Source organism: Poecilia mexicana, unplaced genomic scaffold (genome assembly GCF_051168715.1).
Source record: "Poecilia mexicana isolate PSO_F unplaced genomic scaffold, ASM5116871v1 scaffold_20, whole genome shotgun sequence".
Taxonomy (NCBI): Eukaryota; Metazoa; Chordata; class Actinopteri; order Cyprinodontiformes; family Poeciliidae; genus Poecilia; species Poecilia mexicana.
The window spans coordinates 8,498,660-8,642,838 of NW_028263389.1; the positions used below are offsets into that span (position 1 = coordinate 8,498,660).

At 38.9% G+C, this 144,179-nt stretch overlaps 1 protein-coding gene and 1 long non-coding RNA gene across 4 annotated transcripts; one reads left to right on the forward strand and one right to left on the reverse strand.

Annotated features, from left to right (window-relative positions):
- Window positions 1-5,347: 5,347 nt before the first annotated feature.
- On the reverse strand, window positions 5,348-15,145 carry pex2 (peroxisomal biogenesis factor 2). 3 transcript variants are annotated; one of them, XM_088001286.1, is made up of 3 exons: window positions 15,070-15,136; window positions 7,215-7,443; window positions 5,348-7,124 (listed from the first exon to the last, which is right to left on the reverse strand). In XM_088001286.1, exons 1-3 carry the CDS (start codon window positions 15,095-15,097, stop codon window positions 6,464-6,466), a joined length of 918 nt encoding a protein of 305 aa, XP_087857412.1. In that variant the 5' UTR covers window positions 15,098-15,136; the 3' UTR covers window positions 5,348-6,463. The 3 variants fall into 3 exon arrangements, with proteins under 3 accessions (XP_087857412.1, XP_014837148.2, XP_014837147.2); XM_014981662.2 differs by having other exon boundaries at window positions 5,348-7,440; window positions 15,070-15,145; XM_014981661.2 differs by having other exon boundaries at window positions 5,348-7,443.
- Window positions 15,146-15,814: 669 nt separating this feature from the next.
- Window positions 15,815-59,028, forward strand: LOC106921322 (uncharacterized). Its single transcript, XR_015761713.1, has 3 exons — window positions 15,815-16,049; window positions 35,760-35,839; window positions 57,187-59,028. It is a non-coding gene; the product is annotated as an uncharacterized LOC106921322 (long non-coding RNA).
- The last annotated feature ends 85,151 nt before the right edge of the window (window positions 59,029-144,179 follow it).

Genomic DNA, 144,179 nt, shown 5'->3' on the forward strand with positions numbered 1-144,179 from the left:
ATGCGCTTCAGTTTGAACTCCGCTTAGAGACCTCGCTACATTACTCACAGAGCCAATGTGCATATTGCCGTGTTTATTATTTCTCGTGTGTTTTTGTATTTGTGTCTCTGCGCATCGTTTGGACGGAGCAGGTTAATGCTGGCTGACACGTGCGGCTCACTCATCTCCAGGAGGAATCAAGACTCCCGGCTAAACCGTTGCACACAGGTATCCATGGCAACTACTCAAATATATTTCTTTTTGAACCACGGCAAGTTGGAAATTCCAACGCTAAAAAGCATTGTCATTACCTGGCGGCTTCAGACTTAACAGGGTTATGCTTTCTGTGCCTGCTGTTGATGTTCTTTATTGTTGCCTACAGTTGTAATTTAGAATTTGGTAATTTCTTGCTGCACACACTGTCTTTCAAAAGTATACGTACCACTTAAACATTTAAACAATTTCTCCCAATGCAACCTCACACTTTGATGTACTCTGTTGCGATGTAGGTAATAAAACAACAAAAAAGAAGCATACATTTCTTCAACGGAAGGAAGATGCTGCAACAGTTTTAAAATCTTTTAGCGTATAAATCTCAAAAGGGTGGCATGCATTTACAGTTGCTCCTATTATCCCTAAAAAAAACAAAAAGCTCATTTGTAAGCAAGCATAAACAAAGCAATATTTATGGAAAGCAAAGCATGTATTGTTTTCCGTAGCTTTTTGTTGGTCTACAAAAAATTCAATTAAAACATGTTAAGCTTATTTCTGTTGTAACACAGAGAAGTTCCCAAAGTATGAACACTTTTGCGAGGCACCTACACAAGAAAACGTTGCAATTTTCACTTGGATTCCCTGGGATTTAACAATACCGCAGTTTGTCAATAAACCGAAGTCAGATCGGCAGGACGTTATCAAATATTCATGGCACTTTACACATGTTCCTGCTTGTATTTGGTTTCTCATGTGTATTAAGTCTGGTTGGAGCATTGATTGATGGAGGACAGAAAACACAAGTCTGCGCTCTTCTAGTTTCTTCCTTTGTAGTTGCTGATGACTGTTGGTTGATTGCACAATGATTCTGATGCTTATGTTAACTACAAAGAGCCTTGGAAATGACTGTGTAGTATATGAGTTTAAATGTAATCCTATATGCAGTACTTTAACTGAGCAACACAGTTTACAAAAAAAAAAAAACATCCTAACCTAGAAAGTGATTCAGGTGTCTCTATACACCTGCAGGACATACAGCTCAAGACAAATGAACCTATATGTAAAGTCAAAGTGATGAAGCCCTTAGGGTCAATATATATTTTTTTCAAAAGAGAAATAAAATCAAACAAACAAAAAAACTCAATTGCATACCTCCTACTTCATTTCTTTTAGGGGAAGAACAGAAAAAAAAAAGCACATTCTGTCCTCCACCGCATTCCTGGACAAGCAGAGGTTCAATCACATTTGCAGAAGTTATCAAAACTTTCAAAGGGCTCAGCTGGCGCCTTAAGCCACAGGAAATTCACTGGGCCATCTGGAGGGATGTGTGCAGATTATTGCTCATTTAGTCTGCTCTAGACATCAGTAGGAAGAAGACTGAGATGGCTAAAGTCGTGCACAGACAGGACAGTGCGTATGCGCACACACACACAGATGCTCGTGCTGGTGCGCACAGCACACCTGTGCGTAATCCCCCCCATAATGCCCTTTGGTATCTTGTTTGTCCCGTCCCTTTGCCGCTCCTACCCATCCAGTCAGATGGGTGGGAGGAGTTCAGTAACAGACAAACATCTTGCAACTCTTTCCAAGTAAGGTATGAAACATAAAATTGTAATATATATAATCTTGCTTGATAATTGAAAAAAAAAGAAGTATCATCTTGATTAAATATGTCATTGAAATCATAATTATTTTAATCAATTTCCTATTGACTTTCTTGCTCAGAAACACGTTTTCTATTCCAACAATAAGACTCTTAAGATGCTATAAAATACATTCCATCTGTCATTATTAGTATTACCTTATACTATTAATTATCTGTGGTTGAGTCGGAGTGGAAAATGACGGATGGATGATTTATTATTGCAGCAAATTAACAATGCAAACATTCCATATTTAACACATTCACAAATTCGGCTTAAATTTGGTTTTGCAGAAGGTGTGTATAAATTGAAATTTTCAATTTTTTTTTTTTTTTTTTACATGAAGTATCTTAAATTTAAATAAAAATAAAAGTGACAACAATGATGTTTAGATCTTCCCCAGGTGTTGGTTTGAAATTTGAAAGGAAATCTGAGTAACTTCACAGCTTTGTATTTTTGACTAAATATTAGTTTCATAGGAACAAATATTGTTCAGCAATACTTTTTTTAAAATCATGAAATGAAGTAAAAAAAATAAAATAAACTAACTAAAATGCATCAAATAGATTTCATACGGTAGAAATAAATAGATATCCACCATGTTTTGTTGAATGCACACACACACATCGCCCAGATTTTCCGTCAGTGTCGCAGGCGCAGATCTGGCTTTTAAAAGTTCTAAAGAATAACAACCTTTGTCGACCTACATCATGAAACACAGCACTCTACAGAGCATCTACGCATTTTTTTTTTTATTTCCCCATTCAGCTTACACATATTGGGTCGGACGTATGATAATGTAAAAATTCCAAATTACCCTGGGACCTGAGATCAAAAAGGAAAAGGCCAAATTCCCTGAATTCCCAAACCATAGATGCTCCAGCTTTGTGTGAAATGCAACCAGACAAAACCTAAACACCATGATAAAGGCAAAGGAAATTACTTTCCTTATTTTAGGTGTGATTGATTGTCCCCCTGACCTGCTAGACTGAAGAGGTGGTTAAAAAGAAGAGGCAGACTTAGATAATTGGGCCCGGTGGTATCCAAAGCCCGGCAGGTGTTGAAAGAAGTCTCATAATGCAGGTACCAGCAGCGGCTGCAACCCTGAACTTCTGCACACCTAGGATTTGTCTACCTTGAAGGAATTTTGGTGTTTTATGTTTGGCATGTCTTTTATTGAATAGATGAAATATGAGCTACTTGTAACTCCTATTGACGTATTGGACATGCCACAAGAAAACAAAACCAAAATAAAAAAAAAAAGGTATAGAGGTGTCAAAAATCCTCAGAGATGTCGACAAATAAATAGAGCATTTTTGTTTTATCTTTTCTTGGCACGAAAAATAATGTCATTCAGTCTTTGAAAGTGGTGTCAGTTGTTAGAAATATCTTGCCGATACATGAGGGATGTAACTCCCTTACCTGTTGAAAAGTGAGTAAGGAGAAGGATCAGAGATGGAATTTAGTTGAACAGAAAAAGGCACAGATGTTTTCACTCTTTAATTTCATTAGTGAATCACAGGGCTATCCGAGTCCTTCTAGCCATTTCAAATGAAGAGGTAAAAGCCAGGCATGAGCATTAATGATAACAGTTTTTTTTTTCTTAGAGGAAAAATATGCATGTTCTGTCCTTGCTATTATCTGCAAGCCACGGGCTCTGTTCCAATTAGAGAATACCACAGACGTACCATCCAACAAGCATGCACACAAACGAACCTACAATAGGTACAGTAAAGTACCCGGCATTAGAGAGCCAAGAGAAGAGCTTTTTACTTAAAAAAACTATTTAATCAGGAAAATCAACGCTTCACATCAAAGAAATGGAGATGAGGGACAGGCGGATAAAGAGGCTCATCAAAGAAGGAGATCTAGTTAGGGATTCAACGCCCTAATTCCCTTTCTCTTAAAACCGTCGTCAGAGGGGGCACAGGGCCAATTTGCTCCCTAAATGGCTGCGTGTGAATGTGCAGATTGCTTTGCATAGCCGCTGGGAATGTGGGTTTCCTCCTCTTTTTCTTCTCCACACGGAGCCTGAGAATTAGAAAAGATCCAAAGACAGATAGGCTTAACTGAGCCCCAGCTACCTTCCTTAAGTCCAGAGCCCTGCTCCAACTTCCAACTAATTTAATACATGTCCTAACTCAATTAATAGACTCTAATGCAATGTTTCTTCTTTATCTCTTTTTCTTTCCTGAGGATTGGAGGCTTCAATTAGAGTTACAGAGTAAGATCAGCAAAAAAGGTTTGGATTGTAAGTCTCTTTGAATGTTAAGACAATGACATGTCCCAGTGGCATTAGGGTTGATCATATATGCATCCTTAATCTCAAACATCGTCCTAATCTCACTTTCTGGGACTTACTTCACATTAATGTAATGTAGTGCATAAAATATTGACCATCGGTCTTTCCTATCTGGGGCTTTATATGCATTAGTGTTGCATTCATTAGTCAAAACGTCCTTGATATAAAAGAGGACCTCAAAGAATCCTCAGGATGTGTCCTCTGTTTTCCACAAGATGTCAACCCAATCATCATCTAGGATTGTAACACCCACCTCGAGGTTTTAAGTTTTCTTTTAATCCATCGCAAGACTCCGTCAATACTTCTATAGGAGGTTTAAACCGTACAATTGATTCATGTTGGATTACCTTACATTACCACAAAGGACATCTGCCACAGAGACTTGGAGAAGTTCTAGGACAAAGAAAGAAGCCATTGGTCAGTATCACATAAATAATTTAACACAAGATCAAACCAATGCAACAACCCGATGTTCTTCAGGGCCCCCGCGAACCTCATAAGTAGAGATATTGCATGCTTTATTCTCTTAAGCCCAGCCAAAGTCTCATCTGAGCGCAGATTCATGCGTTTGTGCCGGTAGAACTGAGGCCGTTTCCCTCTGCAATAGGCTCTCTGTTACGCCTGCAGTTACAATTGATTGTCTTGGCAATCAGCAATTAAGCACTGGTGATCAGAGAAGGGAAAAAGAACGAGTGGGAAGAGGAGGTGGATAGCAACCATCACAACCCCCCCTCCATCCCACTCCTCTCTTGTCAGCCCAGGAAAGGCTTCACTCAGCTGGGGTGAGTTTGGCCTGGGGCTGGGCTCACTGGTGGAGGTTAACTCCAGCATAAATAAGCATCTTTGGACTCATTACAGGGATTAGAGAGTAATTCGCCTGCGAGGAAGGAGACGACTGCCAGGGTTTTGGTACAGTTTACTACAGTCTTATAGGGGCGAGGGCCCTTGAGATTACAGAGGGAGAGAGACGGAAAGGCAGCAAAAGAGAGAAAGGCCAAGGGAAAAGAGAGGATGGCTGTCAAGTGTGTGTGAGTCAATCCAAGCCCCTGGCTGCCCCCTTGATCTTGAGCATGTTGGGGTGCTGTGAAAACGGATAATGGGAGTTAGAACGACCAGGCCTGTCTAGAGAGAAGTGTACTGATTGTTATAACTTTCCCTCGTCTCTTGCTCTCTCTCACTCCTCCACTTAACTAAATAAACACCCAAGAGGTAGCACTCTATCAATTTTAATGATGTTGAAATACAATTTAGGCACAAAATACACAACAAATGCTAATTTGGCCATGATGAGAGGCATCAGAAATTCCTCCCATTATTTATTCAGCTGACTTTCTGCATTTTTCATCAGAACAAATATTCCCATTTCAACAAACACACACACACACACACACACACACACACACACACACACACATCCACGCGCCCCATCACAGAGCCAATTTGGAGCATAAATCAACACATTCACTCATCAAATATATGCCCCGTGTGGTGCTCTGTAGTCTGTCCAGTGCACCAAAGACAAATAATTCCATCCAAAGTCCAGCCAGAGAAACAGAGGGCACAGAAGACTGTCAATATATGCACACATACATTAGACATAGCAGACAACTGTGTGCTTAGAAAAGACACAGTAAGGAAAAGTCCTCCCGTCATAAAGTCATACATGACTAAATATTTTTGAAAAAAAAAAAAAAAAAGCAAATACTGGGAACAGACAAACACAATTTCTTCAGAAATTAACATCTCCATCAAGGAGATAGGAAATAGAGGTAGGAGATGAACTACCAAAACTCGTACTGAGAACCAAACGGAAAGTTTTTCCAGTCAGAGTAACGGATATAAAAGAAACAACATGGGAAAAACAAAACAAACAAACAAAAAAAATAAAAATAAAAAGCTGTTTCTACTTTTGTATACCACCTTCACCATCACTGGTGGCACACAACTTCCTAAGTCTGTTTTCTGTGTAAATGATCAATGAATAAGTCAATCAAGTTTAATAATTGGCTTCTCTAGATATGACTGTCCAATGCTAACATAAGTTTAAAGGGTTTTGAACATTTTTGCAAAAACAGTTAAGATGTTTCTGAGACTCAAGTCGCTTTAAGCTGATAGAAGTCTGATTTGGTCATATCTGTTAGCTTCAGCTTACTGATCAGGATTCATGTTAAAACAAACAAACAAACAAAAAAAAACAGAGTTATTTGCTAAAGGTAAAATACTACTAGCTTCTTACAGTTTACCAAATCTTCGCTTAAATAATCCTCAACTATCCCTTTCACTCAGACCGAGTTTCTAGCAGTTTTCTCTCAGCAGGATGGAACCATCACCTGCCCACAACCCGCATGTCCATCTTCACCACATTGGGCGTCCCTGCTTCTGCCCCACATTTCGGACATGTGAGGTAAGCGTCGGCGATGCTGTGGCTTTTAATGCAGTAGTAGCAGAAAACGTGCTGGCACCCCACCGTATGAGGCATTGTTGGCCATTCTCCACATAGTCCACAGATTTTCCACACGTCTTTTCCCGCTCTTGTGCCTTCTTCCTCAGAATCTTTTCTTCCAAGCACATGCAATAACACCGCCGCTTTCAGTTTCCTTAAATTTACCAGCGGCAACAAGAAGATGAGGAACTCGGCAAAGCCGTGCCACAGTAGTTCCCGGTTCATGTGCTGGTAAGTTACATCTCGAACCACATTAGGTTTACTGAACACAGCCTGAGCTCCCGCAATTCTTTCAGGTAGGACAGGGTGACGGCCATTCCTTAGGAAAACTAGGAAGTTGACAAAGGTAGCGAACTTTGCCAGACCAGAAACAAGAGTCAGGGCTTTACGAAGACTTTGTTGCAGCAAGCCACCATCCGACTCCGAAACAGCCCCTCTTGGACTCAAAGCCAAACATGGCAGGAGACGGTAGGAACGCTCCTGCAGCCAACGGGGGCCTGCAGTAAGTATGGCAAGACCCAACTTCTGACGACGGGACAGCGGTCTGTAGTGGGGAGAAGATGAAGATGTGCTTTGATAACGCAGGCTCAGTAGAGATTGACCTATTGTGGCATTGCTAGAATAAAGAGTAAACCTCCAGAGCAACAGATAAAGTAATGCTTTCAGCTCAGGCTCCATCGGGGTGAGCAACCCTGGGCGGCAGTTCTGGAAACACTGAGTGAACTGGGTCCACAGCAGTTGCTCAAGGGCCGAGTCCAGCTCCAGGGCATCCAGCTGGCTGATGCGCAAAACTGGTGGGTCAACTGCAGATTCTGACCCATTAGTTTGAGCTGTCCTTTTGTTGTGGTCCCTGTTCAAACCTGCTGGAAAAAAAAAAAATATATATATATCAAGACAGATATTAATGAAGGCTTTGAGATTTGTGTTTGATGTAGAATTTGCATAACGATTTAACTTTGGTTTAATTTGGAAACCAAGTCATTAATACAGCTTCTCAAAATGTGGAGTTCAAATAGAAGAACCTGTGAACACTAACATTTTTCCAAAGGGAACCTGGACAGCAAGATACAAACAATCAAATGTTTTGAAGCAACAGCTTAAGTTGAAATAGAAACAGAGTGGATTTTTCCCAAGGTTCCTACAAATTTTACATGTAAAAATTCCATATATTTTTAGACTCCAGAGCTTCCAGGCACTTTTTAGCCCATTTTGGAAGTAGACACACTACAATTCATAATAAATTCACAACAGATGACAGGACAGACAGATGTGATTGTATAGACGAATGCATGTATGGATGGATAACTATACCATCTACAATATTTACTCTCCAGACTTTATTTCCAGGCAATATACTCTGGATTACACTTTTTACCATTAATCTTTTCCCCATAATTTTTCAGACCCATGGACCTTGTTCTGAAAAATTAGCAATAATGAAGAACACTACTGTCATACAACCACTAATATTTTTTATCTTAAAATCTATTTAGGTTAAAATCTGCTCTGAGAAAAAAAAAAAAAGTATAAAGAATCACTTCTATTACAGGACAACTTTGTTATACGGAGCAGAGAGGCCCTGGAGGGGAAGCCCATCCTATTAGAAAGGTTATTTTTCTTTACACAGAAACGAAAATCACTTTTCACATGTAAAACCCGTCCTTAATGCAAGCTTTGAGCTACGGCACACGGTGAGGCAGGGGGTCTTAGAATGCTTTCTCCACTGTATAAACACACACCATTCTACACACTAGACACACACCCACACAGTAGGCAAAGCTAAGGGGCTATCGTTGCCTGCTCCCTCCAGAGATAGGGGTGTGTGTACAAATCACATCACCAGGGATTAGGCTAACGGCACAGTCTCTGGTACACCATAAACATCTGCCAAATGTGGAACAATCCCCCCCTTCCAAGATTCAGCTCCATATGGGATCTCACCATTGTGTCATCTGGGCTACTTTGTGCTGCATACATTTGCAAACTGCTCAGTTCCCCGGTTTTATCTGCCCTTTGCCCGACTGAATCGCCTAAGAGGTGGAAGACTAACTAACACATTGAGAGACAGACGAAAAAGGCCACCGAAGGAGAGAGAGTGAGAGAGAGAAAAAGAGACAGAGAGAGGCCTTTTCTTGACAGTAGCTTTTGTGTCTCGATGAACAGGATTTGTCACGAGGCTTTAAAAGAGATTTCCACCGGGTAAATATGGCAGTTTTGACAGAAAGAGAGAGGGATGATGGTCACTTTAGATGCTTCTCAAGAAGGTTAAAAAAAGCCCATCCTAACATACTGGGCCAATACTGAGGTATACAGGACTGTCTGTGCATTCAAGACATTTAAATAGAGCCAGGATACACCATCCAAATAAGTGAGAATTAGCAAACCGATGAAAAAAAGTGAATTTACGCTGAACTAAGCAGGTATGACAAATTTATTGAGCTTTCTTTGAAATGCTGCCATGTTAAGCGACCAGGACCTCGTTTGTGATGGGAGAGGAGTGTGGATTATAAAATATATATATATATAAAAATACAGCATAAAAATAGAAGTAGTCTGAATGTGTATGCCAACCAATAAACAGGCTCTGTTTGTTCTGCTTAATCTGAAAGTTTTCCTTTGATGGAGGAAAATTTAGAGATTATATGCATGTGTGTCTGGCTATGAATGCATGCCAAGGAAAGCCTTGATCTATGTGGGGCTCTAATGCAACACTAAGTTAATCTATCAGTCTATAGCTGACACACACTCACACACACACACACACACGCACACACACACACACACACACACACACACAAATCGACAAACACACACACTGCCAGGTGGTGGAAATCCCCGTCACAGCAGCAGCACTCTCGGGAGAGTAAACCCGACCGGGTCCAATAGTCTTTTCAAAGCTTTTTATCGAGCAGTTTACAAGTTATGAATGAATATGTTTTATTTGGGGAAACACGGTATTGACAACCACCTATCAATAGTAATGTGACTATTGTCAAGGGTCTGTCAATATTAATGTAATTATGATGTAGAGGGATCAGAGGGAGGCTGCAGTCGAGGGCCAAGTAACATCTCCTGCCCACTGCCATATCAATAGCTGGGATTGTTATTGACAGCTTCCCTTCAGACTTGCAGGACTTGCCAAATATATAACAAGCAGGCACTTCAGTCAATGCCGGGCTGCCTATAAAAATTAAGCATTTGAATTTACATGGCTTTTACCGTGGACAGCTGGAAATCCATGTTCCTTATGTAATACTCAAAAGTCACAGTCGATACAAGTGTTTAGGGAGCAGTGACAGGGTGTGTTGGAGGCAGTGTTTTTTACAGTTCCCATACAAACCTGAAGGATCAGAGATACAGGGAAAGACATTATTTATTTGAAATAGGTAGACGCATATAGTGGCATCCACAGATGTTAGCAGCCAAGGAAAAATGTGAAAAAATAAATAAATAAATAAACCTGTCTTTTATTTCAGTAGTATGATATTATGCTTAGATTTTTTTTTTTTTTTTTATAAATTCAACCTTTTATTCATGTACATTTGTTAAGTGAGTATAAACTCCCATATTAGGCAATAAGTGTTTATTATTATTATTATTATTATTATTAAAAATACAATAATTTAAGTCACAATTAGCTGCACACTTGCTCCAAATTTTTTGAACCACATACTTTTTATCAATAGGTCAGGAATGAACACTGAACACTCATTTTAAAACATACACACACACATATATATATATATATATATATATATATATATAGTAAAGTCAACATGGGACTTTTGTCTCTCACTGCCTAAAAGGGATTAAATAAAAGGTATGACTTCTCAAAAATATTCAGTGTGAGATTATGCTACCACAATAGCAGACAAATTCATCTGAGCAGATTTAGGAATTCTTTTGGTCAGCCAACCAACTCACAAATAAAAAGAAAACTATTTAGGGGAGTTGGTGGCAAATGAAAATGAATCTGAAAGCAAATTCACCTGGAAAACCTCTGGACTTACTTTTTTTTTTTTTTTTTTTTTTAAGTCAGACCAGAAAAAAATAATAAAATAAAATCACATTCCTCGGAATGTTAAAAGGTATTTCAATTCAGATCAGGGTTGATTCTCTTCTTGTTCCATTAGTTTGTGCATGCTATTTAGACAAAGATAGCACACTGACTCAAGGCTGACTATGATAGCTTAGGGACAACAACAATATCCAATCTAACATGAAACCCACTGTAACACTGCTCCGAGGCAAACGGGGCCATGGCCAACGTGAGGAAGGAGAGGAGAGGCTACAAAAAGCATACAGAGCATCAGCCTAGAGCTTCGGAGCAGAAATGGGTCCTCTGAAAGCTAGACAATAAGCTGTAATGTCAGTTACCCTACAGAACGATGGATAGACAAAAAGACAGACACGTCAGCCGGCACATCCAGAAACCGCCAGATGGGAGCTTTGAGCTATCGTCTACAGATACATTGAGACAAAAAAAAAAAAGAATGGCTGAAAAGATAACTAAAGTGAAAAAAAAAAAAAAAAGGGGGGCGGGAGACAGATAAGCCCAAACCTTTCCCTAGAAGCTGACCTTGAGGATGACGGTCACAACAAAGAAGGAGGGACCATCCTGTAGCACACGCAGCTCAGCCACACTGAGGTGAATCCATCCAGGGAATAGCCTGTAGACAGAGGAAGACCTCACTTTCTTCTTGACCTTGGCTTTGGTGTCTGGGGACAGCAGGAGGGTGTTTAGGACAGGGGGCTGAAGACTGGGGGGCGGGAAGGGGGAGGCTGGGAAGATGGACAGTCTCTAGGGAACTGCATTTTGTGTTTTTATTTTTTCCTGCAGCAGTAATGCTACGAAGCCACTCACAGAGCTATCACTCGCTGTCACTGGAAACAGTCTGTCCAAAAGGTCTCAGTTTGGCTTTTTATGTATTGTAACACTCGAATTACTGGGCACTTAGGTGTGGTATTTGCATAATGTATTTGCTAAATTACTGCATAAATGTTCACTTGGCTTTCTATGATGCTTGGAGAGGAAAACAAGCTGTGCATTGGTAAAGCATGCTGGATTACAACATTACATTTTTTTTTGTTTCCTTTTTGTGCATGCAAATTAATTGCTATAAAAGCTCTGGTGGGAAAATATCGAAAAAAAATATCTCTAAGCACTACTGTTTCTTTTGTCCAACTTCCCTTTACTAGCCTTCTATCAACGGGAATGAGTGAGGACCTATTAGTCAAAGCTTGCCATGTCTGCACTATATATATGAAAAAAAAAAAAAAAAAACAGATGAGAATGTCAAATTTAAAACTCTTAAGAGAGTGATGTCATACAGCAGACTACAGGCAGTACTGGGGACACTAAGATCACCCAGGCGGTAAGCAGACTAATTGTTATGAGTCCGTTTCATGAAAAATGAATGTGAGTAGATGCACAGAGGGGTCTTTGGGTTGTGTGTGCATCAGAGGCTAATGCTTTATCAAGGCTTCCCCTCTTTCTCTAATCACCCAAGACTCCTTTGAGCCATGGGGTGAAAGCCAAGTTAATGCATGAACACACACACACACACACACACACACACACACACACACAAAAAGAAAAAAAAAAAGAAAAAGAAAAACTACACACCAGCTAGAACCGTACATGTGATGCACAAAAATGTCTTCTCCTTATTTGGATTTGCTCAGAAGGTAAATTATTTAGAAGAGTTAATTGATTTCATGAGTACGAAGGTTGAGTATGCTAAAACTGTACGAGTAATAAGTCTGAGGGTCTGCGGCAAACAACTTAAAAAGCCATGAAACATTAAAGAGCAGAAAAGCACAATGAGTGTGGAGGAAAACGCAGAGCACCTAATAAATGCGAGAACCAAATTTGCGTGTTCCTTAGGAATCAATGAGAGAGCAAGTCATGCAAATAAAACATGTTATCCCGTTGAATATTTGAGCCGCATGTTTTTTTTTTTCAGCTTCTCCCCGTGTCTGAAAAGTGGGAAAATATATAAAAATAATGTTAGATAAATGAAAAAGCTGATAGTTATTTAAATCTTTTATGCTATTTGCATGACTGTTGGGTGGAAATTTTTCAAAGTGAGATGAAGCTGCTCTTTGTCTACTGTAAAAGAATGTGGGAGAATGTGAAGGCTACAGTAAACTCAATCAATCAAACCCAAAGTACAGAAGCTACTTTTAAAGGTTGTGATTCATTTTAAATTGCAAATTGAATTCCAATAAAAATATTTTTGCATTTTGACATTGCACACATTTCTGATTAAATATTCAGTAAATAGCTTCACTGAAAATTTTGTTGCGTCAATTTAAGACGTGAACATAATTTTTTTCTTAACTTTAAACTTTAACTTTTCCATTAATGACCTCAGGCAGCCTGTAATACTGTTGATAACAATTCCTTTAACAGATTTCAGATGGTAGACAGCTCTGAAACTGTTTGTATGTAATTCAGATTGTATACAAAGAGTCTTGAGATGACATTTGTTGCTTGCAAAATATATAATTGCAATGTTTTCCTTACTTTTTTCTTTCTAAAAATAATGCAGTTTCTCCGCAACTAAAATTTAGCAGCAAAAAGCCTCTGAAAACATAAAGGAGTGCATATGTTCCTCTATTTTTAAAGTCTTGGCTTTAGGTACACGTGTGCTCTAAAGCAAATGACTTGTGATATCATTATTGGTGTTGGTACCACACATCTGTCAGATTCACATTTACATTTACTTTTACTATAAAACACATCCAGATCTGCTAAAACATGATTTCTGATCAATTAAAAGTAGAAACAAAAACCCTCAGGGAGGCATCATTGTTTTTAAAGCTCTTCCGTGTGGCTTCGTGAAGACTTGGCATCAGTAGAGACCGTTTTTCAAAGCAAACTGAAGAAAATATTGTATTTTTTGTTTGGCTATTAATTTACTTTTGCTAAATAAAATGATGTATCCTTATTTTAATATTTTCTTTCTAGACATTACATTGCCAAAAATATTGGGTCATCACTCTAAATCACTAAATTAAAGTGTTATAATCACTTCTATGCCAAGGAGTGTATACAAATCAAGCATCTACTCATGCAGACAGCTTCTACAACTACAACAGGATGCCACCTCCTGACATTTACACACCACTAAACACCCCACAGTCAACTGTTTGAAGTATTATTACAATATGGAAACCATGAGAAATGACAGCAACTCAAAAGAAAATGCCACACTCCCAATTTTCTGGGAATTGTTTCCTTTCTAACATTAGTGTGGATCTGTCCACGAAACAATGTCTAAAATGACAGGAATAAGCAAAATAGGAAAGAACTTGACTGTCTGATAGAACATCTTTAGAAAGAAGAGTGGTTGGTGTCTGCTAGCCAGGCCTTCACCCCCAAGATCAGTGTCTGGTCTCACAAATGAATTTCTGGAAGTATGCTCAAAAAAATCCCAGAAACACTCCTAAAAGTTGTAAAAATCTTCCCTAGTTATACCAAATGGGTGTAATTTTTTTCTTTCTTTTTACTAAATGAATGCATTATGTGGGTTTAAATAAAAACTGCTGGCTAGAACATGCAAAACAAATGTAAAGTGACATTTCCCATCCAAGATAAAAGTCCAAATGGTCAAACCTAAAGCACACCGGTTTAGAATAAAAAGTATACTTATGCCAGCATATTCAGTTGTAGATCTGTGATCTTAAAACACATATTGTTTAAGCTGAATTCTAGTCTCCATAAATTATTTCAAATGCTATATAATCATGTTTCAAATGTGAGCATGTCAACATGCCTATAGTTTTTTGTTTTAGATTTTGCCAATTGGTTTTTAATATGTTTTTTTCCCCCCTTTTTTGTGGAAATAAAGCAAGATCATTATGCGATTAAAGGGGCAGGAGAATTGGATTTTGGTAGCAGATTTGCAAACAGTACAGTCAGCACTGGAAAAGAGAGATATAACCAAAAGACAGATAACGGTAGAGGAGAGATGATTGGGTTGAGAGGAATGAAGTGAGTAGTCTCCTGAAGAAAATCAATAAGATCAACTTTGCCTTGAATCTCAATGCGGAAGGTTTTGATCTCTAGCCCTGGTTATTTTTGGGAATAACGGAATTATGTGCGTGGATGCAGAACATAATCTTGAAAGAGCCCAGAGTCTCACAAGGTTACTAATCAAAGTTTCATTAGGTATATATACACCTGGACCGCACACAAATTGAATAATAATTCCCAGTATATTTGATCGTTTGTGTTGTATGCTGTGTGCATTAAACATACCGATAGACATCAACAATCGATTTTACTTTAAATGCAGGCATGAAGCAAATGGAAAATAAGACCATAGAATCGAGGGAAAAACAGGAAACCCTGACACTGCAGACTAACCGCAATGCTGGACTAGATAGAGCTTTTTAAACGCCATTAAAACGAAGCAGGTTTGCCATTACTAATAAATAATACAGAGATAGTATCCAACTAATGTTAATACATGTATTCTTACCCATTTCTCTTCGGTGAAACATACACATCGACCGTTCTCCCCCCTGATATGCTGCAGACAGCGTGTTTTTCCGGGTTCTGCAATTTAGCCCCGCCTCTTAAAGGAAACAAACCAATAGTGTAAAAACAAACAATATGATTGACGGAGTTAGAAAGGAAATTAACCAATAGCGTCACGCAGTTCAGAGACAGCGGTACAATACAGAAAATGAGCGTTGATTTGCTGGGATCGATCCGTATTTGCATAAAGTAACACAATTAATATAGTTCACACAAAATATGTTGCGTGAATTGTACCATAAGTCATACAAGTTTTGGATTTAAAATAAGGGAAACATTCTGCAGCTTGCTGCGAGCCGTCCCACAGCCCAACATAAGCCCAACATCGCCTTACGTTTTAAGACAGATTTCCAAGAAATCGGCCTATCACTTACAAACTACAAGTAGGTGTTCAATCTGATAGACCTACATTTGAAATGATGTGGACATTTTATGTAATTATAGACCCCAAAACACAAAAAGAGAATTGAAGCTTTTTTGTTTTACATCTTTACCAACTTTATCTATATGATATAGTTCCCTTCAATGTCATATCAGGCAGAAAATGCATTGTATTTCAACATGAAATGGGCCTTAAGCCCTTTGTGACATATAATTGTCATGAATTTTTAGAACTGACATGACGCCGGCTCCGCCCCCATGCGGAAGTTGAGAAAATGCGTAATGCGTAATTTTGCCAACCGCGAAAAACCATCGAAGAAGAACTCAATGCATTATCCGAGACATTTTTTGAGTCATTTATGCCTTGTCAGCCAACACTGAGACAAAGACAACAGGCAAGAAAATTCTCCGAGTCTTACATCAGGTCTGCAAGGTTATTTGCGGGAAACTACTGAACAATCAGATTTGCAGCCAGAGGAAGAACGAGGAGCACAAATGTAGTGTGAAAGCTATGTTGGACGCATCTTTTGTACAAAACGTGTGAGTAATGACTTAAATAATACTAGCTTGTGAAAATTTGCCTTTAGGAAAATGCTTAAAAAAATAAGCAGTAGCATAAAACGGTTTTTAGATATAAATACAGCAGTTACTGCAGCTTGCTGCCTTAGAGCTTTGTATCAACTCAAGTATAACTACTTTCCCTTATTGATCTTTGATTTAACTATTAATAAGTACTGTTATGACAAAAAATGGATATTTACAAACAGCTATCTTTATACAGATGAATATGGTAGTTTCCACCGATTATAGTTTCATTCAAGTGGACTTGAGGTTGACTGCAGGCCTTGAGCTGTTTCTTGCAATGTTTCAGACTCCTTTTGGGTTTTGAAATGTAATAAATTGTATTCTGCCCTCTACATGCTCTGGGTCAGGGGTGCTCAAGTCCAGTCCTAGAGCTACCATCCTGCAACTTTCAGATGCGTCCCTGCTCCAACACACCTGGATCAAATGAATGGCTCATTACCAAGCCTGTTCAGAGCTGAATGACTGCTGGTGAAGGAATTCAGCCATTTGATCATGGTCTGCAGGACGGTAGCTCTGGAGGACTGGACTTGAGCACACCTGCTCTGAGTAATGGCTGCCTGGATTGCATGTTCCCCACTGACGACGTTTGACCATAATTTCCTATTATTTTTCTCAAAATCTCTCAGCTTATTTGCAACGATGAACCCAGCAATTTAGACGGAAGTTCAGTTCTTCCAGATAATGGGGTGTGTACTTCGAGACAAATGGCAACCACTGATTGGTCAGTTGCTGATAAACCCCTAGAATGATTGACATTTTACGGGATTTGTCATATTTTGTTTCTATTGCTAACGGAATACAAAATGCGGATTGTCAGTTATAATAATTATATATATATATATATATATATATATATATATATATAAATTTTGGTCCACAGAGTTAAGCATTTTTTTATTTTTTGCTCAGGATGGGATTTACAAACATCCATTGTGTGCAGACACCTACCATCACATAGTTACCTAGAGCTTCTGCAATTTCAGAACATTATCCAGACTTAATGACTTATTTCAGTCAGGTCTGTTGAAGCAGGGATATGACTAAATTTCTAAAGTAATTTCTAAAAGACTGATGGTTTGACAAAGTTGATTTAAAATACCACTTCACACTATTTATTGCAAAGATTTAAAAAATATAAAAGCAACAATCATTCTTACTTCTGCTAAATGGAAATTGATGATTAATACGATAATAATAAGACTTCAAACATTTATTAATTATCTTTTATTTGATACCTACGTACTGTGTACCCCTAAAAGATTTAGCTGGGGTACGCAGTACCTGCAACAAAGAGGAGCGGCCATCTGCTGGAAAAAAAAAAAGGAGAAAAATATTGAAGGCTAACTGCCGTACATTAATTGGTTAATTGTCAGGCTGTCAACTCAGCTAGCCAGCCTACATTTAGCTGCTTTACATAGATGCCATGTAGCTTTTTGACTGCAAGAAAATACTATATTTTGATAACGGTGATTGGAGGTTTTCTTTTAGTTTCCAAAAAGCTGGCTATTGGTTTGTGAAAAGTGTAGGAGTAGCTGATATTATATGTAAGCAAGTGAGAGAGAGAGAGATTGTGGCACCACTCTGCTCTTTACACTCCGGTCAGTTCAGTATTTTATCTGGCATCTCATTAAGTGAACTTAAAAATGCCATAACGGAAACTGTAATAGCATTTTGTACCTCTGACATTCAGGGCAGTGGATTACAATGATGGAAAATTTAGGGATATCTAAGATTTTTAGTTAAAATTGCAAAAGGATGTTGTCTCTGACACAAATATAGTGATGCTTTCTCCTCCTTACTCGGTTTATGACAGCAGAGTGTACATGAATTTAAGTTTTCTGTGACAAAAAAAATAAAATAAAAATGAAGACAAAATGTAAAACTACTTTAATAAAATCCACATTGAAGAGATTGGGTTAACCCTTCCAGTTAACTGTTTAGCCTTCCAGACATTAGACTGAACTCATTGATTAAATTATTAAACGTATAAAATATATCTTCAACGTACACTCCTTACGTGTGTATATTATCTTATTCACGTTATGTGTAGCTTTGAAAAACTGTCCTTCGTTTACTATTTATCCATTTTCAATTAGAGCATCATGTCCACCCTGACTTGAGCATCAGTGGATGACCTCTGTCCTGTCAGACAAATGACAGGAGGAAGCGCCGCGGTGCTTTCATAAAGCCACAGCACTTGTAACAGGTGGCAAATTTCGTTACGCTTCCATCTGAGCGGCAGAGCTCAGGAGCACTGATCCACACTCGTATTTAAACAAGAAGGGTTTCTAATCATCAAGATTGTCATGTGACATCATTTAGCTGCAGAATGTAGCCTGCGTGAGCCGGACTGTGCATCAAAGCAAAAATAACAAGGTTTCAGAGATGGCTTTCGGTCAGCTGGCCCCAGTTGAAGGCCCACATAACAAGGTTATGTGTTTAGAACCCAGGAGCGCCCAGGTCTTATAGGTTGATGTGGTCAGTTAATCATAAGGCTTGTCTTCTGAAAGTATAACAGTCATCCTTTGTTGAACCTATGGAAGGGTTGTGATGCTTCCTGAAATATTTGAGCAAAATGCTAATGAGAAATTCATATTATGTTTGTTACATATTTGTTTTATTTATTTACTTATCCATAAATACACTTGGTAGTTAGGCTCATACAAATCTGAAAACTGAAAAAAGTGGGTTCGCGACCTTCAATGTTACGAAAACGAACTGTCACGTCTTCCATTTTTGTAAATATCCTTTGCTTGAAGATGCGCACAATATCAGTGTTGTATTTTATATCAAAGGTGCAGTTTAAACTTTTTTAGTAATGCAGGAACCCAGTAATTCCTCCGTAGTTCAAAAGCTTGGAATACAAACAAGATTGGAAACCTTACGAACAACACACTTGCCAAGACATTATTTCTCTAAAATGACAATGTGAGACCATCGGATTAAATTAGTTTTAAAATCTGTTTATCAATACATGCATCTATTGTATGTACCAGCTTGTCCACGCAGGGTTGCAGGAAAGCTCTTCTCTAATTTCCAGTGAAAGTCACACAGGAGATAAATAGCATACTTTAAACTTTAAATAAAATCTCTGCATCCACACACTGTATACCTGATTATTTGTGCTTGGAAGAGGTGGGGTTTGGTGCTGTTTCAATTGCCCCGCTTCAGTTCAAGGTCACAAACCTAAGATGCCCACCTTCAACTTAATCCAGTGCAGCCAGTGACAGAGTGATATATTGTCATGTTAGAATATACATTTATAACATGAGAAGATTTTGCATTGAAATGTTTTTTTTTTTTCCCTGTAGTTTTTCTAACATGCTGCATTCATCTTAGGATAAGTTTCTGCAAAGTTCCCTGTGCTGCTGTAGCTCACCCATCCCCAAAACACCAGCGATTCAAGCCGTTTGGGTATGTGATGATGTTCAGGTGGTGTCCCTCCTTGGTAATTTTGATCTAAATTATACATTTTTATTAATGATTGGCATTAGCATTTATTAATAGTCATTCAGACAAACCAAGCTTGTTGTTACATAACACACCCCAGCCAGGTGAATGTGGGTAGGCTAGAAGAACTTTGTTTTTTGCCACAAATGTGTTACCAAGATTTCTATGATATTTTGATTTCCAGAGAAATCCACTCTTGCGTCATTTCAAGATATTTTGTGAGCTAATGTTCTCAATGCACAAGAATCGTGATTCTGTTGGACACATTAACGCCATTCCGACAAAATGTTGATAGATGAGCATGAACTGAAGCACATTTTGTATTTCTGACTAAGTGCAGAATGTTTTATTTATTTAAAGTTCAAATTGAACATGTCACATGTTTATCATATTAAAACGTTTTAGGCAAGGTAAATAATGTAAGCTAAAGGAATCAATGTCCTTACAATACAGAGCATTAACCACTAATAAAATACACACAAATAATAATAAAAAGTTATGATGTGTTTCAGGACATAGGAACCTCACATTGTTTTGAAATATTTTATATTTTACCACAACTATAAATCTCGGTTTAATCTGGGATGTTTTTTTTTTTGGTACTGTACATCCGGCAGAGTAAAATATGTCAATAATAAGGGAAGGCTACTTGTAAACAATATAAAGTATGCATGGACAGGACAGTTGAAGTAATTTATTTGATGTAGCAAATTGAGAAAAGGAGAGAAGAGCAGTTCATGGCATTCTTTTCTGCAATGCCATTGTATCGAGATCTTTTGTTTGTGTACGCTAATGGACATGGAACCATTTCCAACCTAATAGAATTCAGCCAATGGCCATCACAATGAATATGGCTAATAGTACAGTTTGTGACAGTTCTTTATTGGCTGGGTAGAGAAATATAATTTTGCAGAATAATGGCATATAGAAAAGCAATTAGGAGCTGCATGGCGCTGTGCATCAGTTTTCAGTGTTTTTGCATAATGGCAAGCATTCTTTGTTCAAGATACATTCAACTCTCGAATATAAACTAAAGAACAAGTCAAGTAAGGTCCAGTGTAATTACTTGCGAAGGTTGCGGCCTCCACCATTTTCTTGAGAAAACTACAAATTATCTTTCGCTTTTTTGCAGAATAAAAGTTTAAAGCAAAAAAAAGAGAAAAATCTTCTGTTGAGGTTTAAACTGAATTATGCAGTCTTCTTTAAAAGACTGCAGTGGCACGAGAAAGAACTAAAGACATCAGCACCACTTAATGTAGTGACCTTAAGTTATTGTTCCATTTTACTTATGGTCTGACTTCTATCAGTATTCGCTGTTGTTACTGAATTTTGCACACAGAAAGTAATTATAGGCCTATTATGCATGAAAGTACTTACCTGCTATTATCGAGAAGGTCAGAGGAATAACTTTATGTGCTTTCTATACTGCAACTACACCATACTGTAACTGTGTGTTGCATTTCTTGATTCTGAAAGCCATCCAATAATTTTTATGAATGCCGAACTTTACTTATTTCAGTGACCATACTTCCCCAACAAAATGCCAGAATCTTTGCAGTTTCTTCTCCATCATACTTCCATACAGATTAAATCTGTTTTACTGTATGCATTTTCCTTTAAAAAAGCAGAAAAAGATGCTGAGAAATGTCCTTTACAGATTTGCTCTGTTCTTGCTCATTAGTTGAATTTGAATGTTTCAGATAATCAAAAATAAATTAATATATATGTTAAAAAAGTTAGTTATGTCTAAAAATAAAGGCTAAGAATGTAAAGTTTTGAAATGCCACAGCAAAAATCCGGCCTTAGACCTTAAATATAAAATAATATGTTAAATCTTACTGAATATCTTAATACAATTACTTTTTTCACCCAGTTGTTTATTTTGGTTTTTCAAAATAAAGTTGCTTAAGGAAACATTGTCATTTGACGCTGCTACTGCTCCATCTTGTTAGCCTATTATTCTCCATTTTCACCCATTTTAAATGATGCTCCGGTAGTCTTTTTATGTTACTTTGTATATTTTCAGAGTCTACTTTGGTAAACAAATACAAATAAATGGACTGCCTCACTCAACAGTCTATTAGGATAGTCAGGGGACAATGGTGTGTTTCTGCTCTGATGTCCGTAATGTGAAATCCAATCAAATGAGGAGCATTTAGAGGTACTTATGGACCGTTCCACCATGAAAACGATGCAGTGAGCTCTGTAATAAGAGCTTGGCTAACGTCTGATTGAATCGTAGTGTATGGTCTTGTTGATGCACAAAAGGGCTAAACTCTAATGGACACTAAACAGAGTTTGTTTTGCGGTCATAATGTCATCAAACCCAAGGCTTGTATTCTCTGTTTAGACTACCACAATTAGCCTGTCCCCTGTTTGTCATCTACCAAATGACTGAAGCAGTATTAAAACCTCCTATGCATACAATTTTGACCTGTTTGTTGGAAATGAGATGAAATACCAGTTTTAACATGCAGCACATTAAAAGTCATCTTAAGGGCAGAAAAACAATTATGATACATTTTTTGGTGACTTCAGAAGATATTTTTTGTACTCCATGGGGTCCATATTATAAATGTATTTGCCTTGCCTTTTTAAAACCCACCTCAAAAACACCAACATTGTTTCTAAAACTAGAAACAATATATTTAAAAATAATTCATATAGCTTTCCATTTGCTTTATGCCAACAATATGTTATTGCAAAATTCCATTCTCTCAGAAAGTTCAATAATCACCAACATGCATAAATTTAAATTGTGTAATACATTGTATAAAAGGCTAGGCTTAGGATAACAGGTCCGTTTTTACATTTACTAATATAGATTTAATACAACAGGCTTTTCTAGCTGTTCTGACCATTTAAAGTACTTTATTCTTGAACCACATTCACCCATTTGCACTCATTCATACAATGACACACAGATCGGTAGATTTCTTGGGTTGAGTGCCTTGCCCTGGGGCACATCAACGTACAACAGGAGGAAGCTGGAATTAAAACCACAACTTTACAATTGCAAAATGACTACACTAAACCACTAAGCCGCAGTAAGCTGTTTTCCACCCTCAGCAGGTTTATCTGCATCATAATAAGCTGTTAAATCTATTACTTAGATTAGATGGAAACTGAAAGATCCTCAAGTGTTCCTGACCTCGCTACTTACTCAGAATGGGCTGCTCACCATGGCATCATGGTCGTTCCACATTCCTGTTTAACCCTTACAGCATAAGGTTTGTTTCTACCTTCCGAGGTGGATCAGGGTGAACTTCAATATAAGTTGGAGTACCCGTTGTGAACCCACACATGCGCAAGGAGAGCATGTAAACTCCATGCAGAAAGACCTCAAGCTACGGTTTGAACCCAGAATCTTCTAGCTGCAAGGCAGAAGGGAAAACAACTGTACCTCTCCTAAACTACAGCTTTTTCAAAACTCATATTATCTTACTTATAGCCCATGAGACTATAGGTAAGACTTCCTTTAATAGTAAACAGTAGTGATATCTCCAGTGTGATGTATCGTAGATTTATGTGGAATATGAAGCTTTTTAAAGCGCAAGAAACAGAAAAGAAAAATTAATCCTATGACCTAATCCAAGATAATGAGAAAAGATTTTTATTTCTGTCTAGTAGAGTCCATTTCATACGTGCCGTCCCAAACGCAACTTAGCTGCCTAGGCTGTTATTAAAACAAAAATAGTACAACATGAAGAGTGCGTGTAAATTATACTGCCTGGTGAAAACCTCTTGATCTTCAAAAGAGGAACATTTCTGGAATCAATCAAGCAGCCCCATGATCAGAATGACCACAACTGTTAGCTTTACAACCACATATGAGGGCGCATTAACACTCACTTTAATCTGTTTCAATGGGAGAGCAGCGACACAAATATATTTACAGCCGTTTCCTCAGCACTTTAGTTAGATTAATTCTAATGGCAATATTTATATACATTTTTGTGCGATAAAGGATGAATAGCACAATAAATCCGGCTTACTTATGCACAGCCCGTTCACTGAACATAATGCAGAAAGCACTTGCTTCAAACCTGGCTGACCCTGAGTTGTGGTGATGGCTCTGTTCAAGTTAACGAGAGAATGTAGAAACTCAGCTCGGCTCTGCATCAAAACCAGCCTCTGAACTGTGTGACCTTTATCATTCTCTCTCCTCACGCCCCTGCCCCCTCTCATGCCCTCACACAGACATAAGTATTTGCTTGTGTAGCAGCTGCTTGGAGGTAGAGAATGAGTGAGAATGAAAAAGACAGAGCTGGGGAGGTCAAAGGGTTGTGATGGTTGACTATGCTAATGCTGTTGTTAATGACTTTGCTGTGAGTGATAATTGATCGTTTTCATTACCGTATTAACTTTGCTGCCCAGACCAACTATACCCTAAGCAACCCTTTCCTCGCCCTCCCCTATTCCAAACCCCCTGCCTTTTTCTCTCTAGGCAGTAATGAATGCCCCTGTTTGATCCTTGGAATAATGAGCTAATTAGCTTAATTAAAATCAATAAAAGTGCCAATATCATGTTGGACATTTCAGGGACACCAATTTATTCTGCAGAAAAAGGAATTTTCTGAAAATGCAGGTAAAAATGGCAAAGCGATACGTAAAGACAAGGTTAAAAGAACTAGAGAGGAGCAGGATGAAAGGAAAATGAGTTTGTTGAAGTCAACCAGCAAGGGAATGGAATCAGAAGGGAGAATCAGAGGAATAGAAAACAAGTCATTTAAATGGCATGGCTACAAGTTTTTTTAAATGACAAAATGGAAGACATAAAATGGGCAAGCTGGAGTGAGGACAAGAAAGCATGAGAGAAATGGACAGAAAACATCAGAGGAATGGAGAAAGCCAAAGAGAGGGGAGTCTAAACGAGAGAGAAAGAGGGCGAAAGAGGTTCCTAATGCTGATTTATGAGTGCTTGACGGTCGTTAGCTGCAATAAATGGCTTGTAGGAGTGGTTGCAGCATTACTCCCTGTACACGATACTAAGTGCATTGTAAGGTCAGCCATAAGGCCAAACTTACATATGTAAAGCTATGCCCTTGTAAACCTTTGCTAATGAATCTGCCACAGGATGGAACTGTAACAAGTCCATCTGATATGCTGCGGCTCCCTAAATCTGTGTGGTGATTATTTTTTATCTCAGTGTCATTTTAAAATAAAAACAAAAGTTTAGCAGAGAGAGAACTTGTTTAGGAAACTGCTACAGCAAAGAGCTGATGCTGCAGTATAGAACTAAAACAACTCTGTAGAATCAGAAAAAAAAAAGTATAAAATGATCTTATCAAATAAGTAACCACAAAAAGCAAATGTACTGAATACAAATAAATACATAAATAAATAGCCTAGTTTATGACAAACCTTAGAGTTTATTTGGTATCACTTTGGAATTAGTCATAAGGATGAGACACATTTCTTTCTACAAGCTATTGGCCAGTGAGTTAAAAAAATATATACAGGTAATAATAGTTAAAAGACATACTACATACATATTAAACTTGTGTAAGTATATGCACTTATGCATATAAGTGCATATACTTATCCTTATACTTATGCATATAAGTGCATATCCCATAATATTTCTCTTCAACAGCCTATGGCAGAAGTAATGGAGCAGTGGTATTTTTTTTCCTTCAGGGTATCAACATTGCTGCATCACTTTACATTTGAACCAAGCTCTATTTTTTTCCATACTTTCAGTGCACTGTAAACATAAAGAACAACAGTTTTTGTGAGCTCCTCCAATTCACCATCACTGTGACCTGAATTAACAGTCCCATTAATTTGTCACTATCTGTTGTGACAACTTGGTCTTCCTCTGTCTCTTTCATTGACCAAGTTCCAGAGACAAGGACTGAAGGGGAGTGAATATAGGCAATGATTACTTAAAGGAATTGCTATTTTGTTATATAAAAAAATAAAACTGAGGAAGTCCATATACGGCAGAGGAAGGTCAGTTTAAGGGCAAATGGTTTAGACAAAAAAAAAAAAGTTATGCAACTTTGAAGAGGTTGAAACAAGCAATAAAACGGGAATAAAACTTGCATAAGGTCTGGATCTTCCATTGTTATTACAGAGGTGATTTATTTTCCATCTGGCTGTCTCGACATGACAACTCGGGTGTTTCATCCTTGTCTGTGATCTGGCAGGATACGCTGGTGATGAGATAAACGTAAAGAAAACAAGACAAAAAATAACAGCCGTACAACTAATGAAACCTATCGTAGTAAGACAAGCGAGAGGAATACAAAGGGAAGTGCTTGTCTAAAACAAAAAAAACTTTTTTGTTAACAAAATAAGTCTAATGTTATTGCTTTATTTTTCAAAGTGATCATCACTGAACTGAAAAATGTATATATATTTTTTACTTATTCTGATTTGAAGGCATTAATTTACTAAGTTCTATAATATTCTGAAACTTAGTGTCTTCAAGCTACATGTATATATATATATATATATATATATATATATATATATATATATATATATCACACAAATAGCCTACATTTGATGACTTACTGGATTATTTGTTTGGACTCCAGTATTGTTGCTGTGTACAAACAGGATTTTTATTTACAACTGACAGAATGACTCAATTGGACAAAATTGTTCCAGAACTAAATTACTGACTTAGTTTACGGTAGTCCATTATCGCACCACAAAAAATTATATTCTGTTATTGCACATAAAACAACACTCCTGCTAACAAATGCATTTACCGTACTTATAACCCTCCCAGGGCTTATTATCATGGATTGCAGGCCTTTTCATAAAACTGAGACCAGTGGTGACAGATTACTAACAGGATGGACAGAAACATACAGTCACACGCAGACACAAATGCACGCAGACACAAATACACACGCACACAGTGATCTCTAATGAGACCTTATTCCGGACACACAAGCCAGCTGCCTGTAAATTACAGCCGCCACTCCGCTATACATTCTTAATCAGCTAATGTTGTTTTATTCCTTATTATTAATTTGTTCCAGTTTCTGATTTATCTAAAGCTCTTTGCGTCACACCAATATTTTGCACCCTTTACAGTTCATAGAGGCAGAGCACAGGGGGTAGAGCCATGGGCTTATTCATTTACTTAAGGGATTGCATCTGTAATGAATTGACTGGCTGTTTAGGCATACATAACGGAGCCTACTACTCACCTTAATAATGTAAGCAGGTCGTAACTCCTGCTAACCCAAGGGTATATAAGACACCCGCGCACACACACACACATGCAGCTACACTACTAAATACACACATAGCCTACCTATATCGGCCACTGACCTCTACAATTGCCAGGTGATCTTATTGTCACATTGCAGCTGCAATGGAACATGAATGTTTTATGAAGGGGGAGAAAATGTTGTTTCTCGGATTTTCTGTCCGTCTTTTCAGCCTAGATGGAATTTGTGTTTTGTTTGTTTGCATTTTACCTCATTTGGAGCCAGTCGGAACCTATCGTTTGTAAAACAAAACAAAAACAAAAAAAATTCTGGTTGAGAACCTGTAGAAAATCAGACAAACCTGCTTTCCAAGAGTGAACTGTAACATTATTGAGATAACTTGAAATGATATGTCTTGCAAAGGTTATTGAGCAACATTTTTCAGTGTTACAACCAGAAACCTTAAAATCCTTTAGAATGGTATAGTCCTCCCTCTTTATAGGGCTTTTATGTGATTGACCTAAAAATATCAGCAGTTTATGGATTCTAAAGGCTTTTTGAATGAAAAATCGTAAAATATAAATTCAATCCTCTTGGTTTGATACTCACAAATGCAATCAAGTGTAAGCAATTGGCTTCAAAGGTTACTTCATTGCTAAGTAATGCACATCTATGTGTAACTTATTCTCAATATGAATACAGTTGGTCTTTAAAGACCTTGAAGACTTCTTGGAGAAAGCTGGTGAACAAACGGAATCATCAAAACAAAGGAACACAATCAGGCAGGTCAGGGATAATGTTGAGGAGAACCTGAAAACATGGTTAGGTTATAAAGAATTTTCCAAATTTTGAACATCTCAGAACACTGTTCAATCCATTATCCGAATATAAAAACAGTTTTTTATGGCTTCAAATTTGTTAAGACATTCTCAACTGACAAGGGTGGAAAAGGAGAATATCAATCGTAGAGACAACCAAAATGCACATGCTATCTCTGAGGAACCTGCAACAATTTAGGTGGGTGATTAGGTCAACAGGAAAACAATCAATTATGAATACATTTTATCAAAATGTCACTAATGAAAGGAAGCCACAAAAAAGTCATTTACAAAGTTTGCTATAAGCCGTATTGGTGACACACGTGGCCAAGAAGTGCTTTGGTGAGGTAATACTAAAATGTAACTTTTGGTCCACATGCATTATTGTAAAATAACACTTCTCTTTAGCCTGAACATACCATGTCCACGTTAACTGGTGGTGATGACAACATTGGGTTGAAAAATAACATGTCCAATTCAACTTCTAATTGAGAATCTGTTACAAATCTTGAAACTGGATGGTCACAAACTCGGTGTTGCCATGAAATGATTTTGATTCAGAATTTGTGTCTGACTTTGTAAAAGGAAAACATAGATTCAAAATCTCCACTGTGGACCGAGGTGTAAAGTTTAGTTCTGGCATCTCATGCCAAAATGTCTCTGGAATCCACCAACCTCGCACCTTAAACCTGAAAAGTATATTGCTGGAACACCAAAAAATAAAATGGTGCAAAATAGTATCTTACTGTGCTTTAATGTTTCCTTGAATACCTCTTGTTTGCTTATTTGGCAGTAAAATAATATCATATACTGTACTTCTGCTATTTACATGCAGTTTCTCCTTCGTTGGACATGTTTTGTTCTTTTGTGTTCGTCGATATATTATAGTCAGAAATGCACAGTTTCACATATGCACACAGTAAGCATATGCATAATTGAAGCACACACACCAGCTTTTACTCACAGCACACTCAGACACACATATACTCACTCTACGTGTTGACCTGTGAGTCACTGCTGCCACAATTGATTTCCTTTTCTTAGAGTGACCCCAGTCACCACAGCGATAGAGTCGCCGATATTTCAGCAGTCCTGCACTGTGTCTCTTTCTCTGTCAAGCCTCATGATTTTCCTTTTTGTGTTTTGTTTTAAACTGTCCTTTTTTGCTTTTTTTTAGTTTAAGTGTTTAGTTTTATTGCTATATCCCCCTAAGCCACAGTCATGCGGTAACATGTATTTCTTCATTTTCTTCACTAATGTTTAGTCAGACAAAAATCCCACTGGGTCAAAGTCAAGTAAAACAGGAAAATGCCACCCATTTTTAAGTTGAAGATTGTGTGCGTGTGTGTTTCTTTTTGCCGCATGTTTTGTTAAATATCTTTTCACATCCAGAATCTCTACTTTTCATCATCGTCTTTTCAGAGCAAGTGACATCTGACTCTACAACTGGGTGACTCTATAGTCTTTTTGAATCTTCAAAGAGGAAAACCAAAGTAAAGATTAGAGTCTCATTTGTTCTTCCATCTTTGATATTATTATTTTTGGACTGAATTTGTTCTTTTCAACATTTTATTTTAATATATATTTTTATACAATAGAATTTTTATACTGATGTGTTCACCTTTTTCTCCATGATAATATTGTCATGTTGCTTTGTTAACAAGATGCTAATTCTCAGCCTTAGTCAGTGGTGACACTCCTCACACTTAAAACCCCTGAGAGCTGTCAAACCTTATCACAATTTGTAAAACATATTAAAATCTGTTGTTTTTTCCCCCTTCCCAGTTTTAATTCTTTCAGCTGTTTTAAATAATAATCCTAAACAGAAGTGAAACAAAATCTAAAGTATAAAATGGCAGATTTTATAAAAGAAAAAAAAAACAACAAACAGCTTGTACAACTCAGCTGCACAAGAAGCTCAGTTCTTTTAGAGAGAAGGTAAATAACCATGTCTTTTGATTGAAGACATGGTTTTAGTTTATAATTAACCACCACATTCAAAGTCAAGTTGATAATGAGTTTGTACACACCCACTACAATTTATAATTCATCTGATTTGCCCCAAATAATGTGAAGCTAATTTAAGAGGTTTTCCTGTTTTTAAATTTTTTTTATTTATTTTTTATTCCTAATCTACAGCTAAGGCCATGACCCACAGACGGAAAGCTTTCAAATCATCTCAGGGATCTCGCTGTCAAAAGATCACAGTCAGGAAAAGGGTACAAAAGACTTTTTACGACATTATCTGCTTCATGAAACGGTCACAGAAAATGTGACTAGAGCAGCTCCAAAATTAAAAAAAAAAAAAAAAAAAACGGAGGAAAAATAATTCATGTGTACTGTGAATTATTTGCACAGTACATGTGAAAAATAATTCCATGTATTCTCTATATTTACAGGCTAAGTAAGTGATTGTAAGACGATGTCAAAAATTTCCCAATGCTGGGGAATCTGTGATAGTCTGATAAAGTCGTGGTTGAACTTTTTGGTCATATATTCATACGATAAAACTGGTGGTGATAGCATCATGCTTTAGGGCTTTTTTTTCTTTTGTTGGAGCTGGGGCCTTAGTCAACACGGAGAGAATTATGGACAATTATACACATAAAAAATTTAAAAAAATTATTTGTCCCATGTTTTTATATCGCACAATCCCAGTATTTTAACAAGATTTAACCTTTTACGTTTTATAGTCAAATGCAAGTGAAAAAACATGTGCTTGAGTCAGCAACATAATTTGCCAAGGATCACTAACATAATTAGATTTATTTGATGTTGTACAGAGCAGATATCAATATGCATAGGAATTTAAAAGCTTAATCAGGAAGGACTGAAATAAGTGAGATATTATTTTACCTCTGCAGAAGTTGCCTTGAAGGTCGCTGGTTATTACATAAACTTGCCGCACTGATGGTTTCCATACCAGTGCAGGTATTCAAATGTAGTCCGTTTAGCTGAGTTTTGAACCAACATTCAATCCTCATGGCTCCAGACAAAAAAAAAAAAAAAACTGTTTCATCTCAAGAAAATTGTACCTTCTTGACTAAAATAGCTATTAACTTCATGACTCAACCTCACATAAACTCATGAATATGCTCAAATACCCACCAGCATAAAAAGGTAACATTGCCGGCCTCAGGGACTCTATCTGTCCTTAGGGAGGTTGAGCTCCCCAGGGAGTCACTGCAACATCACTGTCCCCATGGCAATATGCAAATACCCCATATGATATTTCCCACCATGCAGCTCTCTGAAAGCCCTACAGACTCGTTCTGTTTCAATCTTTTTCTTCTTTTTCTTCTTCTGTTTTGGAAGATTGTCATTTTAGCTTTCACACATTTTGACAAGGCTAATCAAAGTAGCATTATGTTCATAATCATAAATGTTGTTATTCTTTTTCTTACAGCCTTTGACGGACAATTAAACATATCGGACGAGCAAAGGCTTTGCTAAGAAAATATTGTGAGTTTTGTATTTTGAATTTGAAAACTGTTTAGCAAATTAAACAGTGCACCTATCGTGGTTTTCAAATGCAGTTTGCCTGCACGCGTTTTGTAGTAATGTTGATCAAACTACTGCATTTATCATTCTAAAGGATAACATAACATTTGTTGTGAAGGAAATGCTAATTTCCATATAAGTGGGTAGCTATTGCAGTCACTTGTTGTTTTCTCCAATCTGTCATTTGAAACCAAAACGCATCCAAATATGGTCAAAAGTAACAGTCAGTAGTGTGACAGCCTGCAGTGCAGCCAATTAAAGCAGCCAGCCAAGCAGGAATCAGTGGTCTTGCACAATGTGACACAGCTGAGTTTGTTGCCGTGCAAGGTTTCTTTGCCATGTGTGTAAAAGGGACCGAAGGCCGTGATGGATCCTCAGTCAGTGTACTTGCTGTCAGAGATGTGGGGATTTGCATCACACCTTTAGCGTTTTAAATGGGTGCACATATAATATAATATAATAAAAAAAAAAAAAAAACGAAATAAATGAAATGAGTAAATCAGGTCTCATGAAATGAAATGACAGGCAGGTTTAAACAGCGGGTGAGTGTGTGTGCTTCTTGCCACTAGCGTCAACATTAAACACCATCAGATTGAAGCCACCCTCCAGGGTAGCATCACTCAGCCAGGTATGCCAGTGTGTGTGTGTGTGTGTGTTTTTCACTTGGTGAAACCTAAGTCTTTTATCTACTTTTCCATTTCTTCTGTTTTTTTTTTTTGTTTATCTACAAATTTATTTATATATTTCTGGTGAAATGGTGTACAGAACACACACACACACACACACACACACAGAGACTCCCCCTCAAACACACACACACACACGCACACACACACACACACATGCACGCACATTGATCTATCAATGTATTGATGTGTGAGTGGATGTCAGTTTTTTTTTTTTTTTTTTTCCATTTTCCATCTCCCCCAATATTTTAATTATTTTCCTCAGTATAATCTCCTGCAGAGTTTTTTACACTTGAGTTACCTTGAGTGCTGTTTTCCTTTAGCAGAAGCAGTCAAATGCTGAAAGTTAGTTAGAAAAAAAAAGATGCTTTGACAGAATATCCTGATTGTCATGTGGGAAAGGTAGGAACTTATTTCACACACAGTCAGTATCCCTCAGTGTAGCTGTTCTTATTCAAACTCAAAACTTTTTTTTTCTTGTTAACAGAGGTAATAAGATATTTAGGCTGCAAGGGAGTGAAAGTTCTTAATATATATTTAAATACGTGTCTTCACAGCACACCTTGCTTTTCTGTTGTCCAGCTGTTTCACTGACAGCCACTGATCTCATCCCTTACTGTTTTTCCCTTTGCACTGACACTATAGATGTATTACCTCTTACCTCTGTCTATGTCTCCACACTCTGTTTATTTCTCTCCTTACCTCTCTCTCTTCCCTCTCTCAGGACAGAAGGAGGATATGTCTCTTTTTCTCCATATTGACTTTCCCAGGTCAGGCTCCTCTTCTCCTATTAGGCCCAGCTAACTGATCAATATGTGGGCCCGGTGGGCTGCCATATGGACATGCAGGCAGGCGCACACAGTGGACTGTGTACTGGTCAACCACTATGCTCACTTACAAACAGTTGTAGCATGCATATCTACTTATTCATTTAGCCTTTTTTTTTTTACAGTGCAAAATCATTGATCATAGATAATCCTGTCAACTTCCAATTACTGATTTTAGAAGCTCTGATGTATTCACCTTGATTTGAGAACATTTTGTTTATTCTCCGATATAAAAATGCATTTAAAAAGTTTGTATTGCTAAAAAACTATATTTCTCAAAATCAGACCAAAGTTACAAAGTTGCTTTTTTTTATTTGTAGGAATCTAATAATTTAATAAAATCCAGCAGGTTGTTATTTGACAGACATTTCTGTAGAAACGACGCCAAAACAAAAAGAATTATTTAACAATTCATAAATCTGAATCTCGTTGATTATTTCTCTGTTAATTACATCGATACACACAACTCCTCCTTTTTCCCCTCAGTTTTTCCTCCCCTCTCCTCCCCTGCTGTTCCCATCTGGCAAGTTGTCATCTGTTATGCAGATGTCATCAACGTGACATCTGCAGTGCTGCAACATGGATAAGCAGCTGCCAGAGATGATGCTACGGAGAGCAGAGGAGAACGGTAAAGAGAAGACAATGCTGGTGCAGAACGAGGAAGGAGGGGTGCCTTAGGAATTGCTGAAGGACGGTGACAACCAGCAACAGTTAGATGTTCAGCGGAGGGAGACCTGACTGCCTGTGTGTGTGTGTGTGTGTGTGTGCGTGTGTGTGTGTGCTTCTGTGAGAGCACTGGTGTGGGCATATGTGCATGCATGTGTGTGCATGGCAGCTTGCCAGGCAGTGCCATCTGGCTGCTTGACAGAGCTCCTCTCATTAACAGGGAGGTTAATTGCTGTGGCAGCACCCAGGCTGTGTTAAACACCACCCTGGGGACTTGGAGGCAACAGACTATCTACGTGTTGGTGTGTTTACAAGCTCTAACATGCAGATAGGAAACCCCAAAACTTGTTCTTCAACATAAAGGGGGGGCAATAAATGAGGCCTGTCACGTGAGGGTGGCGCAAGGGACCTTTGTCCTTTGTGTAGGTGATCATGCATGCATGTCAGACTACATGTATGTTTATATTCTTATGAATTATGCCTTGTTGCTGTAATGATGTAGAAAGAATTGGGTTTACAGAGCCAATGTCTATAGCCCTGAGGGCAAACACATATACACACTCACACACACACGCATGCACTTGGGGTGGGGGGAAGTGGTGGCAATTTGCATGTTATTACTGCATATTCATGACTAATTTGGTTAGCCTTGCTTAATAGGCCTGAGTGACAGCTTGAGAAATCGAGAGCTTGCTTTAATATCGCACACGCTCACAGTGACACACACACACACGCACACGCATTCACTCACCCTGCTCTGTCTGTCCACAAGCTAATCATAACAAAGCTTATTGCTTTAAACAGGAATCCTGTGTTCATTTGTTGGTTTGACATTGTGCCATTTGTTTAGTGCAACTGCTTATAACAAAATTGTAAGTTCTATGGACTCGTTTATTACATGCATAATCATGACCTACAATAATATGCACACATATACTTGTGACAGACATGAATAAATTTGCATTTTGACATTTTTGCAGACAAAAAATGGTGACAATTTGCATTTTACTTGGCAAAAGAATTATTAAATGCTTTTGTGGAACTTTTTGATTTTACATGGATACTTATCAATGATAATAAAGAGTTTTAAGGACATTAAATTCTTTTTTTTTTTATGTAGCCCTGTTTGAAAATGATGGCTCTGCATTTCAGCTGCATCTAGTACAGCAATACATGTTCAATGCACAGAGTCAGTCTTAGTCCAATAAGGAAGAAAAAGTGAACTAAACTGATTTGTTTTTACATTTTAAGTCTATTTTCTGATGTATAATTTATTTTAGTTTCAGGCTATTTTCTACATAAAATTTGCATTGCCATGCATTTACTTTAAGCATATGAAAAACAAACACCAAAAAATTTTGAGCAAACTGTCCTTTAATTCTGCTGAGAAAATATGCCCTTAAGTTGGGATACATAAATAGCAGCTTATCTGTTATACTGTTTGCTTAAGCAACAACTTTTGAAACGGTACTACCCAGCCCAGTAATAACTCAGAAAAGTGGCACTGAGGTACTGAGGTGGAATAAAAAAAAAAAATAAAAAAAAAATTATCAAGTGGATTAAGAGTAGAGCACACATCCGCTCATTCTTTTATAGACACTAAAACAGACTTCTAATTTAAAGTCGGATTTTTCACGTTCTCCTTTGTGACTTATACTACATTTGACTGAAAAGTCTCGGCGCGCTCCATCTACTCACATGTCACTTTTGTCAAATCTTACCATTCCTTCTCTGCTTGGTGCAAAAGTGTAGACGCGCTTGATCAAATGTAAGTTTAACATTTTTTAATCTACACAAAGTTTCAGCAGAATAGCTGATCTCATGAGGCTGGTAAATATGAAATTGTGTGTGTGAGTGTGTGTGCGTGAGCGCGTTTTTTTTGTGCTTGCGTGCGTGTTTGTGAATTTCTTCCACCCAGAAGTGGAAGATCTGTTTCTTCTCCTTCTCATTCCATCTTGGGTGTGTGACAGCTGTCACTAGTGAATCAGAAAGGTGTCTTGGGCAGAGCTAACAAATTTTCACCGTTGGGGAAACGCACAAACTCACACGCAGACGCACTTCAAATGTAGCTGCTGTCGACTAGCACGGATTTAATCAGGCTCTGCACACGTCTTGTGCTTTAAAACAAAATGTATTTCATTCTAATGTACACAATGTACACTGTTCTCATTTTAGTTGTCATTTAGCAAGTCGAACGTATTGGGCAAATAAGTTAAACCAACAATGTGCTCTTACGGCTTGTCTCCCCTTTCGGAATATTCTAAAAGACAGACATTTCAAGCTGCAGTGTACACATTCATTCCACATCTTATATTTTTCTTTTGAGAATCCTTTTCCATATGTACATTGATTAAACTTTGTCGCTCAAACCATAGAAATTGTTAGGAGTACTTTAACACAATTAAGAGCAGTGTGCTATACTATAAAAACAGAATATTGTAGAGTTTGCACAAATAGACATGTATTTCTGATTGTAGTATTAATATGTTTCTCTAATCTGTTAGGTGTGTTTGTCCCCTTCTTTGCCCTGTTTTGTTTTCCGTAGGTCTGTCATAGTGCTGCAGATGACCTCTAAATTTAAGCTGGAAGACGTGGTCATCCAGCTTCACGGCGCCGAAGTGGAAAGTAAGACGTCTTCCAACACACTCACGCAAAATGCTTATATAAACATAAACACAAACTACATAAACAAAAAAAAAAGAAAACCCCAACAAACCCCCCCGTCCCCCTGCTATCTTAACAGAATTCTTTAGTGTTGCTCCAAGACTGACCACACTAGTAAATACCTAATTTAGGAGACTGTTTTTGCTGCATGCTTCTTGTTTAGAAGCCTGCCCGAGAAGTGGCAAAGCCTTTTTTTATGATATTGGTTTGGCAGCTGTGCTACGGGCGCTTCATGTGCAGCCAGATTTAACAGGAAACCGTGGCGTGTGTGATGAATTACCAGCATATCTCACAGCCCTGGGTAACAAACATGGCATTGCCGGCTGGGATTAAAAGGGAGAGTTTTTTACGGCCTTCCCACACCTCCTTACAGGGTGTCACTAAATTATACCCACTGCTGTTTTACTGTCTTCTGTGGCTTATGGTTAAAACACAAGCTAACTCACACTCGCAGGCCTGCAGAAATGAACACCCACAGTCATATGTGTTTGTGGTAAACCCAGGGTTGTTAGTTGTTTATGTGCATGTTGTTTGGTTACCATTTATCTATGATGCATGCGAGTTGACTTATTTGTACTGTTGCTAATTGGCGGTTTGTGTAATTACAGAGCCTTAGAGCAGCAATTAAAGTATGCCGAGGTTGTTCTGTTAATGATATTTTCAGTATTTTTATCTTTTTTTTTTCCCATTTTGCTTTTGCTTCATTTTGTTTCTGTTTGGGTCTTAAATTGCACAAGCAATATCATACCCAAACAATCCTTTCACATTACATGTCCACGAGATGTTCTTTTCAATATTATCTCGGAAGACAAAAATACACATTTTAGGACCTTATTGGGTTTATAGAGTCTTCCAAGTACTGAGCCATATTAAACAGTTGCATGCAAATAATAATGTGAGGAAATATACTCTGTGTTATATATTGTGTATCTTCTTAGATGTATTTTTTGTATTATAGTATTAAAATTTTTTTGCTGCTATATACGTGTTTTATATGAACAACTGTTGCAGTTAGCTTTTACAAAGACATCAGTGTCTGTGTTTAGTCCTTTGAGAATTAGGATCTATAAGTTAATATTTCAAAAACTTCCCCTACATTTTTGAATCCATAGTATATTTTGGGCATTCAGAGGTAGAAGGCTGAAAAAAATAGAATAAAAAAGTCAGAAAATGCTGCAGAACCCGTAACGTTTGCTTAGTTTGACTCTTCTTCCCTCAGTAAGAGGGACCACACAGAAAAGTGTTGTTCTTGTAATCTGGCCATAATTATGCACGGTGTGCACAAACTGATTTTTGTCTTTTGGACTAACCAGTCACCGGACTGGGCAAATCAAGATGGGAATCGTCTGACTCAACTCAGCAGCTGATTTCTCAGTGCATGCCTAAAAAATAACATTTTTCTCTTAAAACAAACAAACAAACAAACAAACAAACAAAACAACCCTGTTACATTTTAATAGCAGTAAGGCTGAGGGCAATGCCAAAGCTGGAAATGAGCGAGAAGTTGTTGCACCTGCAGAGGAAGTAGTTATTTACTCTGTTGTAACTGCATGAAGGTTATTGCTAAGAAATGACCACATGGCAAGCCAATCTAAGCTCTTCAAGCCGATTCTAAGAACAAAGAGATGCTCAAGGAGATGATGAAGTTAGAGCTGGGCAAAACATAAAATGAAACCAGAAAAGCAGAGGTAATGAAAAGGGAAGAAAAGTGAAAGTGAGAGAGAAATGCATAAAGGGGAAGGGGAGAGAAAGAAGAGAGTTGAGGAGAATTAAAATACCAAGATTCAAGCTGTTAGAAAGTGGCAGAATAAGGCAACTGTTCTGGACTGTGAGGTAAATATATTACTGCTGTTAGTGACTAATTTATTTACCGAGCTACAAAGCAGTAGACAAAACTGTCTAAACTGGGTTAAAGAAAAAAACAAAAAAAAAACAGGCATGCTATATTTTTGGCTTGCATACTTTAATTGTCTGGTGCGAGATAGTTCATTTATCATCTCAAAGAGCGTTAAGATTTGTACCTTCACTTTATAGACCAAAACAACTTAATGCATATAAATATAGATTTTTGCCATGGACTGAAGTCAAAATATCACACTCTATAACATTCATGTATGATGAAAATAGTACTTTCACTAATGATGTGATCTACTCTCCTGAATAAATTGTTCATTCCCCTTACTCTTTTTTTTTATTTTTTTTTTTATTATTTCTTCATATTACAACCACAAACCTCAAACCAACCTTGGGTTTTCTTCCAGGACAGTCCTGTACATAGTTCCATCTAACTTCCTATCAATTCTGACCGGCTTCCAGGGGCGTTGGAACCATTTGTAATGTGGGCTGGGAGGCACAGGGGGAGGACATTTGGCAAGGGCAAGAATTGCTAATGCGCCACTTCTTTCTCTGTCCTGTGTCGGTCATGGCATCTTGACTGGTCTGTCAAGGTTCTCATTTTAACTGCAGTTTGTGGAGTACTTTATTTTGGAAAAAAATTAAATAAAATTTGGGAAAATATCAACTTCCACCAACGTTCAACTTCTTTCCAGCAAGGTCTCTGGAAAGAAGTTGACAGAAGTCATGTTGGCCCGTTGGCAGAGCACACACACATACTGTATGCCTTAACACCAGTGTTACAGCGACACCCATGACAAATTACTATTCTGACGTACCATTTGAGCCACTTTGTGTTGATCTCATACATAAAATCACATTTGCAGTAAGAAAAACAAACAAACAAACAAAAAAAAAAACTTATAGAGTATGAATGGCACACACTTATAATGTGTTTTCTGTTTTTGGAGAAGCCATATTTCGGTGTTTTATTTTGAATTCGAATGCATATATTTCCAATATGCTACGTTTACACTAATCAAGAAGATTTTAATGGCTCCCTCTAGCTGTCCCAAAGACATCACCACAAATGGACATCCACACTCTCAAATTCGAAAGAGGAAAAAAAAAAAAAAGAACATCACCTTAATTCAGACCTCAGACACTCTCCCTTCCTCCATCCCCACACCCCTACTTCCTTCCATCCTGCCATCTCGCCACAACTGCTCCAAATTAATCTGCAAAATATTGATTTGAGTACCAAGGGTGTGTGTGTGGAGGGAAGGGGTGGAGGGGGGCACAGGATTGCGGCCGCATATTAATACGAATGAGCCGTACTTCGTCTCTCCTCTATACTTTAAGATCCTCATATCTTCATAATTGATTAATGTTCCTTTGTGAAGTGGGGATGAATAATACATTAGTGGGCCTGCTGCACCCTCAGGCTGATGAGAAAATGTTTAATTTCAGTAAATGTAGCGCTCCTTCTTTCTGTCTCTCTCTTTCATCCCCCCCCCCCCCACCCCTCCTCTGCTTATTTGTGAGTGTTGAAGCCTGTTTGTGAATTTTCACTTGCAAGCTCGAGTGCTGTTGATTTGCTTTTTCTCGTGTTTACTGTCGGCCTTAAGCGCATGTTAAGCATCGCAAAGGCGAGCGTCTGCATTTGCAAACATGAATAAATAAATTGGTGGAATGAGCTCAGCATTGTTCTATTAAACGAAATACCTTCAAGAGCAGTTTCACTTTGCAAGCTGTTAGCCTTCGCAAAAGATCATCATCACTTTGGACATTTTTTTTTTCTTTTTTGCTCTTATTGCCATGATCTGCGCTGTAAACATCACTGCTGCATTATCAGTCGGCCCTCAGTGGGAGAAGTCAAACGTGCTAAACAGGATCATTTTTAGGAAGACTCCTCCCCTAGGTCTTGGAAAGCAGTTGGGGAAATTTGCACGGATCATACATAATGACTGGCACAGCCTGGTTCCACTCGGTTCATCTGGTTAACAGCTTTAATTGTGCCATACGGAGGCTTAATGATTGTGACGAGGGCATTTTAGAAGCTGCAACGAAGCAAGCTTGGTGTGTGTTTTGTGGTGGGCGTCTGGCACCTGATGAGCATCCAAGTGTGTGGGGAAAGATAAACGACGAGGCGAACAAACACGTCGACACCCCCAGATCTAACTCCATGTCGATTCAGCTTAGCTTCGTTTTCATTTTGAACTTTTGCCAGGGACCACGCAAGTCTGTGTAGAGCTCCGTAATACACACAGAGAGCTAATTGAATAAATATCACTTATCCGTTAACAAGGATCCTAATTAGTTATGCTAATCAGTCTAGATAACCCAATTAACCCCATGGAGTGCATCAGAGAGGTCTCCTCTTTGTGCCTATAAGTGGGTGTGGATTTCTATGCCTGAGAGCATATTAGAGGCACTTAAGAAAGCATGTTTGCCTAATTAGTTTTTAATGACAAAGACGAGCTTTTTCATGTAACAGCTGTTCTGCTGATGAATGCATAGTAAGGAGCTTTTCCCCTCTGAAAGAAGTGAGGTGTGCGGAATGCGTTCTTGCCGTCGCACCCAGAAATCTGTGAATAGCTGCACTTTACGCATATTTCTGCCTGCCCTCTGCCAGTCTCTCTGTTGGTTAGCTCGTCGCGGATATGTATATTTTCACAACTATTACGGTATTTTAAACAGAGTGTGTATTAGTTCAGAGAATGTCTGCCTGCTCCATTAGTTTATGTCTTTGGAAATACAATTTGGCCTCAAGTTCTCTCCGTTTATTTAAACCCTTCAGTCAGCGTTCCCCTCCTAATAGTGAGCCGTGTTTCCTCTCGTTTAGCTCCGCCACTCATTATCTGGGCCATGTGGAGAAGACATTGTTTAGAGAGGAGAGCGAGAGAGGTGGTGGGGGCTGGCGAGAGGTGGGTGGGGGTGCTTGGAGAGGGACAAAGAGGGGGGAAAATGATTAAAAATGAGAGGAAACCAGAAAGAAAAAGACAGAAGGACTTAATGCGTGACTGAAAGAGAAAGAATTTAGATTGTCTTTGAACCTGACTACAGCTGCTTTTGCTGCTAATGAATGGGGAGGAGAAGGAGGGGAGGAAGACACTCAGACAAGACCGTCTTTGTTGTGCCTGTGCCAGAGACACAGTGAGAATGCAACAGATTCATGTCTTACAGGAAGTCTCCCAGATTTGGGGTGTTGGAAGCTGCCTAATCCAAATCAAAACCAAACTGTGGCTTCTTTTTATTTATGGGCCTAACTACTGAGTTCACTCGTCTGTATGGGAAGTGCCTACATTTGAAAGAATTAGACATTCAGTTGATAATCAGTTTTGTGCTTTGGAAGGTTATTCATATACTTTGAACTTATCCACATTTTGTCAAATTCAGACAAAATTTTGCCAATGTCTTACTTATTAGGATTTTCCATAATGTATAAAAAAGTAACCCATAATAATAAAGTTGAGGAAAAATGTTGCACAGTTTTTCTTTTTGTTTTTTTTTTTGTTTTTTCCCCAAACCTAAAATGTGTGGCACGCACTTGTGGTGAATTCACATCCACAAACCACATGTTACCAATTTCATCTAGGTCTAGACTTTGACTGGGCCACTCTGACACATGACTATGGTTGGATCTAAGCTATTCTGTAGCTCAAGGTAGCTCTCCTGGTGTAAAGCGACATTTCTGTGTGTTTTCATTTTTATTTTGAAATCTGCTGTCTGTCAGGTGAATGACCACATCTTTTGCGCTTGTGCCATACTGCAGGGATGTTGTTGTTTCATACTTTAACACCATTATTTTGTCATGCTGCTACTAAATTTAGTTGGTGTTTTTTTCCCATCTTTTGCTTAAGTCTATGTACCAGTTTCAAAATCACAATAAATAAATGCCATATAATATTCTTACATTATAATACTGGACATTGTACTTTGGCAACAACAGGAATAGGTTTTTTTTCTGTTCCATATGAAAGTAGTTTGGCAATTTAATACATTTTTTGTTTAATATATGCAAGATAATGCCATGATTCTGTGTTATTATGGTTAGGACTTGTTCATATTTTTAATCCTAATGTTTAGCAGCATTTCTGTGGATAGCCTTAAAATGAATTGGAGGACAAAGAAGTTGCAGCACGCTTTATCCATTCTCAGTGATGGGTCATTCCTCTCTTACTGACATGCTAATGAATTTTTGAGGGTGAGCTTAACTGCTGCTTTAATGTCCAAAGCATGCGCAGCACCTGACCCAAGATGCTGCTTTGTGCACCGTAGGCCTAAAACGGTTTAGATGCTAATATTAGCTCATGCTCACATCAGCTGAGTCATCTCCTCTTTGTCCTTGGCTTATTAACTGATTTAGGAATGATTAGATCAGTCCTGCAAGAGCATACACTGGCACACTCACTTGCAAAATTTGAATATCAAAATGGAACTGCCTAACCAGTAAAAACTAGATTAATTCAGAATGTTTGCATCAAGGTGTAGGTGAAACAGATGACTATGCATATTTTTAATGCAGCTTGCAGGATTTAAAGCCATTTATGACATTAAGTATGGCTCATGTTATGCAAACACATCTTGCAAGTCAAAGTCACTTTAGTTGAGAATATGTGATGCTCTTTTTTTCCCCATCTTTGGCTTGATGTAGCTTCATGGGATAATTTGCATAGGTATTGATTTTGCACTTTGTTAGATGGAGTTTTAGAGAGGTACTTTGCATGTACCTCATGCCAGAGTATCAAAATGATAATGGGTAGATGTTTTGCGACAGGACAGTAATTTTGCTGTGATGTTCTTTTCATCACATGGTGCAGACATGCCTTAGATATGTTAATAAGAGGAGATTAAAATATTTGTGGGTTTTTTTTTTTTTTTAAACAAGGATTTATTGCATTTTCATTTGATTGAATGGCCTTTTGTCTAGCACTGATGGGGTTAATCAAACACATTAAACGTCACTCTACTTCCAATTAAAGGCGCCAGGCAGGTTTTCCTCTTTTGCTACCAGGTTGAATGTCCTGATAACCTGACAGCACGAAGGCAATGTACACTTTGCATTGAAACCTCCCACATCCCCTCTCCTTTATTTGAAGAATAATTTCTTTCACATCGTAGTTGCGGCTGATGTGAGTGCATTGCACTCCTGTTCCTTCTCATTTGAACGTGTTGCTCACTTCTGCTACAAGCTGTTTGATCAGCTCCAAACATGATGTTACAATTTGACATACTTGTCTTGGCAAATAAGAGAAAGTTGTTTTGGTGTCTGTATGATTTAGTCAGCCTATGTAAAATGTGTGTGCTTGCGTGTCCTTCTGCACAGGACTGAGCGTTTCTACCTCTCTCTCTTTCTGTGTGTGTGTGCGAGTGTCTTTGTGTGTCTGTAAGTCTGACAGTTTCCTCACGAGATGTTAATTCCTCCCCTCCCTGTTGTTGCCATGCTTCCACCAGCAGTATCTGCACCAGGGAGACGAAGACATATTGGTGTTAATGAAAAGCCCTCCTAAACTATCCTCCCCGCATGAATGTTTAAACATGCTTGTCATAACATTCATTCGCTCACACATGACAGCTAGCATCTGCAGCTGCCTTGCTCGCCCTCAATATTTTATTATAGCATCTCCCCTAACCCCACACTAGCACAATGGCTGTGTGTTGGCCAACTGAATTGTAATGACTCAAAGCTGGCTGTGTTCAGACCCGCTGACAGCACAGGCCATACATAATGAATTCGGAGACACCACAGGTCTCATAATCCACATTTAGTCCGTCTTAAATATATAAAAGGGGGCGGGGGGTGGCTAAATGAGGGGTGGGTTGTTGTGGAGCAAAAACAAAAATGCTGAACAGATGAAAGCAGACAAGCAATTTAGACTCTGAGAAATGATAAAGAGAAGGAAAATAATAAAAAAAAATAACATAAATACCGCTAATAAAAAATGTCCATGTACAGCAGGGGTGCCCAAAGTCGGTCCTCGAGGGCCGGCATCCTGCATGTTTTAGTTCTCTCCCTAGTGGTAGTAACAACCTCCTCAGCAAGTCAATGTTCTTCTTAGGCCTTCTAACGAGCCATCATTTGATGCAGGTGTGCTAAACCAGGGAGAGAACTAAAACATGCCGGACGCCGGCCCTCTAGGACCGACTTTGGGCACCCCTGATGTACAATTTGCTAATCAGAAACCCCACAATGCTCTAGGTCAGCTTTTGTGACCTTGGTGGTTTTGACAGAGAGGATTCACCATGGTAACGGTTGGTCTAAAACCCTCAATACAGCTCTGCACCCCTCATCACTCATCAGCCTTCCTTACTGCATCTCTACCAATTTGATTGGATACACAACTGAAATGTCATGCCTCAGCAAAATGCATACAGAACCACGAGAGCTTTCCCGACTGCAGGAGCGAAAGCAGAGACCAGAGCATTAAACACACATTGGTAGGTTATTTGGCGGAGCTTTGAAGCTGTGTTTCAGAGCATTATTATATGTGCTTCAGTATTAGTTTTTTATCTGAAAAATACACAAACGGTTTGGTGTTACGTGGTGTATATGCCACTTTCTATTCTGTAAGTTTGTAGTATCTCACATCAGCTTCATATGTACATCCTTGCATTTTATTTGGATTGTGTGCCATGTACAACAACAGTGCAGCTTACTATTGAAAGTGGAAGGCATATATATTTTTCTTTTTCTTTTTTTTTTCTACTCGCCCCATCCTTCTCCCTCAACCAGTCGCACAAATGCATGACACACTTTCCAGATACTTTTTAATAAAAACGAAAATCAATACTTATTTATATTCTTTTTTTTCCTGATCATAACTATCCACGATGTTTTGCTGAAGTTTCACATACAATTCCAATTAAATTATTTGTAGATTGTGTATTAATGTAAAAAAAAAAAGTTTAAGGAGGGTGCTGTTGCTTTTTCAGAGAAAAGCATACACCTCTCACTTCCTGTCCAATCCCTTCCACTCATTTAACTTGAAAGTTGAAATCAAATCCAGGTTTGACCGTCTTGTTTTATTGCACTTTTAGTAAAAGAAGCAAAATAAAATTAACTAAAAACAAAACAGAAAAATAATAACGCAACATAAATAATTTGTCTGTCACTATAATCACCAGGACTTCCAATCTCTGTGTCACAGCAGATCTTGGGTCCTGGGTCATTTATCCCATGTTGTGTGAGCAGCTCAGCTCAGAGCAGCACTTATCTGTGTGGGTCTCTAGCTTCTGCTGATCTGCATAAGTGACTGTGCCACACATAAAGCCCCTTCTAAATCAGTGTTAAAGCCTTGATAATAGACCTCACTGACCAATTGATTGGCCTTCATATGTTTACAGCTCACTTTAATTGCCTCAAAAATACAATTTATCAGCCGAGTGTGTTCCCGGATGCATGGATGTGTGCGTGTGCACGCGTGCCTCTACAATCGACAAAAAAAGTCTATTGATTTATCAGCATCTGGATTTGTCCTGTTCACCATACATAAAACCCCTGCATATGTGCTGTTCAAAATGGGAAATGGCCCCATCGATTCCCTTAAGTTGGAGCCCAAATGCTAAAGATTTTTGGATAAGCTTTCTCATTACTTAAGCTGAAATCAATAGGGGGGAGCATGGGTCTAATGAATGAACGGGCCACAGATCAGATGGGGTGTGCTCATCCCTGGCCTGTCCTGGTCGATCTGTGTTTGTGCGTGTTCAACTGCGTGCACACGCATGTGTGTGTGCGTGTGTGAGATAGAGAGAGCGAGAGAACGAGAGAGAGCAGGGCAGAGTGAAACTAAAAATGACTCTTTGTACATCACAAGGCATTTTCTTTCATGCTCACAACAGGAGGTCATTTTGCGATGGGATTACGTCAGCTGCAGTACCAATGAATTGTCGGCCCACACCGGTTTACAAAGTACGCTTTCAATCTCCATAGACTGGTGGACAAATGACCTTTCAGTTTGCTCGCAGAACAGCAGGTAGATTGAGATAACGGACTTACACCTGAAAACATTATTAGCATCGTCAGAATATGTTGGAATTCAACCGAGTAAAGTTTCATTGTACGTCCATTCTATCCGTCTCGTGTACTCCTAGATGCTAATCCCTTCAGGTAGGGGCACTGCGTAAAATCAACATCATGTGATGACGTTATATAATGTTATTCCCTCATCAGAAACATACCTGAAGTGTTGCTTTGATTCTGTCATGCAAATTTGAGAAATTCTGGAATCGCCTTGGAGATGTAGTCCCCTGCTGACACCAAGCTCCACAGGGCCCTGCAGTCTCCCCTCTCTCCCATTGACACCCAATGATAATATTTCATGTTATACTGTGTACACATTATCTATGGCCTGGACGGACACTCCATGCATTTATGATCAGTGTGTGTTAGTAAGACAATTAAGATAGTGTAATTGCCATTGTTTTATTTCCCCTCACTCCTACTCCCTCTTTTTCCAAAGTCTCCTGACATAAATGTAGCTCAAAAACATGACACAAGTAATAAGAAAGAAATGCTGTGCTTACGTCACATTAACCCAGATGTGTCCTCCTTTACATGTGCAACTTATACATATGTAAATGATTTAGAATTTCAAAAACATATCCAGCACTGATCCACAGTATCCACAACCAAAATCTAAATCAGACATATCGCTGCATCGGAATGCAATATGTAGCACAAGTGGTTATGCCTTCTAACCTGATTTAGCACACACACTCGCACACAGAACCAACCACAGCCCCTTTGGCTGACTTTTTGGTTTTTCCACTTTCCGTTCTTTCCACTCCTTTGAAAAAGGCAGATCAACATGAAGTGGCGGTTCTCTACAAAACTGTCTTTGACCAAATCTGCAGAGAAGGCCTTTCAGAGTGCATTGACCAGAAAACTGCAAACATTCAACAGTGAGGCTTGCCCGACTCAGGGAATATGCTCTGTTAATTGGCTACAACTCACACTGAGAAAAGTTATTTCGTCAACTGAACACTCAAATGTCATTAAGAAAGTCTTAACATTTTTGCTGACATGCATTTTGTGTGAATAAAATACTGTAATTAACAAAAATTGCATCACTGTTACATGTGTGTTACTTGAGCTATGAATGTAAAAAACTAAAAACAATAAGATTCACATGTCAGCAACACCAAAATGAGAAGAACCGATACAACCGTCGGTAACCATCCGCATTTTGCAAAAGTAAACTCCGTCTGCCTTCCTGCGATTCTTCTCTAAGGTGTTGCGGCTTTTTAACTCATAAATATGGAAGTCAAAAGATGATGAGATTCACAGACAAGAAAGGAATCAAAATCTATTGTAGCGTGTCCTTTTCCCCGTGTAAAGTTTGGATTAAATGTCACACATTAGCATGTGAACTTTTAAATGAGCTTGTTTGCTCTCCACGGTGTGGGGCATGTAAATATCCATTTTGAGTATGGAATGGGGATTGCTTAGTGGGGGGCAGGTGGAGCGGGGGGTAGGGTAATGCAAGAACTGAGAAGTGCAGGACATATTTGTGCTTTTCACTGGCAATTAAGCTCTGGCAAAGGACTTGAAGCGAACAGCTCTATTGGCTATTTTGCATTGCAGTTGTGATCTTCACCTGAAATGGTAGCAAATTGAAATCTTCTTGGTGGCGGCGATGGTTTCTCGGAAGGGAATAAGTGACTGTACAGACATTAGATAAGTCGCAATCACTGTCAATGTAGCACTACTGCTGGGTAAATCCAGATGCGAGGGAAGTGAAATATGCGCAGGGGTTGGGATTTGGGATTTTGAGTGTAGTTCTGAGACATAGATCTTCACAGATTTTACATAATAGCTAAAGAAAGTCATCAAATTTCATTAAATATATTCATAATAAAGCTCAGGTGAAACCTGAGGAAATGTGACGGAGACCAATGATAAAGAAAATCTTTGCAAAGACCTAAAGAAGAAGTTTATCCATGAAACAGTTTGGGGTTAAAGAGATGTCAGACGCAACCCTACGGTTCTCATCTCACAATGGGTGCGTCTGTCTTTCTGCAGGTGGAGACAACTGGCTGTACTCTATAAGATATTTGTGTGTTCCAAAACCCTATTGCGGTTACACATCTGCAGTTTCGTTGCATTGACCGTAATTCCTCTTGTTTTAAAATATGAGTCTGGTTATTTATTGATACAATTTCCTACCAGTGAAGGGCTTGTGTCTATAAAACACATTAGAATCATATTGCAATCTTTGCTTACCCAGGAGCAGCGTCATTGTTCTATTATACTCTGCGAACAACAGCATCGCAGCCTGTTATCAATCCAATATCTCATAATGTGCTCTATGCTCGGTCATTTTGAATATAAAAAGATCTTTTACTTGCATTGTACCATATTTCCTATATTTAGTATTAATCTCTTGTACCGACATGAGTCTGACACATCCAATATGATATCTGATTAGTTGCTTTTTTGTTTGTTTTTCTTGGTCTCCAGGTGATATTGGATACATGTGCCGAGCTGGTACTATGTTGGCTGTTTCGTCTGGGTATAAAAATGATTTAGTGTGTACTCAGCACGCAGTGTCATTGACTAGCTTTAATTTCACTGCAAGGGTGGGCTTTATTGCTCTGCTCTCCAAATGCGCGCGTGTATGCGCGCGTGTATGCGCGCGTGTATGCGCGCGTGTATGCGCGCGTGTATGCGTGCGCGTATATGAGAGAGAGAGAAGCACAGAGATGGAATGAGATTGTATATTTGTGTGCATATATCTGTCCTATTTTATACGCTGTAGTGTAGTAATGTACCTCACCTGTAAATGCGCATACACACAGACACACTCGCGCACAAACGCATTAAAAGCAGTCGCAAAAATTGCTTTTCTGTACTGTCAAAAAGGCTACTACGAACCTTATTAAACACAATCAGCTTTTCTGACTAATAAGATCTTGTGGCACAAGATACAAGCAATAGTAAAACACCACTATAGTTCTCATGTAAGAGTAACCTGTCTAGTTGTTGGCACCACGTGACTTTTTTCCATTTAACTAATTGTGAGCAACTAGTTAAGAAGATGTGTGCGTTTAGGATGACACCATGTCTTAACTTTTGAGGCTCATATTTTGAGTAGAAAACCTTTAGTTGCATTGTTGTGTTGTCAGACTTGGCTAATAATGAAGTCTGCTAGTCTGATTGAACAAACTTGGCAAAACAAACAGTAAATAGTTCCCGACCGCTTTTAAACTGACTTGTGTGGCAGCATTTGAAATTATTTTTCAGCACTGTAAGAATATTGTGACTGACTATTAGGCCTTGTGACTCTGAAGTGAACTGAACAGCATTTTCACAGTTTTGGATTTTATTTGATTACCTCTAGTATAAAACGGTTTGTTTTGAAAGTAACATTGTTTTTTTGTTTTTTTGTTTTTATTCAAAATAATCAATTCCATATTTGTCATGTGTGTCACAGAAAGCTGCAGAGCTTCCACTAACTTTCTTCACGCTGGGGACATTTTTTTTTTTTTTTTTTTTGGAAACGTCAAAATTTAAGCTTTGCCGTTCTGAGAGGCTGTAGTATATTTTACACATAACCACCACTGTTAGACAGTCAAAACAAGTGCTGCTCAAGTGTCACGCCACCGACTTAACAATATGATAATGCAATTTCATGCAACTTTGTGCAGATGCTGGGCTTGCAGTAAAAATTATCATCTGACTCAAGTGAATATATAGTATCTGATATCTGAACTGTTGAACTGACTATCCGTTTCCTGCAAGTAATTATTTGACTGATTTCAACACATATTGACCAACAAACAATTATATCCAGATCACAAGGTATTGGAATAAAATATATAAAATGAGATGTTGACATAATGGGATCAAGGATTCCTGTCCGGACACAACTGGACACTGTTTTACACCCTCCCGATACAAAAATACGAAAATGCTATGGCATCAAAAGTTAGATTTCCTCTGTTAGACCATTGCGTTTGTGCTTTTGAAATTATCTGAGCAATGCAATCGATTTTCTGAAGCAGCACATTAATTGTAAGTCTATTTGTTGTTCTCGGTAAGTAGACTTATCGTTGACACTCACAGGTAGGACACTGTGGTCATCCCAGTTCAAGAAACCAAGGAGCTCCAGTATTCCTTGATAAACCTTACTTCTGATCAAATGCTACAGAGCCATGATTATGGTTGTGCCACTGCATTCTTTAACCTTTCCATGACCCCTGTTGAATGCCAGTGGCCCAATCACAGAACCTAATTGAATCTGCTCAGCAGCATCCCCTGAACTGATGAAAAAATAAAATTGGAGGTGAAAAATGAATACAACAGCAGAGAGAAACAGAGTGCAAAGAGGGGAGGTGATGCTGGTGTTGACGGGGAGCGGGGAGGAGTCACAGTGCATCTTTTTAAATGCAAAGACGTAACTCACAAACACACAGCCAAACATGTACACACATTCGCATTTTTTTTTTTCTTTTTTTTTTTTTCTCCAGTCTGACAGGAGATGGGAAGTGGGAAATGGCAGAGAGAATGGAGGAGAGAGGTTCGGGTGGTTTCTCATTACCCCCTAGCCTATTTGGAGGATATCCCTATCTGATTATCTGATTTATTTGCAATTTTCCTTTAAGCAGCTTAGTGTTTACCTCTGAGATTAATATTTTTTCTCTGTTATTAATATCAGACTGCAATTAGGAGTGATCCGTCTCACTATACATTATTCTGTGGTCGCCAAGCAGCCAGCTGAATAAAACTATTGATGCAACTTCCCGGTTGTCAAGAAAAAGATTGAAGAGGAGAATCTTTTTTATTATTATTATTTATTTGTTTTATAATGTGGCCATGTCTGGAGAGTTGCAGGGCAAGGGTGTAAGACTACAGCATAGTGCACCTTCCAGTATGTCCAAGCTGTGTGTTTATGCAGCTACGGCTGCTGGAACGTGTGTTTTTATGCGAGTGTGTATTTCTTTCGTGTGTGAGCGTTTGTGTGACGGTGTGATGGTCCCATCTGATTGATAAGGTGTCTGTGGCGGCTGCAGATTGCTCTTGCTGATTGCTTCTGAGAGCTCCAGCTGATTTATAATCAGAGCAGGATGAAGGATTGGACTGTGGATTGCTTATCTGTTTACCCCCACCCCCCCAACATAAACTGACAAATTATCATGTTGAACACACACACAAACATGCACACACACACACACAAGCATGAGCATGCGTCGACCTTCTTATTAGGTGAACTCAAAGACATAGTCATTCGGTTTTATACAGGGTCCTACATAATATGGACTTTACTTTTTTTAGTTCTTGTCTACTTTTTTAAACATTATTCTATCCAAAACAGCAAAATTTCAGAAATTCAGATAATATTTGAAAGCTTTACTCAGCTAGAGGTCAGTACATTAGTCAGGCAATCTGCTCTCTAAAAAGAACCTGATTTCCACCATCACAGAAAGGATGTTTGTACTTTGGCAGCTTTAGTTTTAAAACAGTTCTATCTTAAGTTGAGCTCTCTTCCAATTTACACAGCATCACTGCTCATGCGGTGGCAGAAAACATTTCCCAACAGCCAAATTTGACTTTCTTTTAGCTGTAGCAAAGGACCTTTTCTCAATTTGCCGCTTACCATAAAAGCAGTGCATTGCTGACTTGATGTTGTCACAAGTTACAACTTGACAGTACATATTATTTGCTTCATATTAAAGAGTTGCTCAAAATGCACTTTTTTCTTACTTACATAATCCTATTGCTTTTGCTTATTCTTAGGGAATGTTGTCTGAAATGCAAGCAGGCTTCAGCTGAAGCAGGTGAAGTGACCGATCATATTCAAAACACTGTACTTGTTCTATATATGAATAAAACATGCGTTTTTCTTAATTTTTTTGTAAAAAAGGTTGCCGTAATACCCGAGACCACTTGGCAAGTCAGAGTGCAAGCTAGCAGGTTTAAATGCTGACAGCTCTTCTGTGCCCCCTCAGCTCTGGGTCAACCTTCTCTGTGTGCGTGAGTGCGAGCGTGTGTTTCTGTTTCTTCATCTTTCTCTTTTCCATTTTTACCCATCAGCATGATTATTTGATGCTTTCTGTCTTTTCACCTTACCATTTCATTAATGCACAGTGACGGAATCATAGGAGTAGGACAAAAGCACAAAGTACCTGAAATACAGACACGCGCACACACAAACCCACTGACGAATGGCAGCAATTAGATGAGGAAACCAAGCATGTGAGGACAGATGAGAGCTGAGGGGCTTCAATTGCTGTATGGAATGTGTGTGTGTGTGTGTGAGACTATTGTATGTGTTTGTGTACATTTAGAAGGTTTTTATCCCTCTAATGGACCGTCTATCTGTCTAAATATCAACACCGTCTCATAAGTCAGTGGGCAGTGAAGTGCTGGGCTGTGCTGAGTTGTTGGGTGCTAAGAATTTCTATTGTACAATACAAGAACTCCAACTGCTGCATTGTTACTCACAAGAAGGTAATTGATCTTTGGAGCAAATTGAGCATTCGGTTGCAGAAACACTTGTTTTCAAAAGTATTTTTGAAATTACACAGGCAGAAAATGCTTATAATTTCTCCCCCTTTTTTTTTTTTTCCTGGTAGATTTTGGTAGATTCTGATTTTTTTCCTGACAGATTCTGAGACCTTGAAATGTTTGTAATTCTCTACTATCTTTTCATAAGATGACACAGCTCCAGATCTTAGCTGAAGAATTAATATTTATATTCATATAAGTTGAGTAACTTACTAGTTTTCTAATTAGGCAGTTCGCTAAAATAAAAAGGAAAAAAAAAAAAGGCTGTCCCTATCCAATTCTGTAAATATCCACAGCAGTCTTTTCTTTCATTTACAATGTCAGCAGAATTATGTATTTTCATGACTGACATGATGCTAGAAGTTTAAGGAAAAAAGACCAAATTGCTTAAAAATATCCTGGAATTTGATTTTGTGGTAAATTGTTCCTGTTTTTTTATTTATTTATTTTTTATTTTTTGGTAAACCACTTGGCCTTTCATGATGATTCAGCAAGTCTTATTATTTTCTCTGATTCACATACCTTACGCTATGTTTTTTTTTTTCCTGTTTTTTTTTTTTTCTTATATTTAGAATTATATTTAGTTAAAAGTTTCTTTTATGGGGTTGGTGCTTAATATTACATAAACTTTTTGGCTCTATTGTTTTTTAAGAGTGGAGAAAAAAAAGTCTATGCTTTGGCTTTTTAACATTTATTTTGGAACCCAGTTAAAACCACATTAATAATACCCTGAGAACTTAGAAGGGAACATGAGTTGTATCCACTTTTATAATGGTTAAATAAACTCACTGAGTGCTTTTCTAACTAATCTCACAATCGCATCTATTAATTCTTAAAAAGTTCATAGATTTTCTGTGATGCCATTTTAATTAGAGTTGTGTTGAACAGTATATTTAAAAGCCACTTTTCATTTGTCTGGGTGATTAAGTAACAGAAGTGTTGGGAAGAAATGTGAGATTCTCTGTATCTGTTGTTTCTTTGCAGAATCTATGTGCTGTAAATCACATGCTCCCAGTGAATTTACTCCTTTTACATACTGATATGAGTGTGTAAGTTTATTTTATTGAAGAAACAGTCAATTGCTCACACTGTAAATCACCCCCATGTTTTAAGCCATCACATAAATAAGTAGCCCTGCGTGTGTGTGTGTGTGTGTGTGTGTGTGTGTGTGTGTGTCAGTGTGTCAGCAAGACGGAGAGAAAGCGGTTTTGAATTCAGGTCTTCAAAATGAAACGCACCGTTATTTACATACAAAATAATGTACATAGTAAGTTCATATATGTAGCTTGTGCATAGTGAGTATTATGAATGAGTGAGTATGTGTGTGTGTGCAGTGTGCCTGTGTGGTAACCCCGCATGGCTGGCAAGCTCATTTCTCTCAGAAATCAAAGTTAAATGGGTCATCTATCATGAGAATATGTGACTGGGACTCTTGTCTCCACCATGCTCCGTGTGTTTTCGTGTGTATGCGCGCGTGTGTGTATGTGTGTGTCAGGCACACATGCTAGGTGTGTGGCCGAACACCAGTGTGAGCCTTTGCCTTTGCAGCTGTGAGTGTGCACACAGAGACCTGTCTGCGTGTGCGTCTGTGGCGGCCACTTGTCTTTGCCTACGCTATGATTAATGGTTTACATTGGGCTGTTCAGTCATGCATGTTTCTTGGTTTATCGTTTTATGCTGTCTCCAATTAAAGCTCCATAACTTGAGTGATGGCTTCACGCCAGTGTCCATCAATAGAGGCCATCAGCGGCCTCATGCATTCAGGATATGGAAGTCACACACTAACTAATATCCTCTTGTGTCAGGGCTAGTGGGCAGTTTGGGTGTGTGAATATATAAACCTACAGTGTTTGAGTGTGTATAAGAACATAATGAGTACTGATTCCACCTAACTTGTCTCTTTTTGCAGACTATTGCAATTTGAAGCAACTTAAAATACTTTATGATGTAAAATAACTCTTAATGTTTGTTTAATTGTGCATTTTTCGATCTAAACCTAAATAATTAACAACATGAAAATTTGGTGTCATGATTGTTGTATTTAAGTTCATCACATTATTGAGATATTATTAAAATAATGTTTAATATATGCCAAGGGAATTGTGGCATCAAGCGCTTTTTATTTGAAGTTCAAAGCATACTGTGAAGATGTTGATGCTTTTGAACAAAATGCTCGTCAGACTTTTTCGTTCAATGGGTTTGCTCATCAGTTAGGCTGTTCTGCTGTGAAAGAGTAGACTTTTGACTGCAATGTCACTAATCCAAGAAATCTAACAAACTGGTAAAAACTGACAAGGAATCATCTGGTTAGCTCTCTGAGTCCTGACTGCTTAAGGTAGTCGATGTTTGCATGATGTTTCATCCTGCATGAAGTAGGGATAAGAATATATTTCAAAAAACACAGCTACATTTAAAATTTGGTGGTAAAAATCTCACTGTCACCATCTTCTTCTACTTGCATCTGAGACACGTTTTTTTTTCTAAGCAAGGTCACCAAATACAGTAATATTTCATTATGCTAATCGTCAAAACCAGTGATTGCATCTTGACTATCTACACTATTAAGAAAGCAAATGTATATTTATTCTATATATATTATTACATGTGGTATTTTTTTGGCTCTCTGCATCAGTCTGACACTTTGCATCTCTTTGTCTCCCTGCTGAAGGGATTGGGCAGCTGATGCATACATCTTGATGTGTGAGCTTGTTCATGTGTGCGCCACACAAGCACACAGATGCACACACCATGGAGTATTATTTCATGCAATATTATTTCTCATATAGCTGTAATGACATTAGGCCGATATGTTGATTATACTGTCGGAAAACAGCAGGCTGTTGATTGGGTTAGCATATTACCTTATATCACATCTCCCCATTCATCCCTGCGTTTTTTTTGTTTTTTTTTATTGCCCTCATTTTTCCAAATCACTTCTCACTTCCCCAGTTTCCAGGGCGAGGTTGCAGGCAATGCAAGCAAGGTGATGCGAAGTAATATGATGATTGGAAGGCACACAACAATGCAAGAGAGGAGAATACGAAAAACCTGGGAGCACCCAGTGTTTGTAACATTATGGTAAAAGCCAAGTGTAGGGGTGGCAAAGTGAATACATGTAATCAAGCTGACGGAAAGGTAAAAGAGAGCACAAATTAGACATGCAACGCTCTCTGCACACCATGTGCATTTCACAAATACATTAAATGTGTTTTTTTTTTTTTTTTTTTTTTTTGTGGACTGGTAAAGGAATAGCGGGGTCTGACTTGGTGGAAAAAAAAAATCAGAACATAAAGGAAGGGCACTGATGCAAGAAGAGAGCGAGATATTTTGGAGTCCTCTACTGAGATTGTTGGAGAGAATGAGATTTCATTTGCTGCTGGGACAGTGAGTGATGACCCCACAGAGAGTGTCAGTGTGCATGTTTGTGTTTAAAAATCTCGTTGAATGTGCATCTACACACTGAATTTATACAGAGTAATAGATGCGCTGCTGCCTATGTATATATTATGCAAAATTGCATGCTTTGCTGTTGCAGGTCGTTGAGCGTTTTATTTTATTTCTGCTTCTCAGTGATGCCCCCTAGCGACCCCCCCCCCCAAAAAAAAACAAAAACAAATAAGAAATCATCTGTAAACTTACTACAGCTGTATAGGTACACTTATGTTTCCCTCTTGCCTAGCTGGTATGTACACACAGGCAAGAAAGACTACAGTATTTGCTAAGAGGAAACAGAGTGAAGACACCACTGGCAAAATTGATGCTATAGTTTAAACCAACCTTTTGTGCTGTTTGGTGCTCAAACACAGAAACATGAACATGCCTAAAAAGACAATTTTAGGGCAAATCACTAATGGTCTTGTGCGATACATGTGGCACATGCAAAGGTAATGATTTACCCGCGATCCACATTCAGTCGTACACGCAAGCAGCAAACAGAAACAATGACTCGCATCAGCCATTGCTAACACAAAGGCTGCTACACCATGTCATGGCTGGATGACACTGGAAGAAAAATGAACGGTGGATATCATGAAATTAAAAAAGGGAGACTGATTTAATATTCTACATTGGCTGAAGGGGCTGGGGGAGGGTCGCAGAAAGCAGACCCTGTGATGGGGGGAGGGGAGGTGTGGAGGTGATGAAGAGGAGGGAAATTAATCAGTAGTATCGTCTTCAAGGGAGTTCAGCCAACCACCCACCTCAACACTTTTGTCCGCCTGTGAGGGTGGAGCACATAAAGCATCTGCCAAACTGAGACACAATGACATACGGCTATCAAAATAAGATCAATGTGAAGCAGATCATCACCATAAGCCCCTGGAAGAGTATCCATTTTTAAAGATGTGGTTTTTGAAGAAAGTCAGACAAGTGCTCTAAGTTGACAGAAATGACTGAGGTGAATGTAGCAATCCAGGAGTTTAACTACAAAGTGGAATTTTCTGTAGAATATGTTAAACACCACCCATCTGCTTCCTAATGTATCCCACCAGCAGGCGACCCAATGAAGAAATGATCACTGGAACCCACTTCCAACCGTCAGTGGTCACAATGTCATTCTTGTTTGGGATGGAATGAATTTAGAAACCTGTAGAACTAAGATAGGGTAGCATTTTCAACACAATGCCTCAAAGCGACATTTATAAATAAAACTGCTGACTAAACAGTTTTGCAAACATAATGTAAACATAATGTGCTTGTTACACTCTGTACGTGTGGCTGGACGTAATCAAGAATAATCCAAGCACATGCATTTATTGAGCTTGTTCTGTTATGTGGCAAGTAAAAATTTAAAACAAACCTACTTTGTGCTGACTTTACACCCGTTTATCACATAAACTATCACTTCCAAATGATTAAAAGGCAGAAAACAAAATTAAAAGTGAACTGATGGTGCTGTGACTGTGACAGCAGCTTATTATGACATATGAATATGAACTTGTCTCTTTTTCTTTTTCTTTTTACCCAGAATGAGGTAAGGGCGTGTTTGAAGGACGAGCGCTGAAGCTATGAGAGAAGGATGGAGAAAGAAGAGAGGGAAGATTAATCAGCTATATGAGGAAGTTAATGGAGTGAAACATAAGGTAAGATGTCTGCAATCATGCCGTTACTCAGTTTGCAACGCTTGTATACAACTGAAACATATTTAGCAAAATTCCATAGATACACCTTTTGAAGAATCAATGCTGTACTGATCTTGACCATGTATGTTGTTTGTAAATGCAGTCTGCTTTATGACAAGACAATGCTACAAAAACCCCCCAAAAAAGTAAAAACAAAAAAAAAAAAAATTCCCCTTCAGATCTGAAAATGTTCAATGAGCTGAACAGTATCTCACTGCACAACCTCGGCTAACATTAACGGTTTACCCCCTCAGATTCTGTTTGCTAATTTAACTGCGCCATCTCCGTGCCTCAATCAGTTTCCCCACCCACTTATATTATACCTTTTGCAATTATACAGATTAGCACCGCTGGTACAGCTTATTGAGCCGTACTTTTGATTCAGTGGCACACGGCCCATTGAGGCATAAGCACTGGCAGATATGCGCACACAAATGCACCAGCACACACCACTTGATCTGCATATCATTACGCTTTTGATCGAATGCCAAGGTTTCGGTGAGAAAGACATCAGTGTCAAACGGAGCGAGCGTGCACACCAACACCTGTAGGATTCGCGTGGCCTTGTGTGTCTGCGGGCGCGTGCGCGCGTGCCCATGAGAGAGGCAGCTGTGAAAGCTGCACCTGTTTAATTGAATTAGCCTCGTTAATGTATTCACACAGGCTGCCAAAAAAGCATGGCATCAACAAGCTCATTAGAGCAATTAGTTAATTAATTGTCTGTATGGCAGAGGCTTCCCAGAGAGCTGTGTCTTCATTATCTGATGAATACCGCCTGTTGGAGGTTTGAATGAGAGCTGGTAATACGATCTGTGCGTGCCAATATATCTCCACAGATGTCATAGATTTTTTTTCTCCCCTTCTCTTTTTTTTTATGTGTTTACTGCATATGGAATAAATTTGGATGCAAACACATAAAAATACAGCCCACTGCAAGCATGCTTGTGTGTTTGTCTGTGTGCGATATGATTTGAGCACGGTGGCCAATATCAGTGTGCATATTGCATTGAAAGGTTATGTGGGGGGCGTCACTCCCACAGGTAAAGACAGAGCAGTCCTCCTACCCACTTTCTAATCTCTCTTTTATTAGAAGTTAATATCTCGCCTGCTCTTTCTCACTCCACACTCCCACCTGCTTAGAAACGGCCCCGCTCCATCTTTTTAATTCAATTATATTAGCCGTCCTCTCCCTTTCCCTCTCCTTTCCTCTGTGTGGTACTAACTCTAAAATTCACATCTCTCTTTAATACACTGTCTGTCCCTTTCTCTCTGTCTCTTTCCATCTCATTCCTTCTTTCTTTGTCCTTAAATTTTTCATTTCTTTTCCTAATCCTTGAAGGAGGATAGACTGGCCAATCAAGGATTTGCACATCAGCCTTTTTTCCTCTCCAGTAGCTTGGTAGCAAAAAAAAAAAAAAAAAAAAAAAAAAAACAGATGACAGTGAGGAGAGAAAAAGCAGTTGCAATTGAAGGAGGTGGGAAGCAGCAGTTGAAGGGAGAACCCCAGGGGTGAAACTTTGATTGCTAAAGTAATGAGACTTGATCAGATTGGGGTTTCTATCTCAATAGGAGCTCTGCTAATATGAAAGACCAAGATTTAAGCACTCATTTGAAATAAAATCACAAATCTGATACTCTTTCTTCCGGACTCCAGCCAAGGTCTTATAATCCCCCACTGCAGAATTACGACTTCAAACAGACCACATGGGAACTTTTAATCATCTCTGATGGGGGCACATTTGGAGATGAGAAAAATCACAGTGATGTATTAATTATGTAACAATATTATAGAGCTGACTAAGTCAGTGCTTTAAAGACCTTGAGCTATCCGAGAATTTATATGGACAATGTGATCTTTAAGCACAGCAGATATATTGATAAGACAGACATTTGTAGACCCTGCTTGTTGAGCAATCCCTAATGCAAGCCGTTGTCTGTTCCCTAAAAAAACATCAGATTTTTTTTTTTTTTTTTTTTTGCTGCTTGATCTACAGTGAACTTTTAATGGTTTCCACCTGTTATCATGCTACATCCAAACATTTTACTGAATTTTACTTTGATTTGATATGATTGAGCGATACAAATGGGTGCATAATTATGAACTAGGGTTGAAAATGAATATAAAAAATGAATATGTGGGTCTGAATGCATATCACTGAGGAGAAATAATCATTCAGCCGTCAGTCTGATACTTCTAACTAAAAATCCAGGGCAAGCAATGGCCTTTCGAAAGTCATCAAATTAGTACATAGGTGTGTAATTTAAGCTTTGTAGAAAAAGAGCTGTTCTGTAAAGGCCTCAGTGAACATTCAGCATTATAAAGACCAAAAAGATAAAAAAGGATGACGTTCTGGAGAAAATTAAATGAGGTTTAGGTTGCAAAACAATATCAAAAACTTAGAAATTCTCACAGAGCTCTGTTTTAAACCCAAATCCAAAAATGGAAATCTGGGAGAAGAAAACCATTGCAGAAAGAAAGCCACATGAAGTCCAATTTCCAGTTTGGCACAAGACGAGCAAATATGTGGAATACCGTGCTCTGACAAAATGATGCCAACATTGAACTTTTAGGCCCAGGTGTAAAATGTCACTTGAAACTTATATTGCATGTTACCCTGAACACACTACCCCTACTGTGGGAATGATTGCTTTTACTAGATATTTTTGATATGCACAAAATAAGAGGGATTAATGTTTCAATTGTTAGCTGTTTGTTCTTTATGATTTTTGTGTTTTTATGAATTAAAGCACTTTGAACTGCCTTGTTGCTGAATTGTGCTTTACAAATAAACCTGATTGATAAATTAATAATACATTAAAAACATGATTTAACAATCGTATTTAGCCTTCAGAACCAAATAAACTCTTTTTTTAGGACATGTGACGTGTGACATGTACAGCTTCATCATCCAGATTTAGGTCATTTGAACATTTTCCCTCAAGCCTGCATTCACATATGCTATAACCATTCCCATGAGATTCAGTGCAAGTCTTTAAACTACATCTCTTGTTGCTACGACGATTTGTTTTAAGTTGACAAGTGCACTATGACTGGAGAAAACATAATGATGATGGATGGGAGTGGTTGAAAAATAATGCTTTACGACATGTCTAAGCCTGCATGTGTGTCGGACATGGAGAAGAGGCTAAAACTCTGCTACAAAGGAGGCCAGAGGTAGCACAGAATTAAAGAAATAATAGTGAATATATTCAGTTATTCATGTAAGGTTAGCATGAATTACTTAGAGGGATTGTAGCTCTAATCACAGTAAAACAGCTACAGTTCTTCAAGTGTAAGAGCTCTCAATGCCTTAATTTTGTTTTACGTTAATGGTGATAATATTTAAAATCTGCTAAAAGAAAATATGAGCTCACCTGCATCATTTATCATGTGAAATCCCTCTTGCACTATAGACAGATTTACATAAAAGAGACGAACTTTTGAATCCTCGTTTGATATGCTGATCCTTAGCGATCCTGAGGTGCTGAAATTCATTCATTATCGTCTTAGTTTTCTGAAAACTTTCTTTATTTCCCAATAGGCACACTAAAATGTGAGATGTATCTAGATAAAATAATAATTTTAGTACAATGTGGTGAAGCTAACTGGGCTATTGCTGGGAATTTTTTATGTTCATTAGCAATGTTCTGCATTAAGCTACATAAAACATAGCTTTGACTTAAATTATGTTGGATGTGACCCTTTATATTATCTGAGGTATATTCTGAATGAGGCAGGAGTGAGATGAGTCAGTCCAGAGAAGAAAAGATGGTCCTGAAATGAGTTCTGCTTCTAGATAACACATGTTTGTTGGGAAAATCAGAAGGTAAAAAATGTGGTTTTTATTTCCTTCACATAACTTAGTTACTTCATTTAGAAAAAAAAAATTAAAAGGCTGCTGCTTTTGCCTTGAAATGTGCATGTCTGTGTATGATATAATGTGTTTGTGAAATTTTATTTGCATGTCTGGTGATTATCAGTGGAGCTTCCTTGCTAATCTAACACATGGCTCATTTAACACTGCGCTAATGAAAAGCGTCTTTGATTTGGTTGGGGGCTCTGATTCACAGGCCTACTCAAACTCACATTCATCTGCAGGGTGAGGAGTTCAACCACTGTCTGTTTCCTTTGAAATTACCATTATTTTTCCCTCACTAAGTGCTTAACTACTGATTCGGAGTTTGCTGCTATTCATACTCGGTGAGGCACATTTCAATTTTTACGTTATTACAACGCACACTTAATTTTTGCATACACACTGGAGACGTTACGCAAAGAAAAACGCATATTACTATGGATAAATAAGCTAAATAGTAGCCGGCCATACGTTGTAAAACCCTGCAAGGTTTTCTTCTGAAGTTATCCTTTTAACATCTGCCAGCACTGTGTGGTTCACCAACATTTTTGGCAGTTGACACAATTCAGCAATTCCTGGGTTCTTTACCAAACAAAAGTGAGCTCATGAGGCTCCATGTAGGAGACCACCCCAATGAATATCAAAGTATTAAGAAAAAGAAAAAAAAGAAATCATCTAAATGACTTGGAAGAAAGCCTGGGTCATGGCAGCAAATAAGAAATGAAAACACACAAAAAGCAAACAACAACAAGAAAATAGTCATTATTTAATCATTCTTGTTTATTACTAAGGTATTCCTAACTCTTGAACTATTTTTTCTTTTTATTATTTCATTGCATTGGAAACACAAACTTCAATACATTTTGTGGGATTTTATTTGACAGGCTAACACAAATAAGTGAGTAACTGAAGTGAAGAACAATTGCTTGTTTTTCCAAACATTTTCCTTATGAAAATCTGAAGTGTGGATTGCATCTGCATTTGACCTTTAATCTCATGTCCCTAAATGAATTGCTGTACAACCAGCTATCAGGATACATCAAATTTAATCTAGATATAAATCCAGTTATTCTTGCAGATTTGTTAGACTAGATTAGTGAACAAACAACATAATAAAGACCAAGAACACAGTAGACCCGTCGGAGACCTTCCAGGGGTGTGAAGACTTTTAGAAGGTTTCGCAGAAAATCATATTTTTCATTTCGCAAAATGAAAATACACCTCATTGTTTTTCTGCAAGTACATTGGTGCAATGTTTCACTGTATTTAACGATACCTTAGGAATAAACAATAGAGGATCGTGTGTGTCACCTGAATCGGCATGTGGATTGTTTGCGAGCCACACAAGATTCGGTTAACGTGAAGGAGAAGCAGTCTAAAGAGCTGTCACAGTGAAACGCAAAACTCAAAAGAAAGCCTGACCACACTGCAGAGCAAAGGAGGTGGCAAACACACTGCCTGTCTCACACACTCACACGAAGGGAGTCCTTAAATAAGGAACAGAATTGGACTGCGTTCTCTAAATCAAATCCAGTGTAGTACATCAGGGAATTCTCCTCATTTTTTACTTCCTTCACAGTTAATCATCTGTCCGGTTCCCCCTCCTCCTCCTGCTCTCCCCCTCCCACTCTTGCCCTCTCTCCATATTTAATAACTCATCACCACCATCTTGGCTCCACTGAGGGTATGTTAGTCTTACAATAAGGCACCATGTTTGCTTGAATATTATTTAGCAATAGAACAGTACAAGGCCTGCGGAGGGGTTAAATATGGCTTCTGTGCTTTATTGTTATTTTTTTCTTTCCCTTTTTTCTAATCATTTTTACACTTCACTTTTTTTTTTTTTTTTTGTATCTCATCTCTCTTGTCCAGTCTCACCCTCTGCTCAATGAGAACCAGTGGTAATGAATGTGAACATTAAAGAGTCATATGCAAGATGAATGGAATGGCCTTTAGCTTTCGCTCATCGTCCTCTCTCTCTACTTTGCTCCGTCTCTCTCCCACTGCTTTTCTTTCTCTCTTGCTTCCCTTGTCTTTTTACCCCTCAAGGTATTTCAGAATGGTGTGTGGCAGTGATGTGTTTTAGGCTTAAATTAACCCATTTACTGTGTCCTTGACCAAACTAAGTCATTTGTCTGCTGCTAGTGGTGTAGCAATGTTGGCTACCTGTCAGCCAGCTAAATTAAATATATTCAACTTTACATAAAGGCAACACAAACCTTATCTCACTGTTACTGTTCACAAATCACAGTTCTGTACACTGGGCAGTAGTAGTTAATTGTGATCCATTTAACCCTTCATGTACATTTGTCTTATTTATGTTGCGATGCAAAACTGCTGCAGTGTCAGTTTTTTAAGCAATAAGAAAACAAGAAACTCACTTTAAGCATTACAAATGGCCCTACCCAGAGTTATGCTTTAAAAAAAATCCCCTTAAAGCCATTTACAATACCTTTCATATAAATCAATACAATCTGTGATGCTTGGCAGTTGCAAAAATATTTTTCGAGACCACCGACCTCCCCTGACGTAGCAGCAGACCACCTCTTTTGCCTCAAACACAAAAGAGGCACGCACAGACACACACACACACACACACACACACACACACACACACACAGAAAAATAAAGAGTTCCCCATAAATTTTAGATCCTGGAAAAATAGCCAAAAATGACTAAAAGAAATCAAAGGAATTTCACATTTTTTATTGTTTTTTCCCAGCACTTCTGATAAGTCTCCCAGTGTCAATGGTATCAATTATTATTGCATCTTTCCACTGAGACTTCATCTAAAAGGGGCCCTGACATGCTTTTACAAATAAGTACAAAATGCCACAATGATTCTCCACAATTCCTGTCCATGTTATTTGTTGAATTGTTCCAAAAGGGATTTAGCGAATATTGTTTAGCTGGTCCTAATGTTCAATTGCTGATTAGTGTATAAAACATCTTAGATATATGCTTAGCAGAGTTCTTACATTTTTTCAGTTCCCCCCCAGAATTTTCACTTTGCCATCTGCAATGTTCTATGGTTTTGGCAATATAATCCTTTGAAATGAAATGCATGTGTTACATTAAGATAATAAACCTAAACGTGTTAAGTGTTAAAGATGCACCAAGATATCAGCTGATGACCAGCTGACATCTTTTTAGCCTGGCAAGTGACGACTAGGGATACATGACCACAACATATGTAAGACTTTTACTTTGGTGTAAAAGTTATTACTTTGGGAGAAGACTCAAGAGAGGCTATTTTCAGTATTATGAGGTGAAATCAGAAGCCTTGTATGCATGAGACGTTATCTACAAAGAAACTGGTTTCTACAGAGGCAAGTCCACAGAAGCATCCAGGCCACCATAACGTAGACTACTAGAGTGCAGTCAGTGCTAAAGATTTAGCCTCTTAGCCAGTCTAAACTTTTGCAGTTTGGGTTTTCAGGTACCAGTCTGTACCAGTCAGGAACTAGTTAAGAACTATGGATGTCGTGTTGAATTCCCAGAGGTTGAAATGAATAGCAAAGTTACTTTGTTTTGTCTTTTTGAGCATCCATTGTCTGTCTGCCATGAAACATGTGTGAATTGGAAATTCTGGTAAGGATTTACACTCTTTCAAGAAAACACACAGAGACTGCCGTTTACTCTAATTCATGCAGACCACACAAATCGACTCCTCTTGGACACACGGCGTGACATTGCTTCTACTACTGCTATAAATAATAATGACTTCTCAACAAGGTTGAATGCAATGTACTGGAGGGTACTGTCAAAATGTGGAGTACATTGCTTTTTATTTTTCTCTACTCTAGGCTAGTCTGTGTCAAAGAGGTGCTGGAACGGTGACTATTTGAACAAGCGTGGCTAACAAAGAACTGACAGCTTGAATATGGGTATACCACACAGTCGTCATACTTGTGCTGAAGTTTGCTTGTTTGAGCTTTAGAAACTTTCCTTGTTCTCACCTTTTATTCTAAGTGCTGCTTCTCTGTGTGTCGTGTTGACCCAGGGAGAGGTCAAGTTAACCTATTGAGTTTACATACAGAGTGCGGCAATTGTTATTTATCAAAATGGTAATGGTGAACAAATGGAAGAGGAGTCACGGCACTTGCAGCTCTTCATCCATTTTCGTGACAGGCTTCTTTAAACATGGGTTCTACAATTTAAGCTGATCGAGCAGCTATATATGTTCAGAGTTAAAGCAGTAACAGCAGGGTTCCTGTCCTCTACATAAAGCTTTTATGATGTTCCTATTTACCACTGTAGAGACGAACCAGAACCCAAACCTCTCTGCATCTTACAATCGCACATTCCCTCGCCATGTGTGCCAGCTCGTCCCGTCCCTTTTACACTTAAACAAAAGAGCAAGCAAACTTCAACTTCCGGCTGTTTTTCTTTTTTTTTTTTTGTCTCTTTACACTGTTGCAAACCATGGAGTGTGTGTTGAACAGCAGCAGTAAGTAAGACCCTAAATCTGAGCAGAATGAGTTTAAACAGAGACCTGCAACAGAAAGAGGAAAATCCAGAATGAACTGCATCAAGTCAGCAAAGAAATGGAACATTGACAGCAGAAGCTAACGATTGCAAACTTCAACAACAAACTGAGCTGCTTGTTTGCTCCATTGCTTAAATATTGAGGATATAGAAGGATAATTACCAACATGGTATTTGGGTTTTGAAAATTCAAGTGAGTTCATTAAGGTCAGTAGGTCAAGAAACATTTTCTAGACAAATAGGGCTAACAAGGGAGAAAAAATTGTTATGCCAAATTTACACAGCATTGAGGGTTGAAATAAAATATTATATTCACTTTATTTGCACTACTTTGTCTTTTCCTGCAATGGAATTGATAAAGGGGGTTGCACAGGTGAAAAATTCATTTAAACGTGAAATTTGCAAACCGTAATATTCATTGTGACGGGCTTTTTGTCTGTTTATACAATGGTTTTCATAATAAGACTTTAGATAGCATATAATAGGATTTTCTTATATTCTAAGCCTTAATAAAAATGCTCACTGATGATAAAGAAAAGTTTCACAGAAAATTATGTAATTTTTGCTTTTAGTTCATTTGGATGTTAGCAGACTTTACTCTTTCAATATTTCAGTGCTCCAACAGTTCAAGAGTTTGTATTTAACCATAAATTAACAAGGTTAAAAAGATAATTCCTCAGAAGCTGATTGTGATCTCAGGTGATTAGTTACTTGTAAAACAAGAAAAAAAAGGAAGTAGAACAGGTTTTTTTTCTTCACTGGCAAAATACCTTATTACTATTTGTTGTCACTGGGAAGGTCAAGATCACGTTTTGCTTCCAAGTATTATTGACAGAGATTCAATGATTCTGTACTCCATAGAGTTCACATGGAAAAGGCTTCATTTCTCATGCTGTTGTTTAGCCATTAGAGAAAAGGTGAAAACAACTATCAAAATATTTTAATAAATCAGTCTGGAGGAGTAGATATAATTAAGGATACACAGAATGAAAGGAGACACAGTTGCACTCTAAATCCTCGACACAATTTCTAATCTTGGGGGGGAAACATGTCCGCAATTGTCTTTCACAGTTTAACAGTTTTCAGGTGTCTGTGCTTGTACATCCATGACTGTGTGGCCATGTGAATGCGGGTCTGCATTTCATGTTGTGCTTTAAGTCGCTGGATGGATCATTACATTCTGTCCAGGGATCTCATTTCTGCTCCACATCTGGCCTTACTTTGGGCAGGAAAACTGTTTTTCTCTGATCCCTTAAAAGGCCCGTCTTACACACCCACACATGCACCCACACGTGCATCCTCCTCACACATTCACAGCTTTACATGTTCACTCCACTCCATCATTAAATGGACGCCGCTGGTCGTATGCGTTTCTAGAAGAAAGTAAGCGTGCCTGCAGCTTCTCGTCCGTAAGCGAAGCCGAGAACTTAGTAATAAGTATTTTCTGCTGCAACTTGAGACGTCTCAACATTAGCACAGCTGAACAAATACTTGTCAACACACTCTCATCTTAAAGGTACTCTGCTTATTTTCTCTTCATTGTACTCTTGCTCCATCTCCCTTAGATTTATTTATTTATTTTTTGCTCTGAAGAACAGAGATGCAGTGTTACTTTTCTGTGAATGCTCCTCACCAAAGGAAAACATGTTTTAGATTTGCTTTCATAAGTTGTCTTTCTTCATGTAAAAGTTTAAATAATGATTGTGAAAACCTGTGATGGAATAGATTCAAGATAATTATTCAGTAAACATGGATTTTTGTTTTATATTCAGCGTTTCATATTTTCCATTTTTGCTCCTTTGTTTTGTAGCCCTCCTGCCTTCTATCTGCCCACCTATTAATGGTTCACTCAATCTCACCTGAAACGCATTACCTGATGAGCCGCGTGTTCATCAGGTAATACGGTGATGTTGTTGTGTCCTAATCCGACCCAAACTTATTAAAACCATTAACGTCACATGATGGTTTACTCCAGACAAGAGGCATTTACATCTTAACGTTCATGTTCTGGGTTTGACATCGTCAGTAATCCATATTGAAAGATACAATCGCTCACAGCTTATTTTAAAGATCTCTTAATGTACAGATTAAGCAAAAGATTATTTTTGACTCATAACTTGACAGGTGTTGACAGGCGTTTGCATTATGAGTATAACTATTAACGAGCTCATGCGTTTTCATCATTTTGGGGCCTTGACGCACCAGCTGCGTGCGTGCGACGTTATTTTAACTAGGAGACTAGGAGAAAAGGAGACAGAGAATTAAAGCAGTTCTTTACATTTCAGATCTTTATGTGCACCATTTGACACATAATGGTCTTTTGCAATTAATGCATTACAGTGACAACTATTTTTGTTTGAAAACAAACAAATGATTTTCTGTTTTTCTAAGGAAAAATGTTTTCTTCTGTTGTTGTTTTTTGGGGGGCGGCCTGCGGTGGGAGTGCTGAAAAATAAGCAACATGAAGACAGGCATAGACGTGGACAGGCATTGGTTTTGAAGAGAATGCTCAAGAACTATCAGGATATCTGACTGATTTTTCTTTCTGCTTACTTTTCTCTTGATCTCACTCATTTCTCTTCTTGCCATTCTGCGTCTTCTTTTCATCCCCCCCACCCCTTTTCCTTCAGTGAACCCCACCCCCAACTGTTGAAATATTATTTTCCCCCTCCTGTCGTCCTGCCCCCCCCCCACCTACCCCCACCTCTCTTTATCTTGTCATTGCCTGTCAGTAGGGATTCTGTCTACACTGAGTGTTGTGTGCGTGCCTTATGTGTGAACACATTGAGACTGAGATACACTTAAGAGCTCATTGATTTAAAAATACCTTCGATATTGGAGATCCCCTCCTGCAGATTCGTTGAGGAGCTTATCACACACACTCACACGCACACACACACACACACACACACACACACACGTGTGTGGAGCTACGCAGAAACCAAAGCTCCACTCCAAAGTTTCTCCTTAAACTTTGTGATTGACCTAGTTAGCGTGTCGTTTGACAAGTTGTCTGTTTTGACACGATATCCTCTGGTGTTTATCAACATCCATTCTGCCTATCACACGCTCACATTGGGAATTCACATATACACACGCACACACCCTCAAAGATAAATCAAGCTAAGATTTCAAAATTGGTTGGAAGTTACTGCTGTATTTGCTCTGGGTTAAGTTGAATGAAATGCAATTTCAACATGAAGGAAAGCTTTGGTCAGTTTTTTTTTTCTCTCTCTCTCTCCACTATGTGTCTGTGTGAGGGACAGATGAAGAGAGAGAGAGGAAGAGAGAGAGCGCATGTTTGTATCTGATGTCTATGGAATTCAAAACACAACCCGTATCACATCTGTCCACAACACTACCTATTTGTATGGGCCTGAATGTTTACATGAATCCTTGTGCGTGATTTGCTACGCGCATCATACATGCGCCGCGTGTGCAACTTTGCTTTTTGCCCTCCTTGCAGAAGCTCAGCTTTACTACGTTAAGCGAGCCTGGTCACTGACAACCAGAGGTGAGAGGTCAAACTGCCAAGTTAACTCCATCAATCCCCTTGGACAGTTACAAACAAGCCCTCAACTCTGGTCAAAACAATCCCTGGATCATGGGGGGAAGGAAGGGAGGTGGCGAGAGATAGAAAAAGAGGGAGGGAGCAGTTTACTCAATTTGGCATTAAGCAGTGATGCAAATTAAAAGTGGAAACTACTTTCCAGCAAGTATGTTCAAGCGTTATAATTTTAGATTTCTTCAGTTATTATTTGTAATGTCATGGGGTGAGTTATTCTCTCTCTCTTTTTTTTTTTAAACTAGCTCCTATTTTCAGTAATGTAACACACAGTGCCCTTGAAAACGATTCATACCCTTTGAGTTTCTCTTTTCTTTTCTTTATTTGGTTTATTTTTATGTTTTGTTTTTTTTTTTCAAATTATAGCCACAAACTTCAAGGTATGTTAATAGTTTATGTAACTGCAAACAATTGAAGACTAGAGCAGTATTGAACCCATGCCATACATCCAGAACGACAAAAATGATTTCAGATCAAAGCACGTGGGCGTTTTGGCCAATCAAAAAGCAGAGTAGCCAGAATGAAAACCTGTGGCAACAACGTTTGTTCAGATGTTTTTCAATCCAATCTGAGCTTGAGAAATTCGGCAAATAAAAACAGGCAAACATTTAAGTCTCTAGATGGACAAAACTGGTAGACACATAAACCACTTAATGCCCGGCTCTATACACAAAATATATTTTTGATGTACTTTGGATTCACTTTTGATGGGTGCTACAGATGACATGAATGCAGACTTCCTCGTTCCCAGACTACGTTTACCTGTTTGAAAGAGGTAAAGAGGTCCGGTAGATATTTGTACTACTAAAACGTTGACAAGTCTGGAAGCCTTTGAAGTACTGCAGAAAGATAATACCAGAAAAAATATTCCAAAATACCTTAGAAACTAAATTATCAGTGGCCCTCAACAGACTGCTTGATAAGATACAAATGAAGAGAACACAAGCAGGAGACAAAAAAAAAGAAAGAAAAAAAGTCTGAAACATTTGCCCTTGCAAACTTGCGAGGAATCACACCCACATGAAAGCATGTGCAGACATGCACATATAAACACACACTCTCATTTGGCATACAGCTGAAGAGGGTAATTAAGGAAGGTCACCAAGGAAACAAGCAAACACAACCAGTTGCGAGATATACTGTATACTCAAGAGTGGAGAAACCATCTGTTTCTCTGTACAGTCATCCACCCACCGCCACCATTATCTCGAACACAAATATGAAAACAAAACTGGGAAATTTAATCTGAAGTTCAGTGAACAGTCAGTGGAGTTCCCCTGTTTACTGATGCACAGCGATTGTTGCCAATGTATAAAAAGATGTCAACTTCCACACAAAATAGTGTCTTTGTCAAAATAGTGCTATGAAAAAAAACCCAATTCATTTGTTGTTGTTTTTTTTCCCATTTTTCAATGGATTTCTAGCAGAAAAATCTTTTAATCATACAGATGAAGTAAAGGTAAAGATGTAGAGACTTTTAATCCGAGTAGCTCACAATAGTAGGAAACACTAAATCTGATTGCTTTACGACTTCCTACAGTGTTTATTTTTTTGATGCGCATGAGAAGCTAAATGTTTATTGAACATTTAATTTAATGAAGATAATCTGTTCACCCAAATATATATATTTGAGACTGGAATTAATTTCACCTTAAGCTAAAAATATAGGTTGTAATGTTTAGTAGTTTTTCTGTGTAGCTACGTAATATCTTTTGTGATATCTTAACTACTCCATTATGTGAATATAGCGTACTGCGTGGTCTGTGATATTAGAAAAAAAACATTTGATTGTAAAATGTGTTTCTTTCCATTGCGGAATAAAACTGAAATATCAAGAACACAGTCAAAATGTTGAGAGAACGGTCAAAATGTTTCAGTATTAAAGTCGAAACATTGAGAGTGAAGTACTGTGTTCTTGTTTGGCAAGTTGGATATACGTTTCATATCAAATGTGTATCTATAGGATGTTCATATAATATGGTGTTTGTTCTAACGTCAGTGTAACGTTGCAAGCTTAATTTACATGAGACATGGCTGTCACAGGTGTTTTTGTGTTCAGATTTTTCTGTAGATATGGTTTTTCTGAATTTTTCTAACTATGTAACCTTTTTTTTCTGTCATTCTCTATTGAATCCAAAGGCATTTAAGAAACAAACCCTTCATTCCAATCCCTACCCCCAAACCTCTCCCATATGACTTGAATGCAGTGTTTTACATCTACTTTAATACAGAATCAATTGTTACTAATGAAATACTGTTTAAACATTTTTATTGCTTTTTTTTCCTGCAAAAAAATAGAAAACTGTATTTCTGATTATCTGCTCATTTTCAAATCTGTCTTGGAGCCGAAAATCATTTCTACCATAATTCAAAACCGCTTGATTCTATTCCCCCCCCCCCCTTTTCTCATTGATGCCTTGCTTCAATGGGAGCAAACAGGGAAGGGTCCAAACCTGCTATAGACCTTCACTGTTCTCTCCTATGCTGGTTCAGTGGAGCGGAGGGAGACACAGCACTTTGCTAAAAGGCTCCTCAGAAGTTGTACCCAAAGAAAGCCAAATTGTTACGCATTAATGTTTGCTCTGCCTAAATTTTTCTCTGCCAGCCCCAAGGCTAAACTAGGAAACTTTTGTTTGAGTCGAGCCTGATTCAGTCACTTTTGGGTTGCCGCCACGCCCTTACTTGTCCTTTGTTTGTAGGTGTGCAATATATGATAGTGAAATATTGTCATGCTTTTTGGCTTTCAACTTTTTCCTCTCTCTCTCTCTCCTTACTTAGGAGAGAGAGAGTAGTTTAAGAGGTGAGACACTTAAACTACATGAGCAGGAAAATTGATGAAGAGCTACATTCTCAGCTCCCCTCTAGTCAGCAACAGGTAGAGGAGACCTTAGTTAATACAGTTTTAACTCCAGTTGGTAAATGAACTTCACTATTTGATTTTGATGGAAAGAGCAGTCAAAAATCTCACTTGAGTTTGTTATATTCAGCTCCACAAAAGTGGCGTGTCCCTGGTCAAACAGACGTGAAACAAATGGCTGCATTACCTCCTCGATGCAGTCAAGCTCTCCAGAGTCCTGCTCACGACCTGCATATTTGAATCAAGTGTGTTGAAGCAGAAACGCATCGAAAAGTTGTAGGACAATCCCAAAGAAGAGGAGAGCTTTCATTTTTATCTAATGCCTAGTCATATGAGTCCTGATCCTTCAATAAAACCAGCTACTGATCACATTTAAAGAAGAAAAATGAGAAGCAGCTGGGCTCTAAATCACCAGCTTTGTTTTGTTGTCAGCTTAGATAAGCCTCCATTTACGTCATCTGAATTACCAAACAAGATAAGATGATCCTCTGTTTGTCAAACTCTCACATTTAATTGGATTCAAACATGAATACAGAACATAAAAAAAAAGTAGACCAAGCGATTCAAATGAGATGATTTAGATAAAAATAAAGTTATTATCAACTAAGGGTCACCCCAGGTAGTCATGTGACACCCACGATTACTTAAATAATAAGACAAATGAGGTTTGTCGAGTCATAAGAGTTGAAATGTGTTTTCCATCATGTCTTGAAAGCTATTTGTTTCTCTAAAGCACAAGCTTCTAATTATGGTCACAAGAAAGCGATAGTATCTACATTAGCTCCTGTTATGGGGTCTTTCATCCGGTGCGTAGTTGGAAATCTTCCGTAGCTAGTTGAACCTCAAGGCATTGGGTTCATCACAATGTAGGAGATTCCGTCATATATAGAGTTCAAATCAAATGAGGCCACAGAGCAATCCGTGGCACTTCAAGTTTTGTGTCTGTGTGCTAGAGTCACTTTAGAGTGACCACCCACATTCAATATTTATGACCATCACTGATCCAGTAAAAGTGTACACGGGCTAAATCGATGGCTTTTTGAACAGTCCTCGCACATATTGCTCCTCATCTGTAGTGGTTCTTCGGTTATTGACTCAACAAAGTAACGAATCACATGCGATGACTTCCGTTGCCTTCTCTAATTTGTGTCTTTTTTTTTTTTTTCCCCCATGAGCGTGAGCAAGTTCCCCGCTCACTGTTACCCAGCGTTGGTGCTAGATGGGCCCCGTTAATCCCTGGTTAAACCAGGCTGCGGCGAACCGCTGAAATCTAACTAGTTGGCTGTCATTAGCTGTAAACCCACATGTTCTGATCCAGATTACAACAGGATTAATGTGGATGAACTCAAGCTGAGTGTTAGAGCGGGTTTAACTTTCTCAACCTCTACCCTTGAGAGGTGAGCTATGGTAGGATTCCAAGTGTAACGCCAGGATTAAGACTGGTTTCACTTCCTTGGTTCCCCTGTCATTACAACAAAGGTTGCTGTAGAGCAGCTCAGTATGAATGTCTGTTGCTCCATTTTGTCCAGGTATATTTTTGTTTCGCACTGTGCAGTGCTTCATGTTTGAGTTCACTGAACAGGATAGTGAGAATGGTTGTTTCTACATTTGTTCAGCATTTACTTTTGCTTCCTTAAAATATCCCCTTACATTCTTTTTCACATTTTGGGAAAATCCATAAAGTTGAGTATGTTTCAGTAGGTGCTCATGTGTTTCTTTTACATTGTTTTTTTACGTTTGAAATATGAAAAATTCAGCGTACTCACTGTTATTCAATATTTACCCTCTTTACTCTGCTATCCTTAAATAGAATCCAGTGCAGGCAATTCTCGTCAGAAATTATTTCGTTGCTAAATTATATCTCTGTGTGAATTTTAGTAAGCGCCACAAACAGAGCTGTCCCGAAACACATTAGCGTAGTTAAAAATCAGTCAGCCCCTTGTTCTCCGCTTTGCTTCGTACACAAGACCTGGACTCTTGGCTACTGTGAAACAATTGCTCGCTGTAGGTGTGGACTCTGTTGAAGTTTGAAACAACTGGATCTGTCCATCCATCCATTTTCTTCCACTTCATCTGGGATCGGGTCGTGGGGGCAGCAGCTTCAGAAGGGAGGCCCAGACTTCCCTCTCCCCAGCCACTTTTTCCAGCTCCTCCGGGGGAACCCCAAGGCGTTCCCAGGCCAGCTGAGAGACATAGTCCCTCCAGTGTGTCCTGGGTCTTCCCCGGGGCCTCCTCCCAGTGGGTTGTGCCTGAAACACCTCACCAGGGAGGCGTCCAGGAGGCATCCTTACCACATGCCCGAGCCACCTCAACTGGCTCCTCTCGCCGTGGAGGAGCAGCAGCTCTACTCTGAGTCCCTCCCGGATGGCCGAGCTTCTCACCCCATCTCTGTGTAATAAAACATCTTACAATGACATTTTAATTGAAATATGTAGCTTTTATTATTGAATCATAAAGTATTTTCTTTTTTTAATATATATTGATGTATAAAACCATATCACTACTCGCTGAGTAATGCTCATTGGCATTACTCAGTGTATGAAGCAAAATTTGTTAAATATGATGAATTACTGTGTAGGATGTTTCAAGTTCAGACCACTTTCAGAAACAGAATAACTCTTAAAATATATCTGCTTAGGACTCTTAAAAAAACGTGAGATCTTAAGAAAAATATAACTATACAAAATGTGTGCTTTCAGAAACTAAAAAAAATAAATAAAATAAATCAGGATTCAGGAAGTTCTTTGTCAGCGCCTGAATGAAGCCAAAGATGAACTTAAAGTTTTCTGTTTAAAAATTAAGCGCAAGAAGAAAAAAATAACTTTTTTTTTTTCTTTTTACAAAAATACACAACAGCAATAAAAACTGCATAAGCTTCAAGGCAATGTGAAACTTCTGCAAAAGGAGATTCAGCATTGACAACAAAAGGTGTTTGATTGTTGATTAGAGTGTCTTATCTTTAGTTTACAAAAGCTCCCATTATTGTCTGCTTAGTGCCTGCCAGTAGATTCAGTGCTATTAGACTTACAGTCATGGGGGAAACTTAAGTGCACCCTTGATGCTTACATAAGGTTTTAAGATGGAAAAAGTAATCAAAGCACTTGATTAAATGACAATCAGCAAGTTTGACACAATAGAACAAGTTAGCATGGCAGCCTGCTTTGTATGGAACATGCTCATTTGTGTTAGCACAATGCCAGAGTGCTAGGATATTAGCAGTGACTTTACAGTGGCAATTTTGCAATCTATTAATCTTGGAAAAGTTATAGGTCAATTTTTTAGAGAGCGTCACTGACCCCTTTCTATGAGGAGGATCAGTAGCTGTAGTTGCATGCCACTGCTATTTATCAGGCTGGATCAAAAATAGGCAAACCTCTTCCAGAATGGGGAGACTGTGGTACCCTCTTTGAGCCAGACCGAGAGGGCTAGCTAGCACATGCATGGTGGTCCAGCCTTGACTCCTGGAGCTAAGCTAGGCATAACATGAAAAAATAAAGAAGGGCCAACTTTATGTAAGCCCATCATCCAGGGAACCAAAGTTAAGGTTGGGAGGAGTGTGAGCTGAGTGACTCAATCCAATGAAAATCCAATTGTGGGACTTTGAGAAAAGAGTGGAAAAACTAATTATCATAAACCTTCATAAATCATTTAAAGAGTGTTAAAATTATTGGAAATAATAAATATGAATGAGGCTTATAAAATCATAAGAAAGGGGCTTTAAATTACCTAGACTATTTCAACTCTTTTTTTCCATCACATGTATTGAAAATAACACAAGTTCACCATTTTCAAAGACTGTAGACTTTGCCAGCAAATTGTTTTTCCTTTGGTTCTGAGCTTGTTTCCATTTAAAGTTGTGCTTATTCCTATTTAATTGGTAGCGCAGAGACTCGCATTTAGCAGCTCATTCAGTAAAGGAAGAGCTTTCCGAACTGCTGCGGTGTTATGAATTAAGGTTAGCCAGTGGAGAGCTTGGAGGAAGCTTTTGACAAGTTAAAAGAAGAACTCCTGAGTGAAAGTCAGTGAAAAGTGGACCACTTCAAGAGCCTCTTGGGATACACATGGAATCCGTAAAACAGGTAAGAGCAAAATGTGTTCTTGGTTTTAAACCACGTAGAGAAAAGTTTGACTCAAGACCAAAGAACGCTCCTCTTTTCTTGGTTGTGTAAGCATGTGCTTGCCAACTCCCAACAACACAACATGGACGTATGCATGCGTCCTTGTCCGCACGCATACGAGCGTGTGCAAGCGTGCATGTGGGCGCTGGGGTGTGTCACTTAATATTTTGTCCTCTTTCTTTCTGTTTTATATTTACTACGTCAGGCAACAAATGAATCATCTTTATTACGGAGAAATTTAATTTGGATGAACTTAACTGCTGCCGCCAAGGTCAGACGGGCAGAATGTCATTTTAATCCAATCAACTTTAATCTGTTGGTTATAAAAGAGTTAGGCTGTTGAAGAATGGCTGTATCTCAGGCCCTTTATTACACTGGCTAATGACTTTGATTGTGAGGCGCCTATCAAGAGGTTAGAAGTTCTTATGGAGCTTCACGTCCTGCTAATTTGCTACCTCATGTCACTTTTGGGCTCAGCTAACCCGAAAATCACATGTGCCTTTTTTCAGTCTGTAGAAAAAAAAAAAATATATATATATATATATTTAAACACATTATTTTAACGCTGTGTGGGTACTCAAAGAAAATATTTAATGTTTACATTAAAAAACTAAAATAAAAAATACACACAGTGTAAGTATGATATCTTAATTCTGTATTTGTTCTGGTCAATTGGTATTCCAGCATGAGAACAGTTCAATCTAGCTGAAGATCTGAAGATTAAAGCCAGAGGACGCATGCTGTAAAAATTTCTTTCTCGTGACGATGTCTTCTTTTGAATCGGTGACACAATTTGCCTATAAAAAGTGGCAGTTAATAAACTGAGATTGTGAACAGCGATATGGTATGTGCAATTTAGTTTAAATAAAACAGAGAATTTAAAAGATGGAAAAAGACCGTCAGTGGTAAAAACAACTAAATTCTTTCCCCCTGAGATTCACTCTTCGCAATTATGGCATTCCTAAATTTATTGGTCATACTTGTTGAGTTAGATTTTCTAGCTGTTTATAAAGATGTGATGGGGTTTGTTTGCCATGTCTGTCACACTGTGGCCATGTGTCTTTGTTGAGAAAAATAAATAACTGGGCAACTATAGTTTTTCCTTATTTATTGGGGTCATTGCCATATTTTATTTGATTAAAATGCCTATCGTGAGAATAAATCCAATTTGATTGGGTTCTATTTTTGATCATTTGCGGTATCATATTTTTCTTCTTTGCTACACATTAGTTATTTTCGGCATTTACCCTCAGAAATGTCATCTCCATCAGCAGGGCCATTCTCGTTTTGATGAGGAGCGTGTCGGCGTGTCGAAACTAAGAGAAGCGCTACAGAAGATAATCCCCTGTAATTGCAGGACTTTTCATTCACAATGCTGTAAAACATTAAGATATTGCCTGCTGCAGTTCCTTTAATGAGTTTTATTATAATTTCACCTGGTTGATACGGCTTGATTACTTTCTAAAAACTCCTTCACGTTTAGCATTGCCGGAAAATTAAACAAAGTTTTTTTTTTTAAAGTTTATAATATGTTCTTTGGCATATTTATGTGTGTTTCAGGGCTGCGCCGAGAAAACTGAATGCCTCACAGACTGTCAAAAGGCTGTTCTTGAGATTAAGTCAGAGCTGGCACGGCAGTAATAACAGAGTCTATAAAACTCTCCTCTCCTGGGCTGATCCCAGAGTCTGTCCTTGTCTCTTTTCTCATGCCCTTTCCATTTGCCTCTCTCTCATTCTCCTAATAGTCTACACGTCTAATGCTAAACAGCACTGGGACTGTAACGTAGCGTGTACGGATATTTTTGTTTCAAAGTTTTTTGGGTCAGCTATCTACCTTTTTATTCGTGTGCAGAGTTGATTCATAGGTCATTTTGTCATGATCAGAAAAAAAAAAAAATTCCAGCACAGTTCTGCTGTGTCTCATGAGTCAGTCGTCAGCTGAAACAGGAAGTCAGCAGGAAATAAAACAGGAACTAACATGCTCAAAGCAAGAGCTTCTCAACATCCAAAAATTATTAAAGTGAAGTTGATGTGAATTATTTTAGAGAGAATAATCTCAAATTTTTCAATTTTTATTTCAGAAGCCTCATTCTTAGTCCTGAGCTCTTACAGATGGATATGTATGAAGTATGTCTTTCACTGTAAATGTGTTCTTGGAAACACTTGAGAAAGGCTGCATGCACTGTTCTCGAGAAAGGGCTATGAGTAAGTCGGAATTTATTTAGAACTTGTATTATTTCTTAGTATCTAAATGAGCTGGTCTTCTTGGTAATAAAAGGTCATGATCACATGGAAAACAGAAACAATGAAACAAAAAAATATATATTTAAGGGTGTGTTGATGTGTGATTTTAATAGAACAATTGTGTCTGATTGAATGTAGGTTTGGCTCAAATCCAAGTTGATTTTCTTTTCATTTTTAGTTATTTTCAATGTTATTAAAACATGCCTATTCACATCGAACAGGCATGTTTTAATGCATACTTCATCATATTTTATTGGGCTGTCATGTGATGGAACAAAACTCAGTAGAGCAGAAAAAGGGCAAATTAATTTCAAAATTATTTTCAAATACACATTTTAAATGTGATATGAATTATTGCTTGAACATTTCAATTCCTTGAAGTCATTCTCTGATACTTATTGAGCTGCTTTAGCATAGCTGACATCATCTTCTGATCAATAGCCTGTGAATTTTTTATTAAATTTGTTATAATAAGGGGTGCACCGATTTTGGTTTTTAGCTGATCGCCAATTACTGATGTTTAAAAAGCCTGATGTGCCAATTCAGATTTTGGGCGATGGCGATTATTTTTGTCTGAAACGTCACTACCTATAGCAAGAAAGTTGCTGAGTAGGCAGCAGTGGGGCGACTTCAGTTAACTGCAAATGTGCAGGCATGACCTGGTGGGCCAGTCTGTCAGTCAAACCTCTCACATCAGAGCAGAGGACTGTAAATGACTTTATTGAGATATATATATATATATATATATATATATATATATATATATATATATATATATATATATATATATATATATATATATATATATATATATTTGTTTTTTGTTTTTGTTTGTTTTGGTGTTGTTGTTTCCTCATTTGGCCAGGAGTTGTTTGTTGCCTTTTGACCGATGTTTTGATTTGAGGGTTTTTTTTGGGGGGGGGACAAGGTTGCTAGGCGATCTACACAAACTTCTGACGGTAACTGATGGTTGGCTGTTTTGGACATAGTGCAGAGAGTGAGCGAACATACGAGTCACGGTTGAGGGGAGATAACTAAGGAATAGTCCAATTAAGGTCCAGACAATCAATTAGCTAGTGCTTGGTTGATGAGGGAACAAGGTGGGTGTTTTGATGAGTGAATTGTATTTATTGAGCATGATGTTTATGTTTCGACATGAAAGGGTGTTAATATTTGATTAACTGTCGAACAGCTGAAACAGTTGGAATACGTTTTAGTTCATTTGTAATATAGAAATGTTATCGTTAATTAAATACATGTATTGTAAATTTAATATTACATAAAGTAAGGTTTATAGGTTAAGGTAAAAGGTTAGAACCACAAAGAGTTACTAATGATATTTTATTTGTATGTTTGTAGCTCTTACGGTGTGTTCGTGTACAAAGGTTGTTGATTAAAGAAACGTGAACCATCAGTTAGAGAGACCAACTTTTCAACCGGGACGCTACAGTAAGAGCTTGACCCAAGCTGAGAAGAGCTTCACCCTGAGTTAAGAAGAAGTTCAACCCACTCTCAGCATCAAGCATGGAAGCATCTGAACAGGAAATAAAGTACACCAAGGACCTACAGGTCAATGAAGAAGAGGAGGCTCAAAGCTCTGTTCATCAAAGGAGGCCTACAGAAAAAAATGCAAGCATATCAGGAGGAGGAAGCCCACAAAAAAAGAAAAACGTCTTCTCAAAGTTTATGATCAATGGAAAAGGCAAGGTCGTACAACAAGAGAACAATTGAAAGGAGACGTAGCAAACAGTCAAATTGCTACACTCATGGACATCTTAGAAAAGGAAAGAGATAATGTCATAAAGTTATACACAGAAATAAGGGAAATCATTACTCCCTGCTGTGATACAAGGCGACTTATAGATGCATGCAAAGCAGTCACCAATGACATTATCAGAGTTGCATATGAAAGACTCTTAGGCATAGATGACTGACAGTGGGAAAGTGAAGGCACATCTACGTGAACTTCTTGATCCAGACTATGCTCAATCCATTTACAGTTCTTCCATCACACACTCACGTAAACGCTCAGCTACCAGTAATTCAAACTCTACAAGGTCAGTAGGCAGAGGCTGCAGCAGAGTTAGCGGCCAAGTAGGCAGAGTATGAAGTGTTATTAGAAGAAGAAAAACAAAGAGAAAGGATCCAACTTTTGGAGGAAAGACAGAGAAAGGAGTTAGAATCTCAAAAATGTGAGTTAGAGAGATTAAAGTCTGAAAAGGAGTTAAAGGCTGCACGAGCTAGATTAATAACCTATGACCAGGAGATAAAGAGTGAGAGCAGTGTTTATATTGACTGTACCAGAGCAGCTCAAAAGGCTTCTATAGATTCTGCTCCCATTCAGGTCCCTAACAGCAACATTGTGTCCACCTCACCTCCACAAGCAGATCTCCTTTATTTAGCCCAAGCATTACAGGACAGTGTCGCCATGAACAGACTGCCAAAGCCCGAGCCTTCCACGTTCACAGGCAATCCAATAGAGTTCACTGAGTGGAAAGCTTCATTTGCTGCACTCATTGATAAAACGAACATATCACCTGCAGACAAGCTACACTACCTAAGGAAATATGTAGGGGGTTCAGCTCGACAAACGCTTGATGGCATCTTCTACAGAAACGACAGTTATGCCTATCAGGATGTGTGGGAATGCCTCCACCAAAGGTATGGGCATCCATTTACTGTACAGAAAGGGTACAGAGAAAGACTAGCAAAATGGCCAAAGATACAAATGACTCAATAGGATTTAGAGCATTTGCTGATTTCATTGAAACATGTCATGAAGCTATGCCACACATAGAAGGTTTAAGCATTCTCAACGATTGTGAAGAGAACCAAAAACTTGTTCAAAAATTACCGAACTGGGCAGCTGCAAGGTAGAATCGTCAGTACCCAGTGCATGAAAGAAAATGGGAAGTTTCCAAGTTTGAGGGAATTTACTGAGTTCATGTCCACTGAAGCTGAGATTGTGTGTAATCCAATCACGTCATTTCAGGTTCTTCACTCAACAGACTTCACCAAAATAACCAGCAAAGTTAACCAGAAAGATAAAAGGCCCACCTCCAGTGTTCTCCATATGCAAGTGGTAACAGAAACGGAAGGCACAAAACAAAGGTCAAATGTTAAACCAACATGCATCCTCTGTCAAGACAACGGACACAAACTTCACAGTTGCCCTCAGTTCGAAGACAAACCACTCGAGGAACAAAGGAAATACATAAAAGACAAAAGACTTTGCTATGGGTGTCTTAAACCCGGACACGGCGCAAAGGACTGTCGTTACAGACATGTATGTGAAATATGCAAGAAAAAAACACCCTACCTGTCTGCACGACTTTAACTATGACGGCGATAAATCACAGACAAGCCAATTTCAAATGAGCGCGGAACAGACTGCAACAACCCTGTCTCTCAATGCAAGAACCAATGAACAATGTATAAGCACCCTCTATGATCGTACCAGTATGGGTTTCTTCAGAGCAACAACCAGGTAAAGAAAGGCTTGTTTATGCACTCTTGGACTCCCAAAGTGATGCAGTGTTCATTGACCGCAATGTGTCTAACGATCTCAAAGCTAAGGCAACCCCAATAAGGTTAAAACTTACTACAATACTTGGTAAGGATGCAGTTGTCCCAAGCGAGCATCTCAGGTCTCAAGATGAGGGGATACAACTCTTCAGACATAGTCATTGAACTCCCTCCTGCTTACACTAAAGACTGTATACCGGTTAACCGCTCTCACATTCCTTCCTGTGAAACGGCAATGCAATGGGATCATCTCAAGGTAATAGTGAATGAGATCCCCCCACAGCTAGAATGTGAAGTTGGGCTGTTAATTGGCTACAACTGTTCCAAGGCATTAGCTCCAAGGCAGGTCATCTTAGGAGAAGAAGGTGAACCCTATGCAGTCCGCACAGCATTGGGCTGGAGTGTCGTAGGCCCCACATCATCTCACAGTGACTCTTTTAGCATATCTGCTGTGTGCCACAGAGTCACAATCAAAGTGCTTCCTTTAATGACTCCCACTGATGCACTCAAGGTTCTTGAGTCTGACTTTAAGGATAACAAGGATAACAAATCAGTGTCTCAAGATGACATTCTATTTCTGAATACACTAGAGCAAGGCATTTATAAACAAAAACAAACTGTCAAAAGACCAAAGATACAAGGAACAATATGTAAAGTTTATGGACGAAGTTATAGAGAAGGGCGAGGCAGAGGAAGTTCGCAACGAAGCAAAAGAAGGAGAAAAGTGGTATATTCCTCATCATGGAATATATCATCCTCAAAAACCAGACAATCTTTTCAACCGGGACGCTACAAGGACAACAATGGTTGATTTTTAGATCAATTAGATTTATCGACCGATCACAGATCTCCTAATATTAAGGAAACCGGTGCAATAACTGCTGCTTCTTTTAGTAGAAGATACTAGATGCAAGCAAAGCTCTGATTTATGTCAATGCTACTTATTAAGGTCAACATTTGCAATTCTTGGTGATTCACGAGTATAAGGTGAAGTTAATTAGCCTTCAAGTTATGACCAGGTTATAGGAAGGACCTGAAGTGGATGTAATGTTGGATATGTTGCAGGTTGCAAATGGATGTTTTTATGCAAGTTGTCTGTGCATCCCGAGAAAATGATTTAGAGATCTGTTTCAAGTTTTTATAATGAACTACTTTAACCACTACCACAGGCACCACAAACCACCCACTCATATGATTGTCCTGTGATCGCCTGGCAGAAACAAATTACCTTGTCATTAATTAAAGCACCAAACAGTGCCAAGGCTATTGAAATTGACTCCAATTAAGAGCTCAATGGGACACTAAATATTCAAATTACTCAAAGTGGTGACTGTGGTCTGGCAGCTTGCCAATGTGGCTCGCAGTGTTGGACATGGTATTTGTGTGTGTGGGCATGCGCGCGCGTGGGTGTGTGTCAAAGCTTTTTGTGCATGAATGAGCGGATATGGTAACAGTCATGGGAATTTAGCATTTCTTAATGTGTGTTGCACGTTGCTCTCAATAAGATGAGTTGTTTGTACAAATGCAGTTTTTGAAATATGTACAAACAGAAATGTTATCAACAGTAATATATATCATCTGTTTTTCATCTTTCTGGTGGAAAAACAGCAAAGTTACTTTGTCACCTGTAAGAACATATAAATTGAAAGTTACATTCACATCCATAGCATGCATAATGCATGTGTGTACATTATTAATCATTACCATTATGCAAATACACGTAATTGACAAGAGTTTATCAATTCCATGAAGAGTTAGGTATGCATATTAGTTAAATGGCAACTGACAGTGAATTTTTAAAATGAAAATAACATAAAAAATATATTTCCATAGTAACAATCCATTTACAAACATAGTTCTGTTGTTAAAATTATTGTGCAAATAGTGTTCTGTTTAAAGAACATTTGAATAAATTCTAATCAAAATAGAATAACTAATGTTTTATTCATGTTCAAAGTTTTCACCGTCACATCTATGAAGAATTTTGAAAAAATTCACTTGAGCACAATGTAGTTTCTGACCAGTTTAGTACATCCATAATACTCCATTTACGGGGAGAACTCGGACAACACTTTTTATTTGCTTCTGAACTAACATACATACTTTCTGTGTTCATATTTGCAGCTGTAAGTACACGGCAAATATATTTCACCTTGGTGAAAGCAGATGCAAACACCACATAAAGTGATATACGAAGAAGCTGGACATATTTTAAAATTGCTTTCTGGCCAAATGTGGTGTGCATTCCTGACCTGAGGGCAGGGAAAGTCCCCCTCGTGTACGGTGCCTTGGAAAAATAGACATTCACTTGGAGACTTTTTGTCACTTTACGCACACAAATGCTGTGCATTTTCGGGCACTTTTATGACATAGATGAAAACAAAGTAGCGGATGAGAAGGAAGTGAAGGAAAAAAAAATATAGTTTCTACACTTTTTTAAAAAACAAAAAGAAGAAAAGTGTGACATGCCTTGATATTCAACATGCATGCGCCAGTACTTTGTAGAACCACATTTTGCCACAGTTGCAGGTTTATTGGGGTATTTGTATACCAGCGTTTCCCATTCAGAGATTACACTTTTCTATGCACATCTCAGTTTTGTAGGGTTATACAAGGATGTCGATATGAACCTTTTTTTTTTTTCCCTCACTCAGCTCTTTGATCCACTCATCACAGTTATTGTTCTTTGTGAACATTTTCCTGCTGCCTAATAGGCAACACTGAGCTGCAAAAAGGGGGTGTGCCCTGCCTTTAAGGGATGATTCAACCCAGAGTGCTGTTAGCTTTATCAGCTAGCTCAAATTAGCAGTTTGGTGATTCAGTTGCTCACTCAGAAATATACACACACACACACACACACTGAGGATAAAGGTTTTTTATTTAACGGCACACTGCTTTAGCTGTATGGTAATGATCTGGTTTACGAGTGTGGGTGTGTGTGCGTGCGTGTGCACGTGTGTGTGTGTGTAAGACTGTGTCCTTTGTAGTGGTGTGTCAGTGCAGGAATGGTGATGTTTGGGTCTCTCTGGGCACAGAAATGTCTCATTAAGAATTAACGTACATATCTACGGTCACGGCAGGCAAACACCTCATATACGCACACTCACAGTCATTTCTTCCAACTCCCACAGCTTTAATTAGCACACACATGGATCCTCAAAGGTACAAACACACACACACACACGCACACACACACACACACACACAATCACCTATTGTCCGCAGAGAGATGAATCTGAGGTCTCTCTCTCTGTGGCAGACAGTGGCTGGCTTGCTCAGTGAACAGTCCTCATTAACAAGATAGAGACAGAAGGACAACGCTGTGTAGCTTGGCCTTTGTCTGTGATCAAAACGCATTCCCTCAACTCTACTCTCCACACAAAACCACATATTATTCAGCTTTTACCTTCAGCAGATACAGTGCACCAATGAAGAGCCTATTGTAATGACTTAAGATGAATAAAGATGCATTATTATTAGAACAGTGGGGGTATTGTTTACCTGAATATTGCAGTGGTCTGAATGAACTGGAGTTGGCTTGAGAAATTACTGTCAAGAACAAAGGCCCTCTTTAATAACATCAACCTTGTTGTGGTTCTTTTTACATCATGAAAGCATTGTAACCACGTTGAATGATAATAGATGCGATAGTGCAGGATGGAGTGGACTGTGAAAAGCTGAAGACGACAAAATAGATTTTCTTAAAACATAAGCATTAAGAAGCCTTGAATATTGAGGAGAAAATATTTTTTTCACAACGTTATTGTCGCGAGTGCTATTAACTTCTTAAATTTTTATATGTTGTGGTTAGGCATGGGTAATTTTTATATTATAATAACCTAAACTGAAAATTATCAAAAAAACTAGAATCAAAAAGTTTAACTACTTTATTTAAAGCAAACAAGAAAAATATAACGTATTGTTATAACAATGTTAAACATTTTTTGTTTTATAGTTATTGTTTTAAGAAAAAAATACAATTTTACAGTAAAATTCAAGCAAGAATTGTTTTTTTAAGGGTGCATTTCCACCAGTCTTCTTTTATTGAACTCTAGATTGTCCAGTCCTTTTTTTTTTTTTTTCTTGAGGAGTGGCAATAGATGTCTGATACGGACCAAAAAAGCAAAGTCAGGTCCACCTAGAAACCTAGGTCTCTGTTCGGTTGAAGTGAACTATACTGCTCAAAAAAATAAAGGGAACATTTCACTTTAATTTTGTGTGTGGCTCCAAATCCAGGCCTCCATTGGTTAATAAATTAGATTTCCATTGATGATTTTTGTGTGATTTTGTTGTCAGCACATTCAACTCTGTACAGAACAAAGTATTCAATGAGAATATTTCATTCATTCAGATCTAGGATGTGTTATTTGAGTGTTCCCTTTATTTTTTTGAGCAGTGTATTTGCCCGACTCGAATGCATACGTGGATGCAAGCGGACCAGAGCTCCAAAAGCAGGTCATTTTGATACAACTCAACAAATGCTGGCGCTAGCAGGAGAAGTGGCTTGCGGTCTTATGCCAAAGACAAAAGAGAAATCCTACAGCCAGTAAAATGAGTCCTGCTACTCCCTGTTTGTTTGCATTTTGCAAAAGAAAGAAGTTGTGCTCGTCTCATCTTCAGAGATTTTTGTTTTGTTTCCTTCAGTAGTTCTTGGTGTACTGCCACCACAGGTGAGGGGGTGAACAGTGTGGCATGAAGGCGAACCTCACCAGCTGGAAATGTAGCAGATGTTGCAATTTTGGTCAGCAATTGAACCAAGTCTGGACAATCGGGTGTGAAAACACATTAGAGACACAAAAAATGCAGACGCACCAATCAATCAGGTAGAGATTGGAATCATCCACTTTTATTTTGACTGACTGCCGTCGTTGACGAGCAGGTTGCATGCTGAAAATGTGAATTCTATGTTCTCATTATTAACCAAGAATGCCCACATTGTTGGTCAATAGTATGTGTCTTGCTGCAACGTTTTAAAGTTAGATGAAATTCAGAAAATGGTGGGAAACTTATGCTTGGTAATAACCTTTTAATAAATTTTTTTTGTCAAATGTAAAAGTACCCCCAGTGCCTTTTTTCTCATTTAAGTGTTGTAGTCCTCATGACAAAAAAACAACAACAAACAGTCAGAATCAGCAGGTCAGACTTGAAGCAAAAACAGAAATCGGTTGAAACAGCCTGATTGATCCATCTTTAAAATCTAACAAGGTGAATGTAAATATTAAATCCACCATGTTATTCTGTTGACTGACTATCTTAAAAAAAAAATCCTAACTTTTATGAAACATTTGTTTAATGTTAATGCTTCCCTGCATTGCTGATGTCCATCTGCCCATTCATATGGTAAAATTATTTTGTGAGCAGGTGTGTGTGTGTGTGTGTGGGTGTATGTGCTGATATCCAACCTGGATCCCTGGACGCACACATGCACCGGCCTCTCTCCTCCAATTCACCTCTATTACTAGCTATAATCCCATTTCACACTCTATCGATCCCCAAAACTGTTGTTCACCGGAACCAAGAGCAAACACTGGCATTTCTCCCCATCATTTCACAACTATTGTTCTTTATTACACAAAGAACCCCCCCTCCCCCCTCGAACCCCAACCCACCCCTTGTCTTGGAGCAAACTCAGCCCTGCTGAAATATGAATTATAAATGTATGGCTAATAAAAGAAAAGGGGGGGAAAGAGAGTGAAAAAGGGAGAGTTAGAGATAGAGAGAAGTGGTTGGTGGAAACATCAGAGAAAATGACTCCTTTACAAGAGTCTATTGATCAGTTTCTATCAAAGGAGGATGTCAGACATGAGATTACCTGGCAGTTTGAGCATTAGGTGCCGTGTGTTATAGCCCCAGGCCCTTGTACCGCTGCCAGAGGATTGTAAATAAAGCGAAGAGGAGAGAGCAAGAGGGGAGTGTGTTGGGGTGTAAGTGTGTGTGAGTTTAAGAGTCTCTGTGTGTGTTTGTGTTAGTCTTTGTGAGTCACTGTTGTGTGCATATTAGTGTTTTTTTTTATTTTTTTTTATCTTGTGCTGTATTTGTGTGCATGACGGTGTGCGGCTGTGTACCTGCACCTTTTGGCTTATACCCAAAAGCAGTGTTGCAAGCCTATGAAACTTCAGAAAGAGAGAGTAAGAGTCATGGGAGGCTTTGGGACGTCTCTGGGGAGCACCTTAGCCAGCTACGAATCCCCCAACAAAGCCAAAGGAAGCTCCCATGAAGCCTTATGAAGCTTTTATGAGGGCCTGGCAGGGCCCAGCCCAGCCCCAACCACTGATTCAGGGTTAGCAAGGTTTTCATCCTTCTCATGTTAAAGGTTAGCTGTGAGAGCAGGGTAATCTGACCGCAGATCTGTGATTATAGCCTGATGCTGTATGATGGGCTTTGAAGTGCCTACGAAGGCACTGAGAGTGAGAGATCTAGAGAGTTAGATCACGGACTAATATCATGCCGTACGTTGTGAAGCCAGAATTAAAGGGTCAAAAAAAGTGTTAGACTGGGAGACTGAAGATCTTAGATTGTGGACTACTGTCATAACTCATGAAGCCTGTTTAAAAAAAAAAAAAAAAGCTGTAAAATAGATCAGATTGCCTGGACCGTTGCTCTTCTTAAGATGTTAAGAAGTGTCAAAACACACAATCTTCTGCACATCCAGGTGTTACGTGGAGAAACGTGTCAGTATTTGGTCATCTGTTTGGGGTGAAACTAAATGCATTTCTCATTCAGGCAGAGTTCAGATATGGGATTCTCATCCTATTATAACCTCTAGTTAAAACTCTGCTGTTTTATATCTCCCAATTACAGACTAACATGTTTTTTCTTTTTACATTAAAAGTCTTGTTTATATAAAACCAAATGATTACAAATATTCCCACAGCACCTAATCAAACTATATCTGTAGGATTAAAATCTTATTAATGTTGCCTTCATAATTTATTTTATTATTTTTCTTTTGATGCATACATTTAAGTCTAAACCTGCTATATTTAGCCATAGTTTGATGTGCTTATTGCCCAAAGAATTGTCCTTTTTTCGCATTCTGCTGTATGTAATGTAATGGTGAGAGTATAACCGTTGGTCAGTCCATCCTATCAGGTGTCCGGCCTCCAGTCGTCTGCTTGACAAAGATGCCACTTGTAGCTTGACAACTGTACTTTTAAAACACCTTTATAAGTCTAATATGATAATCTATCACTGCTTTTATTATGTCTTTTCTATTTTAAAGATTGTTCATTATGTGTAAACAAACATAATATTTAGTAGTAGTACTAGTAGCAGTAGTATAGTAAAAGAGTGTAGCACTCTTTTTTTTTTTTTTTTTTTTACCTTCCAGACCATCGTTGTTGACGTTTTTATTGAGTGGAAATATTTCAAAACAGCAGAGTTTATTTATATATGATTTTTTTTATTGGGGCAAAGTGTCAAAATATATATGTATTTATTCAATCAGCTGACTGGCAGTGTAAAGCAATTACTTCATGTACATAAAGGAACTCAAATCACTCTGGGACTTTTTATATAGCATGTTTTATAAAAATAAAAAAAAAGACTGAAACATTGCATGGTAGAACATTTTTGAAGTTTTAAAATTTGGGTACAAAATACCTCATAACTATAGTTTAAGAAGTGATACTTTATTAGGAAGGAAGGATGGCACGTCATGACTCTTTCCCAGGCAGCCAAATTTGTGTTTCTCACAGACAGGAAAAAGCCGTGGCCTCTATCTTTTAGCCAGATGTCCTGCAAACACGAGGGAGGGTCAACAATGCATTACTGTCTGCGCCATATAGCTGAATAAAACTTTAGTCCCTAGAGCACATTCTTAGCACCTCATTAAAAGGGCTTCAAATTGTGTGGCAGAATTGTTTGCTATTTTGAAACTCTACAATTTAAAAACGTGTATGTAAGTAAGCCCTTGGTGTCAGCTTTAAATTTATTTTTGTGTCGTTTTTTTTTTTTTTTCTTAAAAAGTTTAAGAGGAAAAGTTCTATCTACTAATCTTTTCTAGTGTTGGCACTTTTTATTTATTTATTTATTTATTTTTTTTGCAAATGCTTGTTTGTTTGCAAATGTTTGAGTTTGGGTAAACGATCATTGTGAGCAGCTAATTGCTCTCTCTGTGGCTTCCCCTTTTGGGAGGTGTCACCGAGGTCACCTCAAGACTAATGCCTTGAATATGAATTTGATCCCCATCTCAAGTTTTCACATCTCTGCCTTATTGATTATTGAGATTCGCTGCAAACTTTCACCTTGAGGTTCAATAAAATAGCCAAGGTAGGGCACATACACACACATAGACACAGAAGTAAAACTGTTTGTGCATCATAAAATATTTAGCAGCTCCAGCTGCAGCTTCAATTTTCCTAGGGCTTTAGTTTAAACTGTTTGGATGCTACCAAACCATAAATTATTGTTACTTCTATTAAATGTAGATTTCTTTTCCTATATTGTGGTGTTTGTTTTATTGTTTTACTCTCCTCTGGTTCAGGGTGTCTCGCCTCTATTATCACATCAGGGTGTGCGGCCCTAAAAGCGTTACAAAAATTCACTTTGCATTTTCTCTGTTTCCGTCTTGCCCAGTCAGACACTCATGCACACGCACACAAAAAGTCAAGGTCTGTCCAGTAAATATTCAGTGCACACACACACACACATATAGGTATGCACACATACCCCCCCCACACCCCCCAACCTACCCCTTCATATTCAGTGAACACACCCTCTCAATATTCACCAGCTTTGGCCACCGATGGCTGACAGTTTATGTTATATTCAATGAATACTGAATTTAGAGAAAAGATTTAAGGAACTGTGAAGAAACACTGACTCACAAAACACCACACAGAACAAAAAGGAAAAGAGAAAAAAGGAGAAAAAAAAAATCGAGGAGGAACGTAGCGTAGGCAAAATTTGAAATTCAAACTGAAAAAGGCCTGCAAAGCAAATCTAACTAACAAACCTGACGAGTGGTTTATTATGTACCCACTCGATGTGCTAAACTCCAAAGTGTAGAACAATAGGGTTTTATTGCATGTAGATGCAGGACACGGTGAAAAAGGCAGCGTGAAGGGCTGTAGTGTAGAGAATCGGCACAAGTGGCCTGCTCAAGGTAAAGACTGCCATCTATTGACCAACTCCGGGAGCACTTCTTTTGTCTCTCAACAAAAGGGCAGCCAGCTCATCCAAGTTTAAGCGGTGGAGGGCTTTTATTCCATCTTTCCTTCTACATTACTGAAACGCATTCAGCACTTCTCCGGATGAGATCTTCAGCTGTTTGAAACCTGACTCACATTTCATGTATCCCCACAAAAAAAAAAAAAAAATCGGCTTTACAAATTCTGTAAAATCGTTATTTCTCGATCTGCTCTGAGATGCGACGCGCTGCAATGTTAGATGTGTGTCGCTACGCATAAATTAAAAGATGATATAAAAGTTATATCACAATGTAAGCAATGTTATTGTATTTATCCAATTTACGAATGAGTTTTAACAAACAACGCCTGTGAACTCTTCCACTTTTCCTCCTCTGTCTGTCATCTGGCTCTGTCTCCTGTTCAGTGGAGGAGTTGGCAGCACGTGCAGAGGAGGCGAGGCGGATGGGGGGGGGATACCTGGGAGAAAGGAAACCGGCAGAGGAGAAAATAAGGTAAGAAGAAAGAGAAGAAAAGGGTGGGGGGGGAAAAAAAACCCCTGTATCCTCTCCCGTTCCTGTTTCCCATGCCTCCCCTGTGTATGCGCGGTAATCAAAAACATTTAGATGTTTTACGTGCGGTGTACAGTAGGCTCTCTAACTGAACATGTGTTTAACAGAACAGCCCTAAGCTCTCGGTGCGTGCACGTTGTTTCTGAAACTCTACAAAGAGAAGGACTCTCCCTTTTTACATATATGTATATATTTTTTGGGGGGTGGGCGGTGGGGGGTCAAACGTGATACGATTCTGCACAAGTTGGTGTGAATCTGTTTTTATTTGTATTGTTTCATGACTAATGTAGCGGCAGCATTGAACTGCAGTGAGAAAACAGATGTGAGGACACAAGAGTTCAGAGTTCAGAGGCGAGTCCCCTGGTTGACCCCTTGTGTTACCAGAGCTGCGGTGATGACATCAGCAGGCATGTATCACCCCGTATAGAGTGTGTGTGCGTGCATGTGTGTGTGTGTGTGTGTGTGTGTTTGTGCACGCATAGCTGTGGTTGTGGCTTTGGCTTCAACACGACCTCAGTGCAACCGTCTCGCTCTTAGGGAGTTTCTTGGTTAAGTCCGGCCAAGCATGGAACATTTTCATCGTCAACCGACAATTTAAAACTCAGTATGGAGACTTTTTGGAGGCTACGTCCTGAATTCTTACACTTTATTAGATTTAAAGCAATATTAGGTAGTGGATGGTAAAACATTCGCTCTGTCTGGATATTAGATCCATTTGCAGAATCACGCTGTTTACTATTAACCCGGTATTATCTAATAACTGCAAAGACATGAAAGGTTTTTAAGCAACAACACCATGTTAATGGCTTCCATCTGTGCTGTGGGAAATCCCCTTCGTTCTCTACAGGATGCCTCCTCTCTTTCTATCCTTTCTTCCAACCGCTCTGTTCATGCTCTGATTTCTTTTTTTTTTTTTTTTTTTTTTTAGTTTTTCTGTAGACCAATCTTTTATGATAATTTTGTTTATTTGTTTTTGATTTGGTGGTTGTTAGAAACTGCTTTATGTAATCAGTTTCAATGTTACTGCGAAAACACTTTGCTTGTCAGTTTAGTGTGTGGTCTCATTTCTTGTTTGGGAAAATACTTGCATATGTTATTATGTTTTATGTTCATTACTATTTCATCTATTATTCTTATGCAGGAATATTTAACGTTTTTCTACGTATCTTAAGATTTTTTTAATGCAGCAAATGTTACAAATAATTAAAAAAAAAGTCCTACTTACTTTTCTACACTTTTATGAAGAGTGCATATTTCATGATTGTCTTTTGATTTCCAAAATAATAGAAGTCAGTTCTGCTGCTTACCATGTAACGCATTAATACATTCCTAACATCGGACAACAGGTGGGTCAAAAATTGTGGAACACAGTTTTTTAAACTTGGACAGTAAAATAAGCACAACAACTGAAACATATTTTGAAAAGTAGAAACAACTGTGGAGAACCACTACAATCTAATTAAAGCAATGTTTTTTATTTTTTTATGTTTACTGGACAGAAATGTTTACAATGCTTTTTTTTTTCTTTTTTACAATTTTACACTGCTTTAGAGAACTTAATATGTAAACACTGTTTTATTTTTTAAGTATCTATTTTTTTTGTTATTGTAATTATCTAATGTTATGATAAATTACTGATACATCTTTTTTTTGTTTGTTTTATGTCACTGTTAAATACATTTCAACTCCTAGCCATGTGCATAAACCTTTTCCTGTAAAAGGCCCAAGTATTTTTAGTGCCCATAAGGTTGTGATTTCACAATTTTATGTTGGTTTTTGAGGTACAGTGTAGGTCAAAGGTGTGGGTGGTTTGTTTGGGTTCTGTGTGTGAGTCTGTGCGCGCGCGCGGGTGTGTGTATGTGTGTGTGTGCATGAGCGAGCGGAGGTCTGGTAGGGTGTGTGTAGGCTCAAGAGTGGCCAAAGCCAGGCTGTGCAGGGAGGTTTGTGGAAATGGTAATCATTTGTTGTATCGATTCCGCTGTAGCCAGGGCAGCCGGCACACGCAAACTCGCTCGCACACACGCGTGCGCTTGCTCATAGACACCAACTGACTTGCACGCACGCAGACGCACAGCTCCGTGGTAGAAATAGACCCCTCCATATTGATCCCCTTCACATTCCCTTAGCTGTGCTGCCACACATGCGCACAATCGCACACAGATATACTAACACATTCATGAACCTGCTTGAACACTTAATAGCCACGTGACGACAACAAAAGTAAAATGTGCTTTTTTTTTGATTCGTGATACATTTTTAGCTTCATAAGTAGGTTAATGTTAGATTGTGGGCTAATTTGAAAGATGTACGTTTGAATATTTACGTTTCAACAGGTGAGCTTTGTTTCTGAGTAATAATAACCTTGTCCTGCTGATTGTTTATGTAGGTCAGTGCCTGAAAGGCTGCAGGAGGTGACGGAGCTCAGGGAGAGACTTCTGTTGATCGGAGTGTAAAGGCAGAAAGAGAAAAAAAAAAAAAACGAGATGCAGTGGAGCAGGTAAATAATTGTTTGGGGTTTGTTTAAAACAGCCTATGTTGTGAAATGTAAAAATGCACCTTCATTAAGAAGCGTTATGAACACAGAAAGCTTTTACCGCTTACACCGCTTCATGTATTTAAATATGATTATCAAAACACTCTGTCAGCGAGAGTATTGATTTTTTTTTTTTTTTTTGTACTGTCGCTCCTGACACAACCCACTCGGGGTCAAAAATCTGAGCCCGGTTTACTGTACTACAGCCTAAACAGGAATGCTAAAAGGCATTCTGTCCTCTCCTTTCATTTCCTCCAAGGTCTTCTTCACTTTTCCTTCCCTCCCCTCGCTTACCTTTCAGATGATTAGTGTCATATATCCAGCGCTAGAGCCTGGATTATCTTGTCTGAGGGAAGGAGGGGTCTGTGCAGGACCTAAATCTATAGCAAGGTGATTTGGAGCGTTAATTCTTGGGTGTAATATTCCCTGATACTCCCTAATGTTCCGGCTGGGAGCTGAGGGAATCTCAGGGGAGAGCAGTTGTCAGAGCTCAGCCACAGCTGTACAAGGGCAAAATGGATAATTAAAAGGAAAGGCAAAACAAGGAAGCGATGTCCAAAAAAATGTTTAATTCTCCTAAGCTTCATCTGCCTGTGTTTTTCTATTGAGTTTGAATTTTAATTTGTTTATTTTCATATTCAGGAAATACTGTTTTGCTTCCGATTCTTATTTGTTGCTTCCCCCCTCTTCTTTCCATCAATCTCTTTTGCTTACAAGTTATTTCCAGTTCCTTCTTTACTTTTTCTTTCACTTTTCTTACACCTTCCTATTTTTTTTTAATCCTTGCATTTAATGTGACGCAGATGGCACGGTTTCTCTTTTTTTTTTTGTTTATTGCACCAGGGTGATTGCCCGGGGCCAGTAAAACACCAACTAAGGCCAGTTGATTGGTTCGTCGGTAGTCAGACGAATACTCCCAAAGAGTTCTTCAACTATTTCACGACTGTTAAAAATCCTTTCATCTCCGCATTTGTAGTGTGACAGGCCCTCTTTTCTCTGTTGCCTGTGATCAAAAATGTTGCATGACATGTCAGAGTTTGCCAGGAGTCTCTCATGCCACACGACTGCATAAAGCAGATATGGCGAAGGCTAGTAGCGTTTGAATTATCATGAATAAAGTGAAGGTAGGTTTCTTTAATATTCAAAGCTGCGGTGTCTGGAGTCTGTGGTTTTGAATTGTTGATATGGTTGGAAATCAGTGCTATATTTTTAATGAGCATGTTTTTTTTTCTTCTTTTTTTTTTTCTCTCAAAACTCAAAACAGGTGCGATGTTGCTGCACTGGTCACATAAAAGATCTTGGGTTTGAACTTGCCTGTCAACTGATATGGACTCCCTTTGCTTTGTGGCCTTCCTTCACTGCATCTGTAACAGACATGTGGGCGCAAATACACCAATAACCAAACGTTCTGTCTTTGAACTTGAGCTTTTCTCTTTTGTCTCATATCAGTACAAAGGCGGATAAAATGGGCCTCCTGCTAGCAGCTCAGAAGTTTACTAATTACAACAAAACGGTCCAGATTTGCTTCATTTATCTTGCCAAAGTGTACTTTGGGTGCAGAGTGTTAGGTTACAGTATAAAAGGCATAGTCAGCTTTGTCAGCAACAAAGCAGGCCAGTATGTATTCATGGAACGTTTTGTTTTCAGAATGCAGAATGTGGCAAAGGGAGGATCCAAATGAGGCACTTTGTGGTACACTCAGGCTTGTGCAGGCGGGACCTTGCCCATTCCTCTATTGTTTATTTTTCACAAAAATCTCCCCCACCCCCCGCTCCTAAAAAAAATATATATATATTCCTTTGTGAAGAAGGAATAAATTTGTGCAATACACAAGGAAACAAGAATATCTGTGAGAGATGAAATTCTGTACATTTATTTGACATAAGAAAAGAATACTTGCTCTTGACTGTCAGCCCCCAATGTTTAATATGTACTAAATAGATTTTCATACAACATATAATTGATTAATAAACTGAGAAAATATGTTTCGCAAATCGGTTGGCATAATCAGTTTAATTACATCTGTGTAGACTGATGTTGTTCTGTTTTAACTGTCATCATAAGCTGCTTTTTTTAATAGGGCAAAATTCCCAATAAATATCCAATAACTTGCATCTGTTCCTGCTTTAGATGACTTTAAGTAAGAAAATCAGAAAGTTTTTTTTTTAGAAATGTGGGACATTGTGGCATTTGTGGCCACTTTCAATACACTTACAAAAGTCCCCAAATGGGAGGTCATGTTCTGAATCCAAATGTAAGAGAGGTCAAATCTGGATCCAGACCAATTGTGAGTACATGTGCTTTCTTCTATAAATCTTTTTTTTTTTTTTACAGTTTTACCATGTTTACTGCAGTACATTTTAACATGTGCAGCTTTTCCAGACATTGCGCTCCTTGTCGTATCACTGCGAGAGGCAGCAGCGGCCAGTCTTTCTGCAGAGAGAAGTCAGTTAGACGAGAGGTTAACGCATCCAAATACTGAATGTTTAACATGAGTGTCTCTGAGAACCGACAAAGGAAACAAATGAATGTTGTCAGTTTCACTGGAGTGACTTAATTTTGTGGGATATGAGTGAAGGACAGAATATTTAAGGGAGCAAATCAACTTCTAAAATTAGAGCAGAACCATTTTAATGTCAAAGAACCAAGTTTGACTGATCCCTCGGTCATTTGAGGCAGGCCAGCATTATTTTGAGTCAATACGAAAATTAATCCGCTCAGCAGGTCTTACAGAGTTCATGACTGCAATCTCTTGCTTTAGTTGGTGGTTCTTTTTCCATCAAGAAAAACAGAAGAAATTAACATTCTATATTCAGATGAATATTTTACTTTCAATGCTAACCTAATTTTCTTTAATCCTGCATGATTAACTACCAGATCAGCCAGGATTGCCTTTTAAAATTGTTAAGACTTCCGCTCAACATTTTTAGGCAAGTATATATTGTATTCTGCAAGCCTCTCACAGTGATTTACTGGTTCCAGCATTTGGAAAAAATGTTTCTCACTTGTGCTAAATATTGTGTCTTTTAAATCCCTCCGTCTTCATGTTCTGAAAGTGTGTTGGTTTCTACAAAGGCTTTCAAATCGTTGCTGACTGTAAATCATGCTTTGATTGTCATGCATTTTGTCACAAACAGTGCTTCTCATACAAAATAAATGCCCTTATGTCGTTTGTATATGTTCACTAGCTGGAATCCTTTGGTTTTACATTTTTTTGATGCACCAAAGCTCTGTCCTCAATCACGTCAACAGCGGAGGAGGTTTTCAATGAATTTGTCTCCAAACAGTGTTTAAACATCACGGTTATGGCTGCTGTGACTACAACTCCTTCATTAGGTCCCAATCTCTGTTATTGACCTACAGAAGATGAATTATCCACTGGTGAAAAAAATCAAAGGGTTTGAAATGGTAAATGGTACACTACAGTGGCCTATAGAGGAAATCTATATTACAAATTGCCTCAGTGCGCAGAAGCTGAACCTCAGATCGCTTTGGCTCTACTGTGTCTACGTCTCTGTAAGCACAGTTGTTTGTGTCTTGGGCTTTTCGGGATTTTGTCCAATTTCTTAACAGAAAAAAAAAAAAAAAAAGAGTTGCATGATATTTTTTCAGCTTTGCGTGCCACTAACCACATGCGGACACAGATAAACATGCATGCTTCTGTCAGTCCCGTCTCTCGGCATGAGTCCAGTTCAAATACAAGATAAACATGAGACATGTTTTCTCCGACTGATCATATCACACCCCTCTCCTACTCTCTGAATTTCACTGTGCCACACACACTCACACAATCATAGTCATTAGTGTGTTTATTTTGATTGGGTAAAAGGCTTTAATGAGAAGTTTTCAAATAGCAAAAGTTTATGAGCATCTGATTTGAACTTTTCTGAGCTGACCAGACACACAGCCGCAGATGTGTTCTCCTAGAACAACAATGATGGGTTCTAATCACTCTCGAGTCAGTAGGGTGCCTGATAAGATATTAGTAAGATCCATAGAGGGGGGGAAACAGGATGATAAAATGACTAAGTAAACACTTTATTTTTTTTTCCTGGTGGAAAAACAATGGGACTTGTAAGTCAAATGTTTCCACCTGTGCGTTTAAAAATGTTCCTCAAAACTTTTGCACATGGCCTATACATGCAAAAAAAAAAAAAAAAAAAGTCAACTAAAAAAAGTGCAATGTTAAATCAATTGTACTTTCGTTGTTTAGCATTTTGATTTTATATAGTAATACTACTGCTTGGAGCATTGTTGCTCAGTTGTAGAAATTATATTATGATTAAAACAGGAAATACCAGACATGCATAAACACAATAAAGTCATATAAAAGGAAAATATATGAAGATGTAATAAACACAAAAGCAAACAATCACAAACTATTAAGAATTACATAAAAAATGCAAAAGAACAAAACAAATATAAATACACTTAAAAACTCAGATAAAATAAATAATAATCAAAGAATATGTTATTATAATAGTAATTATAATAATCTGATACTGATTGCTGGTATCAGTTTTGAGATGTTTTCCAGGTCATAGTAAAACATATTAAACTCTACCTGCTCTCAGGCTCATCTTATTAGCCTAAATAGATTTTAAAATAGTCTGAAATCTTTAATGACACTGAAGGGAAGGCACAACAATAGAGTTCATTCGTTATGTTGATAAAACAGCATGGCTGCTACAATTGACTGTTTCACCACGTTGTGTCTTTTTAGCACGTGCATAAGCCATCTCACACAGTTCATTATTGTGTAATTTATTTTAAAGCTGAGAAAGAAATTCTCTTAGACAAACATAATGTTTTCTCTTGGTGTTCTTTTTTTTTTTTTCCCCCGTCTGCACCTTTTAAACGACGATGCGCCGTCGTTTCTCAAAAGGAGACGGTTTCTTCCCTCTGAATCAGGTGAAGGAAATTTAGAGATTCAAGGCAGCAGTCTATTACAATGCAAATGCAATTTTAGTCAGAAAGGATACCATGAAAGAGTTGTCTTGAAAGGAAACTTTTCAGCCTTTTCTGCTGCTCTTAGTTTTAAAGGCACCGTTTCAAAGGTTAACCTATGCTGAATCTGTCTTTAAAGACTTATTTATAAAAGTGAGTGGAAAAAGTGATTACACCTATTCAGTCTGATTATCCCAGACATAATTCATTAATAATGAATTATGCTCCAATCATTTTCTCCACAAAACAGAGTCTAATTTATGCCTAATACCTATCTCTTATGAAAAACTGAACTGCCAATTTCCCTCTGTTTCTGAAGTAAAAGTCACCCACTGCCAATAAATGAAAGACGTAGCCTCTGGGCCTGAATTTGCGATCTAGAAGTTGCGTATTGGCATACTTCTTTTTTTTTTTAACTGTGCAGCACAGATAGAGGAAACTAAAAATTAGAAAATAATTATAAAATATCATGGCTCAAAGGGATTCAGTTTGTTATAACATTTTTATAGATGGGAGATGTAAAAAAAAGTTTAATTGATATAAAGTAAACTGATTCAGCAACCCTCACAGTTATTTTGCTCAACATAGGTAAAAAAAAATACATATAAGAAATTAGACTTTTGTTGAAGTGCTATAATCTCACAGTGAAGGTTTGCTGCGGTATTAAATATGTTCTTGGATATCCATTTAAATCCCGTTTGCTATAATAATTGACATATTGTCTCAATTCTCGCTTTTGAACTTAAATTAATTTCAGTGTAGCTACTGATTTGGCTGTAGATACCGACATCTTTATGTATTTTTCTTTCTGCGATTATTGACTTTTGATTATCAAACCGGCTGTGCCTCATTTGTGTTCTCCTGTCTTTCTGATTTTGAAGAGCGACTCTTATGCTTCACTTCGTTTTTATCCCGGCGCACACATTGTGATTCGAGTCACACTTAACTTGCAAAAACTATCGCAACAGCACTCCTCAAAGTTTTACATCTTCTGCCTTTATCTTTTATGTCATTTACAGTTTTCAGCACCAAAATGAATGACAACTAGTCAAAAGAAAATGCATCGTACTTGCCATACTTGAATACATTTTTTTTTCTATTCTTTACAACTCGTAGCATATTTAGTTTGAGACACCTGTATGCATTAAAATGATCCATCTTACTGTAGATGAGGAGCTTCATCTTAGTGAGAAGTGAAATGAAAGCTGATAACACCACCGCGTTGATGCACACTAGATGCAAGATAGGGTATTTCCGTAATGGCAGCTTCTGATAAACAACCCAGCAGCATGCGTAGGAGAGAGCGTGATGAAAGGACTCAGGCAAAGGAGTTAGGCCATGCCGCAGCAGACGAAGGTAATTAAAGAAGCCATCATCAGCATCATTAATATGCTAGATCTGCTGTGGCCCACTGACTAGTCTAATGGAGAACATGTCATCATCGTCACCATTAGGGAGAGTAGGACACACACAAACACAAGCACACACCGTCTTAATGTTGGGTCGCGCCATGATTACCACCATTAAACCCAGAGTGAGAAGGCCTGCTTAGGAAGCTGGATTCTCTTTTGTACTCTCACACACACACACACACACACACACACGCACACCCCCCCCCCCCCCACACACACACATGCATGCTTAAAGATCTTTAATTCAGACCATGTGAGTGATAAGCATGCATATTTAAGTGATGTCAGGCCTGTTGGGTCTTTTAATTAGACAGAATGAATGAATGTTTTATAAAAAACGTGTTTAACAATAAATGTGTTCATTAATTTGATGAGAGGATGTGGCTCTGATGAGCTGAGTGCAACAGAGTAATGGCCTCGTATTCGACTCTGGTGGTTTGGTGGTGGGAGACGCAACAACCGAGCTGCGCGTTTCTGATTTCATCCTCATTTTCCATGTCCTTCGCTTTATGCAGAGGAGTCGGCCCCGAATGACGATTCAACCGTGACCAGGTCAGTTTGTACTGCAGTTTTAGTGAAAAGTGCTTTTGTCCCGAGTAAATGCGAATGCGAAACGCACCTGCACTTCATAGAAAGTATAAAAGATTGAAAACCCATTAACCACAAAGGTCCACACAATCAGTTTCTTTTACTATCTGCAGGTATATGCAAGGTTTTCTTACTCGCGTGTATTCATTTTAACTGTTGGCACTGAGTGTTGTTGAGTTGTTGGCTAGACATATCAAGTTTATCGTGATTTTTATTTTTTCAAGACAGATAAATTCCGCTCCATCAGCTATAAAAATGTGAACCCCTCCCCAGCATCCCCATGTTCAGTCCACATTTAGCAGCCTAAAGCGAAAAGGACAAGAGGTACCACCAAACTTTGTTATGAATGCATTTTGATGCCCCTTTTAGCCCCTCATCATCTCCTAAAATATTTGTGCAACAAAACCAATCTAAATGTTAAGCAGGTATGCTACCTCAGTCCACCCCCATTTCAGTCCAGCCTCCTTGTCCCTTTCGCATTTTTTTTTTTTTACAAATGTCCCTCTTTCTCCCTCAAACACCCCTCTTTCTCTCACCCCTCTTTTCACTGCCTCCCCTGACACTGGTGGAAACAGAGTGATGATGTGTAATTTAGTCCTAATCACAACATCAGACTTGTGCCGCGATTTACATCCCTGCACCAGCCGAGCCAGTCACAGAGTCAGAAGGGAGATGTTAATGTGAGACCGCAGGTAATTACTGTCATTACAGCTTGCTGTCAGTCTGCCTGGTGTGTGTGTGTGTGTGCGTGTGCGTGTGTGTGTGAGTGTGTGTGATGATGTGTGTAAATGTCTTATAAGTGCGGATGCCATTTTTTTCTTTTAACTCCTTAACTGGTTTGACGTGATATATTTTTTACATGTTTGTGTGTCCGGATGGATTGGATCCTCAACTTAACTCCCGAAATGGAGATACATCAATTTAGACAAAACCAGAGACGAATCATACGCAGCTGAGGGCTGGTGGTATTTATTCTGTTGCCGATAAATGCAGTTACAATTGATACCCTGACTCGGTTCATCCCTGCAGACTAAATGATTTTCTAGATGTAACTTCATTGTTTTCACAGAATTTTGTCACTACATATTTGCTGAACTGCAACCCTTCCATAACCGAAATGTAATTTAAAATGTTTTTTTCTCCTTTTTTTTTTTTCACCGTTTTATGCAATTTGAATTATTAAATGTCGACGTCATTTTAACAACTTCTTCTTGAATAGCAGTACAGCATTTAACCTGATATCATTGGGAAATCCAAATTACCTTCTGGTCAATGTACATATCACGTGATTGCATATATACCATTTGTTTGGATGATGCTTGGAGAAATTATTGAAATTACAAACTCTGACATTACCTTATTATCCAGTTGATTCCCTAAACTCCTTCAATGTGCAGAAACTGCTTGCCTCATTTAAATCAGGACTGAAAAGATCATTCTTTACTGCAACTTTTGACGAAAGAGTCTCCCTAATGAAGAGTTTGAATGCTTGAAACTGTAAATAACTAGTGTAGATATTTACAGTTGACAACTTTTAGACTGTTTTTCATTTAACATTTAGCAGCAGGTATTCTAATATGTGTGTTTTATCCCCCCATCTTTGAAATGATTTTGGTATTTTTATTATTAAAAAAAAAAAAAGCACACGAGCTGATGTGCATGCACATCGACATTCATCTGACGACAGCAGTTGGTATTTTGACATCTGCGGGTATTCATTTGACATTTTTATGTGCTTAAATTATGTCCCACGTGTTGGAAAGTTTTTTTTTTTTTTTTTTCTCCATATTTGTCCAAATCTTTGTGGGAAGGTGGTATGCTATATCAAGGTGTTCCTATGGCGATAAGGGTAATATGTCAGGGTCCCTAGAGTTTAGGCCTGGAAAAGGTCCTGACTGATAAGCAGAATGAAAAAGTCAGCAGTTTGGCCAGTGCCATCCAGTTGCTGTTTTTACCCCCCACCCATCTTTTTCATTTCTCCAATCTCATCTTCTGCTCTTTCCCATCCTCAATCTTTCCTCTCTCCCCCCTGCTGAATACCTCACCTTGCTATTTATACCTGTGTCTGCAAATGCCATCTCTTTCATCCTCCATTATTCTCCATTTACCCAATTTCTCCTAATGTTTCTATTATGCCTTGTTTTTGACATTTATATCCACATTTTCTTCACCTTCCCATTATTAGAACCTCACTTACTCCCCCTTTTGCCTTCCTTTAATTACACCTTTGGCCTTTTCAACTCACATTTAATGGTGAATATGATTTGTATGCATGCATAGTGAGAGAGAGGGAATTTGTGCAATGCAAAAAAATCAAAAATCAAATAAAATTATGCAATCATTGGTAATGTTTCTTTTACGTGAGACTATTTTAAAACTATAAAGCTCTGCTCAAACTAACGTAGTTAAAGTACTACAGGCCAATTGGCCTCTTCGCTAATTTGTAATTCTTTCTTACCTATGTGTTGCTATTTTATACCTGTAAACAAACCGATGTGAAACCAGGCACTCAACCAATTCCATGGTATATTACTTTATTTTTCTTTACTGCCGAACATTTTAATAAGTTACAAAAATGTGAATATTACGTCTATTTTAATTTTATGTTGTTTTTTTGAAACTTTTATGATGCACCCTCATTTCATATGCCCCAGTAGACATCTTAGCAATATGTCCAATATCTACTACTGAGAGAAAAAACATGTGTTCATAGTGGAGAATGAGTGAAAGTGGTCAAAAGCGCTCTTCCCTACTGGAAGTTTGAATTTTACTCATTTTCATTTTTCTTTTTGCAAAAAAACAATGTTGTTCTACATTTCTTCACTTTGTGTAGTGTTAGCTTAACCTCTTAACTGTTATGAGAACACTGTGTCTCACTGAACCATTGTCTGACATGTAAGCGTTTGTGGGTGACTGTCAGAGGCGTACTGACCATTGGGAGATTTCCAAATGACTGGTCTGTTCCAGGGCGAACCAACCGGTGGTCGGATCGTTTTACCCCATAAAACGCACTAGTGCTCCCATCGCAGCCGCCCTCTGATTTTCAACCCCAGCCCACCCCTGGCGACAGCTAAGGGCTTAAGGAATTCGTCCAGTATGTTTTCCAGATCTTTTTGAGGGCCTGATGGCCCAGATCAAAGCTCAAAATAAGGTGCTGCTTACTATTAGTGAAGAAAAGAAACAAGGATTTATTATCTGAAACATATGAAGATCTTCTGTGTCTATGTCGTGCATAGCAGTTTTTTTTTAAGCTAGAAAAGAGTGCTCATCTAAGGCATATTTGAAGAATTATCAAAGTGTGACCATGTGAGTCATGTGTGTGTGTTCTTGTAGTTCAGCTGACATATTTGCACCTGGCAGTCAGAATCCTTTTATGTCCCCTTTACACTGTCAAAGTATGAAATGGTGCTGATGTGGCAGACTTCACATGAAACATGTTTCCATTGCATCCAGTTAAGCAGGTAGCTCTTAATTTTGCTAGAATTTATGCATTGTGTAAAAGTTCTCTCTCCATATATGTATACAGGACTTGAAAACATTATCTCACATAAACAAAACAATTGTAGCATAAGTAATAGTCCTGGAGTCTGAAAGCTGGTATAACAAAATACAGGAGTAAATACACTCAAGGGTAAATGTTTAATGGGTGTGGAATTTCATTTTATGGAGGCTTTGAGAGTGTTTGTGTGTCAGATGTGTTGTCTGAACCTCCAGCTGGAAAGACAGAGTTACGGGCACCATGACCTTTGTGTGGTATATTTTACTATGTTTTTGCCTGAAAAGTTTACAAAAGGCTCTTGATGATATGTGTCTGTAGTACAATGCTGCTCTCTGCATATTGTCTATTAAACTGTCATTGTATCTTCTTCCTTTTGGTGGACACCTTCAAGGGGCTAATGACTTGCTAAAGGTAGAGATGGAGAGAATTAAAGAAGGGGTAGAAATGAAGGGAAGGGAGAGATGGAATGCTTAGAGGTGAACAAGTGCGGGGTCAAAGTGCCATAAACTACAAATTAGAAGAGACAAAAAAAAAAGGAGAGTTGATCACAAACAGGATTGTTTTTCAAGCTGTAATCGTTTGCAGGCCCAGAAACAAGACTGGGGCATCCAGAAAATGTGAGTCATCTGTATGCGTGTTGTTTGGATGTGTTGTATGTATTAGGAGAGAGCGTAGATGAAAGTCCATGTGTGTGTGCATTCAGCACCTGATCAGATTTAAGCATTCACATCCAACAAAACTGCTGCCCACCATGTGTCGCTCTTTTATACATGATCTGGCCTGAACTGGCGAAGGGAAGTTTGGCTCTTTACAGAGAGCTGGCTGTTTTGGTACGGCTCCCAAATGGCTCTTAATTTATCATTATCTGTTGCCTCATATTTTAGCCTAATGTGAAAAACACGAATGCCTTGGTTGTCAATGAAACTTTTAGCATTCAGTGCTTTTATGAGAAGACGTATATTTGCCTAAATGTATGCATTTGTTACGATACGAAAGCAGGCATTTGAACAGAGCTAAACTCAGTTACCAAACTATGCCCTCTGCTTTGCTAGTACCAATATATTATTTACAGGTGTCCACTATATTTATAGGTTTTTGTGTCCTTACCGCTGTCTACAGACTGAGGGAACAAACATTTTCTGCACACGTCTGTCCCCTCCTCTACTTTCACAGAACGGTACGACCTCATATCCTCAGATGTGATTGGCCACAAGGTTGCCATGCTGCGAATCAAATCGAAGCTCTGCCGTGAGCAGGGTGGAATCACTGAGAGTGAGAGTTGAGCAATGAAAGGGAAAAAAAAAGAAGTGGGGAGTCAGCTCTTCTGATTCACTACAAATCAGAACCTATTGCTTTTGAACATGACCCATCGCCAAAGCTGATGACGATGACAACGGCAGGATTGTCAAGTTGTGGATGAAACACCCCATAGGCCTTGGCCACCTGTGTGTACCTAGTGTTGTGTGTGTGTGCGTGTGTGTGTGTGTGAATGTATGTGCATTATGTGTCTTCTTCAATCTGAATGCGTCATTCATGCTGGGCCTTTAACAACCATTACACTCCAATCAAGTGCCTGTCCTCTCCTGCTTGCCACCCTATGGCTGTCAAATGGCATTCATCAATAGAGAGGAGATATATTTATTAGGTTCATTAAGGCAATGAAAATGAATGTTGCACAGATGGGATTGGGTGTAGGATGGAAGTGAGAAAGAAGAGCGTGCATGTCGGGGGACGGGTGTTTGTGCGGGCACCTGCCTGAAGCAGTATCTCCCCCCTCACCCCTCTGTGCCGCCAGTGTGTCCCCCACCCCCGAGGTATTCCTCATTAACAGTCCTCCCGAAAACCTCACCCATTTTGCACACGTGCACCCTCTCATGTTGCCCCCCACCACCACCACCACCCCGCCCTCCCCTAACGAACCACCAGGCTCTGTTTCCAAAACGGATCAGATTTGTTTTGACTGGGGTAGGTTCCCAGTGCTATTCAAAGCTGTCAGTCATTTTAATGATATCATTAAGGGGCTGCGACAGAAAGATGAATCGCCTTTCTTTGTCTTTCCCTCATAATTGCAAATGAGCGAGAGAGTGGGACAGAGAGTGAGGCAGTTCATATAGATGTATGCATAAGAGAGGGTTTGATTGAGCAAATATAATAACATGGAACAAGATATATAAAAACTGTGAATGAGAGCGACTTCCACAGAGCCTCCCATTGTGTTCCAAGCTTTTTCTTATCTTCATTTTTGTTTATTATGAGTATTCCTAATTCATTTCATTCCGTTGTTGCTTTGTTATTACGACCACACAGACACACTTACCCTAAATGCCATATATATGATAATCTCATATCGGTAAGAAAACGAATGTGTCATGATATTTGCATGACAGGCCTATACATTCTGTACCTAAATCTCATTACTTGTGGCAAAGGATTTAACTTAACAGTGCCTCCAGTGCCACTATCACTGACAGCAATCAGCACAATGTTGAGATTTCTTCACTGGATAGGGGTTTATTAAAAAGATTTACAAAGATAACTGTGTCTACTTTTCCAAAGAAAAAAAATTTAGCAGTGCAAATGGTATTTTTAAAAAATAATCCAACCCATAGAAAGTCTGACAAAAACACAAAACAAAAAGAGATATAACTCTACACTAGGTAAAATACTAAAGTTTGTAAGGATGAGTCTTATGTTTTTTTATTTTCTTAAAGTGTAATATATAATATATATTTTGCATTCATGTAAAATCTTTATAGTGTTGCAGTGTACCGTGTTCACAACAGCAGTTGTTTTTCTCTTATTCAGACTTTCTTTTTAAAATGTCTGATTTGCTTTGTTCTCCAGTTGTCATATAATCAGTGGCATAATGATACATTCATCTCATGAGACGAGAACAAGATCTGATCTAAATTGTTTTTGAAAATTAAAAAAATCCGGTCTGTTGGAGCAGGGATGTATCTAAGATTTGCAGGACGTTGGCTCTTTACCACTGAAGTTGTAGGTCTGGGGTATAGAATATTTCCGTCTGGGTTTCTCTTGTCTATATGTTGCAGTTTTTGTTTTCGTCTTAAGGTTGTCCAACTTCCCAGAAATAGGATGGCTTTTTTTGTGTTCTTACACAAAAAAATAAATGCTGGATGAATTAAAAAATATTTGTTAAAGAATCTCTGCTAAAAGTAAGTCTTTCCACTTTAGGTTTTAGCAATTTAAGCATATCTGTAACCATCTCAGTGTTGCAACAACTTCTGGATAAACATCTGCCCCTCTGCCATCAGTTCTCCTTTCTACCAAATACCTGAATTGCTGCTACATAGCTGCCTGGAAGCGGGTATTTGTCGACTCTTTCTATATAGCAGGAAACCTTAAAGAAACGCTTTCTTTCAAACTTCAAAATAAGAGTTACAAATAGGAGATGGAGTTCAAGCTTAAATATCCGGAGCTCATAATGGCCTCAGATGAAGTTGACAGCAAAAGGATAGTGCATCACATGGCAAACTTTACTTGGACATGAGATCTCATAAAACCCCTATGAATGGACATAACTAAAAAAAGAACAACATCTGTCTGCAATACATTGTGACCACTTTACCGAGACCTCAACCAGAGGCTGTGCAAATGAAGCAGAGAAAATGCAGAGCAGAGATAATTGTCTGGTGGGATTAAAGTTCTAGATTTCGCCTGGTGAGTAAACAAGACTCTTTTACTGAAATGCCCTTTCTCTTACTCAAAGGGGTTGAGTTCAAACTGTTTCATCCAAGATCGAAATCTCTGTGACTTGAGGAAAGAAGTTTAATTTATGTACAGCAACATATGAAAGAGAAGCTCCGCATGGGAGTTCAGTTCACGAGGCAGAGCTGACCGTCTATTATTGTGAGCGTTAACGTTTGATCCCTTTCTCAGTCACATATCAAAGTATTTAATGCCTTTCACAAGATCTCCACTACAACGTACAGTATGGAAACAAATTGCATTTAATATGAAAAAGCAGTGAAATATAAGCCCTTTCCCTGCACATTTAGGTCATTGTCATGTTCAGAATACAGTAGCATATACGTTGCCCTTTTTTTTTTTCCACCAGTGGTTTGAAACAAATTTATTGAACAATGCAACGAAAGCTTTACTCTACAACCAAAGTGTTAGCAGTAAAAGTGTATGGAGAGAAGGACGTAGCTGCTGAAAAAGGGCTAAGTGATGGAAGCGGATACTGATATGCTGCTTGCTGCTGGCAACACTGACTCAGTTGCTGTCTGACACGAAGCGTGTGAGGGAAGTGCTCATAAAGCATCAGGCTTCATCAGTCCCACGGCTAATGATGTGCCTCCAATTAAGAGCAGCCAGTGATCACAGCAGAGGATTTGTACAAACACAGAGAGCAGAAGTGACAGAGAAACAGAGACGAGACGGGCGATAAGAGTGTGGCTGCGCAAGCAGGGCGCCGAGTCTTGCATAAAATTTACAGCCAAATAAGAGCAGTAAATAAGAAAGATGAGTGAGACTGGAGCAAGAGCGGGAGCGCGTGTTTTATTGGCTGGTTTAGAGCGCAGTCGTTTGGCTTTGACGGTAATGACTGTAATTATACGCACATTGATTGGGTTAGGCCGCTAATTACACTCGTCCGTGTTTGGGTGTAAACAGAAGAACATATGTTTACACAGGCGTCATGCCAGGAGCTCCGCGCATCGCTGTGCTCTCTCGCATGGAGTGCATAAATCTCACACAGTTGTCTCAGCAGCGGCGATGATTCATGATCTGCTGAAGACCACATTACCATCGAGAAAAGAGTTTAAATCATTTGAAGAATCTGCGGCGATGTGGCGCTTTGGATTTCATAGAGCTGGTTTGTACGCAGAAGTTCACGCTGCTTGTTTTTTTTTTTTTGTTTTTTTTCTTTTCTTTTTTTCCCCCCCCTCGGTGGTTGATTAGAAACTCATGGAACTCAATTTTATATCGCAATGTAAGCGATCAAAGGGAAATTTCAGCATTTCTCTTATTAACATTCTGTATCATCTTTATGGTGTGAAATTAAAAGATCTGTATGGGTCAGTTGCAATTATCTTCAGTTGGTAAATGTCATTTTTGGGAAATGAGTTTTTCTTTAAAAAAAAAAAAAAGGCTTATTATTGGCCGAGCTAAATTAGTTTGCTTATAAGCAGAGATTCAGATTACAACTATTTGCTCGTCTGTCTATGGATTTTTATTTATTCAGCATTTTCTCATTTTTAATGTTTTACTTGCTGACATAAACTAATAAAAGTATGCACAACTCCAGTGACGTATACAACTGAAAAACGAGGATCTTTATTTTTGCCTGTTTCACATAACATTGCACAGTGACTACAAGGTTATATAACATGCATCTAAAAGCATAAATATTCCTATGCAGTCTTAAAATTCAAAAGCATAATATGTGAAAGAAATCGAAACCAATACTATTTTATGACAGTTTTTTTTTTTTACATTCATTTTATTGTTATAGTTGAAGTTTACAATCGACTAAAACACAAGAACTTACGAATCGTACAAACTTTCCGTGCAAATTTGTCAGTTCACATAGTCTCTCAACTTTCTTTTTTTAATTTAAATGTTTTAACTTGTGGCTGATAAGAGCAAACATTTCAGACTCTGTGTGTCTGTGTCTGAGTTCCCTCCCCCCAGCCCTCCGCCCTGAAACCCCGACGCCACCATCACATCTACAGGAACAATAATGCCATTTATCAGCGTTTCGAGGAGTGCATGCATCTTCTCAACTGAAGCAAAACGGGACTGTCTTCCCCATCCGCTGCTCTGATAGAAAATCCCAGCTTGCTCTTTTACAAGAAAATTAACATAAAGGAGGTACAGTGGTACTTTAATGGGCTAAGAAGTCTTCACTAAAGTATTTAGAAGGGGTTTTTTTTTCCCCCCCGAATGCTAACTGGACAGGTTCATTGGAGCATGAAAGAAAAAGCGTAAAGCGGGGGCAGCAAGCTTTTCAGCTCGCACAGAGCACCATTATCCACCGTCGTTAATTTAATAGTCATTCCTTAGTCAGCCCTGGGTCTGAAGATACGAGACCCTAACATTTGTTTGTCATTTCCCAAAACAGATTTAATAAACAGTTAAAATCTTAAATGGCTTCTTGTACTCTTAATGTTCCCTGTCTGCATTTTCCTTTTTTTTTTTCTTTTTTCCCAGATTCATATGCATTATAATTTAATGATTTCAGGAACCTATTTGCCAACCCATCTTTGAGTTTAGTAATAAGTTTTAATGAAGGTAGACATAACGAAGATGGTGCATCTTAACCTCTTGTGCTCAACATTTTCATCAGTATTTGGCTGCGGTTGTATGAAAATATGTTTCTCTGTATGGATAGAAGCAAATATAAAGTATCTGTATATTTTTCTGAATTTTACATTTTTTTGTTTTGTCTAATAAAATTTCATTGAAAACGCACGCAGAGACATTTGTTTCTCCACATTTTAAAACAAAAGTTTCAAAATGTTACATTTTTACAGTGGATCCGTCTATTTGCTTTTTGTGCGTTGCCACAATGTGGCAAAAATGTAAAACTAATAATTGCTTTTTGTCTTTTGAAAACGTCTTTGTGATTGTTTGGAGCTAGCCTTTCAGTTGACGGCAGAAATAAATATTTAATTCACCTGCTTAGCTCAAGTTTAAAGCGACTTTGTCTAAAATTACTTCCATACGTTTGCTGGTTCGGAGGCTTTCACTTGTCTTGCAGCACTGAAAAGAAACACCGTTGCTCGAAACCTCAGCAGAATCGAGGACATGCTTTCGAGACTGCAAAGCAACCTGGAGGCCATTGGCGTATTAAATCAACAAGTAAGATTGTCATACATGCACACGCACACTTGCGCGCGCACACGCACACACAAAGACACGCCACGTCCTGACGGTCCTTTTACCCGACAGACACAAACACAAACCCACACACCAGCCCACCTGCTGTTGAGCTCACACAGAAGAGGAAGCTTTCAAGCGTCCAACTTCAAACACGCAAGCGCACTTACACAGAGGCACACACAGACATCCATTTCCTCTTCCTACGATAAAAGTGAAAAGTCTGTAGCAGGGTTGGGATGGAGGGTTGGAGGTGGTGGTGAGAGGGGGCGGCGTTGGTTTGGTGAGGGGGGGGGGGACAAATCGTATCGGGAAAAAGCAGTGACGTTTCTTTTCTCTGGTAAATGATTTCCCTTTCATGAAACTCAGAGAAAGATGTATATCAATACAGCCGCGCTGATCTCTCCATGACAGCGCAGGGAAATGGCCCGCTGTGATAAAACAATGTGGGGGGAAAAAACACAGAGGAATATTCTTGGGAAATGCTGACATTTTTTACTGTGTTGAACTTCACAAGAGTCAACAAATCACCAAAGGAGAGACAAATCAAAAGCACTCCTCAGCCCCCTCAGTTCTCCAAAACTCCTGGGCCCGGGGAATGGCTCACCCGACTTTTGTTAGTTTGCGGAGTGGCCCGCTGATTGACGGGCTGCGAGGAAAGCTGGTACTTGTTGAAGTTTTAATGCCGACATTAGTTGCAGGTTCCAGACGAAGGAGTATGGAGCAACACAGGAAGCAACAGACGGAGGGAAAGAGAAAGGTGCTGTTTAACAGGTCAGGTGTGTAATAGCGCCTCTTAATCTCCAGTGTGAATCATTACACACATCGATCCAGCACGGACAATCTACTTGCACACAAACGCACAAGCTGCCGGGAAAGGCAAGGGTAGAAACATTTCACTGGTCTGCTGGACTCTCACACCTGCACACACACACGCACACAAATATTCAGATATCCCTGAAGAAGTTGGATGATTTTGCTAGTTTATTCATGTATAAGCCGTCAGGTTATAAATCAGGTCTGTCTCATTGCATCAGTCTTATTTGCTCATCAAACAGAGGCTTTGCTCTCCCGCTCACCCAGAGGCTCTCCACAGAACACATTCACCTGATTTCCATTCCACTGTCAAGCTAATTTCATGCAAACTTTTCAAATGTCACACCAAATTAACAGAGATCATGATTATCATTAAACCTTAGGTTTTTGATTATTTTTTTTTTGTTTCTTTTTTTGTTTGTTTGAGAATGTCGTGTTATTTCAGGCAGAGATGAGAGAAAATGCATTAGATTGGTTCACTTTCAGGTTAAAGCAACTCAACGAGTCTGATGCAAAGCAAATTTTGGTGGCTTTATGACGTGTGCAAACACAAAAGTAGAAATGATCACGTGCAGTCTTTTAAAATATTATTGAAGCCATAAAATTGTTATGGCTTCAATAATAACATATTGAAGCCATAACATAGGAACATATTGAACATATTGAAGCCATAACATAGGAAAAAGTTCCTAATTTCCTATGTTGGGCTAATTGCTCAGATGCCTGCACTCACCTGCCTCGCTCACAGTTTTCCAACTGGAATTTAAAAGCAGTGATACTTTAAAAAAAGACTTGCTGGTGGTACTATAAATTTACACACCAGGACAAATGTGCATTTCTTTTTAGGACTGTAAAGGTTTGATCTTATATGGCGTGCAGAACCGGCTGGAGGGCGGACTATGCTTAAAACATTCGGAAAGAGCTCCAGCCAGTCCAACATTTTTTTTTTTTCTTCTTATTTCATTATTGCTAAAATTACACAAGAACACTATCTGGTATCTTTGTATTTTTGGATGGTGATGGGGAAAAAGTTCCACGTTTACACAGCACGGCCATGACCTTCAACCTGCTGTAGTTGTGATGCCAGGCCACTACATGGCGCTGTGATTTTAGCATATTGACGAAGCGTACATGTGCTTTTGACCCTTTTAGTTTCAGTGAAGTATTTCCAAGACCTTTTGAATTTAGTGACGGTTTATTTTGTGTAAAATAATCTTTATCTGTAATTGCAGCAGCATCTACTTCCTAAGTAACATAATTTAAATTAACCACTGCTTTCTTCATTAAGCTGTTTTGAGCTTTTTTTTTTTTTTTTGTCATTTCCAACAGAGCTATTGAAATGTGTTAAATGTCATAATCCCCACTTACTGTGCCCTTCTGTCTTTCTCTCAACCCCACTTATAGATGTGCTCACGTCCTTTTTATCAAACCGATGCACGCCAGTTTACTCGTGGTATGTGACGAGTGAGCTGACAAGCTTTGATTTTTAATTTTACCCCCCTCCCATGCAATTAGAAAAAGGTACCCCGAGCCACCAAAGACGAACAAAATTAATCAGGTCTGTCTGAATATGCAGTTAATTATAAATGTCAGCCTCAGTGTTTTTCATTTATAGGCTCTATTACTTTTGGCGTAGCATAAAATTAACAGACTGAAGGATGCTTTCTAGTTGAATACAGTATATGCTCTTTAAGCGACTTACGATGGTTTTGACACACAGTGTATTTATTGGCTTGGCAGAAATGAAGCTTAAGACTATTTCTGATCATCGGATGTCATACATTTTATCAGATCCATTATGCATCTTCACCTTTGTCTATATGTGTGCGTCTGCGTGTGCATGCATGCATGACCTTGTCTTTGAAACGACCGTTTAAGGAACGACTGCTGCTTATGGGGCCAAAAGTCCCGGCCCTATATGAAGAATTGCTGTTTTTGTGTTAGGGCTAGGCATATTCTGGCAATACAGTAGTTAAAGGTCAAGGGTAAGACTCTAGACATGAATGGAAGTCAGTGGAAAGTCCTCGTGAAAATAGAAAGACATGCTAAGTGTGTGTGTGTGTGCGTGCGTGTGTGTGTGTGTGTGTGTGTGTGTGTGTGTGTGTGTGTGTGTGTGTGTGTGTGTGTGTGTATAGAGGGCGGGGAAGGTGTCTGGATGGGAAACATCCGGAAATGTGTCTGTCTCATCTCCATTTGTGTTTCGCTCTCTTACTCTTATACACACACGCACACACACACACGCAGTAATGCACAGTTATAAGAGCACACATGGCCAGACATGTTATTGTGACATCATTCTTTAAGCGCAGCTTGCACACACAGAAAACAGATGCGAATGTGTGCAACTGTCAATATCTGACATTTCTGGGGGGTTTTTTATTTCTTTGCCTGTTTAACTTTCTCGTTCTACTCCTCCTTAGAGCTAAAGTGAGTAATTTTAAATCTTTCGTTCTTTTAATCTCCTATCTGCTTCATTATCCTTCTCTTTCAACCGGCAAAGTGCCGTGTTTTACAGCAGATGCAAAATTCTGTAATATCTAGACCTTGAAAACGACTTCTTAGCTTAAATTTCCTCCTGCTTTCACCTAAATGTTTTTGTCAAAAAAGGAAAAAACAAAACAAAACACAATTTCACTTGTCTGTAATTGCGTTTCAGTGAGCCCAATCATGTTTTGACAATGTGCAATTTGTTTTGTGTCACGGGTGATTTTCCGTCCAATAAGACCTCTAATGATCACTTAAATTGGTTGTGTTTTATGCTGAAATTTCTCCTGTCGCATGATTCCTATTTCCAACCGTGAGCACAACGCACTCCTCAAGCCCCCTTTTCCAACCCCCCATTTGCATTTCCCCTTCAGCTGTGAGAAAGGGACTGCAAAAGCTTGAATGAGAGTCGTATTGAAATGTCAGCTACTTGGTAAAACCTGATAGCTGTTCACTTCTGATGGTTCATCGAATTTCTGCGACTCTGAATGAAGTTTTGTTACTTGATCATGTGAATCTCAATGTTTGGGATTCCTCAAAGTTTTCTCAAAGTGTGTCCCTGCTCACATTGTTGTCATTTGCGTTCAAAAAAATGAATCATTTTTCTCTCTGCATGTCTTCCTCTGAAATGTTTTCTTTCTCTCTCTCCAGCTAAATGTCCTCCGCAGAAGAGTAAACGGTTGCGTAGGCTGTATGAGGAGAAGACGTCCAGGCACAGAAGACTAGAGCGACGGATCTTATTTTCATCCACCTCTCAGCATTACTCCTCCATCCACCTCTCTCTCTTCTCTCTGCCTCCATCCCCCAGCTTGTCTCTTCCTCTGAGAATCAACTCAGTGGCAGGGGGACACTGATGGGGCTTAAACCCAAACTAAGGTGAAAGGAGATGGTAGGGACAGATCAGGTGAGTCCCAGGCTCGGTGAAGCATTTGGGGATAGGCCAGCTGTGGGGTGCGCCGTCTCCTACTGTCTGGAAGGTGGCTGTCATGGAGGATGAGTGAACATCTGGCAAGTAGAACCCTCTGACTTTGACCTGTGATTACTTTTCAACTTTTAAGTTTCTTGTTATTTATTTGGTATGAGGGTTATGTCCTGCAGATCAAAGTCAAATCAAAAGGTTCTAGTTTTGCCTAGTTTGGCAGAACCAGAAGGCTTTTGCATGAAAGACAACAAATACTGTATCTGAAAGTTTAGTATTTTATAGTCACTCATACTACCAGAAAAATAAAACACCATAAAAGTTGCACAACTGTTTATTATCAGTTATTGAGACCATTTAGTCTCATTGAGTCAGTGCCAGTCGTAATACTGTGCAGCATTTACATTTGTGAAAATGTTTTCTAAGATTTTGAGCACAAAAAAGAAGAAAAAATACACCATCAGTTTGTATTGCAACACAAGTTGGTGTTACAAAACTCAGCAAACAAAACAAAAAACCTCTTGATCTCTTGATTACAGATTCAACACTCCAACATTTGAGACAAATGTGAATCTAGCCTATTGAGGTAAAAAAATAAAAAAAATAATAAAATGTCGACACTTATTTGTAAAATTCCAAAGGGTAAGAAAAATGAATACTTTCTGCTCAACTTGGAATCTAAATTACTTGCATACGATGTATGCAACTCAGTGCCACATCTTTAAGGAGTAAATCCGTCCTACTCATGATGTTAGCCTCGCAAATGGACGAATGAGTGTCATCACATCATCATCGTCATCCACAGACATGGCGCAGATGTTGGCATAAATGCTTCTAACACGTTCTCTCGTTACACTGCAGCTGCGCACCATGTGTCCCACTTCTACTCTCGTAAACACGACCACGTGCATTTATGTGTTGGCATGTTTCTCCGCGAGTCTGTGGAGAAGATTATTAGCACCAAGTCATTACATTGTGACTTAAAAGTACCTAAAACTTATTTGGCTTTTTTTTTGTTGTTTTTCATGGGTTTAATTATAGATAATGAAGAACAGACATACTTGTATTTGCATATCTCTGTACCTACTGTATTCATATTTCAGAGTGCCTCTATTAACGTTTCTCTGTCAGCTCGTGAAATGCTCCATAGCATAGATTGCATGTGAGTATAGTTACTATATTGTTGAATGTTTGACTACCATGTCAGATCTAAATGTAAATACATTGCCAGGCATGAACAATTACAGTAAATGAACTTAAATAAGATTTTGCTGCAGTGATACAGCACATTTATGCCTTATAATCCATTGTACATCTACAGTTGACACATCATTTTTTTGTAGTTTGAAGAATTAAAAAAAAAAAAAGGCCGGTGCTTATTCACATGAGAAAAGGGTTAAGAGAAAAAGTATGCAAATATTTAACCAGAAAGAGCGCTATTATACTGTGATGATGAGAATTTGGGGAAAACGGGTCTCGGGCTTCTGACGGCCTCTTCATCTTGCCGTTCTTTGTCTCCATCGCCCCCGTCTGTCTTTCAAACCCCCTTTCCATCCCTCATTGCTTGTGTATATACATAACTTTTGTATAGCCAGTCAGGATGTCGGACATTTTAATGATTTCGTGCGGAGCTCTATGTCCTTGTTAGCTTCGCTCCCCTCATTTGCCGTGTCACAGACGAAACTACCCCCTTTTTAAATGCAAACACACATGCACGCATGCACCTCCTCACACCTACACACACCTATGTTCTTTCACAAACACACGTGCGCAGTCACACAAATGGCACAGTCATTAAAAATGAAACCACAGGCTTTTTTTTTTTTTTGAAAACTCCAAGGACTCGGGGAAAAGTCAGCGACGCAGCGGTGAAAAGATTCCCCCTGGAAACAATGAGGAGAATGATCATTTGTTGTTCTTGAAAACCCGGTGAGGTTTCACAGAGGTTAAGCTTCCCTTTGATGTGTTTTTAACTCATTTCAGCTCTGTGGAGGGATTAGTGAACCACTCACACACACACACACACACACTCCTAAACACACACAAGCACACGCAGGCTCCTAATTTCCACACCATCAGCTGCTCTCTCACAAAGACGGAAAGAGCAGAACAGACTCCTTCCTAACCTAATTTTATCAAATGAGCATGTGAGGTACTTCACTCCTGTATGTGTGGTCCCTTGGAAGTCTGTGGTAAACCAGGAAAATATTGCAAGTCAGTATTTTCTTTTTATCCCAAATTAGCGCTTGGCTGTTTGTGAGCGATGTGGGCTCTGAAGCACAAGAGAAATGGAGCGATGGAGACTGAAGTTGTTGATCATCACAGCCCTCATTACTGTGTTTACGAGGCTTTATCCTTATTCTGGGTACAAATGATTGGGGTGTCTGTACCCATGTGTGTTACCAGCTCCAGTTTGGGCCATGTTGTGAGTCTGTCTCCTGTAGTCGTCTCTAACAATCGTAAAACCTGTGGTAGAATGCTGTCCCCGAGATGACAGCTAATTGCGTTTGCTGACAGTTTTAGTTATTTTTTTTTACCGTCTTGTAATGGGTGAAGGCACACAGAGCAAGTTGAATAAACTTTCAGTGACTGATAATGTTAAAGTGTATTCGGTCGCCATAAAGTATACCTATCGTTTTGCTAATTCTGCAAATGGACCAAAAAGCTAAATCTGGCAAAGATGAATGTCGTCATCGGTGAAGCCTGGAGCACATTCCCTGCTACATAGTCTGTTGTATTACTGTAGTCTAATGGAGAACTTTAATGTAAATTAATTACAGAAAAAGCTCATTTATAGGAACTAGCATGTGTCATATTAGTCATGTGACACATTGTCCGTTTATTTACCTTCTGCTTCCACATTGCCTATTCCAGGCCTGGATAAATGTAATAAAGAAAACACGGTTAACAAGATGATTTTTTTATTTCCATTCAACTATCCTAAAAGCAGTGCCTAAACGTTGATTTTTTTTTTTGTTTTGTTTTTGTCCATTCATCCATCTTTACATGTAAACTGCAAAGACAGGCCGAAAAGAACTAAGAACTTTGAATTCTGAAAAGTTGGAAATTGGACCAGAAAAATCTATCAAAACCTTGCAGTCGCTTCGGCTGTTAGCTGCAGAGCTTTGTTGTCGTTCTGTAATAACTCTTATTTGCAGAAGTGTTTCTGATGAAGACGGAGAGGGAAAAACAGGCCGAGAACTACATAATTCTGGCATAAGGAGCTGGAACATGTCTCACCTGGAATATAAAGTAAATGAATAAAAAGAGACAGTGATGCGCTTTTGTGGCTGCTTTTTTCTAAACTATGCTGCAGAATGCTGACAATCTGCTGTTGTAGTCAAATTTAAGCTGTAGGCAGAGGTTTATTTTCACTGTGACAAAATGTTCCAGCAGAAGCTCACTGATTATATACAGAGGAGCTTTATTAATCTTGTCACACATTAAACAGCGAATCAGCACTAGTTTTTAATCTGCAAACATCCATAAGACCTCAGCAGCGGTGTACAATGAATAGCATTACTCTTGAATTCAGACTTTTCTAAATGATTGGCCCTCTCCACTGAAAGAAGAGAGAAATAAGTTTACCTCATATTTTGTGGACTAAGTTTCCAGCAGTTTGCCTTTCAGATATTAAGCCCGACTGTGCCGTGCAGACGAAGTTTATGTAATTTGCTTTGTTTGATTGTATGTATTTATCTGAGAAAATAATGTATTAGGTAGGTTTGTCATATTTGCTACATTGTTCAAATATGTTTTGTGTATAACTGCTCATAAACAAAGTCTCTACACTGCACCTGGAAAAAATAAAAAATAAAAAAAGAAATTCAACAACAAGCTGCTCGGTAAAATATTGCTCAAAAAACTAAAATACGCCAAATGCAAAAGTAGTAGTTTAATCCTCAAGCCTATTACTGGCAAAGCAAGAGTGTCTCACAGACAGATGGCTTTAAATCAGTTTCTAAATCTTCCCACTAAAAATAAACAGCAGATGACATCAGCCATCATTTTGGCTGCAAAATGAAAACAAAATGCTTATTGTTTATGGCCGGCTTGGTATACAACAAAAGGACTGACAGACCTGTCTTTTAATTTCCTACCCAGCGCTGCGTTTATACTCTGCCCCCCCTGTTGAGTCTGACACAAACTGACTAGAGAACCTTTTTTCTAAGAGGCTCATTATTAGATTTGATTTTAACTGCATTGTTATATCCTCGTTTTTAAGTCTCTGTGGATGAAAGCATCTGCCAAATGCAATGTGTTTGAGGCACCGGATTTAAAAAGATTGTGTGGCTCCTGTTCATTAACCTATCCAAGGCATCTGGCACTGTGGATCACGGTATCTTGTTAGAAATTCTTTTCAGGAATGGCATCTCTAAACAAGCTGCCTCTTGGTTTGCCGATTACCCGGCGCGTTAGGACGCAGTGTGTTCAAATGGATGGATTTAGTTCCACCTTTCTTGACGTCAGAAAAGGTGTGCCTCAAGGCGCAGTCTCAGGACCCATCTTGTTCACGATATAAATCATTGACTGCATAACATGTCAAATGGTATGCTTCCTACCATTTATTGCAGTTAATCTGGAACATTCCTATTCAGATATTTGTTTTGGCTTCTTTTTTTTTTTTTTTTTACATACATTTTGTCAATATCAGGAATGATTGCTTTTAAACTTTTGACATTTCTGATAACATCTTGGATTGCCTAAGAGTGTAGACATGGTATTACCACTTGTTACAGCATCTCATCCTCATATCTTACTTGACTGAAATATCCTTGAATAATGAGTCATTAAAAACGGTGGTTATTTTTTAACGTGCATGCCCCACACCACACCATCGCGTCTACCTCACCAGTCTCAGCATGGGAAAGATTGGTCAAGCTTTTTATGAGTCCAACTCAACATACTTAATTCTACTGCTCAACCCAAAGAAGCATTTTGCTTAAGTGAACTTAAAAATGTATTTCTAATGGTATAAGGTTGATCTCAAGGTGTTATCAAGATTAAGACATATTCTCTTAATGTTCTGTGTTGCTATTGGCAACAGAGGCTGCAGAAGACTTGAGACTGGAGTGGAGGTTCTTTTTTTGCTGGACAACACTGAGCATGCACCTAGTGCAGTGTTCCTCAAGATCGAGACCTAGATCTAATAGATAATCTATGTCAAGATCACAGAATCATTTCACAGATTGTTCAATTTCTTTTTTTTTTTTTTTTTCTTTCTGAAATTTACGCCATCAACTTTTTGTGGGAACTGCAATAAGTCATGCTGAGGGTAAATGCCTCGTCGTTTATTTTAGAGCTTATGGCTCTAAGAGTTACAGATTGCGCGGATTTGCAACTTTTAATAGGTTACACGAGCATGTGGCTCCTTTCACCCGAAAAGGTTTCCACTGAGATTAGGACAAGGGGAAACAGGTGGGAATAGTACAGTTTAGAACAGCAGGGGGGCCTAGTGGGAGCGGAAGATTATTAGGCAATTTAAAACAGAAGAACAGCCTAGGACTATGGGGAATGAGGAAAACGGGTAGAAAAGACTGGGGAAAAAAAGAAATCCACAATTTGGAAAATAAGTTTCGAAGTCGGAAGGAAAGGAAAGGAAAGTAACAGACAGATGCAGTGGAAGACTGGCAAAAGCTGGAAAAGATGTAGATGTGGTGTGTGGTTTAGGGGATAAAGAGGTTAGTATTGAGAGTAACAGGTTTAAGAGGAGAAAATGAGGAAGTAAAAAAAGAGGAGGAGGAGGAGTAATGGGATATTTGGGAAGTGATGTTGAAATGGAAAGGAAAGCTAAAGGTGAGAGAAGTCTGCAACAAAAAGAATGACAGAAAAGGAAATGAGGAGACGCCGGACTGGGAGGGGTGGGAATAGAGCGGAAAAGGTAGAGAAATAAGAATAAGAGAGTAGCTTGAGATTTAGGGTGTATATGGAGGAGAGAGCGGCAAAGAGGAGCATATTGTCCTTATCGGGGGGCTCCAGAAAGCCTGCTCCCTAATGGGGCTGGTGTGAAGGGGAAATGAGGACTAGGCCTGATGCTACTTGATTAGCCATGGACTCAAACACACATCAAAGATGAAGAAGAGAGGGAGGAGTGTCTAGGTGCGTGTGTGTGCGTGAGGTTGTGGGCCAAAAGGTGAGTCACCGTCACCTCCTTCAGCAGGGCCACGAATGAGAATCACTCTCACTTTTTCGCACACACTCAGATGCAGACGCATGACTATTTTCCCTCAGCCTTGAAAGGGCCGGCTGCTCTGAATAAAGGAGGTCCTCTGAATCGGGAATGGAGGGGGGAGGGGGGAGGAGGCGAAGGAGGGGTAAATAGACAAAAAAAAAGGCAGCAGGAGGTGTGGATGTGGAGGAGAAGAGAGGAAACAGGAAGGAAGGGAGAAAAGGAGAGCAAGACATCAAAAGGAGTCATCATGCTCCATATTAGAGGAATAATGAAATTAGCCTTTTAGCTAACGACATCTCCTGACGGCTCTGTTTTCACATAAATTACAGCAGGCCAGACTGTGGCTGCCTCAGCACAAAACACAAACACATTCAAAACGATCAGTGTGTCGATCGGTCAGTGTCTCCGTTTGAAATTCAACCCTCAGACACCTTCATCCCTTTCCTAACCCTCACCCTAAATTCATTACTGTCACACGCTCACACAGCTCTAATCGTATTCATCATGCTCACCATAGCCGCCCCTAGAAGTCCCCTTAAGATTTCTATCAATGGGAACCCCACTATGGCTGCTGATGACCTTCATTAGCCTCCCTTTTCTTTCTTTCCCACATTCTATATTTGTTTTTCATCTCCTTCACACAGTGTGCGTTCACAGCTGTGCCCTCTCTTTGGATTTTCTCCTTCCTCCCTCATTACCGTTGCACACATTTGAAGCTTTTAGTTCATTTTATGCGTCTCGCACCTATTTCTTCGTACTGTACACCGTTTCCTGTGCCTTTACCGTCATCCCTCCGTCTTTTTATGTGTCACTTTTTTTTTTTTTTTCTCATTACTCCTGCTCTGTGTTTCATTAGCATACAGAGTAAGAAGATGGCGCTCCTGGTAATCTGCGTGATTTGCCGGTGACAAAATGGAGGGCGTCATCAGAGGTCGCAGCGCCGGCATCAGCCGCCGAAACCGCCGTCGACGGCTGCCTGTCACGCGCCTCGCGCTCACGCGTGCGTCGTACATATTTGAGGCGCGCGGGAGCGAAAAGAAAGAAGCATAGATCTGTAATCAGGTGTGACACATCCAAGTGTCAACGCCGCAATCGTACCTGACAGCCACATACACACCAGCGGTGTTTGCGCTGTGGGCCGTCAGGATGCAAACAGACATTGACAGGTATCTGAATATAGGCCTACACTGAGATGCACATAAGAGCCGCTTTAATGAATACAGCCACTTTGTTTTGCTTCCTTCACGTTGCAGAAGTCAGGTTAAAAAACAAAAAAAAAAAAAAAACGTAATAGAGGGAGATGTGCACGTCGACAGTGAAATGTCAAAATGATGACTTTTTTCGTCCGCCCGTTCGCACAGATCATCACTTAAGCGCACAGACAGCCACAAACTCTTAGTCAGTTTCATCTGAATTTATATCATTATGAACATTTTATTAATAGAGTGACCAATAAATGGAAAAAAAAGTGTAATTTGTTGTATTGTGTTTACTATCGTAAAGAGAGTTTCTACCTCGAATTATGAACCCCAGAAGGGCCATCCCATTTACAAGAGAAAGGTAGAGGAAGCGTTGCAAAAAAATCACTGTAGCCATGTTGAGAAAAAAGACAGTATTGGTTTCATGAGAATAAGAGATTTAAGTAATCATTCATTTTCTGTTGTTTTCAGTGCGTAAATGTTTGGCAAATTACAAACTGTGATTTGGGATAAGGGACTTTATGCTTGTCTAATTCTAAGGTGGTGCTGATGATGAAAAGAGCGTTGAATGCACTTTGCTTTACTTTGGTTTTGAAAAGAAAATATCGTTTCTGAAGAGCATTAAACATTTTTAGTTTCAAATCTATCCATTTTTGTAATCCATGGTAAGTTTTTCCAAGTTTTTCAACAGTATAACTGTAACTGTTGTACGTTGTATATTTTCTTTTCCTGAAAAATTTGAAACGATTTATCTTTATTACTCAACAAGGCCATTGCTGAGAACTTAACTTTTAAAGTGATTAAAGATGCTTACACCACCAAAGTCGGGAAAAGAGTAAAAATCCTGACCTTTGCAGACCCAGTGAATCGCATTTACAAAAGCTGTCATGTTTTTAATTATTCTTTTTGTGTATTACTTTTTCATCAAGGAAACTGCAATGTACCGCGACAGGACAGCGTAACTCAGCGCACAGGGTGTGCTGATCAGCTGACGACTTCCGCCCCTCCTAATTTTGACTAGAAATAATATTGTTTTAATATTTTCTCCTGCTTGACAAGCCAACTGTGTTTCAACAAACCCCGTCATCCTGGACTCAAAAAAATGACAAACGGGGCGGAAGAAGCGACTGCTTCAACAATAAAGATTACAAAGCATGGTAGCCAAGAAGAGAAAGAGAAATAAAGAGAAAATGCAACAACAGAGTGAAGGATAAATTCTCAGGAGGCTCTGTTAAGTTGTATTACAGCATAAGCTTGTCACTAATGGTGTCCCTGCCATGGTTATGAGTGCTGGAAATGCTTTGGTGCTAATAGACAGATTATGGAAAGAAACGAAGCATGTCCTGAAATCCTCTTAGCAAGGCTTCACCTTTTTATGTATTTATTTCCTGCCATATTCTTTTCTGTCACCCCCCACCGCCCCTCCCACCTCCTTTCCTCCCTACCTTGGTGGCCTTGGCATTGTCTCGTTGAAAGTGTTTAATGTTTGATTGGTTCATGGTGGGGAACGTTGTCTCTTGCTTCCCTCGCTCTGTATCTTTTTCCGTCTCACACAGTTTTTTTTTTTTTTTTTTCAAAAGGCACTTTATTTATTGTCCCTGGGGAGCGCTACATTATGCATTAACCTGTTCAATTATGCATTCATTTATGCAGCCGTTGCCTTATGTAAATGCACTTTATGATTAAACAAATTGTTTCACTGTTTGGCTGCGTGATTTCCTGCACTGAGTGTTTGCCGGTGACATCATAAAGCAATAGCAACAGACTGAGTGTCTGCGGCAGCCAAGTCCTGCTTGTGCCCCGTTGAACTGGTGAAGGACCGCGGAGATTGCGAAAACCCACAATAGGATTTTGAAGCTTACATTAAGTCAGCTGACGCATGTAGGCTTCCTCTCTTCAGTGACTTGTTGCTTACCATTTGTTGATTTTGGTTCTGCATTGAATGTAGAATCAAAGCCATAACTGTGTACCTTTCAAAACTTTAAAATTAAAAGAAACAAAAGGTAATGATTGTTTTTGTGTCTGCTTCAGGAATTGTTGCATACATGCAACCAGACTTGCAGAGCCGCCTCTTTTACTCCAGGAAAAGTCCGTGTTTGGCCTCGCGCAATTTAATGGAAGGCTGTTTTGGCTTTTGATGGAAATGAGGACGGCCATTCACTGATGTATGGAGGATGCTCGTGCTTTGTATGTTGTGAAGGCTAAGGGCCTTGCTGAGTAAGGGCATATAGAATGTGGTACTCTAGAAGATGGGGGCTTGGCAGTAGAACAATTAGCTTAGTAAGGTTTAGAGCTAACATGCAGGAAGCGAGTAAACAACATTTTTCTTCTACTTACGTCGGTTTCTGTGATAAAATGATGGGTTATTTGCAAGAATGCAAAGTATATGGGTGCTTTTGTCAGAGAACGCCAAATCACCGGCTGTGATTTTGTTTTTGACAATCCACACAGGCTAATCTGCTCTTAGCAATCAGAAATAATAGCTGTAAATAATACTTAGTGAGAATGATGCCCATGCTTTGTCTCAGGGTGTGTAAGACTAACAGGAAAACATCTTTGAGACAGACGGAAACGAGGGGTGGCTGTTGCTTTGTGCGGTTTCAAATCTTTCTTAAACTTAGATTTCTGGTGTTTGTGCAGAAGACGGTCAAAGCTTAATCTCTTTGAACCGCAGAGATGGAATGAATTAGAAAAAGACAAATATCGCCGCAAACGGTTTGAGGAATAATTAAAATGTGTAAAACGATATCAAGCTCATTTGTCATAACGGCACTTTAATATTTTTCAGATAATGGTGTAAGAGAAGGTACCCTAAATTATCGATATTTACTCAATATATCTTAGATTTGTTTGCAAAGTTACATGCACACATAAACTCTCTTGTTATCTGCAGCTCGAGCACAGGAAGGCTGACTTTTTCTCTGCAACATTTTGGGCTGGAGCGAGCGCCAGTGGAATCACAGAGCACGAGAAGCTCAGGCTGCGCAGTGCCAGTAAATTATAAGATTAACTGGATGGATCTGTGCCACATAATTAAGGCGTATGTCACAGCAACGCCAGCGTGTCAAAAAGTTACAACCCTAAAGCGGGAGTTAATTTAAAGCAAATATGATTAATAGGCAACAAAGGCCTCTAAAGCCTCCTGTTGACTGGGGAAAGTTGCTCAGTACGTCTTAATCACAGCTATATATAGGCTTTCTCCTATCTGACAAGAGAAATGAGCAGCCATTTAAGACAGATGAACTGTGTCTGGATGGCGGGTAGACTTATCTCAACCACAGCCACACCTTTGATCTACTTCAGAATCTCCCACTGCTTTCCATCTGATACAGGCTATCTGATTTACTCACGCCACCAAGGGATGAGAAATCCTAGAAGAAAAGAGATGAATGGAATATGCATTATGACACCCTGGCTATACAGAGAGTCTATTTTTCCACCTTACATTCTGTCTTTTTTTTTTTTTCTTTTTTTGCCATACACAACCATTTCTCAATCATGTGGTCATAATGCTGCGACTGTAACCCCCTGCCCCCCTCCCCCCCCACTCCACTCCACTCCGAGCATTGCCTCCATTCCTCTTTCTCCCTCTTTACCGCCATCGCTCTCTTTTTTGTTTTTTTTTTTCCCCTGCCTTCCTACTCGGCACACCTCCACCTCTCCCCCGTCTCTGCCAGGGTGTGAGTGAGTGATGGAGTTTTAGTGGACCCTGTGAGTGGTCCTGTGGTTTTTCAGTGCCACACATCAGAAGCAGAGCATTAGCCTTCTGCATGCTTCAGGAGTTTGGCTTGGCAGTGCACCAGGCCCTAACTACCTCCTCTCCAACACTCACTGCTGCCAGCGCAGAGCTAGATAAACTACCTGAAGCCCATTCACAATATGCTGCATGAAATTATGCTGATGTCTCACTGTTTACATTTGTATTCATTAACTTTTATAAGAACATCTGTGCGTTTTTACGACATCCATTTCGCAAATGCAGCCTGACAAACAGTGAGTGGAAGTGGCTCCCCATCTGCATGATACACAGTAAATCCTAATTATCCAAACTTCAGAATGTACTTATTGTGCAAAATTAAGGGAATATGGATGGCAATACAAAATCACAGTCTATAAATTTTGTGAATTAATAATAAAGCTGCCAAAAGCAATGTTTTTTCCATAAAAAAATGATCCCGTTGGTGATTTTGGACCAAAGATGGCACTAGATATGTTCAGTTTCTATACGTATGTGCTAATATGCAGTATATTATGCGTATTAAAAAGGGGGGGAGAGAAGTTTTTTAGATGGAGGGGGAAAAAAATGTCTGCAGCCACTTGCGCAGCCCTTTCAGTTTCACATGCTCTGGCTGCAATCAAAAACAGACGAACATCGGTAATCTAAAGGGTCAGGCACATTGTACAACATAAGCCTTGAACAGGATCAAACATAAACATTTATTCTTTTTTTTATTTTTACTATGTATTAGTGAGTGTGCTGCACATAGTTCTGGCGTTCTCTCATGTTAATATTTCTACATTCCTAAAGCCACTTTTATTTTTGTCTATTTGTGTTTGGTTTTTTTTGGTTTTTTTCTGTAACCTTCTTTGGATGTTAGGTGAAGAGGACATTATTCTCATCCTTGCACTCCGGGTCATTAAAACAAACTAGAGGTCCTTTCACTTGTGGACCTGCACGATTTTTTTTTTTTTTTTTTTTTTTTTTGTCCCTGTACATGTCTTTAAAAAGCAGTCGTTCTATAACTGACGGTGTGATGCAGGCAGGAGGGCGTCAGGAGTCACGATGGCAGACAGATAGCCTCAGGCTGTGCCACACACCATCTCCACTGCTTCTGTGCAAGTGTCTGCTTGTGTGTGTGTGTGTGTGTGTCTGCACATGTATGTCATATGCTGTCCATATAAACTGTTCTTTATAGCTTGAATTATAAATATGCTGCTTTATTAAATGACAGTCATTGAAATGCCTTAAAATCTATCCCCTCTGTAGTGAAGGTAAGGGAACTGATGCACTTCTGTACATGAGGCTCCTGCTAACTCTTGGAGGTACATCGGGGCGATATACATTTCAAACAACTCCCAGGTTCTTATCATTTATTAAAGCATGTGCTCCGTTTTGTGCTTCACTTCGTTTGGTTGTGACCAGCATTAAGAGATTCAATATCTAGGCATATAATATGCATGGCATTATGCTAATGCTGAACACTTCCATTATTTTGTGTTTACATGGGGACATGTGTAATTTTATTACCTATGTCTGGCAAGTGCATCCTGTACAGTCTACATCTTAAAATGCAGATTCATTCAGATAAAAACAAAAAAAAATCATTGGATTTTTCTATTGTGTTTTTATATTATAATAAACTAAATGAAATAATGTTTTCATGTTTACATTTAGATGTATTTGTTTTCATAAGGAGCACGTAGCAGCCACGGTTTACTAATCAAATACTTATCATCATCAGTGGGACCAACTCTCTTTTTAAAAGCAGAATCTGTTTTGAGCCTTTTTAAAGCAGAGTCTCTTTTAATCTCGTTGAAGTTAAAAGAGGCGCCAACATTCACGAGAGTTTGTGTGGAATATGAACGTAGCCGAGTTCAGAACCAAAAGTCAAACGATGTCATGCTAGGAGGCATCTGCAAACGCCACTTAGGATGTTAAGAGTTTAAAACAAGACTTCAGAAAAAAACATTAAACAAGTCCGACATGTTTTTTTTACAGCTGCGTGAGGAAATCAGGTCCTTCTCTTTTAAAAGAGAACCTGCCACACGGCTTACGTTTACCACATTGCATCCTAACAAACCAAAGCCCCTTGACTGGCACAAATACGACTAAAATGGAAATGTCTGGCAAGAATGTATTGGGAAAACAAACGATAAAGTATGTCAGCTACTAATGCCACATACCAGCAGCCCAGCATAGGGGGAAATGGTGCTTATTTCGGTTTGCTTTGCACAGCTCTACCTGGGCAAATTGCAGTCAATGTCCAATCATGAACTCGTATGTATGCCGAATAATTTCAGAGTGAAATGTAAAACCATCCGTGGGAAAGCTGACACTTAGCGGAGTCTGGTTTTTGTGTTACAGGGCTATGATCTTGGGCACACAAATATACTGTGTCTAGTTCAGAAAAAAAAAATAATAATAAAATAAAAAATTCCAGGTATTGCTCTGACCCAGTTAAAGTTCAGACCTCATCCTGACAGAAAGACTATTGCAATACCTGAAAAAAGTTGCATCAGTTTTTGTGAGAAAAGTTTCAATAAGCTTTTGAATCGTGTATGTGCTTTTTTTTTGGCATTTTAATTCCCTTCTTTCTTTTTTTTAAATAAATAATGGTGCCAAGTAATGTGTCATGTTTTTTTCTGTATGTTTTTTGAAGTTGTGCATATTTATTATTGAGAGCTAGGAAGGACTGTGCGAGACAGAAAAGTTTAGAATCGTAACAGATCGTGCTCACCGGTTGCCATAAGCTTTAAAGGCTCCGCCACTTCCAGGAAGACTTTCGTGCACTTCCCATCAGCGTTTTTTAGAAAAGGATTCAGATATGTTTTACAGGGAAAGAAATTACTTTTTGATAGTAAGACTATATGCCAAATGTAGCAGTTTATAGACATTAAGTCAAAAGCTATAGCTGTACGCTAATGACGCTTAACTGGATGTTTAGTAATGCATGCATGCTCACACCCATGCACTCATTTACGTATCCAAATGACAAAGACGAAGTTTGTGGGTGACACGTGAGCAGTCTCATGCCCGTCCATATATCTATGATAATGGTCACCATGCTGATGATCAAGGCTATTTACTTTAAATGGGTCATTATGAGCGGAAGACTCTACCTTGTGATGGTGATGAGGGGCTTTGAAAGATATATTGCCGAATGGGGAATAGGTGGTGATGATGAGCCACAGAAGTGTACAGCTATTCTGCGCCTTAATTCTCTCCCTGTGTCTCTCCACTTCATTGTCGCTTCACCTCTTTGTCCTTTGGTTCAATTTTCGAATCGCAAGTCAGGAGCAGTCAAGTGGCTGCCATTCCGGCACACAACAACGTGCCTCGGAATCCTTAAGGAACACGTCTGGAAATGTATTAGTAACACAAAGTCTGTTTTTATTGAATTATGAAGAATTTATGATAGCAATTTGATCCGGCGTATCACTTTCAGCGAGGCTCTTGTTCTGCATGTTTTAAGATATAGAGCAGCTCTTCAGTATCTGTCTCTTTGGGGAGCTGGCGAGGAGCAGAGCGTGCTGTGTGACGCCTCACTCATCCCAATCACAGCTTCCAGGCTTCAAAGCAAATATGATGACTTAAATTTATATTTGACACGGTCATAATAAAACTACTTAAAACTATAAAGTCTCAGAATTCCCTCATTTTCACCAGCCCGTGTTTATCTCCACATTTTAATTATTGAGCACCATTAATTTTAATTTTTTTTTTAATTTTTCTTTTTTTTTTACTTTGCTTTTTTTTTTATCAGCAATCATTTACAAGCACAAGGATGATCGTGGTAATGTTGTCGAATTATGGAACACATTCCCTGGGTTAATTAGGTTGTTCTTTTTAATTAGAATGTAATTGTGTGAATTGGTGTCTTTTCAAGGGGAAAGGAGGCCCATCAGCAAGCCCAGGCAGCTCAGACTGTGGGCAACAGTGCCCTCTGGACGGTAAAAATAGAACTACATCAGTGTGGAGAAGCTGGGTCTCCTTGATTGATGCAAGTGGGGATTATAAGTAATCGAACATTCAAAGAATAATAGGATTTTATGAAGGATTGTGCTCTGAAATGTTTGAATTGTGAGTCGTAAACTAAATGGGCATACTTGTTCTTATGCAGAAAACTTTGGAATAAAAGTTTCCAGATTTGAGTTCTTATTTGAATGTCTAAACACACAAGTACGCACATACGTTCATAAAGTTTGTGTAGTTCAATGACCAAACAAAACATAACATGTTTTTTTTTACTTCTTTTTGTGGAGATCACAAATCATTCTTTAAAGAATCTTATTTTATTGTTTTAGTTCAATGTACTTTTAACGAGTAAGCAAAACAGCCAATCGTTGTTAGTCCTTATGCAAAAGAATAGCAAAATGTCCTTTTATCTCACCGCTGAGCTCAAATCCAACTCCAGCACTGTGTTGTTTCATGTAAGTATGCTATACACAAATGTTCAGAATGAAATTTTATAACACGATCTAAGTGCTTTTTGTTGTTTTATTTTTACTTTTTAAGTTTCCCAACTGTCTTAAAGCTGGACAACCTCAATTACCATGACAGGCGCTGCTTATTTCCGTTTTCATACCATGATCCCCCATGTTTAGAGAAATGGCAAAGTTTCTTATAAGCGGAGGGAAATGATTTGCAGTCTTCGTTCTGTTATCTGACCAACAGCGAAAAAAAAAAGGGGGAGGACAGCAGTGATACTCATAACCTTTTACCTGATATGCAGGATTTAAAAACAAAAGCAACCGCTAACGCCAAACACATTTGCAATTTCGAAACCTTTTTTTTAAGACTGATATGAGTAACCAGACCCTTCCCAGTTTTTTTTTTTGTTTTTTTTTCCTCTTCTCAACCTTTTTGTGCTTAATGCCTGCATGTGGTTGCACACGTGTTGCACACCGATGTCGCCCAACTTAATAATTCGACTGCTTTCCCTGTCTCTCCATCACGCCCACAAACTGCAACCAAAGCAGAGCACAGGTAAACACCGCTATCTCTGGGCCAATCCTTCATATGGGGTAAGGCAATTACAAACCCTGCATGTCACCTCGCCATGCCACCTACACACACACGCATCCACGCACACACACACCTGGAGACCACGCCCCTCGATTTCCAACCACCTTGCGCACACTCACTATTTCATCTTTCTCTCATTCGCTCTCCCTCCTTCTCTGCATGTCATTCTCTGTCACTCGCCTGGTGCAAAATTGCACTGAAGCGAGCTGCCACAGTATTGAGGAATAGTGTCATATACTGGCAATTTCCTCCCCAGGTGTCAGGCATACTTTACCTTAATATGTCTGCAGCGACTCTTAATAAAACAGTCTTGTCTATATACATATCTCTACCGCAGACCGGCCCGTGCCACACTGCACACGGCACTCAATAGCATGCTGTTAAATATTTACCTCCGCTGAATGTCAGCGGAGGAGGAGTAGGCGGAGAGGAGACGGAGGAGAAAAATGGAAAAATGTGTCCCTGGCTGCTGTTTTAACTGTCTGGATCTGTTGCATGGAGAAATTCCATATCAGCCAGAATGTTTTAGGATATTGTGACGCCGTATCAGTGTAGTCTGCTTGCTTGAGTGAGGAACAGAAAAAAAAAAGAAAAGGGGAAAAAAAAAAAAGGAAGGCAAGAGCTGGAAATTGAAAAATAGTTGGATATTTGTGCCTCAGACAGGGAAGCAGAGGAAAGAGGAAGTATTTGCATGCAGCGAATTTTACTTGCTACTGTCTGCCTTTTATTCATGATTTCCAAGCCACATGCGATGTGTCAGAACTCTATTTATTGGCAAGCATTTGACTCAGAGAAACGACAGGCCTCCTGCGGTGAGCCGGGGCAGAACTTATTGACGGTAACCAAGAAAAACCTGTAGCTCGGGATCAAGATCTACATCGCGTTGTTTATATGCTCCTCATAGCAAGCTTAAATATTTATTTTTACATCCCAGTGATCCAGGGATGAAATGTGCTACAGTGTGTCAAACTCCGCTAGAAAGAAACGGAAAGGTTTACAACACTTGAGGGAATAAGGAACAAAACCAAACATTTTACACTTGACCTTAATTTTCAGGCACATGCCGTAGATGATCCTGCGCTTCTGACATCTGGTACGTTTTAGCTTTAGTCTGGCTTTTTGCTTCTACTTTTTCATCGCATGTCGACCAGTAAAACTAACACAACAGTGTAGCGCGTTCGTTGTATCCTGTGAGATAACGAAGGAAGAATGAAAAGAATAAGTCCGGAACACTCTGAATGACAGCGTCTTGAAAAAGTATTCACGATTGTTGAGCGTCTTTTTCTCTTTCTCATTTCACAAAAGACCAATATACATATTAGGAATTTTAATATTACATAATCCAAAGAACACAACAGACAGAGCCGAGACAAAGTTGTAGAGAACTTTAGAAAAGTTGTGAAGAGCTATGTCATAAAACAACATCCCAGGCTTTGACTAGATCTCAGAGCACCGTTAAACCCATCACCTTCAAATGGAAGGAGTATGGCACGAGACATGGGTGTCCACCTCTGCACATCACCCTGAAGTTGTCATTCCCACAGCATGACACCATCATCTTTCACTGTAGAGAGGCTCTTTTCAGCAAGGAAGCTGGCCTCAATTGACTCAATCTTGTGAAGACAAACCATGGCGGCCAGAAAAGACTTCTGCTGGTTGAAGACCAGCTAGAGCTACAGAAAAATGGTACAGATCAAAGCGTATTCAGGTGTTAGAATGGTCAAAAGTTCAAACCTAAATGAACCTGAAACTCAAATGTGAAACTTGAAAGGATGTTATGCAAAAAGAAATCTGAGCTTGAGCTGTGTTTCAATGCAAAAGTGGAAACAATTTCAGTCTCTAGTTGTGCAGGGCTGGTAGAAACAGAGTCCAGAAGACTTAACAGCACAAACTGCAGCAGAAGGGACAATGGACAAACATGCATCCCAGACTTTTCAGTGCTGAATTTGCAAAAAAAAAAATAAAAATAATAATAATAAACCCAAAAACTTTGGCATTTTTAATCTTCCAATTTGACTTAACAGTTAAATCTTATTCCGCATTGGTCTATTTCATAGAAACCCAATAAACACATCACATGGCCAAAGTGCTAAAAGTGTTCAAAGAGAACAATCATGCTTCCATGGTGCTCTATGACTTCACTCTTGCTCCTCAATAGCAACAGACAAGAAAAAATAAAATTAAATAAAAAATGGAAAGTTCAGTGTCCAACCCAGCAAATTTTGTCACCCAGCAGTGGTTTTAATTTGACTGAAAGTTAGAAAAAGTATCTCCTGGATGTTAACTATGTGGCAGGTGATCCTGATAATAATCACCAGCTTCAAGGGAGGAAAGCTAACATCTCCTTCAAGTGCAGATTTCCCAGCTCTGACTTAAAGTCAGAAATATTCTCTGCAAGGGGAAACAGAAAAAAGGAGGAAAAACGGCAGTTGGGTTTTTAATGACTTTCTGCACATTAGAATAATCTGTCATTTCAATTAGTGGGATTGTCATCTGTGAGACGTCTCCCGCTGCACTTACACATAGACACACCCCGAGCGTGCACACGTCGGCACACACATACCTATACCTTGAGGTTGTCATCTGTACCTCTCATGGGAGACAAGCAGGGGTGTCAAAGCAACCCCCCCTCCTCCCCAGTACCACCATCCACCACACATGCAGACGTACCACCAACACCATCACCGCAACTACACACGCCATCCTTAAAAAACAAAGCAAGGTTTCAAGGGAAATTGCTTGACAGCAGCTTAAAAGCCAGTCAGGAATAACTTATCAGGCGAGGGCTGCCATCGTGCCTCACGGGGTCATTTCATTACGATTACCTTACCCTCCTTAACTCAAAGAGAGTGAAGAGAGAGAATGAGTAAGCGGGAGCAGTGGTGGGAGGGAGGAGGGGAGAGGGGTGCTAGGGGAGCACAGGTGGTATGGTGGTGATGGCAGGGAGGGGGTAAACTCTTCAAGAAACATAAAGGAAGGGAGAAAAAAACTTTCAGGAAGTGCTTAACTTTTACTTTTCTCCTTTCTCGCTCTCTGGTTTTAAAACTTGTCTCGGTAATGAGCTTACATCTTTCTCTGCTCTCCCGTACGATCTCCTCTTTCCTGCAGGTGTATGGCATTTCAAGCCGAAGAAATGAATTTACTTGGTCCCGTATATATTTTAAGGTTAACTTAGCCGTTGGGACGCATTTGACCCCAGACTTCCTTGGCCTACAGGGCATTCGTTGGCTTCGGAGTGCAACACGGCTTTAAAGCAGAGGGAAAAACAACTTTCTCTCATGTCCAGAGCAGTTATTGTATTCAGCTTTTTATGTTTGTTTGTTTCTTTGTTGAGGAGTAGTTGACCCACTTTTAAGTTGTTATTGGCTCTATCTATTTTCCAAGTCCAGGAAGCATATTTTTCGTTTTTTTTTATTTTTCTTTTTTCTCCTCCTCAAGGCAATTAAGAGGCCTCTAGAAAATAAGATTGTATGGCATGTAGGGATGATGTTATGATTGCTAATTACGCTCTGATGCGGCCCTGAGAAACGCTCTGCTCTCTGGCTTTTGTCTGGCCGACTTTGCCAGGCCCAGATAATATTTATGAAATGTAGACATTCTTGGGGCTAAGGCAGAGTCTTTATAATGGGAGACAGATGGGGTCTGCTTCGGATTAAGAACATCGACTCCGCTATCTGTGGGAACACCTCTCCTCCTCCGTCTGTGCGCACGCCGAAATCCGTGCGCGGACGCTTGCCCCGGTGCGTCTGCACATATGCGCACCTAGGTGCTCACTCATGTGTGAACGTGTGCGCGTGTGTAAACGCGATTGTCTTTGACAGCCGTGCCGTGGTTATTTTTTAATGCATTTCTGAGTTATGATAACAGTCTAGCAGCCTGTTCCTTCCAATGGCTTCTATGGCTGACAGTGGAAAAGGGAATAATTCTACAAAAATGCTTCTCGGTAATAACAAAAAAAAAAAAAAAAAAAAAAAACCCTCACAATTACATAGCTGGAGTTCATTTGGGCCAAAGTGTCGCTGTTGCCAACAACCGAAGCCATGTTTCTGAGTTAATGCTTTTTCAGTCCTGGTTTATCAAAACCAATGAACCTCCAGAACCTCTATTAGATGAAGTGATATGCAATGTGGAGGCAAATTGGAGATAATATATTTTGGACAAATAACAATAGACACTGCAGTGTATGGTTTGTATTGCCAACATTACAACAGAATGAGCTAACACGCTAATGACGCCTTAATAAATGCAATAGCAAACATCTTTTGGTCTGGTTCATTGCTCTGATTGCGATCTTTTGGAAGTTTCTAGAACCAGTCAAAGCAAGTGAAGGCAACCTGTTGTAATCTGTGCCGTCGTGTTCAGCAGAGCAAATAAAGGCTGCAAAATCAAAGTTTCACGATCGAGTCGGATGACCGTTTTATATGGCAGCAAATCGTAAAGTCCCAAACTTCACACCTTAATTTTAGGCTAAGCCAAGACTCAAATTACCACGAGACAAAGAAGACTAAAGTTAAGGTTAGCCTGGCACCTCAGCAAACATCTCCCTTTGCAATGATCTTTAAAATAAAAAGAGATGTGTATTTATAAAAATAAAAAATAAAAAAATCCTGTATTTGCAGAGTCACGGTCCTTTATAGAGAGAGAAACTTGAGAACCCCTGAGATATGGCATCACATCAGAATATCATCTGTATTAAGTCATTTTTTTCCACACATCTTTTCATCCTTCCCTCATTTTTTTAAGTTTTCAACTCTATTTTCTTTATATATATATATATATATATATATGTGTGTGTGTGTGTGTATACACATTTCTTCCTCTTTCTTGTTTTCTCATTCTGACCATCTATGTTTTTGTGTATTGTTCTTATGCATTCATCTCCAAACACCTCATCCTCCTGTGGAGCAGGTGTTGACAGGACAAGATGTATGTTTCAATAACCCACTCCGCTAAAGGAAGAATTGCTAGCAAGACCAGGGAATCCTTCCTTGAATACATTGTATGTAAGGAAGCATAAACATGTGTATGTATGGACATGCTGTGTAAGAATTTTTTATTTTTTTTTAGACACATGTAATCCTGTCTAGAGCAGCACAGTCTGATCTTTCGTCTGAAAGAGACGGAAAATGGAGTAAAACATCAGTGATTGCATTACCATTGACCACGGCTCAGATTCTACCAGCAAAAACACTGCTGCCATGAAATGCATTGGCGGAAATTCATAAAGACACTAACCCTATAGACCTGGAAAGAGGAAACCAGTAGTTTTGAAAGTGTTTTCTCACGTTAGAACTTCTTAAGCCTCGCTGGACTTCGCTCTTTCATTCAAAGAGTCTGAGACATCAAAGCGGCCTCTGCAAATGTAACACATATTTCGAGCTTGAGTTCGAGCTGAGACAAGAGAAACAAGGCTGCACCCGCTCTGTTTCTTCCCACGTTAATACTCATCCTCCACTAAATTGAGCAGATGGAAATTAAGTGACTCTGTTGAGGCCACATTAGTCCCATTTGGATGAGTGTCATTGAAAAGATAGGGAACAAAACTCAGTCGAATGACACTCTCGGCTCAATGAATTAGGTACAGTTGAGGATTAGCTCACAATGGAGGTCAATTGATTAACATTGTTAAATACAGTGTTAAATGTAATTTGAAGCACAGACGAGGAAAAAGTGGAATGCAGCATGAAACTTTGCAGGCAATCGTTACTTACTACAGGCGATTTATTTTTTATTTTTTTATTTTTATGCATAATCCTATTTTGCCAACTTGTGTGTTTTCCTCCCCGTCGAGCATCTGTTCTAGGAATATCAAAGACATGAATCTTCCCTCTTTTATCCTTCTTCTCTTCTCTCACTCCTAGTCTTTTATTCCTCCCCACCTCTGCCATATCTTCCCTGTCATATCCTGTCTTTTGTTGCATGCCTGGTTTCATTTCCCGACAATGGGGGTAAAAATTACATTTTAGCTGGAACGTTTCATGTAGCAAAGTACTAGGCAGCGTAATTTTTTTTTTTTTTTTTTCTTTTTCTTTGCAGAGGTGAAAACATCAGGCTGCATTTACAGCACTTCATGTATGTAAATCAGAACCGTGATGCGCACCTTCTGAGGCCGGCTAGACGATGCATTTAGACTGCTTAGAGGGCTGATTCAGCGTAAGCTTGCAGTGTTTATGTGCGCCAGTGTGTGTGTGTGTGTGTGTGTGTCTGTCTATTTTTTATTTATTTTATTTTTATTTTTATTTTTTTTGCAGTGCATGAGTGAGTGTGGTTATGTCTGTAGGCCTCTGTTTATACCCTTTAGTGACAGCCTCAACATAATCTCAGCCTGCTCTACAGGCATGGAGGATGATACTTCAAAGTAAATACCTGCTAACAGACATTAGTTCATGTAAACAGGGCATATTCCTCCTAAGCTGACTGTGTGGCACTCTGTCTGTCTGCGTGTTCACGCAGGCTGTTCCCACTTCGTGCATGATCGTTCAGTCACATATTAATGTCATTAACAGCTGCTGCGCTGCGCGGTTTTTGTCGACGCACGCAAAAGTATTGTTTTGGACAATTGAGCGCGGACAGACGAACACGAACGCCTGTGTGGAGGTATGTGAGGTGTGTTTGTCATATTTTCTCTGCAGTGGCAGGTGAGGGATACACATGTAATGAGGCTGTCTCCCTCATGGTTTAAACATGAGCACCAGAAGACGGAGACACAGAGAGAACCGGCAGCGTTTTCTCCAGGCGGAGAATTAAAGAGGGGCCGAGCTTTGGGTTGCAACAGTTTGCTGCATTTTACTGCAAAGGTAACCAATGTTTTTTTTTTTGTTTTTTGTTTTTTTAATCGAAGAAGGAGGCTTTTTTTTTTGTTACTTCGCTGTATTGATTTATTTTAATCACCCATGGTGGAGTTCATAAAGGATGAAACATGAAAAATAATAACGCTTCACAATTTAAAGATTTTGTGTTGCTCGTTGGGATGCGAGAGCGTTTAAAGGCCACACACGGCCACAAACAACACTACACCTGATCAGAGCTCTATTATGTCTTCAAATCTATAAAATATGGAATGCCTGCATCATCTTAATGTGCATTGCTTGGCATGTTTTCTACAAAGTCTGAACTGCTGTCTGATTTCTCCAAAATCCAGAGGCCTGTCTTTGTTTACTCTTTAGAGAAGCACAGGTGTGTGAATTACAAAATTCTGTGTATTCACACAGGATAGTTTATCTCAGAAGTGCCTTCCATCAGCTCTGACTAGCTTCTCAGTACCTGATCAAAAAAGGCATCCCTACAGCATGATGCTGCCACCACCACCCTGTCCCACAATGGTGACTGTATGTTGAAGAAGATGGTGTGGTCATTGTGATGTTTTCTTAAAACGGTCAAAAAAAAAATAAAAAATGAAATCCACTATGGAATCTGTGATACGTTGTTCTTCGGCTTTATGTTGAAGCTTCATCAGGCGTTTTCTTTGAGAAAAATTATGAAGCAGTAATTAAAAAAACTGTTTTATGATATGCCAAACCACAGAGGAAGTACACTAGACAACACACACACACAAAAAACATGGGAAAAGGTGCATGTAATGAATGATTATTAACCTTTTTTTGTTTTACAGCTTTCAAATACATTTAAGCTTATTTAAATCATGTTATTTTTTCTCTTCTTTACTATTTCAGTATACGTCCAGCACTCGGTTCGATTAACAAAATGAAAGAGGTTGTGTTAAAAATGCGAGCAAATAATAAAAATAATAGATAATAATGGCTTCTAATGATGATGTAATTTTTACGAGTTGGTGTCGTAAGTTTTCTTTCTCACAATTAGAAATTAGTGGAGCAGAAAATAGTTTTTAGCAACAATATTTCTGACACGATTGTTAACTTGTGGCCACCGCATTGTTGCAGAACTCCAACACATTGGTCATAACCTCACAACCTCAAAACTTGAGAAGTAATGAGGCAGACCACAATCAGACACGGTCTCATCCGTCTGTCATTTATTTGTAAGTTTTGAAAGTGAAAATTAGGTTCGGAGCGCCGCATGATTTACTGCAGTATACTATCTGTTGAGACAAATTACTTCCAAGTTAAACACCTTTACCCCATACTTCACAATGCCGCTGACAGGATATATATCAAGTGCACTTATCAAACGCCATTATCACACCTCTAGATGCATTGGTCACTGAGCCTGTCCAAACGAGCCAGTTTATCCTTCACTGTATATCCTCCCCCCCAACCTCCCACCCTGTTCCTCCCACAGTAAGAAATAAGAGTATGGATGTGAGGAAGGTGCAAAAAGATTCACCCTTGCAGACATCATTCCCTCGCTGAGAGCTTTTTGTGCGATTTGCCTTTTGTGCGACTTCCATCCAACATACTTTTTCACTTTCATCTTCCTGTTCTTCCTCTCCTCTTCTCCTCCGTCACTCCGTGCCTCCCTCTTGCCCGTGTCCCGACTCGTCTCTTATCGCTGCATGTTCAACACATTCTGAGGGACTTCTCTCCTTTTCTTCTTCCTCTGTCTCACTCTGCACTCCCGTTCCCTGCCAAGACAATAGGCAAGCAGGATAACCCCTTACTCTAGAATTAATTATCTGCCCCTTTAATTCGGGGCCACGCTGATTAGCTCTGTATGTAAAACGGAGTTCGCATTAACATAATATTTGGCTATCTCCCCCTAAGCTGAGGTCCCCTGACCTTTTCAACCTCCTAAGTCTTTCTCCCTGTGTCTCTCTGTCATCTTTTCCTCTCAGGAGGTCCGTGGCAGTCCCAGCCTATGAATGTGATTTGAAGGGGTAAATTAGATTTTGCTTCTCTCTCAGTTTTTCTCGTGTTTCCCTTCCCCGCCTCCCTCCCTTTCCGTTGGATGTGTATGAAACTAGCGACAGTTCATTTCCAGGCCCAGGTATAATTACGTGAGATTTTTTTTTTTTTTTTCCTCTATCATTGACTGCTTTGATGGCAAGGCTGATATGCTGTGTTAATATAAACGTTTAACCTGGTTATTATGAGCCCCGCGAGACGTAAAAGGACATCTAACCTGTACTCTGATTGTCTCCCACACAGGACGTCCACCTTTACTGTCTGCAGACATTATTGCCCTTATTGCCATTTGTTGTCTCTTAGTTCCTCTGCTAATCACTGTATTTATATGCATATTTGTATTAGTGGGGTTTTTTTTTCACCTTTTGCACTATGTAATGTCCCTCTTGCAGTATTACTTTAAAGTGCACTTTCTTGAATAGTCATGACTATTAGTTTTGTCATTTAGGAGATGGAACTAAAGCTGTTTACCGGAAAATAGGAGGTCATTAGGAAATTAGGAGGCGAGAAGTTTACTTTATGTGCAAGAAACATAGTTTTAGCACCACAGACCAACCTTAAATGCTGTCATTGTGTTTTTTCAAAGGTGAAAGAGAACTTAACACAATTCAATTTTGCCCTTTACTTTTTTCTATTATGAAAATCTCAGTTATAAAGTTTTCATAAATAACTATACTTTGCTTGCCCTGCTGTTGCTACACCGAGCAAAAAACTGGTTTAACTTGTAGAAAATGAGGTTTTCACAAAGTGATTACAATAAGAAACCATCAAAACTACGTTAAAATGATCTGTAATAAGTGCATTCAGTGTAGTAAAATATGGCGTTAAGATAAACATCTTGAAAAGTGTTGTATTTTATTTATGAATAAAAAACATATTTTCTGTTGAAAGTTGTGAACCTCTATTGAATGCAATATGATTTTAAGGGGATGAAAAGTGTTTAATAAATTTTTATTTTTAATTAATTTGCAAAAATCTTAAAAAAAAAAAAAATTCCACATTTTCATAATGGAATGTGTGAGTAAAATTTTGAGGAAAGAGTCATTTTAAACATTTAGAATAATAACATAATGTGGAAAAAGTGAAGAGCTGTGAATACTTTCCAGATTCGCTAATTTACTCGCAGTAGTTGACGTAATTATTGGGTAAAACCTGCAACATGGGCAGGGATTTAAACTGCCTATTAAAAACATTTTTGCAGAAATAGGCACTGCTCTATCAGGGACGATAAACGAGCAAATGCCAGACAAGAAAAGAATGTTAAATAAATAAAACATTGCCCGTAAAAAAAAGAACAGATGATAATTATTTAAGATCAACTCATCCTTCAGTTATTCGGTCTCCTTACCTTGAGCAAAGCTCTTATTTCAGCACAAAATAGAACATTTATTCTATTTCGTGCACTGACGTGGCACTCATGTTGCTCCATTGTGTTTTAAAACATAATACATGAACTTGAACGCATGGCTGTTCTGTTTTTTTTTTTTTTTTCCTTCAACATAATGAAAGTTGAAGAAAGGCTGGTCCTAAATTCATATTATATTATTTGAGGTTCTGGACATTTTTCAAATCTTTTTCTTTATTTATTTACTGCAACATTTAAGTTCTTTTAACTCTACACAAGCATAAACAAACTGCAGCCCTTCGAGCTGTTGCTCTATTTCTCAGTAATACACAATTACAATTGCTTTCGCAACAGCCACAATCGCAACTAGGGATGCTGTTTAATTGCCCGGTCGTGTGTGGAAGAGTTTCTCAACGCGTGTGTACGGGGGCGCGCTCTTTCACCTACTCTTCAACCTATTAGCTATGGTGTGTGTTGTTTCAGCTCTGGGCAGGTAAACAGTCAGAAGGACATTAGCTTCCAATCAGCCGCTGCTAAATCACCTAGAAGTTTAATTAATTTCAATCCATAGGGCATGCAGTGTATGTAGAGTCTGCATTTCAATGTGTGTTTACGTGTGTGTGTCTGTTTCCATTTAGACTTCCTTATAACCCTTTCACGGTCAGGGTGTCTAAAACTGCTGTAAAGGTCAGCACATAATCACTCTCTTTAGCCTGCCTCAAATTTTAATTGACTATCTCCCACCTAACACCACACGTCCGCTCCACCTCCTTCCTCGCACACAAACACACACACACACGCAAACATACTGTACATAGACACCAGCTCCCCCACCCCCGTCATTACAGCCAGTATAGATCCCAGTATGAATTGATGATCTCCCCTATCTAAAGCCTAATCACTCTGCTGGACCTTAGGGAGACTCAGTGATCCGTTTCCTCTTCCACTGCACCACAGGAATCTCAGATTCACATGCTGGGCCTGTTGATGAGTTGAAAATGAGCATTCTACCTGGTTTAATATCGCACTTCATCACGAGTCCTGTGAAAAGTCTAAACTGGCATAAAATAGTTCTTGGAGACTGGCAGCGGGATTGGAAGGATTGGTAGTAAAGGATTAATCTTGGAAAAGGGAAAGAAATCATTCTGGCTTATTTTTTATCACCTGATAAACGGATGCAACGGACTTAAAAATGTGTAACAAAGATATTCTGATACATACTGATGTCAGTGAAAAACAAATGTCATATTCATGTTCAGCAAACTAAATTGGGATACTGCATGGCTGCCCATAGCATGCTTCATGAAATAATTTTTATTTAAAGTGTTGCATTTGAATACTGCGTGCAGTTTTTCCACATCCTTATTGTATTTTGATTTGTCTTCAAAACTTTGGAAAGTTAAAATAAAATGATCTGGTTTTTGGGGGTTGATTTTGTAGAAAAGATGCTGTTTGACAATTAGTCTTTTACCATCAGCAAGTCTATCATTTAAAAGCCAAATTTATTGGGAAAATGCATTTGTAGGTTGAGCAGCAAGTTGGAGTAGTTGGATTGTGACCATGAAAAGTTACCAAACTCTCTCTGAGAGTGGGAAAAAAAAAAAAAAAACACTTTTTGGTAGAATTAGTGTGATGGGAGTCAGCATCTACATTAATGTCAAAACAGGATTTTGTACAATCTACCGCTACTGGGGCATCATGTGTTGGGAAGCATTTTCAACACTTGTAGTTGGGTTTTCTCAATATAGTCTTTAAATACCAATGTCCTGTCCGTGTTTCTGTTCTTTTAGGGATCATTTTGTTAACGATTCCTATTCCAAAACACCAACCAACCACAAATCTTCTACTTCTTCTGGCTTACGGGTTTATTCCTCTGCTGCATGTGTGGCGCCACCTCTTGAATCCATTGTATTCTGCCTACCAGATGTGCACTGTCAATCTGAGTGAAATTTTAGCAGAATCTGCAGTATTTCCATTGACTTTGCCAACCCAAGTAAAAGAGACCTTGCTTTCATGTCATCTGAGGCAACAGTGTTTTCTGCTAGCCCATTGTCCTTCTGAGCACCTGCAAATTGGTCTTAGTCCTGTGATTTCAGATTCAGTGTAAAGAATCGAACCATTAACCTTGGTGCTAATGGGAAAAAAGTCGTAGTCGGCGAT

What these genes read in the sequence shown, in the direction of transcription:
- pex2 (XM_014981661.2), bottom strand. Translation starts at nt 15,097, where the DNA reads ATGTGTATGTTTCACCGAAGAGAAATGG. An exon ending in GTTTCACCGAAGAGAAATGG is followed by an intron (nt 7,444 to 15,069) that starts GTAAGAATACAT and finishes TTTTTTTTCCAG; the next exon opens with CAGGTTTGAACAGGGACCAC.